Genomic DNA, 144,179 nt, shown 5'->3' on the forward strand with positions numbered 1-144,179 from the left:
TAGTCGTGTATTTCCAGTGCAGAGGGCTGTACTCGACGGGTGTACTTGTCGAAGGTGAAAATCACGGTGTTTTTTCTCACGGAGTTTGCCATGGTGTTCTGCAGCGAAGAAATTTCGGACAACGCCGAAATCCCAACAGCGCTACGTAGAAAGACAACATAAACGAAGACCAATAGCCAATAAACAGTCACGAAACACGAAAACACTGGCGTAAACACTGAACGTTCACGGAGCAAACTCGAGGAGCGTGCGACCGCGGCGACAGCTGAAGCCAGACTGCTGGCTTACACGATCTGTTGGTCTATCAATGTGGACTGTCCAATTATCTGCAACGAATGGTGAACCACTCGTAGTGATGTGAGGCAGTGGCGTAAAAAGATCCTAGCTGACAGGGCTGTTGACGAGTGTCACTCCAAGTGACTGGCGATCGCTTTCAAACCAGACGCAAATTGCGAATGCCTGGCAAAGCAGCTCCATCTGAACCAGCTGCCTAGCAATCGTTTGGAAGGCAGCTGCACAGACTCGACATTTGGAGTCGGCGGCCGCCGCTCACACAGACACACACAGCTGCGCGTCTTGAGTGGGCCAAACCACACAGAGACGGACAGTGGCTGGGTGGAGGTGCGTCACACGAGTCGCGCGACCCCGCCGACCCAGGGCTGCGTGCATACACTCCCGGTTTCACGAACACTCAGGCGCCCTACAGCACCTCGAGGCGACCACTAGACAACCCGGTCTCAGAGCCGCAGACGTTGTACGGTACTGCCTGGAACAGCGGCTGAGACGTGGCAGCCGACATCCCCACACACTGGTAGCTCTGCGGGATCTGATGCGTCAGTGGGAGGCCTCGGGCAGATGCTGCGTATCTGAAGAAACTTCCGGAACTCTCTTCCCCGCCGAGTTGACGAAGTCTTCGAGGCTAGAGGCGGTAATACCGTGATGCTATTTCATGATCCTTGAAGCAAAAGTTGGCTTGAATGTGACGTACGGAAAGAATGGGAATCATGCACCAGCTAGTTGTACTTGACAAGTTTATTCGAATCCTTACCTAGGTTTAAACAGATATAAGCCTTTCTTCCTTGGAAGAAGTAGTAACGTGTGTAAACTTATTGTGCGAATAGAGAAAACAGGTCATAAAGCTCAGTCAAGACTAAAATGACCCATATAAATGCTAAGGTATAGCTACATGGCTTAATGAACAGTAAAGCAAGGTAAAAGTGTGAATAAACATCTGACGTGCCACTGGTTGGCTGTTCGATTCCTATGGTTTCCATAATTTTACTGTTGCTGACTGCTGCCTTGTTACAGATTTTTATTACGTATATACAGCAAATGTTGTGGAGTATTACTGTAATCTGGTGGTGCAGGATGTTGGCTCTATAATTGCTTCTTTCGAAAAGTAATTAATTTAGCCACTTGCAGTGTTTATTGTTCACTTTTGAACTAATTTACAACTAACAACGATATCGAGCTACAGCTGTTGTCATCTCAAACAACGCTGTACTTTTATTGATTTTTGATAATACGGTTGGGAAATAGGAATATAAATTCAATTTTAGTAAGGCAAGCAGTCTCGATGAAAAGCTTTTTTTGTTCGTTACCGCTTTCAGTCTGTGACTGTCATCATCAGATCATTTACTGTCTGCTGTAGCGACATGCGGAGACAGAGAGCGGAGAGAGACGTGTGCCACGAGGCACATTCCATTGACTGCTCGGTGGAAAGTGTCAACAGAAGAGGCGGCGGCAGAACGTATTAGCGCGCTTCCTCTTTTGGTCTCACAAATGTGCCCTTATTGACAGATAGTATCGCAAAATAGGAAAAGTAGGTGACAGCATTGAGAATAAATTTAAGGAAAGAGTTAGTTGTACGGTTAGTAGTAATGGCGTCGAGTGGTCTACATACCTCGGTACAGAGCAGGAGTCGATACACTCGTCGGCGATCGGGCAGTCGAGCTCCCTGACGAGTTTCAAGGATTTGCGCCACGTGAGGCGGCGGAGCTGCGCCAGGGCGCCGGCGTACCCCCCTCCCTCCGCCGCTCCACCTGCCGGCGGCGGCGGCAGTCCGGAGTCCCTGAGGCGGTCTGCCAGGCGCCGCGCAGCTGAGAGCGCGGGGGGCGGCTGCTCCGGGCTGTCGCACTTTGCCGTCCACGGTAACCAAACTGCAAAACGTTCTTCAGTCATTCGAGGTCTGCACTCTGACTCACGAGCTTCCATGGCCTACTCATATGCTCAGCAGTACTAGCAGCTACTGAAAGTGAAACACTAAGAGAGCTGCAGCCAACGACACGGCGTGAGGTGTGCTGCACACTTCTACAAGCAAAATGTCAACAAGTCAGCTGACTGTCAGCACGGCGGCCACTGCTGCGGCTCCCCTTGACGAGGAAGCGGGAAGAGCTGCGCCGACAGTACAACACTGGACACTGTGCCGTCATTCCGTATGAGCCGAGGTTCTGACTGCAGCAACGGTGTGGGCGGTCCGTGCATCGAGGCCCTGAGCAGAGCGGAGAATGCCACGTTGCACTCTCGCCCATCTCACGGGGAGCCACTCGGTATACAATACGTAACAGGTTACACTGATCGCAGCTCTTACATTTCTGAGTCCTTGAGACAGCTCGCTTGCGATATTTTCGACATCCTTTCAACATAATAATTTAATGTCGCATGTCAGCCATGCTGTTCTGCCCCAGCTTGACAGAGTTAGCACCGCTACCACAGGAACGTGCGATGTACCTGGCTAGGCGCAGACAGTAATATTTAATTCAAAATCACACTTATCGTTAACTGGTTTGATTGGCGAGATTGGGAATAAGACTTATGGTCTCACGTTGGTGTCAGAGCTGGCAGTGCGGGGCTGGAGAGGAGACTCCAGGCTGGCCGAGAGGCAGCTGGGCTGCAGGCGGCAGGGCGCTCCAGACTGGAGCGGCAGCCGGTGGGAGCCTTTCCTGGCGACTTCAGATCTCCAGTCCAGGCTGGGCCGTGAATGACGACCCCGGGCAATCTGTACTCTCATCTCCTGGAGCGCCGCACACTTGGCCTGTCTCATCACAGTCTACCCGCCAAGTACTGCGTCACAGTCAAGTAACTGCAGGCTGAAAAGCTGGAATTCCCAATGATGTAATCAGCATACCACTCTCCTCTCGCTTTGATCTCTGGGATCCGCCTCTGAGCTGTGTTTTCCTCTTAGCTGTAGCCGTGTTTACCCAGGGTATCTCGTTACGTGAGTAGCAGAGGCGCTGCCATTCGTTGTTCTGTACACTTCCGAGGCAGTAGTTGCACTTCTGTCTCTTTGTACTTGTGTGGGAACGTTCAGCGCTTACGGAGCAGGGAGAAAACAAATGTACAAATGTAATGGCTAAGTACTCATCAAATGTTGAGATCATTTTTGAAATAATCGAACTGAAATTGTCGACCGATATGCAAGTGCGGTTGACATACGGTTCCTCGCCGCAAAAAAAGCAGCAATGAAGGCACTGAGTGGCGGAGAGTGGCTTTGGACTAAAAAGCGCTGATCTGTTCTCACCTGCCAGAAAGTTTACGGCAGAATCTCTGGACACACAAAAGATATTCTGCCTGCTCATTCCCTCACGAGGGACTCAAGTCTTTTTGAGCAAATGCGTGATAAAACCCTCAGTGAGTACAAAATGAAGCAAAAGGAAAGAAGAAAGCGTAATGTCTCTGTGAAGGAACAGACGGTCAGCCCGCGCAGCTTCACTCGTCAGATCCGCTTCGCTAAGGCAGCCCAGCTGAGGCTACCTCGGCGGTGAGCTGACCTCGCCGGTAAACATTCTGAAAGTTCCGTACCTGCCCAGTGAGACTGCTAATTCTGAAGACGTCTCTCGCCGTCGGTGTGGCTACCGGGCTGTAAACATAGAAACAGTCGCTTCTGATGGGACTGTGGGCAGCTGCTACTGTTAACCGAAAAATCGGGATGCCATTGCTGTATGCCACTTGTAATTAACCACTGCGAACGTTCGAGTAATGCACACCTGATATCAATGAACGTAATTGACTCATACAGAGGGAAGTCGACGCTCCTGAGCCAACACGGAGACCTCCGCCTCGTCGTGTCTGAGGGCCGACTGACTCACTTGGCGCTCTCCGTAACCTGCGACGTACAATTGTACGACTCGGTGTTTCTCGTATATCCTCGCGAGAGCCTGTCCCCGTCAACTGTGCAGCGATACTTGAAGCTTCCCGTACTGGAATAATGCCTCAGTTATGGCCAATGCCTTTCCCTGACAAATTCTGTAACGAAAGGAAACTACCCCTGTTACCATTAAGTGTGTTTACGGCCGACTGGCGCGCCTCCTCCACGTACTCCCCGACCTGTGTGTCTGGCTGCAGGCAGGCCGGCCTCCCACGCAGCAGGCCACGGCCCCCACCCCCGCACTGGACGACTCACGCCGCGGGCCGCTCGCGTTCTCCGGCCGTGGGAACACACTCCAGCCACAGCCTGGAACCTCTAAAGTCTGGAAACTCTACAAGCCCCAGAAAAGAGCTGGTTGTGCAGATTATAAATATATGTAATGAAACGATCGTACTTCGATTCTTCCTCGTATGTGATCATTTTTTCTGCATCTTTAGTTTTTATTGTGTGATATTTTTATCTTGTTCAAATAGCAAGTGTATGACTGAAAGCATTACCCGGGATTGCCAAGGTTCACTTTCTCTTCTGAACCTCCGTGAGGAAGTTTATGGGCATTCCTACAGCAGACAGGAGTGATGGGAAAGATCGCCAGCAATATACTGGCGGAAAAAAATAGCAGCGCAAAAAATATAATTAGTCTGAAGTAATGAAATTGCGGGAGTACATCTGGCCGCCGCCTCAGCTCGAGTTAAGGCAAGCGTAAACAAGCCGAGGTAAGGCATCCTCCAGGTGTGTTAATGTAAATGGACGTAAAAGCAACATTTGCATTGCCTGCTTCACTCCTACCAATTACCCATTTTGTTTTTCGTGTTTGCTGTTAGCTAAGGGTAAAGGCACAAGCTGTACATTCGTTGGCATGTCAGATCTAACGTCATTCGACGCCCCATATTTTGCCTACCGTGCTAACACAACATTGGCTGCAGATGCCAACAGGGGGAGGGACTGGAGCTATCAAATGCTGTCGACAGCACGAGGCTACGGAGCGTAGCTGAACTGCTTAGTCGACGAGTAACTCACGGTAGTGCTACAGTGCTAATGGTGTCGATACAAAGCAGAGCAATGGGAACGATAAACAAAGCAAACATTGCGTTATATCTCCAGTAACAGTAGCCCAAGTTGAGACTCCGTCAGAAAGAAACCCAAGAAATTTCGCTGAGTGAGAAAGAAGTGGCGGATGAAGGATTAGGCTTTCTGCAAATGAGTCAGTGGAATGGGTCGTGTCGTGCGAACAATGTACAAAAGGCATATAGTGTTGATGATACGTGCACGGCAATAGGAAGAAAGTGTTACTGAAACAGGTGTGGTGTAGTTCATCGCCACTGTCGGACAGGGAGCCCCAGTTGCCGTTTCCAGGGAAACGTACTGAAGCACAGTCGCTGTCCTAGGAGTTGGTACTAAACGTAATTTTGTATTTGGAAAATCATCCGTGGCATACGAAAACAACAATCACGAATATACACTACTGGCCATTAAAATTGCTACAACAAGAAGAAATGCAGATGATAGACGGATATTCATTGGACAAATAAATTATACTAGAACTGACACGAGATAACATTTTCACGCAATTTGGGTGCATAGATCCTGAGTCATCAGTACCCAGAACAACCACCTCTGGCCGTAATAACGACGTTGATACGCCTGGGCATTGAGTCAAACAGAGCGTGGATGGCGTGTACAGGTACAGCTGCCCATGCAGCTTCAACACGATACCACAGTTCATCAAGAGTAGTGACTGGCGTATTGTGACGAGTCAGTTGCTCGGCCACCATTGACCAGACGTTTTCAATTGGTGAGAGATCAGGAGAATGTGCTGGCCAGGGCAGCAGTCGAACATTGTTTGTATCCAGTAAGGCCCATATGGGACCAGCAACATACGGTCGTGCTTTATCCTGCTGAAATGTAGAGTTTCGCAGACATTGAATGAAAGGTAGAGCCACAGGTCGTAACACATCTGAAATATAACGTCCACTTTTCAAACTGCCGTCAATGCGAACAAGAGGTGACAGACGTGTAACCAATGGCACCCCATACCATCACGCCGGGTGATACGCCAGTATGGCGATGACGAATACACACTTCCAGTGTGCGTTCAGCGCGACGTCGCCAAACACGTATGCGACCATCATGATGCTGTAAACAGAACCTGGATTCATCCGAAAAAATGACGTTTTGCCATTCGTGCACCCTGGTTCGTCGTCGAGTACACCATCGCAGTCGCTCCTGTCTGTGATGCAGCGTCAAGGGTAACCGCAGCCATGGTCTCCGAGCTGATAGTCCATGCTGCTGCAAACGTCGTCGATTTGTTAGTGCAGATGGTTGTTGTATTGCAAACGTCCCCACCTGTTGTCTCAGGGATGGAGACGTGGCTGCACGATCCGTTACAGCCATGCCTGTCATCTCGACTGCTAGTGATTCGAGGCCGTTGGGATCCAGCACGGCGTTCCGTATAACCCTCCGGAACCCACCGATTCCATATTCTGCTAACAGTCATTGGATCTCTACCAACGCGAGCAACAATGTCGCGATACGATAAACCGCAATTGTGATAGGCTACAATCCGACCTTTATCAAAGTTGGAAACGTGATGGTACGCATTTCTCCTCCTTACACGAGGCATCATAACAACGTTTCACCAGGCAACGCTGGTCAACTGCTGTTTGTGTATGAAAATCGGTTGGAATCTTTCCTCATGTCAGCACGTTGTGGGTGTCGCCACCGGCGCCAACCTTGTGTGAATGCTCTGAAAAGCTAATCATTTGCATATCACAGCATCTTCTTCCTGTCGATTAAATTTCGCGTCTGTAGCACGCCATCTTCGCGGTGTAGCAATTTTAATGGCCAGTAGTGTATTTTGAAGAAGTTCGTAGAAATATGACCGTTAGTGCATAAGAAAAACTACGGTTATTGAACAGACAAGACGCACTTGTCACAAAAACTGATGTTTTCGCGTTTCAAGGATGCTCGATACAATTTACGGGATGAAGATGCTGGTGACCTACTACGTCATTCACATCAAACTGCGCGCGACATACATATAGTGATTTCGAGAGAAGCAGTGGATGTTTGCTTAACGTCAAACTGTGCTACAGAATTGTAGGACAATGAAATTTCAAACGAAGCTTGACGATGCACAGCATACTACGGAGTCGGCCCAGAAATTTGTAGGGGCGGTATTCAAACTTACCCTATCGTTGAGTAAGGAATTTGTTTTCAACTGCAACCAATCTGCATTTGAAGAGGAAACACATATGAAAGGGGCCCTGGAAATTAAAGGTATCAAGAGAATTCTATCAAGATCATGGAATATCAATTCGTATACAATTAACTGACTCTTTAACCGGATGGTAAATATGCTGGAACGCTATTCATGGCTCTGCAAAAACTAAGAGTTGCTTTGCGCCCCTCGTTTCTTTCTCATGTGAGTGATTTTGGCATGGGCAGTAGGGGATATTTACATCATAGCAAGCAAGAGTGGGAGAACGGGCGTTAGATAACTGCAACTATGGTATGAACACTGCATTTGGCTAATAGCTCGTCAAAATAAGTTGCTTTTGTTTCATTCGTAGTCTGCGTACAAAAGTCATACTCCTAAAGAACAAACTATCGCTCCTGGAAAGTGTGTGACATTGCAGTTCATACCACCGGGAACCACCAGATTAATTCAACCTCCACATGTTTGTCTTTTCTGTGCGTACAAATTATTGCACTATCTGCATCAACGCCTTAAAGGACAGCCAGTTTCACGGTAAGCTGTTTCGCATTCGCTTGCACGCCATCACTTTCCATCAGTTCCCGTCACCCTGTTACTCCAATGTGATTTCTGTATGCATTCTTCAAGAGTGGATGCCTTGCACGCTTCGTAGCTGCCAAGGAGCTCGTCTTTGATCTCGATGGTGCGAACCTTTGTGATCATTGAGACGCGCCATTTTTATTCGGTTTCCATGGTCCAAGTCAATGGTTTGTCTCTAACATTTCTTGGATGTCGACGATGTCCATTTTGTGAGGTGTAATACATGCACTCCATAGAAGGTTGATCTCTGCGCATCCCAGACTCTCGTTTTCTGTGGACATGGTGCGTCATCACCAGTTAATATTTTTCTGGTCATAATTTTCACTTTCGAGTAAGCCTTACTAAAGACTGTTCCTGCGACGTCGGACTTAACAGTTTCCTTGTAAGTCATCTAACAGAGAAGTTTAAGAAGCGTGGGGAATCTACTGGATATAAGAATGCTTTTTTAGCTTTATCAGTCGCTGGAAAAACAGAAATTATGCAACATCTTAGCTTTCAGGAAAAATACAGAAAGACAGAACGGCGATATAAGACAAACTCGCTATGTTCTTTCCAAGATAAAGTTCTGCAGTGAGTCTGAACTTGCGCTACGTGTACATGATGAAACAGTAGAATCTAACAGTCCTAGAATACTTAGGGAACGGGTAAATTTCACTTCCGCGTCAGCTGCGGATGTGAAAGAGCACGTGAGCAATGCTGCTGTCTTTTAGGTGCACCCAGTGGTATACAGAAGAATTTATTGGACTGTACGTTACATGTGTGTCAGGACGAAGACAGATTTTGTGTCTCTGTTAGCAGATGAAACATCTGATATAGCTTCTAAATTTCAGTTACTGGTAGTATTTCGTTTTCTGTTATCTGCTGAAGAGCCGGTTGAAAGATTTTGCATGTTTTCAAATCAATCGCTTATCAGTGCTACCTCCTTGGCTGATTCAATTAAAGATGTACTCGCCGAAGTTGTCCAAGAAACGAAAGAAAACGTAATATCTGAAATTTATGATGGCGCCAGCGTCATGCGTGACCATCATACAGAAATACAATCAACTGTAATATAAGGGCATAATTTCGTGTATTACGTACATTGTTATGAACACTCACTGAACTTAATTTTTGCCCAAGCGACAAGTCGAAACAAACAAACGAAACCGTTTTTCAGAACTACTGCGGAGGTAGCAATACTTTTCTGTCATTCACCTCGAAAAGTGGCTGTTCCAGATGCAGTTGTGAAACAAAGAATCCCACATGGATCAGCCATTACATAGAACTTTAAATCGTGAAAAGTGCTCACAGTTAATGTGAATAGAGAGGACACTCCAGAATGTCTTAAACACGTTGAAGATACCAGCAGCCAGACAACAAATGTAAATCAAACATGTCGTCTAAGGATAAAACTCTATAACACAAAAATTTCCTTTCGGTTAGGGATATCTTATAAAAATAACTAGCTGACAAACCCAGCAATGTACAGCTATTCATTTGGCAATTTTCTATGAGAAATGAAAACAAAAATTGAACTGCGTTTTTCTGTAATATCGAAAAAAATTCATTTATATGTATTCATGAAAACACTTAAAATTACGAAACGAAATATGCATAATTTCCAGAAGTGTAAGCACAGCTTATTTTCATGTCTGGACCGCGATTCTGTAAACGTCTGCATAGACTCTTCACAGCCCTACAGGTGGCTGTTTTCGCCTACAGCCGTTTGCGCTTCGCAGCTGAAAGATGATGAAAGCTCTGCCAGGTATCGGGGATTTCTCTTAAGTGGACTCGACTCTGTGTGTGTCTCAGCTCTAACGAATAAATGTATTATAAATTCATACATGACGCCACATCTCCTGATCCTTGCGTCATGCAATGACACGACTTTGCAGGTATATTCTCTGGTGTACGACGGTATTGTGTGCAGAATGTGCTGCGAACAGAGGTGGTAGGGGAGAAGCAGTAAATTTAGACGTCATGCACTATGAGGCAATCTGTCGTGCATCTCACTGTTTACGACGTTATGTGTCCTGAACTATGATAGGTGAGTAGTTATTACGCCCACAGCAATTCATTTTTGGCGGTAAGAGATGTGTGTAGGAAGTTTGGTTGAAATCGGTTCAGGAGGGCATGTGGTACATCTGCAAACCACACACACACACACACACACACACACACACATTTTTATAATATGTATGTATGCCCTACGTGAACAACTAGTACAGCCAATTCCAAAAATATACCACTGGTCGCGTCTCAATAGAGCAAGCAGCAGCATCATTCCGAAACGAAATTTTTAAAATTAGAGACAATGTTAATGATATCACAGAAAAAACAGAGGTTTGAATTCTGCAGCCACTTGTTGCCCTCTAATTTACTCAAACACCGCTTCTTTCTTTAATTGAAAAATTAGTGTCCTGAAAATGTGCTATCTGCTGTTACGCAGTCCTATCAATTTTTTAAGTAAAGCTGAGTTAAAAACAGAGCTACAGACCATTTATTCTCGAAATAGGTTTCAAGAAAAAAAAAGCGCAGGAGCCCTTATAAAGTTTGTCATTGAAAACAATCTGCAAGAACCTTTTGGCGACGTCAGGAATCTGCTGAAATTAGCGGCTGCTGTCCCATGAGAAGCTGTGAAGCAGAGACGTGTTTCCGCACGTTGTCGCGGATCAAACAGTTTCTTAGAAGTACCAGAGATGAAGATAGGCTGTCTCATCTTGCCATGCTATCTATTGCAAAGAAAACGATTCACAGGTTTCCAAATTTCAACGACAGAGTCATAGATCCATCACGAAAAAGGAAAGGAGGATGGTCTTTTTCTATACGTCTACAGGCGATTCAACCCTACGAACGTTGTCAGGCTCATTGTAAGGTAATTTTACAACTACAAAAATATTTTACTTAATTTAGGAAATTAAACAGTGCAGTGAAGGAAGTGAACTCCGTCCCAGCCACGTCAGGCGTCAGCCACCGATGTCTGTGCTGTACCGCTAAGGATACGCCCTCTGCACCGCGATGACACAACGGCGAATGTTAATTTCTGAAACGCAGAATGCAGCCCACCATTTTCTCTTATCACTCGGAACTTTCCACTCCTCATTGTGCTTAGCAACGATCGAAATTTTGTTCTTAGTTTGTATTTCATTTTCTTTCTTATCGATGTATCGCTGTACGTTAAGTAGTTAAGATCCGTTTGACATCACTATATTCATTGTGAATTGTTTTTTTATTGTAATATCAATGTCCACGATTATGTAGAATACAGAACTATGGAAAATACGTAAAGGGTGCTATTATGACGAGGTACAGCAGAAATTATGCAAGAAGGTGCTTTGGTTTTAAAGAATCTACTCGTTGTATTTCACAACATCTTACTTCTATCTATTCTCACACATATGAAAAACGTTTTGGGCTCAATTCGCAAATATATATGCTTATTTTACCGTCTTTCCAAATCGTACTTTATGGTATTTTTCACATGCAAAAGGTTATTACAAAGTACATTGACCGAAAAGGGTGAAAATGAAGTGCAATTTGTCCCCAAGGCGGTCCTTCACTGTCAGGGAGAAAACGTATAACCTTTGATAAGAGCATATCAAAGCCAAGGCGCCTGTGCGTGAGAGAAAACTGCCCTGTGCATAACGTCTTGTCAGTCTGTACTGCACGAAAAAGCACTTACTTTTATCAAGACAGTAGTTCCATCGCAAATAATCTTCAGCGGGGCTGAATTGATAGATTCTGCCAGAGTCTTTAACATTGTTGAGGTGCCAGCAGACGTTATCCAGCACCGATGTCCCGTTTGCTGTAAGCAGAGCTGCCACTGTGGCAATTACGCCCGCCGGCTGCATTGTCCGCTGTCGACACTGGGGAGCAAACAGAAGCAGTGCGCGCCGCAGGGAGCGCGCGCTCAATATGACGGCGGGCGCAGCGGAAGTCTGCCGCAGGACGGCCAAACCACGGGAAGCGTGGCGTGACGCCTCTCATCCGGATGACCGCCGTATTCCTGTCTGCCTGGTGAGAGTTCGCGAAAGTCGTCGAGTAAAATAAACGTGGTATCTGCCCTTCCCCAAGGAAGTGTTGTAGTCATTGTGCTGTTCCTAATCTATAAAAACGATTTAGGAGGCAATCTGAGCAGCCATTGTTTGCAGATGATGCTCTCTTTTACCATCTAGTAAAGTCATCAGAAGATCAAAGCAATAGCAAAATTATTTAGAGAATTTATCGGTGAGGTACGCAAAGAGGCAGTTGAACATTAATTTTTTTTAATTAAATTTGTGGTAAGAACTTGTGCGATCAAACTGCTGATGTCATCGGTCCCCAAGTTTACAAACTACTTAACCCAACTTAAACTTACTTATGATAAGGACAACACACACACCAATGCCCGAGGGAGGACTCGAACCTCCGACAGGGGGAGCCGCGCGAACCGTGACAAGATGCCACAGACCGTGCAGCAACCCCGCGCGGCAGTGGCAGCTGATTCTAAACAATGAAAAGTCTTGTGTCACCCACATACGAACTAGGACTCCGTTATATTTGTTTTGCTCGATGAGTCACACAAATTCAAAGGGAGCCATTTCAGCTAATGCCAAGGGATTAGAATTAGGGCCAACTTAAATAGGAACGATCAAACAGAAAGTCTTGAGTGGAAGACGAGCCAAAGTCTGTGTTTTGTTTGCAGGACACGTAGAAGATGCAACAAGTCCACTAAAGAGACTGTCAGCTAGGGGTGCTAGAAGCACGCTCCGTCACACACCGCTTGCTGGCATGCTGAGCATTGTTGTAGATGTACATGAACATCTCCCTATACTCGCAATAAGTCACATTATGGTGCATGGCGGAAGCTGCCTTCCACCACTACTAGTCATTTCCTCTCCTGTTACGCTCTTAAATACGGCAAGGGAAAAACGACTGTATATTTGCCCCCACGGACACCCTAATTTCTCTGTATTAGTGCTTCTTGCGCCAAATGGACGTTGATGCCCGTGAAATCATTCTGCAGTCAGCTACGAATATCGGTTCTCTAATTTTTTTCTGCAGTGTTCCTCGAAAATAACATTGTCTTCCTTACAGGGGTCCCTATTTGGGTTCACAAACCATCTCTACAACATGTAAGTGTTGTTCGAATCTACAGGTAACAAATCTAGCTGCGCACCTCTCAATTGCTTCGATGTCTTTCTGTAATAGGACCTGGTGCGAATCCAAAACACTCAAACAGCACTCAAGAATGGGTTCTACTATTGTCCTGTATTCTGTCTTCTACAGATTAACCCTACGTTTCTAAAATTCTCCCACTCGAAGTCGTGCATTCACCTTCTCTGCTCCATTCTTAAATGCTCATTCCATTTCATATCGCTTTGCAACCTTACACACAGATATTTCATCGATGTGACTGCTAATGCTGTATTCCACTATTTCTACGCTTAGATCCAACTACCATTCATCTCACCATCTAGAAATTTTGTGTAAGTCAACTTGTACCGTCCCACAGTCACTCAAGAATTACATCTCCCCGTACACCACAGCATCATCAGTTAATCCTGTCTGTCAGATTATGTTCTGCAGCACGCCATGCTCTCTCGAGTGCAATGTAAGAGGTTCTGTTATTAAGAAATTTTTCTACCACTCACAATTCTAGAAACCTATTGTATACGGTCGTCCATTCGTTAACAGACTGTACTGAGGCACCTTAGCACTTAATCACTGTGGACTGCGAGCCAAATCGCTGCCTCAGGATCTGTCAGTACTTTTCCTCCGGTGTCGTATTACAGCAGACGTGCGCTCACCCTTCCCTCCCCACCCCAATCCCCCTCCATTCCCCTCCGCCACACTGCTCTCGCCCCATTAAGGATCGCTTCAGGTCTGTATACAGTAGTGAAAAGAACGTTGCGAAGTGCTATCATCAGGGATGGGCCAAAAACCAAATATATTCGATTACACCTATGTGTTTTTTCAGCAAGGTAAGAAACTCCAGCTGAAATGTATCAGCAGGCCACAGACTACCTTCCAGATTTATCAGACCTGCAGTCTTTCTATTCAAAATGGTTCAAATGGCTCTGGGTACTATGGGACTTAACATCTGAGGTCATCAATCCCCTAGAACTTAAAATCACTGAAACCTAACTAACCTAAGGAGATCACACACATCCATGCCCGAGGCAGGATTCGAACCTGCGACCGTAGCGGCCGCGCGATTCCAGACTGAAGCAATTATTCAAAAACAGTCTTAATAGCATTTATTATTATTATATCGCCAATTGGTTTCAAGCTGACGTAGGGGTCATCTTCTGGGCGTCTACACTGTGAAATTATAGATATCCGTCAGAAAGACTCCATTATACAACAACTGAAATTACGTAAATTTTAACACGTTACCCATTGGTCGACTGCTGGTGGTGTCACTCCTGTCTACATAACTGAGGAAACTATGCGAGACTAACCCTTCGTATGGGCTTAAATAGCGTGCTGAGGTCACGTGAATAGATGGTAACACCCCCAGCGGCGACCAACGGCAATAAATACAGTTTATTATATGTAAATACTAGTCACCTTGGTTTAACATAAATGTGACAGTAAATAACAGAAAACGGAACCATTGCATTTAAAAAGAGTTACAATTATACTGTTAATCATAAAATAATAACATATGTTCAGTAGTCAACTCGTAAAATTCGTAAAACTATATTACATTATGTGCCATAATATAAAGTAAAACAATTTATGACACACAAAAACTGGTGTCGTCTTGTATTATAATATATCTGTTCGTAGATGTGCGTAGAAAACATTTGAGTCAATTACTAAAACGGCTAATACGGATGGACTACAGAGCCCTCTACTCTTTGTGGTGAAGACGCCGTTGCCATGGATTACAAAGCGTATATCAGGCGCCCTCTAGTCTGTGCAGCGAGGACGCCGTCGTCATGGTAGCAGCGGGTGTGCATATATGGTGTTATCTTCGCCCTGGTCACGGCGTCCGTTGCCATGGTAGAGGTATGTCATGGCTCTTCATTCACAGAGAAGTTGTCACCTATTTGAGATTATGGAAATATCGACAATCAAGGATAACCTAAAAAATCTAAAGATAGGATAAAAGTTTATGGTACGTTTGTAGTACCGATCAAAGGAATGAAATTATTGAAATAATAAAAGGAAAAGTATCATCATTGTGTACAAATACTATTTTCGAATAGCTCGAAATTTTTTTTATCGTGGCTCTATTTTTTCTTTCAGCATCGCTGCCGGATTCCGTTTATTATGTATAAAAATTTCCAGGCTCTTTAGAATATCCTTCATAGGTCCTTTTTGAGTTACATGCAGTATCTCCAGATTATCCCTTATATTGATTTCTACATATTGATTTTTCCATATCTAAATGCTGTCCACAGAGTGATTTATTACATGCTGTTCCAGTAGTATGTTCTTTAAATCTGGTATTAAAACTTCTCCCTGTTTGCCCGATGTAAATTTTGCTACAGTCTTTACAAGTCAATTTATAAATTCCTGATTTAGGAAGCATCTTGTTTTTAACATTTCCTATACTATGCCTAAGACTATTAGCTAGAACCGCTCGGCCACAGCAGCCGGCAGTCTTTCTATTATTATACTCATATATCAGAGCTTCCTCAACTCACCAAGTCTCGGTTAAGTTGTAGAAGTGTATCGCTTTTCACCAACACATATAATTTGAGTGTTAGTCTATCTAAACCCGTGAATGTAGATCCAGAACCCGGCAGTGACTTTGGGATAGCTGTAGAAGTAGAAAACTTTCGAAGTGTTTTTGGCACGAAAGGACTATCTGTGTAGCATGAGGGAGTATTCAGAGAAGTAGATGACAACAGAGTGTGGTGCATTTAAATCACCAACCGACATTGAAATGTATGGGAGGAGAGTTTCAATAGTGGATATATAATAGGAACCTATGATTGAATTAACTTCAGGGGATATGCGAATTTAAATAAAACATTTGGGTGCTTTATAATACGTGTTAGCGACTGCTACAGACGGGCTAACATGCTGGTATCTGAATGTGGGAGGAGCAGGTTATAACTTCATGTATTCTCCCTGTGCCAGGAGAGGCCATTAGTATCAAGTCCATTGAAGCAGAGTTTAGGGATGGTATATCTACTCATATATGTGCTACTTTCTGGACTGAACACTGTACAAGCTGAATTTAACGCTAATATAAAGCAATTTCCCGGAAAACAATGCTCAACACAACGAGTATGGAATGTATAAATGTAAATAAAGAAAATACAAAATAAATTGTTCTCTCTGTCCCACCGCATCCCAGTCCTCACCATTGTACTGCACATAAACATGTGATGAGCCAGTGCTTACTCGGAAGTCTCCAGCACTGTGCGCGAGACGCCTCTGTGGCGCACGTGTCGGCCGGGCAGTGCTGTGGCGAGCTGCCGCCGCGGGCCCCACGTGGCCACTGGCTGGGTGGGGAGCCGCCAGCCCGCCTCCAGAGGAGACCTGCAGAGGCGGGGCCGCAGCCAGCAGCCAGTAGCCAGCAGCCAGCCACGGCCTCCACAGCAGTGCTGGCGCCGCAGCTGGCGGTGCACGGAGGAGGGCGGCCAGAGGGGTGTCACGCCACAGCGTGTGGCCCACAGCAGTCAGCACTTTAATGTTAATACTGAATTATATATAGCTACTGTAACTCAGGGGTAATGTTTTGCGAAGCTGCTGTGACTGTACATAATTTCTTTAGTTCCTATTGTTTTACCTCGAAGTTTACTTTGTGCTGATATGTAAGGTGTCTATTTTTGAAGAAAAGACATGTGTAATGCAGCACACTGTAAATAACTAGCCACATCTTACAATATTCATTTAAGGAAATCCTTCTTTTTCGTCATTTACTTCTGGCTAGGCATTTGTAGTGATTAGGTTCTTTTCTATGAAATAACAATGATATTGTTAAGAATCTTTTTTTGTAAAAAAAAAAAGATCGATGTGTATTTTTTACTATATTCAATTTCTATACCGTTTAAGCCAGCCGGTGTGGCCGAACGGTTCTGGCGCTTCAGTCTGAAACCGCGCGACCGCTATGGTCGCAGGTTCGAGTCCTGCCTCACGCATGGATGTGTGTGGTGTCCTAAGGTTAGTTAGGTTTAGGTAGTTCTAAGTTCTAGGGGACTGACGTCCTCAGATGTTAAGTCCCATAGTGCTCAGAGCGATTTGAACCATTTATACCATTTAATCACATATGTAATTTCACATTTAATTCCATATACATTTTTAAATTAATAAACTATCTGCTTTTTCCGTTTAATTATGTGCCATATTTGCATTTAATTCCATGTGCAAATTGAAAACTAATAATAAGCACTCTGTTTTGCCAGTCAACCACTTTTTCGTTTCTAATTCGTTTTTGCCTGTACATAATACGCGTAGGTGAAAAAAGAACCACACATATACACGTGCACACATGTAGGCACTGAAGAGTAAAAGAAATTGGTTCATGTGCCACAGACTTGACTAATGTCTGAAGTAGTGCTGGAGGGAGCTGACACCTTCAATCCTGCAGGACTGTCCATAAATCCGTAAGAGAACCAGAGGGTGGACATCTCTTGTGAACAGCACGTTGCAAGGCGTCCGAGATATGCTCAATAATGCTCACGTCTGGGGAGTTTGGTGGCTAGCGGCAGTTTTTAAATTCAGAAGAAAGTTCCTGGAGTCACTCTGTAATAATTCTGGACATGTGGGTTGCCGCATTGCCCCGCTGGAATTGCCCAAATCAGTCGGACTTTACAATGGACATGAATGGATGCAGATGATGAAACAGGATGCTTATGTACGTGTCAGCTATCAGAATTGTATATAGACATATCAGGAGTCCCATGTCACTGCAACTGAAAACGCCCCACACCATTACTGAGCCTCCAGCCCCTTGAACGGTCGGTCCCCTGCTGACATGTATTCATAAGGTTGTCTCCATACCCTTAAATAGTCTTGTTTGAGGCACAGCTCAATGTCCTAACGGATTATCAGATGAAATTATATAAATTTTGGCGCCAGAGGTAACTCCATGTTAATGTCTCGTTTGCAATCTGTGTCTAGAAATAGGGCATGGAAAATCGCGGAAGTAGTTACAATGAAGAAAGTCCGATAGATCTACTTGCTTCCTGGATGTTCTGTAAAAAGCCTTTGAAAAGCTGGTTGGCGCCAAACTGCCGACTCACCGGCTTCTGAGCGGTGCGAGCTACTGGCAGCTCGCTTTCGGTGCAGGGAAGGCCACTAAGAATGCCGCAAATGCAGTACAACAACTTGTCTGTGCAGCCGCGTGAAAACACGTAGTGGGCGGCCGAGTGGGTGCCTCGGAGGCTGACGGCAGCTGACGGTGGCGGCCGGCGCTGTCCTCTCAGGCAGTGGGGGCTGAGCGCTCACTGCCGAGGTAGCCACCACGGCTGCGGCATCGTGCTAAGCGTCCCGGAAAACCGGCGCGAGTGACTCCAGCAAAGGCTGCATTTTATTTATTTTCCGAGCCTGCATTTGCACAGCCAGGGTCCGCCGTCTGATACTTTTCTGCGGACCTCGGTGCTCAGCGCACTCGGCCCCCGCCTCACCGCGGTGTCTGGCTGTCCTGCTGACGTCATGGGCAGCGCTGCCCGTGCACTGCCCCGTGGAGGTCTTTCGTCAGTTTTTGCATAACATACAGCTGTAATCACTTCTCGAAATTGTAATACATCAAATTTACAAATCGAAAATTATAAAATTTTTAACTTTTGAGAAGAGAGAAAATGCAAAGTAGGAATGATTTGTAGTTGTGGCCTCAACAACGCTGGTGAGGAACGCGGTCTCAGATCGTGTCCTCGAGCCCGACTTCCCTGGGCGGCGCCTCCCATTATTAGTTTACCACATGAGATATTTCACACCTCGAATGTCACGGGACCAGTCATCCCTCGCATAACTGTTCTAATCTCTAAATGTAGTCCAGGGAAGGACAGAAAAGACGATAGAAAGAAGCACAGAATGTGGCAAGTTATCCAGAATTACTTACTGTGCAAGGACAGCTTGATGGTATTACTTGCAGTAATTACCATCCACCAGTTTGCCCATTGTTCAAAAGCCACACTGGAGAACGTAGTTCATGTTCTCGAGTTGGACTGATCACACAGCAATACACAAACTTTGCCACATCCAACTCCCACTTGTTCCACAGGGTGTAAATAAACCAAAGAGTGTGGCTGAGGCTAAGGTTCAAAGATGTTGCATTTGGACGGAGCTTATCTTTCGTCAACAGTAGCATTCTAGAAAACTGCACGCTGATGACGCTAAAAATAAAGAGTGTGTCAAAAAGGACTTTGTAGCTTTGGAAATACAGAAATATACTGGCATATCTTGCAGAGTCGATTGACGTTTTATTTTGTAGTGAAAAACCTCAAGTTTCTTATAAAAGTGTCATTTCGTTTCGATTCGAATATCAATTATGATGTGGGACACATCCCACTGGTAGTCAATTTCCGCTTCCCACATTCATTGCAGCAAATCGGGCGAAACTTGAGCAACAGCAGCGTAGATTAAATTTTTCAGGTCGGCCGAATAGTTTGCTACGGGAGGAACATACGCACGGTCTTTAATAAAACCACCTAACAGTTTTTGCAGAGTTCGTTTCATGGTACCAGGACACACAGCGGGCACGCTCCACACCAGTGAAAGCAGCCATCTTAACTGTGCACAACGCTGGCGTTCCTGCTGGTGGAATGGGGCACTGATGGACTGAAGTACATGCAGGTTGTTTGCTGCATAATCATACACCTACCGATTCTATAAGTTATCTCAATACATTTCTATATCATTCTAAAGTTGCAAATTCCTTTTTGACTCGCCCTGCACATCTCTATTTGGATTACATTCATTATAATTAAAGTCACATCTATTGGATTACCTGGCACAGAGAGAGTCTTGTAGAAGACTCTCTATAGCTTTAAATGATGAAGTGTTCTGATTCGAAGACTTTATTTGCCGAAATTGCAATTGATCCTACAGTGATGACTAGTTTCGGCAAATTTGAACTGCCATTTTCTAAATATTCTTCCTTAATACATATTAATTATAAACTAGACGTCTGAGCTTGTAACCCCACACCCTGTATGAGTTGCAAGCCATTGTCGCCACATCAGTAGTAGAGCTAGAACAAGCCTGGAAGGCTTCCACGGACATTTCTGTGTGAAGTTATCTATTTTAACTACAAGTTACTTGTGGTTTAATGTGTATGGCGAGCGTGGACTAGAGGTGGAAGATGGACACTGATGATCTCACAGTATAGGATTATTGTCTGCAAATTTTGCGACTCATGGTTGCTAATACACTGCCAGAAAAAAAATTGGAGCTTTTGGAGGTTAATAGGTCACTCAAGATTTATTGTTGCAACACTGCATATGGAGTACATGAAGTGGTAACACATACAGACGATTAGCACACACGGTTGGACGAACCAGGCATCGACCCAACCTGAGACATCCATATTAGCAAGTGGCGTAGCCACCACGGGCGGCAACACAGGCGCTGACTCTGTGATCCAGTGGGTCGTACAGGTGGCGAATACAGCTCTGGGATACGTGATGTCACGTCGTTGTCTAAGAGTCCTCGTCTGACACGTCGCACCTGTCACTTGTAGAGATGGGGGATCCGCTCCTGAACTAATTCATAGAGTTGAATCTTTCAAAGGAGTGAACAATCAGTGATTCAGAAAAGAAGAACGGTAGCTCCAAACGTTTCCCACAGCAGAGAGAGAGAGAGAGAGAGAGAGAGAGAGAGAGTCGGAGCAGACCAGTGGGGCCTCTGCTGGTCAGAGCACACTGCACGCCACACAACACAGCCAGCGCCTCCTCTGCCCTGCTTCTGCCTTGGCTGCCTGCATTGTGCAGTGCCCCATTGGATTTTGAGTTTCACACATGCCGTGCCGTCTCTGTGCTTCCTCTGCGGCGTGCAGTGTCTGGCGCACCTGAACTCCGTCAGCGATCGTTTCAGTCGCACGTCCTGCCCTCTGGGCGGTTGGTGCGAGCAACAGGACAGAGAGCCTCCTAGCGGAGAACATAAGAACTACTTGCAACAACCTGCTCGCAAGAGAGCGGACGATTTGTCTCCGAGCGGGTGACTGGTGGCCGTTCACCGCTCCCCCCACCCTCGGAACTCGCCCGCTCAACGCTCACCCCACCGTTCTCGACTCTGCCAGAGCGTTGAGCAAAGCAACTCAGGCGTCACTCTGGTCTCTGGGGTCTTAGCTCGCGCAGTAATACAGCTCGCGGCTCGACCTGCTTGACTCAGCGCCTCTGCATCGGAGTTCCTCTCTACTGGATAGTGTTCTTCGTAGTAATACCGTTATGTATATTACATAATTATGTTATGTATACATCATTTGTTTTTATTTTATTTTTATTTGTTTAAACTTATCAGATTAGGTTCCTGATGGCTCCTCTTACTATAGGATTTTTTATTATGGTCACTCGAATTTACACTTTAATTACGAGCGAACCGATAAACGTATAGCAAAAGTGATACACCAATTTTTCCTTGTTTTATTTTGCGGAAGGCTATATGCAGCACTTTGGTCTTACAGTCAAATTTATATATTTTTTTCTTATTGTAGTACGGATTTTGCGATTTTAGGCGTCTTTGGAAGGAAATGTTCACTTTAAAAATATATGGCTTGCGATGTATTTGTACGAGGTTAATGAAATTTTAATACATTATAGCCAAATATATTGTTAATGTAAATCTCAAGTTACAACATTTTCCGATCACCCAAAAAACCACGATAGTGCAAAATAAATCAATAATCAAAAACTTTGTCCTATCGTGGAAATTTCAATAAACAATACAAAATTCTTACTCATTATCTGTGTTACTTCAAAATAGGATCAAATAAGATCAAAATACAGGTATAGTCCTGGAATAAACCAAGTTTAAAGGGCAATGTGCCTTCCATTTATTTTCTGTTGTGAATGAGTGGTGAGTCATGAAAAAGAGCTAATTCATTTCAGGGAGTGAACAGTTCTGATCCGATCTCTGAAAAGAACAGTTTTGCCCATCTCTAGTCACTTGTCATCCCATCATACCCCACACCTGCTGGACTGGAGAGGAGTCCAGAGATCGTGCCAGCCAGGGAAGTTGCCACACGTCTTACAGGGCACATTGAGCTCGATGAGCAGTATGTGGGCGAGCATTATCCTCGTGGAGCAACACACCATCTTCCTGTTACAAGAAAAGCAAAAGAGCAGGTTTAACAACATTCTGCATGTCCTCTCCAGGAACGGCACAGTAAGGCTAGTGTGTACACTCTTTGAGGTAGCACTCACCAGCTCTTCGTCGTATGCACAAACGACCGTCACTTGGATGCAGGCAGTATCTGCTGCTGAAGACCAGGGCGCGCCATTCCTTCTTCCAGGTGAAGGAAGCCCTGGCGGCACCAGTCGATGCTGTGGTGTGGGTGGGAGAGGAGGTAGAAGTGTGGGTGCCCATACTGTCATTGCTAATAGGTGGTTCACAACAGTTTGTGTTGAGGTGTCTGGTCTCACAAGCTATGTGACATGTGCTGTGGTAGATGTACGACCTGTCGCCGCTGTCCCTGGAATAAGACGATTCCGGTGGGCGTCAGGGCTGCGTGGACGTGCAGGAGCTCGTCTGCGAGTGCGAGAGTGATCACGTGACCACTGACAGCAGCACGACTGGTGCAGCACGTGCAACTTATGAAGCTGATCTGTGGAAGTACGACAATTTGACCTCTTCCAGATATATATGAAATAATTGTGAGGAATGATTGGGGATAATTTGAGTTTTGTGAAAAGAATATAAGATTTTTGGTTGGTTAATATTACAGAACATCCTGGTCTGGTAAAAAAGCAAGAGATAGTCAGGCAGAAATTATCTAGCTGACTAGTTAGATTCATGGCTGACTTTAGAGCAAACATTTGGACTCCATAACGAAAATATCTGACCCTGATTTGTCGTATGAACATTGTAATGAAAATATTGGTTTTGATTACTTGAAGAGCATTAGTCTGACTTTTCTGTCTTTCATAGGTACTGAATTAGGTGTTCAGTAAGTTTCATCAAGTGAACAGCTTCGATACAATATTGCAAAGTTTAAAAGACGCGGGGGAAGGGTATTTAAGTCTGACTGATACTATGTTCCAAAGGAAAGAAATGATAGCTGTTCAGATATTTAGTCTCAATAGGGGGTTTATAGGTGAATGCAGTATTACTTTCACTGCTGCCGCTTCCCACTTCCGACAGCCCGGCTGTGGGCGTCACAACAACACAGGGCGAGGGAGGCCAGCGAGCGACACGGGCCGAGTCCACACAGTAGGGGGTGCAGCGCACGGCCCAACCCAAACTCACTGTAGTGGTGACACGTGGCTGCTGACCGCTCTTACCGGTACGTCGATAAGCAGTATAGAAAACGAAAAATAAAATTCAGAATTTCCATCGTGGTGCAGGACCAGTGAATTGGAAGGTGCTGCACACTTTTGAATCGGCACTTTCCAAAACGTTGAATCCGTCGTCCTTGCCATGGCGCCACTGCGCTCTCTGCCACCTAGACCTAACTCTATGGCCGGCCGGTGTGGTCGAGCGGTTCTAGGCGCCTCAGTCTACAACCGTGCGACTGCTACGGTCACAGGGTCGAATCCTGACTGGGCATGTATGTGTGTGATGTCCTTAGGTTAGTTAGGTTTAAGTAGTTCTAAGTTCTAGGATACTGATGACCTCAGATGTTAAGTCCCATAGTGCTCAGAGCCATTTTGAACCTAAATGTATGGCCTGACACGCTTTGTCGCTTACATGATGCGAGTCTCAGCATGGGCTTTATGCCAAATCCCTACAAAGAATTTAAAATAAATTTCGTCTGCTTCGAATAGCTACACCCATTGGTAACCGCTTCATTAGGTTTTAACTGTTTATCCACAGATATAAATAACTGATTTATAAATTTTATACAAGAATATAAGGAGAAGATTAAATCGATTAAGTATACATATAGATACCAGACTAGCAAATTTTACCTGGTGATTATCAGTGCAACGGAGAATACAGAGAATCTGCGGTACCCTCATGTCGTTTATGTACGAAGTAAAATATTCGACAATGTACACTAAATTACTCCAATCCCTCCTCCGCCTACACTATTTGGCGGAAAGACCCTCGTCGCCGTGGGGTGGCGTGCGTGCCTCAGTGATGCACACAGCCGTACTGCAGATCCAACAACGTGGAAGGGGCGTCTATGCAGGAGCCAGACCAACATATGGTTCCCATAGAGGGGCAGCAGCCTATACAGAATAATGCTGAAGGTAAGATGGATAAATCCAGTTCTTAACGAAAAATTACATAATCGAATGGATGAAACACATAGAAGGAATCGACTGACAGCAAACGTCTTCAAGTATGAAGGAATCGTTAGTCAGGTAATGGAACAAAGTGTGTGGTAGTACAGAAAAAGCAAAGAAGCTAAGCAGTGAATGGTTGGAGGTATCAGGAATTCTTTACGTCATTAGCTACAATTGAAAACATTACTTACAGATATTAGCATCCATAGGTTTAATACTGATTCGTAGGGCAATTTTGAGACACATTGCTCATGATATCCACTCCTGTACATTACGAACGACTGTGCAAAGAGTGTTACTGAAATAATGGTCAAAGTTTTGCTTCGGGATAGAGATTTTCTTCGGTCAGTCCCCTACTATTCTACCTGTGTTCTTCAGAAGTACAGTGCAATGGTATTTTGGACATGCATACATATATGCACGCTTGCATGTCCGAAGAAACATTGCATCGTATTTCTGAACAACACAGGCACTTCAGCATCGCATTTATCCGCCGACACCGGGCAAGCGACTGTCAGTTAACATGTCTCCAAATCAAATGGCTCTGAGCACTATGGGACTTAACTTCTAAGGTCATTAGTCCCCTAGAACGCAGATCTACTTAAACCTAACTAACCTAAGGACATCACACACATCCATGCCCGAGGCAGGATTCGAACCTGCGACCGTAGCGATCGCGCGGTTCCAGACTGTAGCGCCTAGAATCGCTCGGCCACCCCGACCGGCAACATGTCTCCCCTGTACGGGAATATACATAACGCATGTACGAGTGCAGGGGTAGCAGACACGTGGTTGACCACATGTGGAAATTAGGGTCTGGTCTTGAAGAAATGCAGGTGAATTTACGCTAATGCGCATGAATTTATGCGCCATCTCGCCACATAAGTAGTCTAATGTCAATTAAGTACGTGGTAGAACACTGGCATTTTTTCCTGGGTTTGTTGGTGAGTTAATGTTTTAATTTTTTCCATTTCTTTCCCTGAGCGACCAGCTCGTACTTCCTGTTCCAATTTCTGCTGAACGTGAATGTGGCGTTCCACGTTCGTTAGAAAAACTAAAGGCAGGTACACACTCTCAGATGAGAACAGCAGACAGTAGAGCGCTGTATCATCTGCAGTTCGATAGAAACAAAACACAGCGACAAAGAAACAAATAAAGAACTGTTTACCCATTGCAGGATAATGTAATGACTACTGGAGCGATGAATATTTATACATTGTGCTGGGTGAGAGCAGTAACAGGCGGTAGTGTTCTGTCTATAGCAGTGGTACAGACGCTAGTCCCTTCCCCTGTACATACACACACACACACACACACACAGTCAGAAGGTTAAGAGCTGCGAAGATGACAAATTTGTTCTTATTGAGGCAGTGGATAAGTTGCAGAACATAGTCGATGAAGGAGAAGTTCCTAGTGAACCCCACTCTTATTAACAAGAAGATGCACTGGTTATGGAAACATTAGATGCAGCCGGGTTCAGACATCCTGTCCATTCCCTCCAATGTGTTGACCATCCCACCTCAATCATGTGCAAACAGACAAACTTTGACTCTAGCCTTTCCAAGACCCACGCCATTGTATAAAACAAACAACCGCTTTTCAAACTCGTAACTACAGCTTTAAGAAACCATTCTATTCAATTTACTAACTTACTAAAATACACAAGACTAACCCTAGACTGTACACTAATGTGAAAGCTGCACATACAGACCATACAATGATAGTGTACAACAGAAGAACACTTCTGTAGCTACTTACTGATCAAACATGAGAATTGCATCCTTCTACTGTACTCCACAACTTCAAACCTGGGAACTGACTTGTCTCATTTTCCAGAGCCTGGAGTGTCGCTGGTGTGTTCTATGACGCCCCCTGTGGACATCAAATGAATGACTTCTGTCGATTGCCTAGCGCTGTAAGACGAGGCTCCAACCCACTGCAACAACATTTTCGTGATATTGACAGAGAACAGGCGAGTAGCGAATTACTATAGAACGCATCAGACGTAAATTAACGGTTAAGACGGAGGTGAACGTTGTTGGACAAGAATACATTTTAACCAAAATGAGATCGTCGTTAGCATCAGCCAACATGTCTGCACACACACATACATAACCTAGGGTTTCGTGAATTTAGTCTCTGTACGTGCCCTAACTGATATACGGATCACTGTCTGTTGCTTTTTCAGCAAAACCGTATTGAACATTCAAGTTTTCGAAGGAAGCGGCGAGTTCTGCTCTCGAAGAAAAGGAGGAATGTTTAAAGTTTCAACTCCTCTTGACGTCGAGACCATTCGAGTCAGGACATGGCCTCTCACTACAGAAGAATAAGGGCAGAAATCAACAGTACCCGTATTTAAGGGAAGGCCGCACTGTTTCCTGCAGTGGTTTGGCGAAACCACAGAAAACCTAAATCTGGGAAGATGGACCGTGATTTGATCGTTACCTCTCGTAAATACGGCGCCCACTGTACCACGGCTTTTCCTGTACATTTTTGGTTTCTGTTGGCGTTCCCTGTACGGCCACAGCGTGGGGATGTCAGGCACTCCAGCTGTACACATCACGTGGAACACGCACACAAATGCGCACAAAGTAAGTATCTGTCGAATAATGTTCACAGAAATTTGTTGCCAAAGCATTTGTCTGCCGCATTCTATAGACAAGAACTTCTCAGGAAATCGTGAACAGTTCCAATGCAACACAGCGACCAGAGAATTCTGATTTCCAAATACGACGTCATAAGTTATAGATTCTTCTATGATATTTCTGCAGCCGTGGTCCAGGAGTAGTTCCGCATCGAGCGCCGGGTCGGAGGGTCGCCAGTTTACTGCCCCAACACAGTACGCGCATACCTGGACAGCTATCCTTCGGTGTTTTCGTGGCCTCCTGTGTAACACATCGTCTTGGCCAGAAGCTAACAAGATTTTACTTTGGTCTCTTAGAGTGACGTGACGGGTATACTGTGTGAACGCTAGTCCACTCAATACCCTCCACAGAGTTACAGTAGGATCCGTTCAGTGGAGATAGTAGTAAAATACAACACTCCTCCCCATCTACAGTTTTGTGTGAACCGCATTCATACAACATATAATGAGGAAGAAGCGACGTGCTTTCTCATCAGCTAAAGTGGCCACCTATGATCTAATTGCTAGTGGAGGATATTTGTGTTGAAGTCCTCCTTGGAACAGCATCGAAATTGGCGTTAACTGATCTCGTTTCTACTGCCCACGAGATTGTTGCCACGCCTTGGGCAGGTGCAATGGAGCAACAGATGAATGCACATCTACCTGCTCCTGACTTTTCAGTTTCGTCTTAGTTGCAGGGTCGTGAAACTGTTGTTAGCAGACTGGCTGTGTCCGCAGTGCAACACAAGAGATGTCGTTTACAGGACAGAGAGCAGTTGGGTACATCTACTCCTCACACAGCGCTCCCTGAAGTGAGTCTGTTGGTTGCTGTATCCTGTAGTGCTGACTCCTGCTGTACTGGTGGGATCGATGGTGCGAAAAAGGAAGTTGAGATAGCTGGTGTGTGTCCCCGCATTCATACAACATATAATGAGGAAGAAGCGACGTGCTTTCTCATCAGCTAAAGTGGCCACCTATGATCTAATTGCTAGTGGAGGATATTTGTGTTGAAGTCCTCCTTGGAACAGCATCGAAATTGGCGTTAACTGATCTCGTTTCTACTGCCCACGAGATTGTTGCCACGCCTTGGGCAGGTGCAATGGAGCAACAGATGAATGCACATCTACCTGCTCCTGACTTTTCAGTTTCGTCTTAGTTGCAGGGTCGTGAAACTGTTGTTAGCAGACTGGCTGTGTCCGCAGTGCAACACAAGAGATGTCGTATACAGGACAGAGAGCAGTTGGGTACATCTACTCCTCACACAGCGCTCCCTGAAGTGAGTCTGTTGGTTGCTGTATCCTGTAGTGCTGACTCCTGCTGTACTGGTGGGATCGATGGTGCGAAAAAGGAAGTTGAGATAGCTGGTGTGTGTCCTAGCATCTTCCACAAACATACAGGCGTGGGGAAGTCGTTGGTGTTTCTGGTGCTGCAATGATTAAACAACAGAAAATCTGAGAGGCCTCTAAATTTGTCTGTTCCATTTAAGTCACCCTTTCCGACGACCTCTTACCGACTTTCTCCTGTTACTCCCATTAAGCCGATTGGTGGCCAGGATGTCCTCCCTCTTTATCCAGATGTGATACCTGACTCCTCTCATGTGCGCCGATCAGAATTGCAAGACAGAGCCTCTGGTTCAAATTGTTTTTCGGATAATCTGGCTAATGTTCAAGAACAACCTACGTACCTGACAGCAGTCGGTCTATTGCCTCGTAATCGCTATAAGCAACGCATCTTCCTTGAGCGGGTGGCATCTTGTAAAAGGAAGAAAATGGGTCCTGGCCCGGAACTAGCTATCAAGTGAATAAAAAAGTGAAATATCCCATAGTGGCTGGTTTTTCGTTGTACAGATATTTTGTTTCAGCCACTATGTTGCTAATAACTTCCGTGATTTCGAGTAACGTTGATTTAACAGTACTCGCTCCTAATTACTTATCTAGTGTCATAAACTTAATATTATCAACCAAAGAAAATGAAAAGGAAGAGTTGTATCGAGTGGCTGGACGGACACAACCTCACGAATCCATAGACTTTGCATATCAGCAGGGTACTGTTCAAGATGATGGTTGCTCTGTAATGGTGTTCGGCATGTGCAGTTGGAGTGATATGGGACCTCTGATACGTCGAGATACGACTCTGAGAGGTGACATGTATGTAAGTATCCTGTTTGGTCACCTGCAGCCACTCATGTCCATTGTGCATTCTGACGAACTTGGGAAATTCCAGCAGGACAATGCGACACCCCACACGTCCACAATTCCTACAGAGTGGGTCTAGGAACACTCTTCTGAGTTTAAACACTTCCACTCGCCCCAAACTCCCAGACATGAACATTATTGAGCATATCTGGTATGCCTTTCAACGTGTTGTTCAGAAGAGATCGCCAGCCCCTCGCACTATTACGGATTTATGGACAGCCCTGGACGATTCATGGTGTTAGTTCCCCCAGAACTCATTCAGACATTAGTCGTTGTGCGGCACTTCTGCGAGCTCACGGGGACACTACACGATATTAGGGCTGTGTACCAGTTTCTTTGGTTCTTCAGTGTATAACGTAACAATTCAGAAATTTAATGCGGATGATACCGAAATACACGACGTTTCAGTGTATAGTTATGCTGATTTTGAACGACAGGAAGAACCTGAACCTGAATGTGGATGTTCAAGGAGTGTACGCCGACCTACATATGAAGAAACGATCACCATAATAAAATAAGGGAAATCAGAGGTCGCACAGAAATATATGAGCACTGTTTTTTCCACGCGCTATTCTTAATTGAAATAACAGAGAATTGCGAAGGTGGTTCCATGAACCCTCTGACAGGCACTTAAATGGGATTTGCAGAGTATCCATGTAGATGTAGATGTAGACTTCTGCTGCAGCACCTGGAGACCTGGTCAAGTCGGCATGACAGCGGGTATGGAGCAAAATCAGAAGGAGTGCTAGGACTGAGCATACGCAGAAGTAACAGAGGTGGTTGTGGCATTCAAACCGCAGTGTTTGGAAGAAGGACGAAGTTCTTTTCGTGAAATTCTCAAAAAAATGGTTCAAGTGGCTCTCAGCACTATTGGACAACATCTGAGGTCATCAGTCCCCTAGACTGAGAACTATTGCACGTTCAAGTAGGAACCTCGAGAACGAAGTAAGAGATATTAATGTGCGTACAATGGTATCTATTCAGTTACACACACTCGCTAAAAATATGGCAAAGAAACTGTAGATACAGTCGTTAAGGTTGTTACCAAGTACCATTGACCATGCCGTATTATTCATTGATCAATCATCGGTGATTGGTTGCTTAATGCTTCCTCCAAAACATGATACTCAAAAGTGAGGTTGCATGTCACTGCCAAGGAAGCTGATGGACATCAGAACAACTTGTGCCACTTACCGCAGAAAGCGACGGAAAGGGCGGTGTTCTTGTGGAACATCGTCTCCTACTCACCCAGCAGAGGCAGGACAACACTCTGGACACCTGCAGAGTTCAGTAATTCCTCAGACACAGGAGGATCGTTTCATTTTTAAGTTCCGCAAGCCAGGAGACTGAGAGTGTATCTGATTTGTCATTTCCGAGGGAACTGTGGTACGTATTGGAGAGTAGTGAAAGTGTATAAATGTCTTGTCCTGTTGAAAGATCACTCCCAAAAGTAGCACAGTAGTACAGCTTGGAGGAATCCAGCGCAGTTTAGTGTTCCCTCACAGAACAACATGGGTTATTTTAAGTTACAGTCGGCCATATAAGATATTTGAAAACTTATCCTTTAACCAGTAATACAGGATATGAAGAACATCTGTGCTAGAGCAGCTGTGTGATTCAGAAAGTTAGTCAATAAGAGCTGTCCAGCTGAAACAACACATCCCAGTAAAGTTGTCCGAAGGCAGCAGACCAGGCTTGTTGTATCTAGCAAATTCTGTGTTTTCCGACCAAACACCACTGGTTATTTTGGCTTATTATTCTGTCTGGCATGAAACGCCAATAAATCAGCATGTCTGCGTCAGGTGAACTGAGGAACACCCTGCAGAGGAGATCCGTGTAACACAATAACTGAGTAGATGGGTGTCGTTCTGAGCAAAGGTTAGATCAGCTGGTTTTGTAGGAACAGGTCTGGTGTATACTGCTCTCGTCAGGGTGCCATGAACAGGCCTCAGGGGCTACTTTCGGCCACAACAGAACACGACGTGCAACCTGGATTAGCTCTTAGATGTCACAACCAGGTTGGCTGAGTTACTTCAGCACGACTGGAGCTATGAGTGAGGCGCATTGTCGTGCTGGTAGATACCAGTGTTGCAGGGTCAGTGCAGGCTAACGCTTCTTATGTTCTCCACAGTTCAGCGTCTCCTTAACAAACAGCAGGCTTCGTTTCACCCTACGATTCCGCACAGTATGATATATTAATCTGGTCTTGCATGTCTTCATGGTGGGACGTAGTGTGTATCACATCAAGTGTGTCACTGTAACACAGCATGGAAGGTGAGGTAATGCTGATAATGTACGAACGGCAGCAGAGCAGGCTGGATGCTCCTGCCAACTTCCGTTTTACCTCCACAACCACCACATGTGATCTGCTGTAAACTCATATTATTCACTCTCACCTTTAAAGTTATCTTTCACATCAGACTCCATAACGTTTCCACGTAAAACCTGCTTTATAACTATGCAATTACAATTTTATTTATGTATATACAGGCACTGATTACGTCTGTGGGCTCTGAATAATAATAGAATAGAGACAATTATGATATATTTTGTATTTGTAAAGGATTAAGTAGTGGATTTGTGAAATAATATCTGTGTCGGCGAATTCCGAAACCGCCACAGAAAAGAATTAATGAAGAAAAACTCAAAGATTTCATGACAATCAGCCATTTTATAAATAGTAGTGTAAGAATAATATTGTCGTTGTCGTCTTCTTGGAGTCACATAGAGAGGAGGAACCTGTAACGCTATGTTTAACACGTAGGTAGCTTTCATTTGTCAGGATTGTAAGCAGAACGCTATTAGGCGCTGATTATCAAGAATGGTGTGTGAACTTGTTGTTCGAGTTTTAAATGTAGTTGTGTAATAAGAATTCGTATGGTACTATTAGAAAGCTTGCCTGGTGTTTTACACATCTATTTGCGACACTTTCAGCTTTTTAAGTCGTGTCCGCGGTGCAGAGCTGAGACACGGCGGAGCGAGCCGCCGCCGCGGCAGATTCAAATCTGATAATAAGGGCAACCATACGGCAATAAGCGGTCAGGCGAAAAGTGCATTTAAAATTATTTCTCACAGCAGTTCGAGATCGGAGTACAAAGCAGCAGATTTTACGTTCTGTTTCACAGGCGGACGCGGGCTGCTAATATTGTAAACTTTAACAGTGTCAGAGTTAAAATACTTTCATGTTTCAAAAGGAAACCTTGCTAAGCAAAAATTATGCGCTAGTAAAAGTTATAGAAAATGCGTCGAATGACTTTAAGCGCTATGGGACTTAATCTCTGAGGTCATCAGTCTCCTAGAACTTAGAACTATTTAAACCTAACTAACCTAAGGACATCACACACATCCATGCCCGAGTCAGGATTCGAACCTGCGACCGTAGTTGTCGCACGGTTCCATACTGTAGCGCCTAGAACCTCTCGGCCACCACGGCCGGCCAAAAGTTATAGAAAAAACATTTTTTGGTTAATAATGATAGTCTTATGCTCTAGTGTTAGCTATGGCACTGATTAATAATTAATGTTGACGAAAAATCCACTGCAAGGTTTGGGGTTCTTTAAGCATTCCGTACGGTAACTTCATTATTTTTGATAACAGAAATAATATCAGAACATTTTTACGATAACTGTAGCAGAGGTGGATATGTTGTGCAGTCTACTGAGTTACAGTAACAAAACTTTTCATTTAATAAGAAGCCAGTTCCAGTATTATAATAATTAATCTCATTTGTTCGCAACATACAATTAACCAAATTAACCAGTGTGTAGAAAAAATAATTGGAGCGCGAAAACTCATGCAATGAATTTTGGCAATAATATCCCACATACTAGCAAAAGTACGGCAACTAACAAATCTGAGCCTGGGGTTGGGGGAGACACAGTAATACGGTGTGACCTCCAGAACTGGAACTTGGGGGAGGAAATCGACATAAAACTGCAGTCTCCGTATGTCCATCTCTCAGTCACTCGACATGAATTTCCAACTGTTGCATCTCACATCATCCTCAAGCCGCGAGTTAACGTCATTCCATTCCAGTCTGGGCATCAAACGTGAAATGCAAGCAAACCCTGTAATATACAGGCAGGGGCAAATAAAAATGGCGCGGACGAATGGATACGATTGGAGGTGAATGTGACGCAGACACCACGTATGTGCCGGCCACGTGATGCAGACCAGTGCAGAGCGCAGGGCCAGCTGTGTCAGTGCGAGTGGAGCAGTGCAAAGGAGGCGACGGTACTCACAGAGGAGCAGCGGGTGTCCGTTGTGAAAAGTAACGTCACAAAAAGGCACTGGAATGGTGTAGTTAGTTGTTTGTCGAGAAGTTTAATGGTCTCAAAGTGCCAGTAAGAAACGCCACGCAACGTTTAGTCCAAAAATGGCCTCTGCCAGTATCTGTTTTGAACAAGTCAAAAAACATTCCGAAACATGACCGGACGACAGAAAATGTGACTGGAGCTCACCAGAAAATGCTATAATGTCCTATCAAATCAGTCCGACGCCTGTTGCAAAAAACTGGAATGACACGTCCATCATGCTGACGAATATAGCTATGCCTCCACATGCATCCCTATTGAGTGTCTGTTGTCCGCGCATTAAAACCAGCAGAGTTCCCTTAGTGCCTCCAGTTTTGTGATTGGCTTCTTTATGTCTGACGAAGTCTGGTTTCACCTGAGTGGTTACGTCAACTCACAGAATCACTGGTTCTGTGCGGCGGAGAATCCATATAATTTCCACAAAACAGAGCTGCATTATCACAACGATGGGGTTAGGTGCGCATTGTCTGCACACCACGTTATTGGCCCCATCTGCTTTCATCAGAGTCTGACTTCGAGGCGTTACATTGCCAACATTTTGAAATCATTTCTGGCAGCACTAACGGAGGAGGTAAACACCTATAGTTAGTTTCAACAGGATGGAGCAGCTGCCCATACAGCCAGCCAAATCTAGGAGTCATGTGTGACAGAGGTGTTAGCGGATGTCAGTCTGGTCATGACCGTAGCTGGCCAGCCATTTCACATGATCTGTCACTGTGCAATCATTTTGTGTGGGGAGCTCTCAAGTCTAGGGTGTGTCGCAACAGCCCTCATAGCCTTCAAGGACTGCAGCAGAGCATTTGGGATGATACTGCAACAATCACAGCGGTCCAGCTTCGATCCACGTTCAGCAGCTGGCTGACCAGGACCCACAAGTGCCAAGAGGTGGACGGTGGTCACTCGCGGCATCTGCTACAGACAGGTCAGTACTGTATTTCCTTCACCCTGCTGTGTTCCTTCGTACCCTGGAACTCTGTCCTCTGGGCCACTTTTATTTGCCCCACCATATAAACTGGCGAGCTATATTGAAGGCTAAATTCATCATCAAGTCTCATCATAACCATATTTATCCTCAGATCATTAGTTTGTAACTCGACAGCATGACATAGCTAGCAATTAAGGAGATGCAACATTGATGATGTGCCACGAAAATTGCTCTGGGCCACAAACTCCGTTACAGCATGCAACTAAGTTTCTGATGATGACGTTCTTATGTCGTATGTTCTCGAAATTCCTTCCGTGTTAAATATGAACAAAAAGTTCAAGTTCACAAGAAATATCACCATCGTCGTTATCAAAAACAACAGATTATCACTGGGCTACCAGACAAGGGGTCAGTGACGGCCCCACCGTATACTTTGACGACCTATCTCGAATGCTGTTTTCTCAAGTTTTGATGTAAATAATTTGGCGAATTACTTTATAGTCTCCTAAGGGTAAGATAATGACCGTCAGTCCGGTGAAAGCCAATGTCCTACATTCTGATGTCTACAGCCTCTTACACAGCAGAAAATGTAAGACATGAATGGCGTGTCGCATTTTTTATTGAACAAAACATCCATGTCCGTCTTCCGAGAATTACCTGCTCCTTTCTCTTCATTTGTATTAAATATATTTTAGTTTTCTAACATTCTGTATTTTTTACGAGTGTTTTTCTGTGGTTTGGTAAACAGTTCCATCATACACAGTGCCGAAAACTCGTCACGGCGTAACCAGCGTCTGACAGGCATACGCAGAAGTGAAAAGCACCTGCCGTAGAAAACTGCCGTGTCGCTGCACGCCTCACGCGGTTATACACGTCTGTGACGTCACGACATCAGCACTTGTGACACGCTTATTAGGAGTTAGTCTGACCCAGCACATCCAGTCTGGAGAGGTCGGCCCTACATTCCTTTCACTACATTAATGCTTTGTAAGTGTCCAGAATTATGAAGGGCAAATTCTACATTAGTTTTTTGCCTCCTCATCGGTATTGTGTTGCTTGGTTCTCGTATTTGTCTGTCTTCTCCGTAGAAGCAGTGGAGATAACTCAGTGCAGTCGCAGAGTGGCGCTGAGGCGGCCTACGGCTGGGCACACACTTTCCACTCGCCGCTGATTCTGCATAAAGCCTCGATGCAGCTGACATCAGTACCCCATTCCCACCCGCTTCCTTTCTTCCCCCTCACTTCAATTTACATTTAAAAATACATATTCCTCACACACTGTCAGTCGAACAACGACGAATAAAATGCTGAAATTTTTTTTGTTTTAGTCTTCAGTAGCAGTTTATTTATTTTGCTACTGGTTACCTTTACTTCCCAAGTAGATGTAACGTGTCAAATACAAAAATCTGACACAGTTACTTCGGAAGGGAGGGTCACGAATGCGTGCCAGAGGATGGCCTGAGGATGGTAGTGTGTACCGCAACTGGTGGCTGGGAGGCAAAATAAACAAACTGTGGGTATAGACTAAAACCAACATTTTCAAAACAAAAATAAGCGCTCATTTTCACCTTCTTGTATCAGTCCACCTCAACATTATTTCACCTCGGTGTGAGGGTAGTTTGGTCGACCTGTTATAAATAGTCACATAATCGATTTGATAGTTTATGCTTAACGGACCTGAAAGCATCGATGTACAGTCAGTTTTCCTTAGTCACCAATGTATTTGTTTACTGTAACAGACTTGTCCGAGTCGGCTACACGAGCCTCTCGCGCACTTTGGTCCACCCTCCTACGTACTGCGCACTCGGCTGAGGTTCGGGCACAAGGGAGGGCTGTCAGGGGCACAATCCGCCGTTCTTCAGCCGAGCGACATGACAACTAAAATAAGAAGAAAATGTTACATACATAAGGCGATAAAAAAGGAGAACATAAAACAGAGTAAATGGAGAAAATGGAGGTAAATTTAGACTGACATGGAGACGTTCACAGGGGACAGTTAAAAAAGTCACCAGGAAGTTAAAAAACACAGTCGGCGATGCTTAAAACACAGAGAAGGCACTCAATGGACATGCACAAGATGGTAAGGAGATGGGGAGTCCAGGTGAGGTGGCAGTCGATTGTGAGGCCAAGGTATTTGAGGGTAGGAGTGAGGTGGATAGGACAGCCATAAATGGTGAGGTAGAAATCATGGAGGTGGAAGGAGCAGGTGGTGTGGCCTACGATCATCGCCTGGGTCATGGAGGGATTGATACGGAGGAACCACTGGTTGCACCAAGTGGTGAATTGGTCAAGGTGGGTTTGGAGGGTATGTTGGGACTATTGAAGGGTAGTATAAAGGGCTAGGAAGGCGGTGTCTTCAGCAAACTGGAGAAGATGAACAGGTGGGGAAGGTTTGGGCATATCAGCAGTGTACAGGAGATAGAGAGGGGAAAGGACAGAACCTTGGGGCACACCAGCAGAGGAATAGAAAGTACTGGAGTTGGAACTGTGGATAGTCACATAGGAGGGACGATTGGAGAGGAAGGAAGCAACGAGATGGATGAAGTTGATGGGGAGAGCATACGTCTGGAGTTTGAAGAGGAGCCTGGGATGCCAGACTTGGTCATAGGCGTTCTGGAGATCAAGGGAAACAAAGATAGCAGAGCAACGGGAGTTAATTTGGAGGGAAAGAAGATTGGTAAGGTTAAGGACCTGGTCGTCGGCGGAGAAGGAAGGCCAGAAGCCACATTGGGTAAGGGGAAGGAGGTGGTGTTGGTTAAGGTGGCGGTGAATACGGTGAGAGAGGATGGCCTCGAAGACCCTACTGAACATGGAGGTGATGCAGATGGGACGATAGGAAGAGGTATCAGAGGGGGTTTGTTAGGTTTACGGAACAGCAGGACATGGGAAGTCTTCCACAGGTCGGGGTAAAATCCAGTGGAGGGGAGGACATTGTAGTAGGTAGCAAGGACAGACAGGAAGGATGTGGGAGATTCCTTGAGGTGGCAGTAGATAACGCTATCATGAGCGGGGGCGGTGTTGCGTTTGAAGTGGAGGACGATTGTGGTGATGGTGCAGTGATGGGAGTGTTGATGTCTGAGGGGGGTCACCGATCCAAGTACTGGAAGCTAGGGGCGAGCCGTGGGACAGAGGTGTCCGTGTGGTCCAGGACGGTGGGGAAGAGGGAGTAATCAAAATGGGGACCGTCAGGAATGGAGAAGACCTCGGATAGGTGGGAAGCAAAATGGTTAGCCTTACTGAGGTTGTCAGGAAAGGGTCGATCGTCATGGAGTATGGGGCAATGCAGGATGGGATGACTACCAGTAAGGCGGTGGAAGGCTGACCAGTACTTGGAGGAGTTGACAGGGAGGGTGGAGTTGAGGCGTGTGCATGTCTGGCGCCAGTCCCGCCGCTTTTTGTTGTAAGGAGTTTCCAGATGTGTCGCTGTAATTGCCGGTGGCGGGTGAGAGTATCCCGGTCACAGGTGCAGAGGAAGGAGCGATAGAGCTTATGGGATTCACGCAGAAGAAGGACTGCCTGTGGAGGAAGCATTGGGCGGTGAGAGTGGATGAGTTTGGAAGGGACATAAGCCTCCACAGCGTCAGTCATGGTCTTCTGGAGGAAGGAAGAGGCATGGGTGATGTCATCCGGTTGGTGAAAGGTGAGGGGGTGGCTTTTGATTTGTAAGGCAATGGATTCCTGTTAGGCATCCCAATTGGCTCGGTGGTAGTCATGGACAGGCTTTGAAGGGGCAGCTGTGTGGGTGGCTGCAGGGGCAGGACGGGTAGAGGAGATGGTGAGAAGGACAGGGAGATGGTCACTACCAATGGGATCGAGGACATAAACGGCGATGCGACCAAGGAGGTTGGGAGAAGCAAGGACAACATCGGGGGTGGAGTTACTTTCCGGATGGATGTACTATGGGAGAGGAACAAGGTCACCATGGAGGGTGGCAAGGAACTGGTGCCACCACCGAAGGGTGGCAGGGTCACAGCTGTGGATGTTGAGGTCAGCGGCAATCACGTAGGTGGAGAAGAACGGTCAACATGGGAAATGAAGTCAAAGGGGAGAGGAGCTGCATGGCAGATATAGATTGTGGCACAGGTGATGGTGAGGGAGGGAAAAAATAGGCTGAGCAGTTCAGACGGGTCATTGAGGACAGGTTGTGGCTGGACAGGGAGATGCTTGAGGTGGCCTATAGCGACCCCACCTTGGGCTAGGGGTAGGGGATTGTCAGTGCAGTGAAGGAAATAGGGGGAGGTGCGGACAGCAGGGTGGGGTTGGAGAAAGGTTTCATTAAGGATGAAGGAGTCAACCTGGTGCTAGGAGAGTGTATGCATGAAGAGGTATTTGTTTGCAGGGAGGGAGCAAATGTTGAGACGATACTGCTGATGCGCCAGGAGGTTGGAGGTGGGAAGGATGCGGGAAGGGGAGACAGGGGCCTAAACAAGGGTGTCATGGCAGGTGAAGTGGGCCTGGTTGTGGGAGTAGGTGGCATAGGTGTTTAAGTGGAAAAAGAGCAGGCGGCAAGGGAAATCTGCTGGAGTGTGTGGGGGCGCTGGAAGCAATGGATGTTCTGCAGGACAATGGTGAGGAGCTGGATGATGTCATCTGCTGTAGGGGGGGGATGGGAACTGTAAGGGTGGATGGTTGAGTAGATGGGGCAAACAGGGACAGTGAGTTCAGGGTTGGTGGGAAGGTGTTTGGCTTTGCATTTGGAGGAGTAGGTGGGGTGAGGTTCATTTCAGGTGTTGCAGGAAGGGGGGAGGCGAGGTTGGGACACTGTTTAAGGAAGTGGGAGGCTTCACAATGGGGGCCGGTGGGTGGGTTCTTGCAGTTTTGGGTGAGATGGTCGTTGTACAGGAGACAGCACTGGCAGCGGTAGGACTGAGGAGGGGAATGGGACAGGTCAACAGGGTGGCAGCGGTTGAAGACCAGGGCTCCCTGCGTGAGGAGGTGGTCGATGGAGGAGGTGGACTCGGTAAATATATGCATGATGAAAGTAGGGCCAGAGGAGTTGTAAATATGGCGGGCCAAGTGGACTTCCAGGGCAGGGTGGGTGTTCAGTTCTGCCAACACCTCAGCCTCCATGACCACAGCGCTGAGTTTTGTGATGACAGCAGTGAGGGTCGGTGGATAATGAGGCGGTTGGGGCTGATGAGCAGAGGAGGATGTAAGGAAGGGGGTGAGGGATGCATGGGGCCCAAAGGTGATGCAGGGAAGACGCCGGAGGAGATCAGTATGGAAAGAAGGAGAGGAAGACTTGATGAGAACAGAGTCTCTGGGAGGGATAAGTTGGGTGATGGGTGCAGTGGAGATGTAATTTTGGATTTCAAGGGTGAGGGTGCGAGCATCCAGGAATTTCGGATCAGGGTTGGCTAGGATGAAGGTATACAGGGAGGGGGCTGGAGAGGAGGGAGGTGGGGTGGTATCCATGGTGGGGTCAGAGGGAGGTGGGATGGGCAGTGGATTTTCGGAAGATTTTTATGCAGGTGTTGCCTGGGAGGAGGGATGAGGGACTGGATGGATGGGGAGGTGGTGGAAGGCAGGGCCCTCCTGTTAGGCAGTAGCCAGCACCAGGTGAGAGGGTAGGGCACTCTGTGGTGGCGACTGAGGCGTAGCAGGTGGTGACTCGGGCCGGGGAAGCAGTGGTAGTTGCAGGGAAGAGAGGGGGAAAGTCGTCTCGGTGGGCGACAGGAGCGGAAGGGGGGCGGGAGCAGGGGCAGGGGCAGGGGCAGGAGCAGGTGCAGGAGCAGGTGCAGGAGCAGGGGTAGGAGCAGGAGTGACATACAGGTGGGTATGCAGTGATGAGGCAGAGATAGATGGGGAGGAGACTGTGAGTAGAGGAGGTGGATGAGACAGGTTAATCCTAGAGGAAGCACTCCATGATGTTACAGTGGGAGCAGGTAAAGGGGAGATGATGGTGGTAGTTGGGGTGTCCATGATTACCCCAAGGGCAACAGGAGACGCCGAAGTACAAAAGGAACTAAAATGGGGGATGGGGGGTGGCGACGAGCACTGGGCGGCGGCGAGCACTGGGAGACGGCGGCAGCGGCGGCGGCGGCGGCAGCAGCAGCAGCAGTAGCAGCGAGCACCGAGAGACGGCGACCCGGCGGCGGCGGCGGCGGCGACCGGACGGCGGGCAGCAGTGGTAGCGTGCTGACGGGCAACAACACAACAGGCACGGTTGGGGCTCCTCCACGTCGAAAATACACCCTGAGTGTAGCCCAGGCAGTGTGAGTCCTCGATCAGGAGGTGAGGGAACCAACCCTCGAATCCGTCCGGGCACCTGTGCTCCAGGCTTATAGCACAGCAGCGGGCGCTGATAGGCTGCCATGTGGGGTGTGGCCAGCACACAGCGCCAAGGTGGCGGCAGCGGTGCCGCCTAGCCGCTGTCGCCCAGGTATATGCGTTCTGGCGATGCCATAGTTTGGACCTTTACTTGCTAATTGATACACATGAGGGAATAGTCACACTTGATATGTCAAAGTATGCTATGATTGTGTTTACCATTCGCAATAAACGTAATTTAAATTCTACGTGGCTAAATTCGGTTGCTGATACTCTCCCTGGACTTACCTAAAAAGATCATCTGACATGTGGCTATTTGCTGGTTTCACATTAGAAACTACAAGGAGGAAGGACACTCCTTGACCTCGCTACCTACCCGCTTTCACAGGTAGTGATTTGTGCACACGTGAGTAAGTGTAGCGTATGATTGTCTCAGAAGCGCTCATTTATCAGAAATGTTGCTCCAAGGCTTTGATAAAAACAGGAGCCACAATTCAATTTTTTGCAGCTATGGCTTTTAATTTCTGGTAAGTGTTATGAAACATGTTGTTAGTGACTGTGAAACTTCCAAATGTTCAAATGTGTGTGAAATCTAATGGGACTTAACTGCTAAGGTCATCAGTCCCTAAGCTGACACACTACTTAACCTAAATTATCCTAAGGACAAACACACACACACATGCCCGAGGGAGGACTCGAACCTCCGCCGGTACCAGCGATACAGTCCAGCCTTAGACCGCTCGGTTAATCCCACGCGGCTGTGAAACATCCCCTTAGAAAATTATGAATTACTTTGGTGATAAACCTCTTACGTTATTTGATTTTCAAACAGCTGAGCAAAACTGAACGTACTCAGACATTTATCTCTTTACTTATTCTTATCATCACTATACTGACACACAATTTTTTTAAGCACAACGCAATCTGACTTTTAATAAGCCCTACAAAAGTCCGCCCCCAGTAGCTGAGTGGTCAGCGCGACAGACTGTCAATCCTAAGGTCCCGGGTTCGATTCCCTTCTGGGTCGGAGATTTTCTCCGCTCACGGACTGGGTGTTGTGTTGTCCTAATCATCGTCATTTCATCCCCATCGACGCGCAAGCCGCCGAAGTGCCGTCAAATCGAAATACTTGCACCAGTCGAGCGGTCTAACCGACGGGAGGCACTCGTCACACGACATTTTTCTTATCCCTACAAAAGAATGGCCCTGACTAACAATAACCTATACCTTTCATGAATCTCTTAACTCACAAAAATCTTCGTTACTCAAACTACTGCAATACAGCGTGCGCCAATACTGCCAGCTGAATAAAAGATTCTAACTACTGAAGGCACTAACTACTGATAGGCATAGTTAGCAAATGAAAGATTTTGATAGGGAACAAACAATGTATATACCTTAATAATTCTGAAAAGTCATCATATGTATATATATATATCAGTTCATGATATGGAGTATTAGAAATTTACTCTTTCTGATGGACACACGTCCAGATTTTCCGCTGTCAAAATTCTGCCATCTCTCTCCCCACATCCACCACTGCTAGCGGCTCACCTCCAACTGCGAACGCTACGTGCGGTTCACATCCAACTGCCCAACACTCCAATAGCGAATAATCCAACGCCGGCCGGTGTGGCCGAGCGGTTCTAGGCGCTTCAGTCTGGAACCGCGCGACCGCTAAGGTCGCAGGTTCGAATCGGGCCTCGGGCATGGATGTGTGTGATGTCCTTACGTTAGTTAGGTTTAAGTAGTTCTAAGTTATAGGGGACTGATGACCTCAGATGTTAAGTCCCATTGTGCTCAGAGCCATTTGAACCATATTTGAATAATCCAACAATGCAAACCAGCCACAAACTGCACACAGCACATTCAGTGATTTTCATACAGAGCGCTATGTGGCGTTACCAACATAGAAACCTAAACAGCCTACATACAACTGTAACTCGTGACATAAGAACAGTCGTAAAAATATCCAGAGACGAGTAGCACGGATTGTCAATGACAATAATTTTCACATCTGACATGAAATTCCCCTGTCAGAGAACTGAGGTCCATCTCAACCAGTTCCCAAGTGTACATTTCGTAAGGAGCTGTGTGCAGTGCAGGTGCGGAGTTGAATACCTCTAAGAGTGTCACAGCTGGCATCGGCACATAATGCTGCACGTTTCCAGTGGGCCAGACAGCACAGGAACAGGACAGTAGGTGATTGGGTGTGCGTGTGGTGTTGGCTGAAGGGTCTCCATTTCCCCAAACAAAGCGAGGCGTCGAGGGTACCGGTGGTCCAGTGAGCTGTGTGGAGGAGGTTACCATCAATATAAACAAGGAAGCTTACTTCAACGTATTCATGATGTGTGTGCTACGGACAATCACGTCTTTCCACAAGAGATTGTACATATCCACAAGACACATTCCTGGTTTCGCAGTCATTCTCGCACCATATCACCTCTCGAGTGGGCCACTAAGGAACCAGGTCCCAAACAGCGGCGCTGTTGATTACTACTTTTCATCTGTTATAGTCCAGTCGTCACCTGTAATGTCTGGACTATACCAGATGAAACTTAACAATCAACAGCACCACTGTTTTGTTAATCTGAGGGATCTGACCATCAACAATGGGCTCTTACTGGATATGACACATCTGAAGGAACTCGTGGATCTTCTTCGTAGACGAACTAAGGCTATTATCTAGGCTAGAGTCGGTGTCACAAGGTGTCACGGTCATGTCCTCCAGGAACGACAGATTTTTTGTTCGTGGTGCTTAAAATTGGCGGCCTGTCATAGTTTGCGCTAAACATATGGATTGTGTAGCCTTTAATGGCATTCGCTTGGCTCCACGGAGAACATAGGGCGACAGTTTTTCTGCTAGCTAAAATGGTGTCCCTTTATTCCGAGATCTTCAATGAAATCTGACCATCATTATTTATTAGTGGTCAACGGAGATTGAACGATTCTGATTTATTTGATCGGACTATGATGAAGTTTCCGCGCTATTGCTTCACACCAGGCGATAGTTCAGTACAGATAGTAAAATACTCACATACCTTGAATCTTTAAACACAGCAGTGTTACGTATGTGGTTTCGTAGTTTACAGCGGTTATAGATTCAGAGGTATCTTTTGACAATACTGACTGTAACAACATCTTTTCAATTATCTACAGTTCACACATAAACCAGAAACAATACTGACGTTTCAAGAGTCGAATGAGATGAAGAGAATGAAGCAGAGTTGTAGCCTACCCCCATGCTATTCAGTCTGTACATCCAGAGAAACGTAAAGGAGTAGGAAGAGGAGATTAGTGAGGAAATGAAAGTTCAACGACCCAGAAGTAAAATCTTGATGATTTGTATATGACACTGTAATTCCGCCAGAGACGCCAAAAGTCATGGGACAGCAGTTGAACGGTGTAGAGCGGTGTACTGCAAGGAAGCAAGACAGAGGATGTTGTTGTGGGTACCCAGTCTCCTCTTTCTACAACGCAAATGCACACATGGCATTCAAAGAGTTACTTATTTACATGAGATGGAAACATTTACGTAACTTGAATGCTGTTGTGGTCTTCATGCGTTTGATGCAGCTCTCCATGCTACTCTATCCTGTGCAAGGTTCTTCATCTCCCAGTACCAACTGCAACCTACATCCTCCTCAATCTGTTTAGTGTATTTATCTCTTGGGCTCACTCTACCAGTTTTACCCTCCACGCTGCCCTCCAATACTAAACTGCAGATCCCTTGATGCCCTAAAATATGCCCTACCAACCGATCCCTTCTTCTAGTCAAGTTGTGCCACAACTTTCTCTTCTCTCCAATTCTATTCAGTACTTCCTCAGTATTTGTGTGATTTACCCATCTAATCTTCAGCATTTTTCCGTAGCACCACATTTCGAAATCTCCTATTCCCTTCTTGCCTAAACTATTTATCGTCCACGTTTCACTTCCATACGTGGCTAAACTCCATACAAATACTTTCAGAAACGACGTCCAGACACTTAAATCTATTCTCGATGTTAACAAATTTCTCTTCTTCAGAAACGCTTTCCTTGCCATTACCACTCTACCTTTTATATCCTCTCTACTTCGACCATCATCAGTTATTTTGCTCCCCAAATAGCGAATCTCATTTACTACTTTAAGCGTCTCATTTCCTAATCTAATTCCCGCAGCATCTGGCTCTGGCTCTGAGCACTATGGGACTTAACATCTATGGTCATCAGTCCCCTAGAACTTAGAACTACTTAAACCTAACTAACCTAAGGACAGCACACAACACCCAGCCATCACAAGGCAGAGAAAAGCCCTGACCCCGCCGGGAATCGAACCCGGGATCCCGGGCGTGGGAAGCGAGAACGCTACCGCACGACCACGAGATGCGGGCCCGCAGCATCACCCGATTTAATTCGACTATATTCCATTATCCTCGTTTTGCTTTTGTTGATTTCTATCTTATATCCCCCTTTCAAGACACTGTCCATTCCGTTCAATTGCTGTTCCAAGTCCTTCGCTGTCTCTGACAGAATTAAAATGTCATCGGATAACCGCAAAGTTTTTATTTCTTCTCCGTACATTTTAATTACTACTACGAATTTTTCTTTTGTTTCCTTTACTGCTTGGTCAATATACAGATTGAATAACATTGGGGATAGGCTACAACCCTGTCTCACTCTCTTCCCAACCACTGCTTCCCTTTCATGCCCCTCGACGCTTATAACTGCCATCTGGTTTCTGTACAAATTGTAAATAGCCTTTCGCTCCCTGTATTTTACCGCTGCCACCTTCAGAATTTGAAAGAGAATATTCCAGTCAACATTGTCAAAAGCTTTCTCTAAGTCTGCAAATGCTAGAAACGTAGTTTTGCCTTTCCTTAATCTATTTTCTAAGATATGTCGTAGGGTCAGTATTGCCTCACGTGTTCCAACATTTCTTCGGAATCCAAACTGATCTTCTCCGAAGTCGGCTTCTACCAGTCTTTCCATTCGTCTGTACAGAATTCGTGTTAGTATTTTGCAGCCGTGGCTTATTAAACTGATATTTCGGTAATTTTCACATCTGCTTTCTTTGGGATTGGAATTATTATATTCTTCTTGAAGTCTGAGGGTATTTTGCCTGTCTCGTACATCTTGCTCACTTGATGGTAGAGTTTTGTTAGGCCTGGCTCTCCCAAGGCTGTCAGTAGTTCTAATGGAATGTTGTCTACTCCCAGGGCCTTGTTTCGACTTAGGTGTTTCAGTGCTCTGTCAAACTCTTCACGCAGTATCATATCTCCTGTTTCATCTTCATCTACATTCTCTTCCATTTCTATAATATTGTCCTCAAGAACATCGCACTTGCATAGATCCTCTATATACGCCTTCCACCTTTCTGCTTACACTTCTTCGCTTAGAACTGGGTTTCCATCTGCGCTCTTACTATTCATGCAAGTGGTTCTCTTTTCTCCAAAGGTCTCTTTAATTTTCCTGTAGGCGGTATCTATCTTACCCCTAGTGACAGGCGCCTCTACATCCTTACATTTGTCCTCTAGCCATCCCTGATCAGCCATTTTGCACTTCCTGTCGATCTCATTTTTGAGATGTTTGTATTCCTTTTTGCCTGCTTCATTTACTGCATTTTTATATTTTTGCTTTCATCAGTTAAATTCAATATTTCTTCTGTTACCCAAGGATTTCTATTAGCCCTCGTCTTTTTACCTACTTGATCCCCTGCTACCTTCACTATTTCGTCTCTCAAACCTACCCATTCTTCTTCTACTGTATTTCTTTCCCTCATACTTGTCAAACGTTCCCTAATGCCCTCCCCGAAGCTCTCTACAACCTCTGGTTTTTCAGCTTATCCAGGTCCCATCTCCTAAGTTTCCCACCTTTTTGCAGTTTCTTCAGTTTTAATCTACAGTTCATAACCAATAGATTGTGGTCAGAGGCAACATCTGCCCCTGGAAATGTCTTACAATTTAAAACCTGGATCCTGAATCTCTGTCTTACTATTATATAATCTATCTGAGACCTTGCAGTATTTCCAGGCTTCTTCCGTGTATACAACCTTCTTTTATGATTCTTGAACCTAGTTATGATTAAGTTATGCTCCGTGCAAAATTCTACCAGGCGGCTTCGTCTTTCGTTCCTTACTTCCATTCCATATTCACGTACTACGTTTCCTTCCCTTCCTTTTCCTGCTATCAAGTTCCAGTCACCCATGACTATTAAATTTTCTTCTCCCTTCATTATCTGAAAAATTTATTTTATCTCATCATACATTTCATCAAACCTCGTCGTCATCTGCGGAGCTAGTTGGCATATAAACTTGTACTACTGTGGTAGGCATGGACTTTGTATCTATCTTGGCCACGCTCCGATCGATAGAACGCCAGTTTTCTTTCTCCTGATAACAACATCCTCCTGAGTAACACCACCTGGAGATCCAAATGGGAGACTATTTTACTTCCGGAATATTTTACCCAACAGGACTCCATCATCATTTAACCATACAGTAGAGCTGCATGCCCTCAGGAAAAATGACAGCTGTAGTTTCCCCTTGCTTTCAGCCATTCAAAGTACCAGCACAGCAAGGCCATTTTGGTTAGTGTTGCAAGGCCAGATCAGTCAATCATCCAGACTGTCCATTATAATTATCCGGGCTGTTACGTCGTGGTCGGTTGATGAATTCTGTGTCAATTCCCAACGTTTCGTCTCCGACTGCTGGAGGCATCTTCAGGGGGGTCCGTAGCTCGATGGAAGGTCCAACAAACCCACTGGCTCGCTACTGACTGCCGCTAAATTCCGTGTCCGCGTGCTCCCGCACCGCGGCGTGACGTCACGTGTTTTGAAAACGTCTGTGCAATGGGCTGTTGTCCGTCGCCGTCGATCGCCGTTGCCATTACCCAGTAGTGGACCGGTGGTACACATCTTCTTTAACACCGGCATCCATATACCGTTTAATTTCACGCCCTCCTCCTTTAGATTGAAATTATTAGGGTGTTTAGCGATTTCGATTGGCTCCCTGTAGAGCCTTTCGTAATATCCGCTTATGGCTAACAGCACAACATCGCCTGCAGCGCCTCTCCTGGGCTCGTGACCGTCTCGGTGGGGCGTCAGATGACTGAAAGACCGTGATCTGGTTAGAAGAGTCCTGATTCAGTCGGTAAGAGCTGATACTAGCGTTAAAGTGTGGCACAGACCCCACTAAGCCCTGGATCCAATATGTGAACAAGGCACTTCACAAGCTGGCGATGGCTCCATAATAGTGTGGGATGTCTTTAGGTAGAATGGACTGGGTCCTCTGGTCCAACTCAACCGATGATTTACTGGAAATGGTTATGTTTGGCTACCTGGACACCACTTGCAGCCAGTCATGGACCTCATGTTCCCAAACAACGACATAATTTGTATGAACGACAATGCACCATGTCACCAGGTCACAACTGTTCCGATTGGTTTGAAGAACGTTCTGTACAATTCGAGAGAATGATCTTGCCATCCATGGTACACATATGGAACATAACAGGGATGTCAGTTAATACACAAAATCCGGCAGTGGCAACACTTTTGCAATTATGGAAGGCTGTTAGAGGCAGCATGGCTCAGTATTTCTGGAGGGGACTTCCAATGACTTGTTGAGGCCGTGCCACATTAAGTTGCTGTACTACACTGGGAAAAAGGAGGTCCCACACGGTATAATGAGGTATCCCACCTCATTGTGTATCTCGCGTTGGTAGAATGAGGATAAGATGAGAGAGGTTAGTCTGCGTGTGGTGGCTTACGGACAGTCATTTTTACGTGAATGGGGTATGGAAGGAAATAAATAGTACAGACACGATTTTCCCTACGCCATGCACTGCCTTACTCAGTAATTATTACGTGTAGATGTAGGGAATGTCGCCAGCGGAAAGTAAATCAGCTAAACAGTTGGTTTCCACTTACCATTAGTAACAGTAATACACTGACACTGACAAGAGTCATGGGGCACCTCCTAATATCGTGCCGGACCTCCTCTTGCCTGGCGTAGTCCGACGACTCGACGTGGCGGGACTCAACAGGACGTAGGAAGGCCCTGCAGAACTACTGAGCCATGGGGTCTCTGTAACCGCCCGTAACTGTGAAAGTGTTCCCAGCACAGGATTTTGTGCACGAAGTGATTTCGTCCCATAAATGTTGGGCGGGACGCCTGTCGGGCTGTGCGGGTGGCCAAATCATCCGCTCTAACGGTCCAGATTGTTCTTCAAATCCGTAGCGAACAATTGTGTCCTGGTGACATGGCGCATTGTTGTTTGGGAAGGTAAAGTCCATGAATAGCTGCAAATGTTCACCAAATACCCGAGCATAACCATCTCTAGCCAAAGATTGATTCAGTTGAGCCAGAGGACCCAGTCTGTTCCATGGAAGACAGCCCACACCAAGATGGAGCCACCATTTCTATTGGTGGACGGCCGAATTGCCACTCAGCTGCTCTGTTTCCATGTTCTTCTGCATACGCTATTACTTTCAGTTTATAGCGCACATCATATGAATACCTTTTACTTTTTCAATTAAGAAACTATGTGAACACCTGGCTGAAAATGATTAACAAGTTCGTGGCACCCTCCATCGGTAATACTGGAATTCAATATGGTATTAACCCTTCCTTAGCCTTGATGACACCTCTCGCAGGCATACGTTCAATCAGGTTCTGGAAAGTTTCTTGGGGAATGGCAGCCCATTCTTCACGGAGTGCTGCACTGAGGAGGGGTAATGATGTTGGTCGGTGAGGCCTGGCATGAAGTCAGGCTCCAAAACATCCCAAAGGTGTTCTATATGACTTAGGTCAGGAATCTGTGCAGGCCTGTCCGTTACAGGGATGATTTTTTAGTCCAACGACTCCGCCAATGGCCGTGCATTATGAACAGGTGCTCGATCGTGTTGAAAGATGCGATCACCATCCCCGAATTGCTCTTCAACAGTGGGAAGCAAGAAGGTGCTTAAAAGATTAATGTATGCCTGTGCTATGATAGTTCCAGGCAAAAGAAGAAGACGTGCAAGCCCTATTCATGAAAAACACGACCGCACCATAACACTACTGCCTCCGAATTTTACTGTTGGCACTACACACGCCGGCCTATGACGTTCACCGGGCATACGCCATGCCCACTCCCTGCCATCGGATCGCCACATTGTGTACCGTGATTCGTCACTCCACACAGCGTGTTTCCACTGTTCCATCATCCAATGTTTACTTGACAGGATTCGTGGTAGAACAGTTTTCTTTTGATTGTAGTAAATCAGCTGAAGGACGTAGTCGAGAGTTGTTTCCCTGATTCTAAAATTTCAGATGCTACTCAACTGCTTTGAACTGAATGTTTCCAGATCGTAAACAATGTGATAGGAGAGAGCCATAACAACGTAGAACGAAGTTCCAAGAAAACTGAGACATACTAAATTCAGTGTTCTCACTGATGAGTCAACAGACGTAGAATATGTTAAAACCTCGTGTGTTTTGGTTTGATATTTTGATAAGGACACAAATAAAACTGACGTAATTTTCGGAACCCATGTGAAATTTTAAAACGTGGCGAATATGATAAGATGCAACAAGTAAAAATCTTTATAGTAATATAATGCTTCCATTTTCTGAGTACAATGTTTCTCGAAACAATCTTATAAGATTTACTTGTGCTGATTGCAATTATATGATGCGATCAAGAAACACTGTTGCTACTCGCTTAACTGAACGACGTCCTGGACTAATTATACTCAAAAGCATATTTCATATTTTCACATATGTGTCAGTGAAGCTGGTAAATGACTTTCCAAACCTAGCTACGAATATTCATAACCATTTTAAAGCTAGTGTTAAGTGTCAGGATGTGCTACACACAGGTATCCGTACAGTATAGACGCACTTGCCTTTTAAGGACATGTTTATCCTTTAGTGGCAAGCCACTGACGCAGGAACGCATATTTGCGTAACGAGATCATTGCGGATGTGCGCCAGGAATACTCCAGCTTCTTACGTGCGTGTGTGTGGCAAGAGCAGGCAAGAGTGCTGGCGTCATATCCCAGCTGTGACCGCAGGCGGCTAGCGGTTTGCGGTCAGCTGAAATCCTGTCTGTGCTCCAAACTGAATCCCGGTTGCGACAGCGCGGCTGTGGGCGTTATAATGCAGGGCGTGCGAGGCCAGCGACAAGAGCTTCATACAAAATACCTATAAAGAATCTTAAATAAATTTGCTCCGTACGGAATATCTACAGCCACTGGTAATCGCTTCATTCTGTTTTATCTGTATACCTAGAGACACAAATACGTAATTTATAAATTTTATATAAGAATATGAAGAAAGACTTAGAAGACTAAAAGGCTTCAGTAGACGTATAGACAATCTTACCCGGCGATTATCAGTGCAAGGGACAATATAGAGAGACTGTGATACCCTCACGTCATGTTGTGTGATGTCCTTAGGTTAGTTAGGTTTAAATAGTTCTACATTCTAGGGGACTGATGACCATAGATGTTATATCCCATAGTGCTCAGAGCCATTTGAACCATACCCTCATGTCATTTATCAACCAAGGGAAATATTGGACAGCGTAGGCTAGAATAGTCTAGTCCCACCTCCACCTCCACTGTTTAGCAGGAAGGCTATGCAGGATTGGGGTGGCCAGCCTGCCTCAGTGATGCAGACAGGCATACTACAGATGCAACAACGTGGAAGGGGCGTCTATACAGCAGCCAGACCAACATATGGTTCCCGAAGAGGAGGGCAGCCTATTCTTGAGTTAGAAGGGACCAGTCCAGATGATTGGCAGAAGGTCTGGCCCTGCAACATTAGCCCACCTGCCCTCCATACGTTGGTGTTATGGGCGGATGATGGCAAGCAGAAAATACAACTGTCATGCTCCAATCGTAGCAGAATCTGAAATGTGATACAGAATAATTCTCAAGATAAGATGGCGAAATAGAATATATAATGAAGAGGTACAGGATCGAACTGATAGGAAACGATAGAGGCACTCTCCAACTAATAGAAGGAATCGATTGACAGGACACATCCTCAGATATCAAGGAATCGTTAAGTAGGTAACCGAAGGAAGTGTGAGGTAGTGCAAAAAAATCGGAAAAGCAAACAATGAATGGTTGGAGGTATCAGAAATTCCTTACGTCACTAGGTACACCTGAAAGCATTACATACAGATATTAGCATCCATACGTTACATCCTGGTGCGCAAGTCAATTTGCGACACATTGTTCATAATTTCCAGTCCTGCTGATGACAAAGAACTATACAGACTTTCCCTCAGACCACAACTCAAACATGTCCTATGGACGTAAACAAACTAAACAGTGTGACTAAACTATTGGTCAATATTTTTGTTTCGCACGAGAGCTTTTCGTGGGCCAGTACTATACTGCTCTACCTGTGCTCTTCAGAAGTACACTGTAATGTCCTTTCGGACATGCATGCAAATACAGACACATTCATGTCCGAGGAAACATTCCATCGTATTTATGAACAACACAGGAACTGCAGTATTGCATTTATCCGCCAATACCGGGCAATTGATTGTCAATTAACATGTCTCACCTGTAGGGGAATATATTTAGTGTAAGTACGAGTGCAAGGGGTTGCAGACATATGGTTGACGACATATGGAAATCACGGTCTGGTCTTGAAGAAAGGCAAGTGAATTTATGCTAGTGGACAAGATTTTATGCGCCATATCGTTACATAAGTGTTTGAATGACAATTAAATAGTTGGTAGGACACTGGCATTTATTCCTGTGTTTGTTTGTGACTGAAGCTTCACATTTTTTTCATTTCTTTGTCTGTGCGGCTAGCTCGTACTTCCTGTTCCACTTTCTCCTGAACGTGAATGTGGCGTTCCACGTTCGCTCCGAAAACTAAACGCAAGCACACACTCTCAGATAAGAACAGCAGACAGTAAAGCGGTGTACCATCTGCAGTTCGATACAAACTCAACACAGTGACAAAGAAACAAATAAAGAACTATTTACCCATTGTGTGATAATGCAATGACTACTGTAGCGATGAAAATTAATACATTGCGCTGGGTGAGAGCAGTAACAGGCGGTAGTGTTCTGTCTATACCAGTGGTACGGGCGCCAGTCCCTCACCCTGTAAATACACACACTCACACAGACACGTAGTCAGAAGGTTAAGAGCTGCAAAGACGACGAATTTGTTCTTATTGAGGTAGTGGATAAGTTGCAGAACATAGTTGATGAAGGAGAAGTTCCAAGTGAACCCTACTCTTATTGACAAGAAGATGTGCTGTTTATGGAAACACTAGGAGCGGCCGGGTTCAGACATCTTGTCCATTTCCTCCAATGTATTGACCATCACACCTCAACCATGCTAACCAGACACGCCTTGAATCTAGCCATTCCAAAACCCAGGCAATTGTATAAGACAAACAACCACTTTTCATCCTCATGGAAATATGCTATCCAAATTACTAACTCACTAAAACACACAGAACTACGCCTCGACTGTAAAGAAACGTGAAAACTGCAAGTAAAAATCATACAAGAAAAGTATACAACAGAAGGATACTTCTGTAGCTACTTACTGACCAAGATGGGAACTGTATCCCTCTACTGCACTCCACACCTCCAAACCTAGGAATTGACTTGTCTCATTTTCCAGAGCTGGAATTTTCTATGAACACCCCCCATGAACATCAAATGAATGACTATTGTCGAATAATGTTCAGAGAAATTTGTTGCCAACGCATTCGTCTGCCGCATTCTATAGACAAGTTGCGTAAATAGTCACTCAGAAATTCGTGAACAGTTCCAGAGCAATACACTGACCAGAGAAATCTGATTTGCAAATACGACGTCATAAGGTATTGATTCTTCTATGATATTTCTGCAGCCGTGGACCAAGGGTAGTTCCGCATCGAGCACCAGGTGGGAGGGTCACCAGTTTACTGCCTCACCACAGAATGTGCATACCTGGACAGTTTTCCCTCAGCGTTTTCGTGTCCACGTGTGTAACAACAGTTTACTTTGGTCTCTTAGAGTGATGTGAGGCGTATACGATGTGAACGGTAGTCCACTCAATACCCTTCACAGAGTTACAGTAGGATCCGTTCAGTGGAGATGGTAGTAAAGAACAACACTCCTTCCCATCTACAGTCTTGTGAGTACCGCATTCATACAACATATAATGAGGAAGTAGCGACGTTGTTTCTCATCACCTAAAGTGGCCGCCTCTGATCTAATATGCTAGTGGAGGATATTTGGGTTGAAGTCCTCCTTGGAACAGCATCGAAATTGGCGTTAGCTGATCTAGTTTCTACTGCCCACGAGATTGTTTCCACGTCTTGGCCAGGTGGAATGGAGCAACAGATGAATGCACATCTACCTGCTCCTGACTTTTCAGTTTGCAGGGTCGTGAAACTGTTGCTAGCAGACTGGCTGTGTCCGCAGTGCAACGCAAGAGATGTCGTACACAGGACAGAGGGCAGTTGGGTACATCTACTCCTCACACAGCGCTCCCTGAAGAGAGTCTGTTGGTTGTTATATACTGTTGTGCTGACTCCTGCTCTACTGGTGGGATCGATGGTGCGAAAAAGGAAGTTGAGATATCTGGTGTGTATCCTAGCATCTTACAGAAACATACAGGCGTGGGGAAGTCGTTGGGACTTCTGGTGTTGCAATGATTAAACAACAGAAAAACTGAGACGCCTCTAAATTTGTCTGTTCCGTTTAAGTCACCCTTTCCTACGACCTCTTACCGACTTTCTCCTGTTCCTGCCATTAAGCCGATTGGTGGCCAGGATGTCCTCCCTCTTTATCCAGATGTGATGCCTGACTCCTCTCATGTGTGCCGATCAGAATTGCAAGACAGAGTGTCTGGTTCAAATTGTTTTTCAGAAAATCTGGCTAATGTTCAAGAACAACCTAAGTACCTGACAGCAGTCGCTCTATTGCCTCATAGTCGCTATAAGCAACGCATCTACTCTGAGCGGGTGGCAACTCGTAAAAGGAAGATAATGGGTCCTGGCTCGGAACTAGCTATCAAGTGAATAAAAAAGTGAAATATCCCACATTGTCTCGTTTTTGTTGTACTGATACTTTGTTTCAGCCAGTATGTTGCTAAAAACGTCCTTAATTTAAGTCTTTTTGTCAGGGTCCTCCAGGAAGCCGAAGAATACCTCGTATCTAATGACTTAACTAGCGTCATAAAATTAGTGTTATCAACCAAAGAAAATGAAAGGTAAGAGTTGTATCGAGCGGATGGACGTGTACGGGTATAGAGGCAACCTCATGAATCCGAGGACTCTGCATGTCAGCAGGGGCTGTTCATGCTGGTGGAGGCTCTGTAATGGTGTTGGGTGTGTGCCGTTTTTGGCTGATATGGGACCCCTGATACGTCTAGAATCGACTCTTACAGGTGACACGTACATAAGAATCCTGTCTGATCACCTCATTCATGTCCATTGGGCATTCCGACGGATTTGGACAATTCCAGCAGGACAATGCGACACCCTACACGTCCACAATTGCTACAGAGTGGCTCCAGGAACACTCTTCTCAGTTTAAACACCTCCACTGGCCCAAAAATCTCAGACACGAACATTATTGAGCATATGTGGTGTGCCTTGCAACGTACTGTTCAGAAGAGATCTCCAGCCGCTCGTACTCTCACAGATTTATGGACCGCCCTGCAGGATTCATGGTGTTATTTCCCCCAAAACTAATTCAGACATTAGTCGTGTTGCGGCACTTCTGTGAGCTCACGGGGGCCCTACATGATATTAGGCCGGTGTAGCATTTTCTTTGGTTCTTCAGTGTATAACGTAACAATTCAGAAATGTAATGGGGATGATACAGAAATGCACGACGTTTCAATGTATAGCTATGCTGATTTTGAACGACAGGAAGAAACTGAACCTGAATATGGATGTTCAAGGAGTGTACACCGAACTACATATGAAGAAACGATCACAATAGTAAAATAAGGGAAATCAGAGGTCGCACGGAAATATATAAGCGATGTTTCTTCCACGCGCTATACTTCATTGAAATAACAGAGAATTGTGAAGGTGGTTCCATGAACCCTCTGACAGGCACTTAAATGGGATTTTCAGAGTATCCATGTAGATGCAGATGTAGATGTAGATGTAGACTTCTGCTGCAGCACCTGGAGACCTGGTCAAGTCGGCATGACAGCGGGTATGGAGCAAAATCAGGAGTGCTAGGACTGAGCATAGGGAGAAGTAACAGAGGTGGTTGTGGAAGTCAAACCGCAGTGTTTGGAAGAGGGACGAAGTTTTTTTCGTGAAATTCTCAAAAAAATGGTTCAAATGGCTCTCAGCACTATGGGACAACTTCTGAGGTCATCATTCCCCTAGACTGATATTTAAACCTAACTAACGTAAGGACATCACACACATCCATGCCCGAGGTAGGATTCGAACCAGCGACCGTAGCAGCACCGCGGTTCCGGGCTGAAGCGGCTAGAACAGCTCGGCCACAGCGGCTGGCGTGAAATTCTATTAGGTAAATTTACAGAAAAGGAATTCGAGGCAAAATGTGCTACATTTACGTTGAAACTATTGCACGTCTCAAGTAGGAACCTCGAGAACGAAGTAAGAGAGATTAATGTGTGAACAATGGTATCTATTCTGTCACATACACTCGGTAAATATGGCAAAGAAACAGTAGATACTTTCGTTAAAGTTGTTACCAAGTACCATTAACCATGCTGAATTATTCATTGATCAATCATTAGTGATTGTTTGCTTAATGGTTCCTCTAAAACGTGATACTCAAAAATTAGGCTTGCATGTCATTGCCAGTGGAGCTGATGGACATTAGAACAACTTGTGCCACTTATCGCAGAAAGCGACGGAAAGGCCGGTGTTCTTGTGGAACATCGTCTCCTACTCACCCAGCAGAGGCAGGACAACACTCTGGACACCTGCAGAGTTCAGTAATTCCTCAGACACAGGAGGATCGTTTCATGTTTAAATTCCCCAAGCCACGAGACTGAGAGTGTATCTGATTTGTCACTTCCGAGGGAACTGTGGTACGTATTGGAGACTAGTGAAAGTGTAAAAATGTCTTGTCGTGTTGAAAGATCACCCCCAAAAGTAGCACAGTAGTACAGCTTGGAAGAATCCATCATAGTTTAGTGTTCCCTCACAGGACGAAATGGGTTATTTTAATTTACAGTTGGCCACAAAGGATATTTAGAAACTGATCCTTTAACCAGTAACACAATATATGAGAAACATCTGCGTTAGAGCAGCTGTGTGACTCATAAAGTTGGTCAGTAAGCGCTGTCCTGCTGAAACAACACATCCCATTATAGTTGTCCAAAAGGCAGCAGACCAGGCTTGTTGTATCTAGCAAATTCTGCGATTCCCGACCAAACACCACTGGTTATTTTGGCTTATGATTCTGTCCAGCATGAAACGCCAATATATCAGTATGTCCGGGTCAGGTGAACTCCTTGGAGAGCAGATCTGTGTAACACAATAACTGAGCAGATGGGTGTCGTCCTGTTCAAAGACTAAATCAGCTGGTTTTGTAGGAATGGAATTGGAACAGGTCTGGTGTATCCTGCTCTCTTCTGGGTGCCATGAACAAGCCTTATGGGTTACCTGCAGCTAGAACTGAACAAGACACGCTACCTGGATTAGCTCTTAGATGTCACAACCAGGTTTGGTGAGATACTTCAGCACGGCTGGACCTATGAGTGAGGCACATTGTCGTGCTGGTAGATACCAGTGTGGCAGGGTCAGTACAGGCTAATGCTTCTTATGTTCTCCACAATTCAGCGTCTCCTTAATAAACACCAAGCTTCGTTTGACCTTACGTTTCCGCACAGCATGATATATTAAAGTGGTCTTGCATGTCTTCAGGGTGGGGAACAATGGGCATTACGTCGGCTGTATCACTGCAACAGAGTATGGGAGATGAGGTAAAGCTGATAATGTACCAACGGCAGCAGGGCAGGCTGGATGCTCCTACTAACTTCCGTTTTACCTCCACAACCACGATATGTGACTGTCGGTTACAGATACACTCAGTAAGTTTCCTGCCGTCTCATCCACAATCAGTACTTATACATTTTATGTTAAGAGGTGCTGACTATTTGACTCCAAAGACTGATCTTTTATCTCTGTGCCATAAAATCCTATAAAATTGTGGGAGGGAGAATCAGTTTCACGCAGTATGTTAGAAAAAGCGCGTCGTCTTGCTGAAAGTAAACGTGTTGCAGAATCTTCAGCGGAACCGACAGCATGTATACAGCACACTACTGTGTCACTTCAGCATTCGCCTGGTGCAATTTTAGGTTGTGATTTCGCACAGCACGGTGCTCAGTCTTGGTCGGGTATGTCACCGCCAGCCGAAGTAATGAACACTTCTGATAGCAGAGCGTGGAAAGCAGTGAGTACAGTCGCGTTGTCTTGCTGGAAGCACACGTTCCAGCGACGTAGTGGAGGAGCAAGCAGAATGGGCTTTGTTTCATCCTGCACCATAAGGATCCCTCAACAGACGATAAGGCTTGTTTTGGGTTACGTTTGCTTGTGGTGTCCCCTCTATGTTTTGTACATTGTCCAGGAAACTGAATAATCGGCGGAAGGTTGGAGCTGTGTGACATGTTCAGTGAGTGATCGAGCGTTGTGCTGCTGGAAGAACACGTGCCACTTGCGACGCAGCACCACAGTATGTAATACAATAATACAGCATTACAAGTGAAATACTTAATTTTGTTCTTTCTTGCCAATATGATTTTTTTTGTTATATATAATCAGTAGCATCTGAAGTTATATACACGTGCGTGTTCTATAAATGCTTGCATTTTTCGCCATTTGGGTACTGCATGGATACAGTGGGTCGATTATTTTTTGACATAATAGAATGAATTTTTAATGCATATTACTTCATTTTTATGGTTTCAGAGTATATATTACAATAACAAACATCGTAACAGCTTTTCTAGACGTTTTGGTTTGACGATTTGTGCCGAAATTGCCGAAGATGAATAATTTCGCGAGTTTTATTACAACCTGTAAACTTCAGACTTGGCTCCAGCACCACAGTTCTGCACAGTGGGTGTCAGTAGAAATTAATATCCCAGGGGATTATAATTGACGTGCATCTGCTCATGGAGGCGAGTACTGGCTGTAATTATTCCATGGCAGCGAAATTTGGCAGATATGCTAATGCATTAACGCGGAAACCACTCTTTTCATGCAAGATAGGACAACAACTCAAGTCGTTGAACCCATGAAAGATCTGCTTAACGCTGCCTCCGGAATTCCGATTTTGCCCACCCGGTGCAAATCAGCTTTACATTGTTTGTATGAGGCTAATATATCAGCGTAAGAGTGGAAATGTCAAACCACTGTCATCTCTATTAACATTTTATTTTCAACATGTTGACATCATTTATTACCTTATTAAAACAGTTGCAGTTAAAACAGTTCAGTAACGACGCAATATGGACGTCACGTCAATCGAGACGCACTTGAAAATGCGACAGAGCAGAAACAGTCTATCGTAAATAAAGATTACTCATTATAAGCAGCTATTCGGTGCATCTGCTCTAATAATCATGTCGTTATCAGACATTCATTATGCTGCTGGCCCTAAGGAAACTAAAAGCAAAACTTCTATCCTTGTTTCTAGCATTCACAGCACCAGAGCTGCACCTGATGGCCAAAACTAGAACTACTTTTTTTTTGCCAGCGTAAATCATTTCTGTGTTAAGGCATTAGAATGTCCACCAACTTTGGTGACCATACGGTAATTACAGCCCACACTGGACCTCTACGAGTAATTGCACTGTAATTATAACCACGCTTTACGTTCGTACAGACTATCAGACCAACTGTGTGTCTGGACTGAAGAGTTTCTAGCAAACAGAACACAACATGACGCTCTAAACGCAGAGAAATCATCAGACGTTAAAGTAATTTCGAGTATGGTCCAAAAGAGTGCTAAATAACTCACTTTTTATCACATAAATGACCTAGTAGATAACTTCAGAATTTCCATGCGATTTCCAAGAATGATGCTGTTGTATACAGAGAAGTCGCGAATTCAAACAATTACTGCGAAATGCTGGAAGACCTGGAGAGAATCGACGCCTGGTGCAGGGAGTGGCAGCTGACGCTCAACTTAAACGAATGTAGTGTATTGGAAATACGTAAGCAGAAAGACTCTTCATTGTATGACGACATGAGCGCGAAACAATCACCGGAAGCAGTTATTTCCGTAATATATCTAGGAGTTGTGTTTATGGAGTAATTTGAAATGGAACAGCACACAAAATAGTTTTCGGGTGAGGGAGACGCTAGAGTGAGACTCGCTGGAAGCCAACGTACTGTTTCCTCCTACATACATCTCGCGAAAAGACCATGAAGATAAAAGTAGAGAGATCTTAGCACAGAAGGAGGGTAACTAGTGGTCGCTCTTCCTGCGAACCACACACGGGTGGAACAGAAAAGGGGGAGGTGACAGCGTTGCGCAAAGTACCCTCCCCCCCCACAGCGCAAGCCGGCTTCTGCAGTATAGATGTAGATGTAGTTGTAGATGTCACCACATGTCGCTAACCTTACTAATTTTTCCTGAACATGCAAATCAATTATATCTAAGACTTAAGGTCTAATTAGTACTTTAAAATACACCATTCCCAGTTTCTTGATAGTTAAATAAATAAGGCGATAACTTGCGCTAATACCTTAACTATTCCTTGTCTTTCCCACAACAAATTTATATGGATTACATCCCCCAGGTTGCAGTTCTAAAGGTCGTACTTTCCTACTGTCTCTAGCCCCCTCCACAGCCCTGGATATATTACTTGCAATTAGCATCACTTTTGATGTGCCACAGAAGCCTGCACTTTTAATAATGACAATTATAATAAAATACACTACCTGACACAAAAACATTAAATGTCGAGAAGGGGAGGAGAAAACGAATTGAAACTTCAGCGGTAGAGGGAGATAATCGGTGTAACTTCCGTAATTGCAAGATCGAGTCAAATTTACAGGGATGTGGGCATACGAGCCCAGTTATCAGTGTGACGTTCCACCGCCTCTGCTGGGATGTGTGTCATGGAGTCGCTCTGTACCCACCTGGGGCCAGCAGGCGCACAGCTGTTGATGCTGACATTGGGACGAAGCCGGTGTCCGAGGCTGTCCCACACAGATTCCGTCAGGGTCAGGGAATACTTCAACAGGACACTGCCCGTTCACAGAGACACGTGCAATATGTGGGCGAGCATTGCCCTGCTGGAAAACAGCACCACAATACTGTCACACTAGAGGTAGCGCATGAGGATGCAAGTTATTTCTATTCATTAAGTAAACAGAGGTAAAATTTGTTTCATTAACGTTATCCAATATCAGTACTGCCCTTGATCTGATGATAAATTTAAACAAAAACTAATAATATTCACTCTCACGTTTAAAGTTATCTTTCTCATCAGACTCTTGCTACGAATTTTGTCGATAATGCCTCACATAATAGGAAAAGTACGGCAAGTAACAAATCTGTGGCATGGGGTGGGGGCAGACACAGTAATACGGGGCGAAATCCAGAACTGGAACCTGGGGGAAGAAATCGACATAAAACTGCAGTCTCAGTATGTCCATCTCTCAGTCACTCGACATGAATTTCCAGCTGTTCCATCTCACTTCATCCTCAAGCCGCGAGTTAGCGTCATTCCATTCCAGTCTGGGCATCATCCGTGAAATGCAAGAAAACCCAGTAATATACAGGCAGGGACAAATAAAAATGGCGCGGACGAATGGATACGATTGGACGTGAATGTGTGCACATAACAACACCCTGTGACGTATATGCCGGCCACGTGATCCAGACCAGTTAAGAGCGCAGTGCGAGCTGTGTCAGTGAGAGTGGAGCAGTGCAAAGGAGGCGACTGTGCTCACAGAGGAGCAGCTGGTGTCCGTTGTGGAAAGTCACGTGACAGAAAAGTCGGTGGAATGGTGTGGTCAGTTGTTTGTCGAGAACTTTAGTGGTGTCAAAGTGCCAGCAAGAAACACCACGCAACGCGTAGTCCAAAAATGTCGTCAGACAGTATCAAAAACATTCTGAAACATGCACAGACACCTGGAAATGTGATTGTAATGCACAAGAAAATACTTTAATGTTCTAGCAAATTAATACGCCGTCTGTTGCAAGAGACTGGAATGACACATCGATCATGCTGACGAATATTCTACCTGTCTCGGCACATGCATCCTTACTGAGTATCTGTTTCTCGCGCATGTAGCCAGCACTCGTTCCTTAGTGCCTCCAGTTTTGTGACTGGACGAGAAAACAATGAATGGCTTGAACATGGATCCATTCTTTATGTCTGACGAGCCTAGTTTCACCCGAGTGGTTATGTCAACTCACAAATCACAGATTCTGGGCAGCAGAGAATCCGCACAATGTCCACAAAACACAGCTGCATCATCACAACGATGGGGTTAGGTGTGCAGTGTCTGCACGCCACGTGATTGCCCCATCTGCTTTCGTCAGGGTCTCACTTCGGGGAGTTACATTGCCAACATTTTGAAATCATTTCAGGCAGCACTAACGGAGGAGGTAAACACCCACAGTTTGTTTCAACAGGATGGAGCAGCTGCCCATACAGCCATCCAATCCTAGGAGTCACGTGTGAAAGAGTTGTTAGCGCGGGTCAGCCATTTCACCTGATCTGTCACTGTGCAGTCATTTTGTGTGGGGAGCCCTCAAGTCCAGGGTGTGTCGCAACAACCCTCATAGCCTTCAAGGACTGCAGCAGAGCATTTGAGATGATACTGCAGCAATCCCAGCGGTCCAGCTTCGGTCCACCTTCAGCAGCTGAATGACCAGGACCCACAAGTGCCAAGAGGTGGACGGTGGTCACTCGTGGTATCTGCCACAGTCTGGTTAGTGCTGTATTTCCTTTCCCCTGCTGTGTTTCTTTTTACCCTGGAACTCCGTTCTGTGGACCACTTTTATTTGCCCCACCATATAAGCTGCTGAACTATATTGGAGGCTAAATTCTTCATCAAGTCTCATCGTAACGACATTTATCCTCAGATCACTAGTTTGTAGGTCGACAGTATGACATACCTAACAATTAAAGTGACGGAAAATTGATGATGTGCCACGGAAACTGCTCTGGGCCTCAAACTCCGTTACAACGTGCAACTAAGTTCCTGACGATGACGTTCTTGTGTCATACGTTCTCGACATTCCGTCCGTGTTCATTTTTGAAAAAAAAAAATTCCAGTTCACAAGAAACATCTCCATCGTCGTTTTCAGAAACAACTGACTACCACTGGGCTACCAGACAAGGGGTCGGTGGCTGCCCCACTCTGTACATTGCCGACCTATCTCGAATGCTGTTTCCACAAGTTGTGATGTTAATAATTTGGCTCAAAAATGGTTTAAATAATTCTGAGCATTATGGGACTTAACATCTGATGTCATCAGTCCCCTACAACTTATAACTACTTAAACCTTACTAACCTAAAGACATCACACACATCCTTGCCCAAGGCAGAATTCGAACCTGCGACCGTAGCGGTCACGCGGTTCCAAAGTTAAGCCCCTAGAACCGGTCGGCCAAAGCGGCCGGCAATAATTTGGCGAATTCCTTTATCGTCTCCTAGGAATAAGATAATAACCGTCATTCTGGTGAAAGTTATTGCTCTACATTCTGATGTCTACAGCCTCTTACACAGCAGAGATTGTAAGACATGAATGGTGTGTCGCATTTATTTTTATGTAGAACATCTACGTCCGTTTTCTGAGAATTACCTGTTTCTTTCTCTTCATCTGTATTAAATATATTTTAGTTTTGTAACGTTCTTTACTTTTTCCTAGTGTATTTCTGTGGATTGCAAACAGCTGCATCATACACATATTTTTATATTCAGAGGAGAAAGTTGGTGACTGAAATTTTGTGAGAAGTTCTCGCCATAAGAAAAATCATCTTTGTACAAATTACTGGCATCCCAACTCGTAGATCATATCCATGACACTCTCTACTATTTTTCGACAGTACAACACTAATTGCCCTTCATTGAACTTTTACGATGTCTTCCACCAACTCAGCAGATGGTCCCATACCGCAGAGAAAAATTTCAGAAGATATCGAGGAAGGATGTAAAACTCCCGTCATGGTGGGACGTTAAGCGCCCCCAACCTGAGGCGAAAGCAAAGGGTGCGTGATGGAGGGGAAGCTGCGTTACGAGAGGCACACCTACTGTCTCTCCTGAGTAGAGCGCGGCAGTTGGGCGAGGGTATGAGGGTAAGTGTAACGACGATTCCGGAACCCTGCGGCCTGGCTGCTGCCGTTCCTCACGTCCTGGACGACGTTAAGAGTCTCCCAACCCAAGGCGAAAGCAAAGGGTGCATAGCGCATAGGGAGCTGCGAAAAGGGACACAAAATCTGTCACTTCTGGGTTCTGGGCTGAGTGGCAGTGTAAGGCCGGTGCGGCACGTTGCTGGCTTTGGCTGCGGCGTGCTGCGCCCGCCCGGCGCTGCTGCTCCCCAGAACACAGGGACGTGCCACCATGTGTGCTGCTGGTGGCCTGGTTTGCTGTCGTGAAATCTTACCCCAAGTCGGCAAGTGTGCCTCGCCACTCCTCTGTCTTCCGAGGCGTGTTCTGCCAAGCCCAGGGGGTGGTAACACAGCCAGGGTTGGGCTAGATGGGTCCAGACCCCCGAACAACTGCGTGACCAGCCCACCATCTGAGTAGGAGTGGGTCGTTGGCCGCAAGGTGGAAGCTCAGACCAGTAGGGGTCGAAGGGCGAGAGGTGCATCCGCCTCTACAGACTGCAGGCTGTACTTGCCCATGCAGGACGAGTGAAATCGGCGGTGACAAAGTACTGAAGGGACAAGTGTGCTGGTAACGAGGCATTGAACCCGGCAGCTGAGGGGTCCTCGGTCTACAGGCGAGGCCGGCGGTGGAGCTGCAGATTAGTCCCCCCACCCATGCCAGAGGAGTCGGTCCAGGTTAAGAGCAGTGGTTCCCAATCTCAGGGGCCCTGTGGAAGAAACTGACAGCTCTGGAAAAGGATTAGGTAGGGTTCCATGCCATACACGTCAAACATTACGTCTTGGTATACCTCGTGGTACCTCGTTGCCTCAATTGCGGAGACATGGATCATATACACAAATACTGTAGCAGGAAGCCTGCATGCTCGAAGTCAAAGCTGAGGTCCACTTAAGAAAAAAGTACAATAAACCAGGCGTCTGTATACCATGCATGCATAGGGGCAAAAAGACCTGTGGTGCATTTGGTACAAATTGCCCAACATATAAAATGTTGGAACAGCGCCTAATTTCCAGAATAGATTACGGCTGATGGTGTCACTGAGACCAGGAGAGCCAAAAAAAGAAAGTCTCTCAGGCTCCTATTGGTTTCTCCTCCTCCCTCATCTGGGGGCCTACGCAAACTGATGAAGCGGAAAGATATGTTGGGCGACCAGTGGCAGTGGCTGACCAGACATAATCCAACGCAGCCCAGTATTAGACAACAGCCCACATGCTAGTACAATAAACAGTGCCATGCCCGTACAAGAAGGACTTTCATACAAATACTACAGGAAAGCACTGCTACCAGCACGATGCAGCTGCAGGCAGCACAAAGAGCTATGGGAGCAGACCCAAGAAGAGTGTACCCAAACTTAGAGCTTGACATGCACGTCGTATGCATAGGGTACAAATATGGTAGAAAAGTCACCCTCTCGGCAATGGAGTCTGTAGACAGGATACAACTCAAGTCGATGAATCTCCCCACTGACTTCAGAGCCCTGAGTGACCTGATTGAAAAGGTTTTTGAAAGACGAGATGAAAGATTTAATTTGGAGGAAATTTAAATACAGTGTGTCCTAGCAAACGGACACATTGCGTTAGATTGGAAAAAGACCTGACCTGATTGTAACGTACATACTTACTTTCCATAATGTCAAGTGAAATAATGATTGGACAGATAAACACACACAATAGCCGCTAGGTCATTCAGGAAGTGCCAAGGGCAGTGGAGGAATGGAGGCTGGATATAATCTGCTTGTAGGAGCCATACTCCCAAGCTGGACAAATCTCCTTTATGGCTGCCACTTGGCACGTAATGTACACTGGGGAGGAGCCAAAAGCTGCTATAATTGTAGCAATTAAGGATTTACGAGTTGCTACCATAGCACAATTATCAAATAGCCTCTGCAACATCGTGGAATTACAATCACCTGTAGGACTAGTGTACATCATTAACATGTACTTCGAATATAGAGGTAATTTTGACGACTTCTTGGATCATCTCACTCGAGTCACCACGGCATTGTGGGGGCAAAAGATTATTGTAACCGCCGATATGAATGCCAAATAGCCCCTATGTTAGGGCGGCACTAGAGATGCAAATGGGGAGAAGGCTGAAGAGTTAATCATGGCCTCAGAACTAGTTGTGGCAAACAGATGAGGGAATCCCCACACCTATAGAGGTGGAGGTGGATTTGGAAAAAACATAGATGTCATCCTGTCAACACCCAGTTCCATCTGCAACATCGAACTGGAGAGTCCTAGATAAAGTCACAACGACCATAATCTGATTGTGTTTAGCCTTAGTGGCAAGGAGTGCCACTGGGACCTGGGGTGGGAGATCCAATACAACTTCAATAAGACATGTTGGTAATGCCTAGCTCAGGAGTGTGACATTCATTTGTTGCCTGAGGGTGACGTAGACGTTGATAGGTATGCTGAAAAGATGGTGGGGTCTGTAGTTAGAGCGGTGAAAGCTGCTGTACCACCCAGGAGGAGAGCCATTGCGGCCTCCCCATCACCATGGACTGCCGAACTACAATGTATGACCCAGTCTGTGAGACAGACGAGGAAGTATTACCAGCGAACTGTCGTCTGGCAAGAAAAACAGTTCTGGCTGCAGCGATACAGGGCAGCCAGAAAGGTCTTCCATAAAGAACTGAGGGGGTTATGGTTAAAAGCTGGGAAAGATATGTGCTGCACCAACTGGCCACTGCCCGTAGGGGAGGCCCCTATAAGTTTGTCAGAGAGAAAAAATAAGATCTCTCAAGGTTCTCTCGACAGTCAGAGATGGCGACCAAATGACAGAGTCCTGGCAGGAGTCTGCCGAGGTCGTTCTACAGATTCTGTTACCAGATGATGAGGAGAATGAGGACAATGAGATTCAGTGCCAGATCTGTAGGAAACATCATGTAGAGTAGAGCAACAACAGTGTATCCCTTTTAGAAGGAAGAAGTGGCAGTACAAACTAAATCTTTCAGAAGAGAGAAGGCTCCAAAGCCAGATGGCATAGTAGCAGAGGTTGTACAATTCCTCCCCCCTCAGCTAATAGGACCTCTGACAGGGCTCTTCAATGAATGCCTAAGGCTTGGTAAATTTTCGAAAATTGGGAAAAGGGCAAATTTGGTAATTATAAAGAAAGGAAAAGATAAGGACCATAAGGAAGCCAATTCCTACAGGCCGATATGTCTCCTAGATATCCTGGGGAAATTAATAGAGAAGTTTTTGGCTGACAGTCTGGCGATACACAGGATACTGCGTGGGATGAGAAACAGGCAGTTTAGCTTTTGGCTGGGGCAATAAGTGTCTGACGCAACTGCCCTGGCGGTTGAGGTCTGCAGCTCAGCCCCACGCAAGTATGTGGTAGGCATCATGGTGGACATTAGTGGCGCATTCGACAACCTGTGGTGGCCCTCGCTCTTCTCCCCCTTGTGTGAGAAGGAGTGCTCAGGGCCCCACTGTGGCTCTCTGAGGAGCTGTTACGAGGACAGGGAGGTTTGGTTATCATCGTCTAGCGGGAAAATAAGTAAAACTATCACGAAGGGTTGCCCATGGATCTGTTCTGGGGACACTCTCTTGGAATGTAAATATAGAACCGCTGCTAGAGAAATTATATCTCAGCTAGGACGTACTAGACGTGACAGCCTATGCAGATGACCTCCTGCTGGTTGGTGGCCATAGCTGTGAAGACCTAGAACCGAAAGTGGAAAAAACAATAACATCACTTTTAGAATGGTGCCACGAAGTGAAAATAAGAATTGTACCACACAGATCCACGTATCTATTGCTGAAAGGTAGCCTGATTAGAAATCCAACCGTTAGAGTGAAAGATCACCAGTTCTTCGGCGCCGCGAGGCCAGATATCTAGGGGTTGTAATTGATGAAAAGTGGAATTATACATCAGATATAGACACTATATCTCAATGAGCCCTACAAGTTTTAAACAATCTCATCAACATAGGTCATAAAAGATTCCATCTGAAACCCAATCTCATTAAACTCTATCACAATAGTATTTCAACATCAATAGTAGGATACGGGTGTGGGGTCTGGGCAGACAGGCTCATGAGGCCTGCCATGACCGTTAGAAGGGTGCAGAGGAATATGCTGTTACGCCCTGTTGGGGCATATCGAACTCCTCCTGGGGAGGGGGGGGGGCGTTGTTGGTGTTAATGGTGCTGTATCCATTAGACATCAATATACGGGAGCAGGCAGCATGGTACTGGATAAACAAAGGAAAGATCAAAAAGACCAGGGAAGTCATGGGGGTACAGTTAGGTGACATCTTCTCCATGATGCGACATGCTGACACCTATCATAGCCTAAATAGTTTGTCAAACGAGGTATCACGCAAGATTATGAGGGAATTTACTAGGGACCAAAATAGTCAATAAACAAACCAACAAAGGCTGAGGGGCACCTACCCAATACCGCCGGACGCGGAATGGCCGGCCGCCGTTACGACCGAGATCCGCCGCGCTCCAGGATCAGGCAGGTAGGTGTATCAAATCTCATCACCAGTAACAGCACTTCCAATTTGACACTGGGTATTAGAAATATAAGTTAGAATGTAGATGAACTAACAATACTAACAAGATTAGGGACTCCAGCGAAACGCAGTCTTTGGTCCCTTTTCCGACAACATTTTCTGTAACATCGTTCAAATTCGAATAGTTCGTATCTGTAATTCCTAGTTATTTAGTTGAACTGACAGTTTTTATATTTGTGTGATTTATTACGTATCCGGTACGTGAAGAATTTCTTTTTGTATTCATGTGCATGACCTACCTCTGTGCATTGTTTAGAGTCAGTTGTCTCTTTTGGCTAAATAAATTGGCATTTGGCGATTGGTTTTGATCTTATGCCAATTTTACTGGAGGGTAACGGCAGAATAATGTGCAAACACTCTGACAAACCTGTTCAAATTGTCTCCTAAATCGTTTATACAGGTTATTGACAGCAGACAGTTTATAACTCTTTCCTTTCGTACCCCTAATGCCATTTCTGTTTTACTCGATGACTTTCCGTCAGTTAGTACGCCCAGTGACCCTTCCGCCAGGAAATGACGGATCCAGTCGCACAACTAGGACAAAATTCAATGGGTTTGCAAAATTATTACAAGCCGTTTCTGAGAAATGGTATCAAAAGCCTTCTGGAAATCAAGAAAAGAACCAGTTCAAAGTCCGTTGTCGATAGCACTCGTTACTATGAAAGCTAGGTGTGCCTCACAAGAACGATATTTACTGAATCGGTGGTGAGTATGTCTCAATAGACCGTTTTCTTCGAGATTATTCATAACGATCGAACCCAGTTTATGTTCCAAACCCTACTGCAGATCGACGTTACTGGAATGGGGCAATAATTCAGGGAATTACTCCTGTTTGCTTTCGTGACTGTTGGTGTGACGTGTCGAACTTTCCATTCATTAGGGGCTGATATTTTGTCGAGTTAGTGATTGTAGATGATTTCTAAATATATACCACCATACTCGTATGGGGACGTGACTGGTATACAATTCGGCCGGAAAAGTGGCCTTTATTAAGTGGTTTAAGTTGCTCCTCTACATCGTGGATATCTACTTCTAACTTATTCAAGTCGGCTGCTGTTATTGACCGAATTTTTTAATATTTACCGCATTTCGTGACTCCGCTTTAGCGGCACTTTGATCAGTAACATAACGACTGTCATCACACTGAGATGGCACTGATTGTGTCTTGCCACTGATGTACTTTACATACGACCAGAATCTCTTTGGGTTTTTCTACCAGATGTGTAGGCAAAGCTCCGTTGTGGAAACTATTAAAAGCATCTCGCATTAAAGTCCGCGCAAAATTTTGAGTTTTTATAACACATTCCCAATCTTGGTGATATTCCGTTGTTTTAAGTTTCCCATGCTTTTTTCCTATCTTCTTGAATATTGACCTGTTCTGTGCGCAATAGGAGATTAGTACCGTCGCTTATTAATGTATTTGGTATAAATCTCTCGATCTGCGGGAAGCTACTAACGCAGGATCGCGATTGCTCGCCTCCAAGTCGTATTTGCGTAAGTGGACCATTACGGATGTGCGCCAGGAATACTCGACGCGTTTACGTGTGTGTGTGTGTGTGTGTGTGGGAAGTGCGTCATGTCTTCACTGCGATTGCATGCGGTTAGCGGTCAGCGGGCAGCTATCATCCCGTTTACGGTCTGAACCGCTTCGCGGTTCCGACAGCCCGGCTGTGGGCGTCACAACAACACAGGGCGAGGGAGGCCAGCGAGCGACACGGGCCGAGTCCACACAGTAGGGGGCCCGGCGTACGGACCGACCCAAAATCACTGTAGTGGTGACACGTTACTGCAGGCGACTCTTGCCGGTACGTCGATAAGCAGTACAGAAAACGAAAAATAAAATTCAGAATTTCCATCGTTGTGCAAGAGCACCGGATCGAAAACCGGTGCACGCTTTTGAATCAGCAGCCCCCAATACGTTGAATCCGTCATCCTTGCCATGGCGGCACTGCGTTCTCTGCCACCTAGACCTCTGGGCCTGACACCCAAGGATTTCTTTTCGTGGGGTTATGCGAAATGCCTTGTGTATATGCCACATTTGCCGAAAACTATTCGCCAATTTCTGAAGCGTCGGTTACTCCACATACGCATCTAAATGTATGGCGTGACATGGTATGTCTCTTATATGTTGCACGTGTCATCATGGTCTTCATGCAAACAATCTAAAATAAATTTGCTGTGTTTCGAATAGCCATACCTATTGGTACCCGCTTCATTAAGTTTTAACTGTACATCTACAAATACATATGCATAATTCAACAAATTTATATAACAACAAAATGCCAAAGAATAAGGGGAATATTAGTGGGATTAAGTAGACATATAGATATCAGAGTAGCAAATCTTACCTGGAGATTATCAGTGCAAGGGAGAGCCAGAGAAACTGTCGTACCCCCATGTCATTTGTGCACTAAGTAAAATATTCGACGTTGTAAACTAAATTAGTCCAATCCCGCCTCCACCTGCATTGTTTAGCGAAAAGAGCCACCGTGGGGTAGCGTGCGTAATTCAGTGATGCAGACAGTCATAGTGTAGATGCAACAACATGGAAGAGGCGTCTATGCAGGAGCCAGACCAACATGGGGTTCCCAAGAGGGGCAGCAGCCTATGGTGAATAACGCTGAAGATGGGTACATCGAGTATTTAATGAACAGGTGCTGAATCGAAGTGATGAAACATACAGAAGGAATCGATTGACAGTACATGACCTGAAGTATCAAGGAATAGTGAATCTGGTAATGGAACGAAGTGTGTGGTACATAAAAAGGGAAGACGCTAAACGCTGAATGGTTGGAGTTATCAGGAATTCTTTACGTCATTAGCTACAATGCAAACCATTACTTCTAGATATTAGCATCCATATATTTAATCCTGATACGCAATGCAATTTGGAATACATCGTTTATGATTTCCAGTCCTGTTGATTACAAACAACTATACAAACTTTACCTCAGACCTAGGACGTAAACAAACCAAAGAGTGTGCGTAAAATATTGGTTTTCCTCATCAGAATCGACAGCAAACCAATACCTACAACGATATTTCATGTATACTTGCCGATGTTTCAAGCAGTATATGAAGATATGGAGAACATATATGAGGGTAGTGAACGCGTAATTCAGTATAAAAGGGGAGGGGAAACAAAATAGTCATGAGGAACTGGAATTCGGTTGTAGGGGAGGGAGTAGAAGAAAACGTTAAAGGACAATATGGGCTTGTCAGTAACAATGAGAGAGGACAAAGACTAATGGAGTTCTTCAGTAGATTTCAGGTAGTAATAGCGAAGGCCGTGTTCAGTATTTACGAGTGGTAGCGGTAGGCCTGTATTAGGAAACGAATGGGAAGTATGGGAAAAGTCCGGTTAGATGACATCATGGTCAGGCAGAGATTCCGAATCCAGTACTAGAATCAGGTACACGCAGAAGCTGATGTGGACTCAGATCGCAATTTAGTAAGAGCAGACTGAAGATTAACAATTTGGGCAGGAAGAAATAAGGCGCTAAGAACTGAGATACAGAAATACTCATGAATAAAGATATATGGTTGAAGATCTCTGAGGCTATAATAACAGCGTCGATGAATAGCTCAGAAGGAAATTCTGTTGAAGAGGAATGGACATTTATAAAAAGAGGCACTACACAATTTGGAATGAGAAACATAGCTAAAATGCAGGTAATTGAGTGGAAACAGAAAGAAGTTAACAGAAGAAATACTTCAGCTGGCTGACGAAAGGAGGAAGTGCAAAAACGTGCAGGCAAAATCAGAAATAAGGTGATACAAGTCATTTAGGAATGAAATAAACAGCAAATGCATGAAAGCTAAAGTGGAATGGCTGCATGAAATGTGATGAAATCAAAAAAGAGATAAATAATTGGCGGAAGGAGTGACCAAGGAAATAGAAAAGTCAAAACAGCCTTCGGTGAAATTAAAAGGAAGGGCAGTAAAATTATGAGTCCACTGGGAATTCCGCCCGCATCTCGTGGTCGTGCGATAGCGTTCTCGCTTCCCACGCCCGGGTTCCCGGGTTCGATTCCCGGCGGGGTCAGGGATTTTCTCTGCCTCGTGATGGCTGGGTGTTGTGTGATGTCCTTAGGTTAGTTAGGTTTAAGTAGTTCTAAGTTCTCGGGGACTGATGACCATAGATGTTAAGTCCCATAGTGCTCAGAGCCATTTGAACCATTTTGAAATGGGAATTCCACTGTTAAATGCAGATGAGACAGCTGAATACAGTAATAGAATCACAAACAGCTATGGAAGATGTAAGTTTGATCTCCCATTTTCGCCAACTGATCTATTTCAGAATTTCTCTACCAGAATGAAAATGATAGACTGGTGTTTGGAGTAGCAAAACAGAGGATGTAGACAGACTGAATTTCAGGAAATGTAATATCCAGGTCGCTGTTCGGTAATCGCTCTATGGTGAACGATTGGTTTGAGAAAACTAAGACCTCTTTTCTGAACGATTGGAGGAGCTGCTCATGTAATCGATAAGAAAGAACATTTTAAATTAGGAATAAAATCACGCCAGTATCGGATGAGTACCACATTGAAATGTGGTGTCTTCCCAGCTAGATATGCTGAAAATTAAAATTGGTGACACAGTGAATAATGAAATTAAACATGTGGACTGGAGTACTTAAGTAACTCAAGATAAGCTAGTATATTATAATGTCACTACAATTACAGGCCGTAATGGTTACATTATGGAAGCAGACTGCAGAAAGCAAGAGTGAACACCCAGGCTTTTACTATCTGCTCTCAAAAATTTTACGAGGACACAAATAAAATTGAACGTAAATTTTGGAACCTTTGTGAAATCTCTAGGAACGGTGAATATGATAAGGTGCAACAAGTAAAACGTTTTATTCTAATCTAATTCTTTCATTTTTTTAATACAACTTTTCTGAAAACAATATTGTAAGATTTGCTTCTGCTGACTGTAATTATATGAAGCGTCCAAGAGTCGCTGCTGCTACTCGGTTAACTGAAAAATTTCCTTAACTAACTACTTCCTAATTCATATTTTACTCTCTTCACAAATATGCTAGTGAAGCTTGTAAATGTTTTCCCAGAGATTGGGCGACCTAGCTAGGAACATTCATAAACATTTTAAAGCAAGTGTTAGGTGACAGGAGCAACGGCATGAATTTAAAAAGTTTTTAGATATCAAAAGTCATAAATTGTTGCATCCATCAAAGGCAAGATGGCTATCTTTGCAAGGCATGGTAGTGGGTGGAATACGTTGGAGGTGTCGCCTTTGATTCTAAGTACAACAGTTCTCTGCCAGTCAATCGAGGTCCATATCAACCACTTTCCAAGCAAACATTTCGTATAATAGCTGCACACAGAACAGGAACTGTCCAGAGGCTGACTGGTGTGTGTGTGTGGGGGGAGGGGGGGAGGGAGAGGGGGAGGCGTGTGCAGTGTGCTCTGAGGGGTCGCGTCTTTCAAATGATGTGACGTGTCAAGGCCACTGACAGTCCAGTGAGTTGTTTAACTCGCCCTGTGTTGAGGGCACTGTTCAGGTTGCAGACGCTTTGTGATGTTATGATAATGTAAGATGAATATCGTGAATATAAATCAGGTCGTTTATTTCAACATTCTTGGTGACCAATTGTTGTCCTTCATCCTACCCATTCATGACAAGTGTGCTATGGAGAGCTACATCTTCCAGGTCTGTACACAAACGTTCCTGCTTTTAGGAACCTTCAAGCACTCTATCGCGCCTTGAATGGTTCACTAAGCAAACAGATCCTAATCCTGCAGATCATGCAGGGGTCATTTGGAATGCCACATCAAACCAGAAACAGTACTGAAATGGAGAGTTGCAGCCTATCTCCACGTTGAACTATCTGTTTACTAAGCAACAAGTAAAGGAACAGGAAGAGAAGTTTTGTGAGGAAATGAAAGTTCTGGGGCGAGAAGCGAAACCCTTAAGCATTCTGCATGACACAGTTCCGCCAGCGACGCCGAAACTCATGGGACAGCAATAGAAGTGAATGGATAATATCTTGAAAACCGGTTGTAAATGACTTTCTACTAAAGTAAAACAGTGATAATGGAATGTAATGAAATTAGATGAGGCGCTGCTGAACGAATTAATTTACGAAATTATGTAGGCAAGAGCTTTGCTCTATGGGCATCAGAATAACTGAAGATGAACGAAACAAAGGGCGACAAAATAAAAAAGTAATAGCAGGAAACGAGATTTTGAAGAGCAGAAAAGCGTATCTGAAAAAGAGGAATATATTACTATTGAATGTAAATAGAAATGTTACGAACTTCTCCTGAAGCTATTTGTCTTATGTTGAACAGCAGTTTAGGCAAGAAGGGAACAGAAGCTTTTAAAAGGTGGCGCTACAAAATACTGTTGAATATTTAATGCGTAGATCGAGTAACTAATGTGGATGTACTACATTGACATGGGAAAAACGGAAACTTAAGCGGTAACTTGCTTAAAAGATTGGTTGGGTTGAGAGGTCACACTGAGACTTCAAGGAACTGTAGAGTTTCTAATGAGGGAATTACTGGAGGTTGAAACTGCAGAGGGGGACCAACGCTCGACTACTGTAAGAAGGCTGAAATGGGTATCACGGCAGTGGCTGTACAGAAGTGCAGAGGACATACCAGCCGGGAAAGTACCATCAGACCAGCGCCTGTACCACAAACAAGTGTTGACCAGATAAAGTGTGTAGGCGGACAACACGTGTACAAGGCCACTCCGTAATTAACTCTAAAGTGCCTGGCAGAGGGTCTGTCGAACCACCTCCAGCCTATTTCTGTACACTTCCGCTCTCGAACATCGTGCATGAGAAATGACACTTGTATCTTCCCATGCTACGTCCGATTTCTTGTACTTTATTAAGACAATCTTTCCTTCATATGTAGATGGACATCCACAAATTATTTTTATATTCGCAGGAGAAAGTTTTTAAGTGAATTTGTCTCGCCGCAACGAAAAACATCTTTGTCTGACTTATTGCCACCCCCAACCCGCAGATCATATGCGTGACACACCTTCCTCTATATGTCGCTGGTACAAAACGAACTGGTTTTGAGCTTATGTTGACGTTACTGGCCGAAACACGATAGCATCATGTGCACAAACACTCAGAGGGCTGCTCAGATAGGCTCCTAAATCGTATATACAGATCAGAAATAGCAGACGGTTTCTAACACTTCCGTTCCGTACGCCAAATATAATTTCTGTTTTACTCGATGACTTTCCGTCGGTTATTACGAACTGTGTTATTTCCGACAGGAATACACGATTACAGACGAACAACAGGGACGATACTCGATAGGCATACAATGTGACTACAAGCGTTTTGTGAACAACGGTATCAAAAGCCGTCCATAAATGTGGAAAGGAATCCGTTTAAGGTACCTTGTCGATAGCACTCATCACTTTGAGTAAGTGAAGAGCCGGTAGTGTTTCAGAGGAGCGATATTAACTGATAGAATGTGTGCTGAGTAAGTGTCGGTAACCCACCCCCCCCCCCCCCCCCCCCTGCTGGCAGCTCGGTCTAACGCGGACGCGTCAGCGAGCTCGGAAATGGACCCTGACACAACCTGGTCACGTAATTAAGCCAGCCATGAGATCGAATATAGCTTCTTGTTTGTTAAAGTGTGCTGGCTCATGCGCTTCTTCCTTTGAATATTAATAGGGTTGTATCGAATCTGCGGCTAGCTTCTTCATGTAAATTGTTCTATGTTTCCTGTACGGGTACTGTATTCCTGCAAGAAGTCGAGTCTACATATTTTTCTGTCTCTGTTTTTTGCACTATGTTTAATGTGACTCCCGTGTGTTCCATGTGTTTTTTGGGGAGGACATTTCCATTGAAGGAATTGAAATCCTTGATAATGGTAAAGGGATGAGATGAACCTTTCTTCACGTGACCATTCTCCTTTATGCGTCGCCCAGAACGTGACGCACTTTGGATCTAACCGAATTTTTTAAGGAACAGGTGATTCATTTGTTACAGAAATGTTTGTATACTATTTTGATAGGTGGTTGTTCTAACTGTGTGTTGCGTCCTGTAGACCAGTTTCCTAATTCTTATTCCTGTCGGTAGTAGTAAAATTCAGTCCGTTCTTTGCGTCTGTAAATATCCGACTTCTGTCAGTTTTACTTATTTTTCTGTTTCTTCTAGAACCAGGTGTCACATATTTAGTCTGACCGGACGTGTGAAAGGACTTTGGCTATCGATGCCATCCCCGCCGACTTCACGGACCACAGTGTAGTGGCTGTCACATTACGTCACACACGACTGTCGGTGAAAATGTTCTGATTCCGTTGGGTGTTGAATACGGCGCAGATGGAGATCCTTACCGTATTAAGGTGAACCCACAAGTGTTGTACCATAGGCTCTGGTCAGCTGCGTGATAAGCCTCCATTTTGGAATGCTGAGTTCAGAGGGAAAACCCTAGGTTCTGACAAGCGTTGATACGACTGTCCGCTGATAGAGCGCGGAAATTTCGGAGCACGCAAGAATTTTACAACTCTCTCTTATGTGGCCTTTAAGAAAGTGCGCATCAGGCTCTGCTACGTATTGCAGACGTCTGGCGTGTAAATGCGCGATTATTCGGAGTGGAGCGGCGTCAAGTGGGAGGGTTGAGGTGGCGTTCCGAACCACGTCCGCTGGGCTGTGGACCAGCTGACTCCTCTGTATCATCTGATTCGGCATCAGACTCGTCTTCCTCATGCGTGTATCACATCGCTCAATATCGACGAGGGCAATGTTGTGACGGCACAAAAGGACATGCGGCATGCTCTGCACCATTTTTACGTTAGGCTAAATGAGGTACTCATTAATTTTTTTTCTTTAAAGTCAGTACCGCCATTAGACTGTTGTTTATTTACAGTGTTACATTTACACTTACACAATCATGATATCGTCTTCAAAGTGCCATTATCAAGTGTCTTTTGAAAGTAGGTTAGACAATAACAGTGAAATACATAACAAATGACATGACCATATAAGAATCTATATTTGTAATGCTTACTTACAAGTGTTATAAATTTCCTAAGATGGCATACTGTCGAATTAAAATGCACTATTAGACACAGAGTCTACTGCTTTGCTTCATTACTGAGTACACCATCTTGACTGAATGACAGTTGACTAAGTGTCACACTGTCTTGGTCAAAGAAAATGGTGTTACAAGCAGATCACTTTTTTTCAATCTTTGGACTCAGTGTCCGGTAGGATAGGAAAGGTTAGGAGCAATTTATTTTCTTTGGTAGCTGTTACATCTTTGCAGTACCTCTTTATCTCACTATACCATGAAGTTGCCTGCTCATAAACATATACTGTAACAAACCTGTCGATAACATCCGCTGCATCCATAAATATAGCAGTCCAGCTAGTCATTGATGTTGTTTGAAGTACCCTTTCCTCCCTCTGAGATATACTACTTTCATGAGGAATCAATATACCTCACCTCAAACTTCAGTCAATAACCAAAGGACAAACTGACTGTCTCAATAAAACCTTTTATTTTATTAAATTTATGGAATAAATTTTCAGTATCACAACTATTTAACACATAAAATACTATGATACATGAATCCACACAGAGAATGTACCGATAAACACTAAAGCCATACCTTCACTTTGGACACATCATTCCCACACAATAACCCAACATATGCTATATTTGATCCTAGCTTTAACATTTAAAAGTGCCCATTTACCATAGGTGTCTCTTAATTTTAAAAAAGTCAGTCACTTCACATTTTTATTATTTCTTTATTAGTTACCCTTTGGTCCTCCCCCCCACCCACTATAATAGCTTCTTCATTTTATTAGTCATTTTCTAACCCGCCCCCAGTCCATCCTTCTATACCCTCCTCCCTTACATTTACACTCCATATGCCTACATACATCAATGAATGATTCATAGTATTCTTGACCTTGAGTTTCTTCTCAATTGTTTATTACCGCTCTAAGAAGTAATTATGGACAATAATGTTACATTTGTCTTTGTTGTTAAGAAATACGAATTAACCCATTTGTTCGGTATTCAGTGTTCACTCAATCTCTGTTATTATGCAGCCTGTGGCTGGGGAGTCCTGATCCGTCTGTCGATGTTGGTCTATTGGCGATACTCCATAGACACGTAATGTGACTGCAAGCAGTTTGTAAAGAGCGGTATCAAAAGGCTCCCAGAAATCTGGAAATTAATCGGGTTTAAAATTTGCTTGTAGATAGCTCTCATTACTTTGACTGAGTGAAAGCTGGTTGTGTTTCGTAGGAACGATATGTGCTGAATCGGTCCAGAGTAAGTGTCGATATATCGTTTTCTTCGAGATAATTCGTAATGTTCGAACACAGTGGATGTTATAGGTCATACTGAAAATCGATGTTACTCGTAGTGGTTCGTAATTCGGTGAATTTCTCCTATTTCCTTTCTTCACTGTAGGTGTCACATGTGGAACTTTTCAATCCTTAGGTGCAGACATTTTGTCGAGCCAGGTGTGCAATTTGAATCGGAAAAAATGCCCTTATTAGGTAGTTTCAGTTGCTTCTCTACATCGACGGTATCTACTGCTAATTTACTCATGTTGGCAGCTGTTTCTGATTCGAATTCTGTAATATTTACTCCGTTTTATCTGGCGAAGGACTTTCGGAAAACAGTGTTTTGTGACTCCGCCTTAGCGGCAATTTGATTAGTAACATTACCACTGTCATCGTGCAGAGTGGTACTGACTGTGTCTTGCCACTGGCGTACTTTACATACGACCTGAACCTCTCTTGGTTTGATGCCAGATGTAGAGACAATGATTCTATTGTGGGAAATATTAAAAGCTTCTCACACTGAAGCCTACTCAAAATTTTGAATTTCTATAAAACATCGCCAGTCTTGGAGATACTGTATTGTTTTGAATTTCACAACGTTTCCTGTTGTTTCTTCTTCGAAGGGGACCTGTTTTGTGCGCCATGGGAAAGCAGTTTCGTGTCATACTCATCTGTTGTTATAAATCTCTCGAATGCTGTCGATACTACTTTTTTTTTTTAATTGAGGTGAAAACCGGGCTAAGCCTGCATAGTTTTGAAAGCTTATGAAGTCATGAAGCTAACGTTATATATATTTTTCTTTGATTCTCAGTGAATTTGGGTGTTAAGTTGTTCAGTCTAGCCACAACAATCCGTGTAAGTGTCATGATGCTCCCAATGTGCTCAGAATTATTTGTTGCGGAATGGTCACTGAATGTTTTCGCAGACCTTGGCTCTGGAACCCAGTCCTTGAAATATATTTCGGAAAAAGCATTTAGTGGATTTTCGGACAGTATTTTATGCCTATCACCGACTTTAATATGCACTGTCGCAAACATATCTAGACTGGAGTCACCACCATTTACAAAGGCTATTCGGAGAGTAGGGTGCGATCGGCCGCGAAATGGAAACCTCAGTGAAAATATAAAGTGTTTTGAAACTTCCTGGCAGATTAAAACTGTGTGCCCGACCGAGACTCGAACTCGGGACCTTTGCCTTTCGCGGGCAAAGGTCCCGAGTTCGAGTCTCGGTCGGGCACACAGTTTTAATCTGCCAGGAAGTTTCATATCAGCGCACACTCCGCTGCAGAGTGAAAATCTCATTCTGGAAACATCCCCCAGGCTGTGGCTAAGCCATGTCCCCGCAGTATCCTTTCTTTCAGGAGTGCTAGTTCTGCAAGGTTCACAGGAGAGCTTCTGTAAAGTTTGGAAGGTAGGAGACGAGATACTGGCAGAAGTAAAGCTGTGAGTACCGGGCGTGAGTCGTGCTTCGGTAGCTCAGAAGGTAGAGCACTTGCCCGCGAAAGGCAAAGGTCCCGAGTTCGAGTCTCGGTCGGGCACACAGTTTTAATCTGCCAGGAAGTTTCATATCAACGCACACTCCGCTGCAGAGTGAAAATCTCATTCCATAAAGTGTTTTGTTTGTAACAGTTAGCTATGCGATCGCGATACTTCTCTACACAGTCGGCACCCTGACTTAAATATTTGTCTTTGTGTTGTACCAACTTTCCGACATCCTTGTCATAGGAAGCAGCCACCTGTGCTGTTCGCCAATTCTCCGAGCTCGTCTGCAGCTCTCTGTCTGTTCCAAGAGGTTGTCCTGAAAGCGAACAGGTCATATGAGCAGAGATAAAAACTCAGAGGGAATCAAGTCCGGGATGTATGGTGGCCGATCAAAACTGCCCATCCAAAACGCTGCTGGAGCGTCTTCGTTGCCACAGCAGAAGGAAACGCACGACAGGTACGTTAGGCGGGGTTGCATGAAATCAGGCGAAACACAGGGCACGCACCCTTACTTGACGGCAGACACTATTTTCGAGTCATCTTTACGTGCTCACTGTGCGGTCAGAACTGGAAAGAGCGACATGACGCGATCGATTACCATACTAGACTCACTGCCTATCACATCTGTGCAAAGCATCAGCGGGTTTTCTCTGTGCTTTCCATTTTACACCTGATCGGATCTTACTTCCCAAATAGGGCTTTACGTGATTATGTTAGTGAGGTACCTGTCTGACATGAGGATCAAAATTTCCTTGAACCTTTTAAAAACTATAGATTCTCCATTGGGAGGTCGATGTGAAAATGTATTTTAGGCATAAACTATTAAATAATATTAGGAGCTTGCGACATATGGTCTTGGTGGCTATCGACGGTTGTGAGTAACCATTACACATTACAATTCAGTTTGCATAAATCACGTGGGCGAGAACAGCACACTAGTCCACCACAGACAGGTCTCCACACAGTATCGATGCACTTGCCGTTTAAGGACATGTTATGTCTTATTTGCGTGACGAGATCACTGCGGATGTGCGCCAAGAATACTCCACATGCTTACATGTGTGTGTGGGAAGTGCGGCCACGAGTGCTGGCGTCATATCCTAGCTGTGACCGCAGGCGGTTAGCGATTTGAGTGAGCTCAAATCCTGTTTGTGCTCAAACTGTTCCTAATTTTGACAGCGGGGATGTGACCGTCATAAGTATTACAGGCAGTGTAAAATAAACTTTAGAATTTCCATCGTTGCGCAAGAGCGGAGAATCCAAAGCCGCTACACATTTTTGAAGCTGCACCTCCCAAAACGATGAATCCGTCGACCTTGCCATGGCGGCGTTGCGTTCTCTGCCTCCTATATCTTTGGGGCTGACACCCAAGGTTTTCTTGTCGTGGGGTCATGCGAAATACCGTGCGTGTACGCCACCTTTGCCGGAAACCATTCCAGAACACAAATCACACATTTTTGCTACGCCACAAACTCCACATACGCTTCTAAATGTGTGGCGTGAAATGGTTGGAGGCTTAAATGTTGTACGTGTCACCAAGGGCTTCATACAAAACACCTATAAAGAATCAAAAATTAATTTCCTCTCTGTTTTATATCTAGAGTCACTGGTAATCGCTTCATTCAGTTTTAACTGTATATCCTCAGATACAAACACCTGATTAAAAAATTGTATATAAGAATCTGAAGAAAATAAGATTCAGTAGACTTATAGACGTCAGAGCAGCCAGTCTTACCTGACCATTATCAGTGCAAGGGAGAAGACAACCTGTGATACCCTCATGTCTTTTATGAACCAAGAAAGATATTCCACACTGTAGACTACAATACTCCAATCCCACCTCCACCTACACTGTTTAGCAACAAGGCCATCCACTGTTTATCAACAAGGCCATACAGAGGTGGGGTGGTGTATGTGCCCATACTGTAGATGCTACAACGTGCAAGGGGCGTCTCTGCAGGAGCCAGACCAACATATGGTTCCCGATGAGGGGTAGCAGCCTATTCCTTAGTTAGAGAGGACCAGTCCAGATGAGTGGCAGAAGGTCTGGCCTTGCAACATTAGCCCACATGCCCTCCATACGTTGGCAAGCGGAAAAAAAGCTGTCATGCTCTCATCGATTGAGCATCTGAAATGATATATAGAACAAAGCTGAAGATAAGATGGCTAAATCGAATACGTAATGAAGAAGTATTGGGTCGAACTGATAGAAATCAGTACTGGTACAATCTGACTAATAGGAGGAATCGATTTGTAGGATATATCCTCAAGTATCAAGGAATCATAACGATAGGAATTGTGTGGTATTACATAAACATCGGAAAAGCTAAGCACTGAACGGTTGGAGGTATCAAAAATTCTTTATGTCATTTGTTGTTGTTGTTGTGGTCTTCAGTCCTGAGACTGGTTTGATGCAGCTCTCCATGCTACTCTATCCTGTGCAAGCTTTTTCATCTCCCAGTACCTACTGCAACCTACATCCTTCTGAATCTGCTTAGTGTATTCATCTCTTGGTCTCCCTCTACGATTTTTACCCTCCACGCTGCCCTCCAGTACTACATTGGTGATCCCTTGATGCCTCAGAACATGTCCTACCAACCGATCCCTTCTTCTGGTCAAGTTGTGCCACAAACTTCTCTTCTCCCCAATCCTATTCAATACTTCCTCATTAGTTATGTGATCTACCCATCTAATCTTCAGCATTCTTCTGTAGCACCACATTTCGAAAGCTTCTATTCTCTTCTTGTCCAAACTATTTATCGTCCATGTTTCACTTCCATGCATGGCTACACTCCATACGAATACTTTCAGAAATGACTTCCTGACACTTAAATCAATACTGGATGTTAACAAATTTCTCTTCTTCAGAAACGCTTTCCTTGCCATTGCCAGCCTACATTTTATGTCCTCTCTACTTCGACCATCATCAGTTATTTTGCTCCCCAAATAGCAAAACTCCTTTACTACTTTAAGTGCCTCATTTCCTAATCTAATTCCCTCAGCATCACCCAACTTAATTAGACTACATTCCATTATCCTTGTTTTGCTTTTGTTGATGTTCATCTTATATCCTCCTTTCAAGACACTGTCCATTCCATTCAACTGCTCTTCCAAGTCCTTTGCTGTCTCTGACAGAATTACAATGTCATCGGCGAACCTCAAAGTTTTTATTTCTTCTCCATGAATTTTAATACCTACTCCGAATTTTTCTTTTGTTTCCTTTACTGCTTGCTCAATATACAGATTGAACAACATCGGGGAGAGGCTACAACCCTGTCTTACTCCCTTCCCAACCACTGCTTCCCTTTCATGTCCCTCGACTCTTATAACTGCCATCTGCTTTCTGTACAAATTGTAAATAGCCTTTCGCTCCCTGTATTTTACCCCTGCCACCTTTAGAATTTGAAAGAGAGTATTCCAGTCAACATTGTCAAAAGCTTTCTCTAAGTCTACAAATGCTAGAAACGTAGGTTTGCCTTTCCTTAATCTTTCTTCTAAGATAAGTCGTAAGGTCAGTATTGCCTCACGTGTTCCAGTGTTTCTACGGAATCCAAACTGATCTTCCCCGAGGTTGGCTTCTACTAGTTTTTCCATTCGTCTGTAAAGAATTCGTGTTAGTATTTTGCAGCTGTGACTTATTAAGCTGATAGTTCGGTAATTTTCACATCTGTCAACACCTGCTTTCTTTGGGATTGAAATTATTATATTCTTCTTGAAGTCTGAGGGTATTTCGCCTGTTTCATACATCTTGCTCACCAGATGGTAGAGTTTTGTCAGGACTGGCTCTCCCACGGCCGTCAGTAGTTCCAATGGAATATTGTCTACTCCGGGGGCCTTGTTTCGACTCAGGTCTTTCAGTGCTCTGTCAAACTCTTCACGCAGTATCATATCTCCCATTTCATCTTCATCTACATCCTCTTCCATTTCCATAATATTGTCCTCAAGTACATCGCCCTTGTATAGACCCTCTGTATACTCCTTCCACCTTTCTGCTTTCCCTTCTTTGCTTAGAACTGGGTTTCCATCTGAGCTCTTGATATTCATACAAGTCGTTCTCTTATCTCCAAAAATCTCTTTAATTTTCCTGTAGGCGGTATCTATCTTACCCCTAGTGAGATAGGCCTCTACATCCTTACATTTGTCCTCTAGCCATCCCTGCTTAGCCATTTTGCACTTCCTGTCGATCTCATTTTTGAGACGTTTGTATTCCTTTTTGCCTGTTTCACTTACTGCATTTTTATATTTTCTCCTTTCATCAATTAAATTCAATATTTCTTCTGTTACCCAAGGATTTCTACTAGCCCTCGTCTTTTTACCTACTTGATCCTCTGCTGCCTTCACTACTTCATCCCTCAAAGCTACCCATTCTTCTTCTACTGTATTTATTTCCCCCATTCCTGTCAATTGCTCCCTTATGCTCTCCCTGAATCTCTGTACAACCTCTGGTTCTTTTAGTTTATCCAGGTCCCATCTCCTTAAATTCCCACCTTTTTGCAGTTTCTTCAGTTTTAATCTACAGGTCATAACCAATAGATTGTGGTCAGAGTCCACATCTGCCCCTGGAAATGTCTTACAATTTAAAACCTGGTTCCTAAATCTCTGTCTTACCATTATATAATCTATCTGATACCTTTTAGTATCTCCAGGGTTCTTCCATGTACACAACCTTCTTTCATGATTCTTAAACCAAGTGTTAGTTATGATTATGTTGTGCTCTGTGCAAAATTCTACCAGGCGGCTTCCTCTTTCATTTCTGTCCCCCAATCCATATTCACCTACTATATTTCCTTCTCTCCCTTTTCCTACACTCGAATTCTAGTCACCCATGACTATTTAATTTTCGTCTCCCTTCACAATCTGAATAATTTCTTTTATTTCATTATACATTTCTTCAATTTCTTCGTCATCTGCAGAGCTAGTTGGCATATAAACTTGTACTACTGTAGTAGGTGTGGGCTTCGTATCTATCTTGGCCACAATAATGCGTTCACTATGCTGTTTGTAATAGCTTACCCGCATTCCTATTTTCCTATTCATTATTAAACCTACTCCTGCATTACCCCTATTTGATTTTGTGTTTATAACCCTGTATTCACCTGACCAGAAGTCTTGTTCCTCCTGCCACCGAACTTCACTAATTCCCATTATATCTAACTTCAACCTATCCATTTCCCTTTTTAAATTTTCTAACCTACCTGCCCGATTAAGGGATCTGACATTCCACGCTCCGATCCGTACAATGCCAGTTTTCTTTCTCCTGATAACGACATCCTCTTGAGTAGTCCCCGCCCGGAGATACGAATGGGGGACTATTTTACCTCCGGAATATTTTACCCAAGAGGACGCCATCATCATGTAATCATACAGTAAAGCTGCATGCCCTCGGGAAAAATTACGGCTGTAGTTTCCCCTTGCTTTCAGCCGTTCGCAGTACCAGCACAGCAAGGCCGTTTTGGTTATTGTTACAAGGCCAGATCAGTCAATCATCCAGACTGTTGCCCTTGCAACTACTGAAAAGGCTGCTGCCCCTCTTCAGGAACCACACGTTTGTCTGGCCTCTCAACAGATACCCCTCCGTTGTGGTTGCACCTACGGTACGGCTATCTGTATCGCTGAGGCACGCAAGCCTCCCCACCAATGGCAAGGTCCATGGTTCATGGGGGGGAGGTATTATTATGAGGTATTATGTCATTAGGTACACCTAAAAGGATTACTTACAGATATTAGCATCTATAGGTTACATTCTGATGCACAAGTTAATTTGTTTATGATTCCTAGGCCTGTTGATTACAAAGGACTATACAAACTTTCCCTCAGACAACTCGGACGTGTCACACAGGATCTACAAAAAGTAAAGAGTGTGACTAAAGTTTTAGTCAAGGTTTTTTCCTTGGACGAGAGTATAAAATTGCACTTGCTGTGTTCTTCAGAAGTACAATGTCATGTTGTTCTGGACATACATGCATATATGCATGCATGCATGTTCGAAGAAACACAGCATCGTATTTCTGAACAACATACACACTGCAACAACGTATTTATCGGCAGACACCGGACAAGCGACATTCAGTTAAAATGACTCCCCGTATTAGAATATACACTGTGGATGTACGAGTCCAGGGGTTGCAAACACATGCTTGACGACATATCGAAGGTTGGGTCTGATCATGAAGAAAAGCAATTGAATGTACGCTAATGGGCATGATTTTATGCGCCAACTCGTCACATAAAGCCTTGAACGTCATTTAAACATATTGTAACACACTGGCACTTTTTCCTATGTTTGTCAGCGAGTGAAAGTTTATACTTTTTTCATATCTTGCCCTGTGCGACCAGCTCGTACTTCTTGTTAGGCTTTCTCGTCAGCGTGAATGTGGCGTTCCACCTTCACTCCAAACAGTAAAGGGAAATATACGCATTCAGATGGGCAACAGAGGGGAGAAAAGCAGTCTACCGTATAAAGTTCGATAGAGGCACACAACACAGCGACAAAGAAAGAGAGATTTCGTCATGCGAATTTAATTATGTTTTTAATATATCACCAAGAAGTGCACACAGTACAGGAGTGAAATAAAATGTGACGACTGTTACTTCCGAACAGTAATTGAGTAAATCTTAAATTGTGCAACGAGTGAAAGTTGAGGGTGTAAACTTGAGTAGGAGTCCCAACGTCATCTTCACTGTGTATTATAATTTCTGATATTAAACTGATTTTCTATGAAAAATGCTTTGAAATTCGATGTCAACTTGTGATTATATATTTTGTTAAGGGTTTACCATATAAATTTTGAAGAGGGATTTTGGGTTTTAAATTTTAATGTTAAGCAGTTAGCTAGTTTTAGCAGTAACTTTCACTAATGTCGTAATTGTCATAATCTTAAATTTGACGTCAATCTATCACAACTAGTTGCCATCAATACTGGATCAGGATTAACATTTAATGAAGAGTATTGTAATGATTACATTTTTTAAAGAAAAGAATGGGTTGGGCGACATGAATTTTTTGTAAATATTGAGTAGGAATTTCTTGTTAATAATCAGTGATGAACTCTTCTCTGGTTATCAGCCGAGTGGTGGCGTCGTCTTGTCGCAACGTTTCAATGAGTTTCGTACCCATCATCTTCTGGCGAACATCACGCCACCACTCGGCTGATAACCCGAGAAGAATTCGTCAGTGGAATACGCCGAGAAAGACTGAAATCACATATACGTCTGAATCAGTGTTAGCCCAGCACCTGACCACTTTATACACCATCACACCGACGCTAGCAGACCACACTGAGAGCGCAGTGAGAGGGCTTGTGAGCTTGCCACGTGGCAGTCAAGAAAATTAGTCGAGAAGAAGCTGACGGCAGCGCGACGGCACTGTCGTAGCGGCTGCGCGGAGTGCAGGGACGCTGTCTTGTTGCCAGCTGAGTAACGCCTGTCGGTGCTGCAATGTCCTCCTGGAAAGGGTGCAGGCCAGTACACAGTTGTTGCTGTTTAGTATTTCTAGCCACGTGCTACTCTAGCGAATACAAGTGTATATGGAACAATTTCTCGGTTGGTTGGACAGGTCGTGGCTCTTCAGCACCAGTGGCTCCCTTGAAATGGCCACCAAGAAGTCCTGACCTCACCACACCTGACAACATGTGATGGGGAGTCATTGAGGCACATGCATCTGCACGTCGCTATGCTGCAGACGAGGAACTGTGCAATGCTCTTCTAGGGGCACAGACACTAGTCCCTCACCCTCTACGCACAAACACACAGAATGGTAAGAGGTGCAGAGATGACGAATTTGCTAATAGTGAGTTAGTGGATAAGCTGACAAAAAAATATACTCTTTATGGAAATGGTAGGAGTGGGTGGGTTCAATCACCCTGCCCGTTTCCTCCAAACTGCTGACGACCCCACCTTAACCAGGTACTACCAAAGAAACCTTGAAACCACCCATACCAAGATCTGTGCAATTGAATATGACAAATCGTCGCTTTTCACCCCCGCAACTACTGCCTCATGAAACCATCCTATCCAGATTAGTAACTCACTAAAATGCACAGGACTAGCATTGACTGGAAACTAACATGAAATCTGCACATAGAAATCGTACAGGAAAATTATACAACAGAAGAATACTTCTGTAGCCATTTACCGATCAAACATGAGAATTGGGTCTATGTAGTGTACTCCACACCTGCTAAGCTGGAAATTGCCTTGTCTCATTTTCCAGGGCCTGGAGTGTCGCCGATATTCCTATGACACCCCCTCCAAACATCAGATGAATGACTACTGTCGATTGCGCAGCACCGTAAGACCTGCCTCAGTCCTACTGCAACTACAAATTCTTGATGTTGACATAGAATAGGCCAGTAGGGGCTATCTAAGGAAAGTGGCAAACGTAAATTAACGGTTAAGGCGGAGATGAACATTCTTGGGCACTAATATACACTCCCGGAAATTGAAATAAGAACACCGTGAATTCATTGTCCCAGGAAGGGGAAACTTTATTGACACATTCCTGGGGTCAGATACATCACATGATCACACTGACAGAACCACAGGCACATAGACACAGGCAACAGAGCATGCACAATGTCGGCACTAGTACAGTGTATATCCACCTTTCGCAGCAATGCAGGCTGCTATTCTCCCATGGAGACGATCGTAGAGATGCTGGATGTAGTCCTGTGGAACGGCTTGCCATGCCATTTCCACCTGGCGCCTCAGTTGGACCAGCGTTCGTGCTGGACGTGCAGACCGCGTGAGACGACGCTTCATCCAGTCCCAAACATGCTCAATGGGGGACAGATCCGGAGATCTTGCTGCCCAGGGTAGTTGACTTACACCTTCTAGAGCACGTTGGGTGGCACGGGATACATGCGGACGTGCATTGTACTGTTGGAACAGCAAGTTCCCTTGCCGGTCTAGGAATGGTAGAACGATGGGTTCGATGACGGTTTGGATGTACCATGCACTATTCAGTGTCCCCTCGACGATCACCAGTGGTGTACGGCCAGTGTAGGAGATCGCTCCCCACACCATGATGCCGGGTGTTGGCCCTGTGTGCCTCGGTCGTATGCAGTCCTGATTGTGGCGCTCACCTGCACGGCGCCAAACACGCATACGACCATCATTGGCACCAAGGCAGAAGCGACTCTCATCGCTGAAGACGACACGTCTCCATTCGTCCCTCCATACACGCCTGTCGCGACACCACTGGAGGCGGGCTGCACGATGTTGGGGTGTGAGCGGAAGACGGCCTAACGGTGTGCGGGACCGTAGCCCAGCTTCATGGAGACGGTTGCGAATGGTCCTCGCCGATACCCCAGGAGCAACAGTGTCCCTAATTTGCTGGGAAGTGGCGGTGCGGTCCCCTACGGCACTGTGTAGGATCCTACGGTCTTGGCGTGCATCCGTGCGTCGCTGCGGTCCGGTCCCAGGTCGACGGGCACGTGCACCTTCCGCCGACCACTGGCGACAACATCGATGTACTGTGGAGACCTCACGCCCCACGTGTTGAGCAATTCGGCGGTACGTCCACCCGGCCTCCCGCATGCCCACTATACGCCCTCGCTCAAAGTCCGTCAACTGCACATACGGTTCACGTCCACGCTGTTGCGGCATGCTACCAGTGTTAAAGACTGCGATGGAGCTCCGTATGGCATGGCAAACTGGCTGACACTGACGGCGGCGGTGCACAAATGCTGCGCAGCTAGCGCCATTCGACGGCCAACACCGCGGTTCCTGGTGTGTCCGCTGTGCCGTGCGTGTGATCATTGCTTGTACAGCCCTCTCGCAGTGTCCGGAGCAAGTATGGTGGGTCTGACACACCGGTGTCAATGTGTTCTTTTTTCCATTTCCAGGAGTGTATATTTTTAGAAAACTGGGGTCGTCTGCATCAGCCGACATGTCTCCACAGGCCCTTACATAATCTAAGCTCTCATATACTTAGTTTGAGCAGGACCCTCAGCTGATATCACGATTACTAAGTGTAGCTACTTCAGCGAAACCATATTGCCTGTGACAGGTATCGAACGAAACAGCGAGACCTGTTCCTGAAGTAAAGGAGGAAAGTTTGAACTTTAAAGTTCTCTTGTCATCGAGACCATTCAAACAGTGACATGGCCTCTCACTAGACAAGGATGGGGGCAAGAATCAACAGAACCCGTGTTCAAGGAAAAGCCACGCTGGTTGTCTGCAGTGGTTTGCCGAAACCACAAAAATTTAAATCTGGTAAGATGGACCGCGATTTCATCGTTACCTCTCGTAAACGCGGTGCCGAATATACCACGGCTATTGCTACAGATTTGTGGTTTCTGTCTACATCCCGTGTATGGTCATAGTGTGGGAATGTCAGGCGCCCTAGCTGTATACCTCGCTTGGAACATGCACACAAGAGAAATATTTGTGGAATAATGTTTGGAGAAACTGTTTGCTAAAGCATGAGGTTGCCACATTCTACAGGCTAGTAGTGTAATTAGTCATCCAGGAACTCGTGAAAGCTTCAAAGCCACACCATGACCAGAGAAATCTGAGTTTCAAATGTAATGTCATAAGATACAGAATCTTCTACGATATTTCTGCAGCCTTGGTCCAGGGGTAGTTCCGCATCGAGCGCCGACTGGGAGGGTCGCCAGTTTACTGCCTCACCACAGTACGCGCGCACCTGGACAGCTTTCTCTCGGTGTTTTTCGTGTCGTCGTGTGAAGTACATCGTCGTCAGGACGTTGGTGTCAGTTGTTGTGTGAGTCCACTGATAACAGAGTAGTCCGCTCATAATATCGGCCATGGGTGTTCTGGGAAAAGGCAAAGACAGCTTCAGTTTCGACAAACCCACTGGTTCCTGCCAGCCTGGGTCTTTGGAGATTCACAACTGGCTCGTTGATACAATTCATGAAACAGCTGATCAGGTTCATACAGTCTATTTTCATTCTGATATGTCTTTTTCTTTAAGTTTTTGGATCAACTAGAAATAGATAGGTTGCTTTAGCCTCCATGTTCTCAGGTACCGTTTAAGCACTGAGATGGTTCCAGAAGTATGCTGCTTCCTGGTAACGAGGAACTGAAGTATACAAATGTCTGAGTGTTTAATCTCCCGCCAGAAGCTGACAACAATCGACATTTCTCTCTTATAGTCATGTGAGGGGTATACACTGCGAAGCTAGTCCATTCAATACTGGTTGTAATGTTATAGCAGGATCCGTTCAGTGGACATGGTAGTCAAACAAAACATTCCTTCTCATTTACAGAACTCTGATTACCGCACTCATGGAACGAATAAGGGCAAGTAGGGACGTGCTTTCTCTGCAACGAACCTTAGACCTAATGTTCAGAGGGAGATATTTTTGTTGAAGGTCTCCTCTGAACAGCATCGGAAACTGGGATTGGCTGGTCTCGTTTCTGCCGCTCGCGAGGTTGGTGCTACCTGTTCTCCGTGCGCAATGGACCAACACTTTGCAGTCTCACCATCACAGCACAGCCCTGAAATTGTTGTTGCCAAACTGGCAGTGCAGACAGTGAACACGAGAGACGTCGTATACAGGACAGTGAGGTCGGATGCATCTACCCCTCACACACTGCCCCCTCAAGTGAGTCTGTTGGTTGCTGTATCCTGTAGTGCTGAGTCCTGCACTACTAACAGGGTCGATGGTGCGAGAATGGAAGCTGAGGTGGCTAGTGTCTCTCCTAGTATCCCTCCCACAGCTGCAGTAACTCCTGCAGAAACATACAAAGGTGGGGAAGTCGTTGAGCCTTCTGTTGTTGCAAACACTAAACAACAGAAAACTGAGGCGCCCCTAAATTTATCTGTTCCGTTGACGTCCCCCATTCAGGCGACGTGGGAACGACCTTCTGTTGTTACTCCCATCGAGGGTATTTGTTTACAGGAAGTCCTGCCTGTCGACCATGATGTACCCTCTCTTGTGCGTTGATCAGAATTTCAAGTCTCTCATTCTAATTGTTTGTCATCTACTTTGGTTAATGTTCAACAACCAAAAATGAATGAGAAGGCGTTATATAACGTGATACCGTTTCCTTCTTTCTCGTCTCAGCATATACCTATGGCACAAGAGTAACATCATCTGCGTGACGTTGTCGTCTATTTCCAGCAATGATAAAGATAATGCACCGGGACGAATAGGTGCTAACAGTTTCTTATCACCAAAAGGCAACGTATATGACACGCTCTCGTACATGAAGTCAGTGTATTGAACAGAAAGTAAAGTGTTTAATAGTAGACAGTAGTTGCAGCTTAGCAATTGTCATTGCCCTAATTTGGTCATGGTTGTCAAAGATTAGGTTCACTTCAGTTCCTAGTAGTTTTCTATCATGTAGAATTCAAACGCGCACATCACATTCCCCTTGAGTAACTACTAATGACAGATCTCTCCTCTGTCGGCATCAAGTCTACTCCGGTGCTGCTTAAGTACGAGGCCGGAGGGTGAACGATGTCGCAGTCCTACTTCACGCAGGAAGAAACAACTAGAAAGAAAACACTTTGGCAACAGAGGTTGCGCGATTCCAGTGCCGAGCAGAAAATAAAGCGAAGGAAATCCCTACGTTTGTCGCTTCTTAACCGCCCTGTTCCTAGCGATCGATTAAATGTACACAATTTAAATGTTTTAATTGCGTATTAGGGCTTGTTTCAGTGAGAAGTGTGTAAGGAAAAGCTCTGTCAATTGTAGGGGCCACGTATGTGGCGTTGCAGAGTCGGTCGTACTGAACACGACGACAGCGTCCATCTTATGACGACTCGGCTTTGTATCACACAACGAGATCTGCTGCGAAGAGTGGAATTGTATGTGTAAATGTTCTAAGGTACGTGACTACATCTCCATACGCGTTTCCGGGGCTGGGTTTACAGTGGTGAGTTGTCGACACTGCTGCAGGTGCGAGTGCTTGCCGACCATCAGAAGCACCCGTGTAACATAAGTGATTACAGTTTGCCCAGTGACGAAGCACCGGGCAAAATTTGGTCACTCTCTTTCAAAAGGGAGAATTTCGAGCTAAATTACTGCACGAGCTACGCAGCCATCATATTCCAAAATCCTTGCTTCGATGAAAGTAGGGATGTAGGCTACGTCGGTCGTCAGAACTAAAACTCTACGAAAGGCGAAAATTTCTGACACAACAGAACGTTAATCTCTAACCCAGTATTATGAATTCCCTCTACAAGTAACGTATCCTGGCACGTCTTTCTTATCTCCATATTATATTGTTTGCCGTATTCGATTAAGGAGAAGTCATAGCCTTTTATTCCCTGTAAAAATCAGACATTACGGATATTACTTCACAAAGCATAATAAAACACATCACACTTACTCCTCAGTAAATGGCCAGAAAACTACGTGCTTCCCGTCAAACCGATATTCGGTCTCCTGTGAAAACGGCCAGCTAAATGAGCCACAGTTCAACAAGAACAGAAAATCGTCGGATTAATGCAATTCTATCGTTTGAATAAAAAACGAATTGTCGGGACAGTGTTTGAAACGTTTGCTGTCGCTACACCTAGCCAAACGTAACAAGGATAGTTATCGGACTAATACTGCGACTCTTGGGGAAATTTGGTTAACTGACACTAATACAACAACGAGATCAGTTGTTGAAATCAGTTCTTGATTCCAGGTACAGAGACTACAACTGTATGATCTATTTGGTTTCAGATATCATCAAGCAGGGATTGAATCATGCGCCGTCTGTTTCTGCATCTCTATGGTCCATCGCATGAAGCGTGGTGTTTTTCCACATACGAGAACTAGGGGTGTATAACGCAGTCAAGCACCGTAAAATAAAGCTTTGGTGGCCTTCGTTCTCGCGCTCGCTGCTGCCCAGCGATACGACCGAATAATATCGCTGACACAAGTTTCTTTTTATTTTCATCGCCTTTTCAGTGAATTAATTCTCGACTTGGATGCGGTCCTCCTCCATTGTGTAAAGGCCCTCGACGCATCGTTTTTTATCTGTTGCCGTTTGACGAATGCTGTTTATAGAATAAGAGGGAGAACAGCGGGACACATTGCCACGAAGTAAAACTGGTTCTCACACTGAGTTTATATTTCACATCGATAAAAGCAGATCATACTGTTATCTTTTTTGTTGTGTCTAGACAAGCGATAGCTGGTGACACATACATGATTAAGATATCGTCTTCAATCGAGAGGGATATTTCTAGCCACTCCAAACATCAAAACCATGGAGTGTGAACACGTTCCCCCTTTTACCGCTTCGCACAACGCATGTCATCCAGGTGCGCATTATAAAACAGTATCACGTGAGTTAACTGGCTTGGATAAAAATATTATGAAGGTATTTTTGACGATTTCTTTACGTGTTTTCCGTAAGGTTTTCGCATACAATCGCCTCCTTCTCATGTAAGTTAACATCAGCAGGAGGCAGCTGTGTCAGAAAGCTGTCCATGAATGTGCAGAGTACGAAACAGCACCCTCCGGATCCATTAAAATGGTACAACTGGCCAGCGACTAGGAGTGTGATTCCCATGTGGAAACGGACACGCATCTCGCAACTGTAGGGATACGGGAGCTTCTCATATGGGAAGATATAAAAAATTAAGTCGTTGCACCAAGTAGGGATTCACTCTCATTTCGAAGATGAACACCTGCATGTGAATTATTTTTCCGTTTTTCTTTAGTTCAGAAAACTGCCATTACTCACGAGAAAATTAAAAACTGCCATCATTCCGCGGTGCTGGTAGCAACAATCAGTATCTGAGGCACAACAATGCTGTGTCAGTTGAAGGAGACATAAGATTAACTTAAAACTAAATTCAGCATCTACATTATTGCTATCGGCTTTCGTGATTAACGTGTAAATGTGCTCAGTCAGTACAGTGTAATTATGCGGATCAGATGGTGCTTTCGTGATTCTGAATTTCGCGTGCTGGCTTTGCAGTGACGCTGCGAAATATAGGCGGACGACCAGGCTGGAAGACATTCAATGACGTATGTGTACCGTACATAAAAAGTGTATAATTTAGGCAGTGGTGGTTGAGCGAGGTTTGCCATCCGGCATCGTTATACAGGATGCGAAAAATCAATCTGCCCCAAAAGAGTAGGGAGGAAAGACAGTATGAAAGACATGAGTTCGAGTACAGCAACTCGCGGTTGGAAATCCATATTTACGGCGCTACAGGAACGCAATTAAAATCTGACATACTGACGTCTTTACTCAAAATGAAACACACTCTAACCAGTCTCCAGGATTATATCAAGAAAAACTTGAAACATCACATACTCAGCCGACGTTCCAGACAGCACTTCTTTAGAAACAACCACATGTCCATGTTTTATGTTTCAAGATGTCTTAAAAAGCTCGAAGTAAATAATAATTAAGCGGCCACCTAATTAAGTATGTTGTAACAAAGGTTGAAACAGACTACCACTTTCATGCTGGCATAGCGCTGTAAATATTCAACTGCGACATCTAGTTCCCATACTCAGATTATTATTATTATTTTTGATGCCGTCTTTCTGCCTACTCCTTTGGTCACATTGTTTTTCCGCACACTGCATACCCCAGGCAAGATCTTACAGAATGACAGTCGAATGGTCAGGAGTCCATAGAAAGTGCTGGAAACGGCAAAATGACAGAATGCGTTCGTGGCGATTTATAACTTTGAAATTTACCAGATGGTAACTACGTGACAGAAAATGAGATACTTTTCACCAAGGTGCTACGATGTAAGACGTAAAATATGTTTCTTCATTACAGAAAGTTATCAGCTGAAATTGTGAATGTATAAATGTCGTGTCAAAAGTGTGCGTTATGCTACTATGGGGCAACATATGAGACCCTATAGCATCGATATTAATGAAGGGAAGGACTATGCACCGTTGGTCAGTTATCAAAGCATTGAAAATGAAACACAATTTGTGTTGGTAGCATTGCTGCTGTGATTCGGAGTAAAGACGAAATAATTTTATTGCATCTGTGATGTGGAAGTTACGACGCAGAGACTCTTTGTATCTGGATATCTATCTGGGATACAGTAACCTAGTGAGTAAGCCTTGTGTGTGTAGTCATCCTTGTGCACAATGACTCTTGGACATGCATTAACTCTTGTGGATGTAGTAACTCTTGCATGCACAATAATTGTACTCTCGTGTGTGCAGTAACTCCCATGGGTGCAGTAACTCTTGCATGTACAGTAACGCTCGTGCATGTAGTAAATCTTGTACATACGGAAAGTGTTGTATGTGCAACAACTGTTGTGCATGCAGTAGCTCTCATACATAGTTACTCTTTCACATGCCATAACTATAACGAAATCAGTAACTGTTGTGTGTGCAGTAACTGTTGTGTGTGCAGTAACTGTCGTATTTGCAGCAACTTATCTGTACACAGTAACACTTGCATGTAGAAATACACTGGAATGTGCAGCAACTCTTGCACATTCAGCAATTCTAGCTAGTGTAGCAACCATAGTGTGTGCAGGATCTCTTGCATGCACAGTATTTCTAATGTGCAGTGTAAGCCACACTTGTGCAGTAGCTCCTGCATACACAGTAACTCCTTCATGCACAGTGACTCTTGCATGTACAGTAACTCTCTTTTTTCAGCAAATGTGTGTGCAGTAACTGAGGAGCTTGCATTAATTGCTTTGTGTGCTGTAATGCATAAAGAAATAGATGGAGAGCGAGAAAAGTAGTAGTTAGAAAGAATGAGGGAGGGTGGGAGGCAGGAGGGCGCGATGGAGGGTGGGAGGGAGGGAGGCAGGGAGGGTGGGAAGGAGGGAGGTAGGTAGGGAGGAAGGGAGAGAGGGAGAAGAGGTGGGTGGTTTGAGACAGGGAAAGTGACAGAGCACAGAAATAAGGGGAGGAGGAGGGGAGGAGGATGGAGATATGGTGAGAAGATGGTGGAAGGGCACAGGGCAAATCCATTTTATACTGTATTTCTTTTCCATTGTCTATAATTACAAGGTGTTTCCAAACTTATGGAGAGTAGTATGGAGGGTAGTATATATATATATATATATATATATATATATATATATATATATATATATATATACTACCCTCCATTAGTTTGGAAACTTCGAAACACCTAGTAATTATAGACAATGGAAAGAAAAAACAGTACAAACAAACAATTTGTTGTTTCCCAAATGTGTATTAAGCTCAAATAATACACAGGAAAGTGCAACCATTAAATTTTCGTTTCCTCCAATTAGCCGCCCTTTGCTTTCATCACTGCACACTCTCGGCATATGCTGCGTCAGTTTTGGCAAGATTTCAATTGGAATTAATCTCCATTCTTTCTGCAGGACCTCCCACAATTGTGACCCACTCATGATTTCCTATTTTAGGCTCCTCCTGTCCAATTCATCCCATAGCAGTTTATTGGATTACAATAAGGGGATTGTGGCGGTATTTCCGTGTTCTTCAGTGTTTTATGAACCCCTAGAGACTTCACATAGTTCTGACACAAGCGAAACGTATGTTTTGGATCGTTGTCTTGCTGCAAGTCAAACCCTTTCACAGACGCAAACCAGATGTCTTAGCATGGCGCTGGTAAATGGCATGATGATCCTTTTGGTTCATTTTTTCCATCTATTTTCACCAAATATCCGACTTTATTCCCTCCATAGGATCCCCATACCATCACAGAACCCCCTCCATGCTTTACAGTTGGAACTACGCACCGTGGATTCAAGGACCTAATACATAAATTGGACCTATTTCCATTGCTGTCACAATGCCTAGGGTCTGTGTCTTCATGTGACTGGCCAATCACTGAGCATGTGGTTTTTATGTGAGGGTTAAACGACGAACATAATATGTGAAAGTTTCAACACTGCTAGCTAGTAGGGGGCTGCAGTACTTAATGTGACTGGTATTGCCTTCTTCGTCCAGTTCCCCTGCAATAATGTTTCATGGTAACTGTTTTATTTATATTTTGGAAGAGTGAGGTGTTATTAAACAATTGTGAGAATTTACTCATGCTTACCTTACATGACAATAAATGTAATTTTTGTATCATACATTAAATTCAAAGTTCAGTAACTATTAGACTATCGGAATTCGAAGATAACGTCACCAGGAGAAAAAAACTGCTGGACTTGTCATTACAGGGGATATGCTTATTATCTCTTGGTACCTTTGGTTTGATTTTAATTATTTTAAGCCATGATTTATTTATACATTCATCTACATAAAAATATCTTAGTGTGAATGTCATTAATACTTCATACAATTCCTCTAATTGTTAGTCCTATGTCTTTCAGAAAGGCTAATGATCAGGCAATACTGACCTTACGACTTATCTTAGAAGAAAGATTAAGGAAAGGCAAACCTACGTTTCTAGCATTTGTAGACTTAGAAAAAGCTTTTGACAATGTTGACTGGAATACTCTCTTTCAAATTCTGAAGGTGGCAGGGGTAAAATACAGGGAGCGAAAGGCTATTTACAATTTGTACAGAAACCAGATGGCAGTTATAAGAGTCGAGGGACATGAAAGGGAAGCAGTGGTTGGGAAGGGAGTAAGATAGGGTTGTAGCCTCTCCCCGATGTTATTCAATCTGTATATTGAGCAAGCAGTAAAGGAAACAAAAGATAAATTCGGAGTAGGTATTAAAATCCATGACGAAGAAATAAAAACTTTGAGGTTCGCCGATGACATTGTAATTCTGTCGGAGACAGCAAAGGACTTGGAAGAGCAGTTGAACGGAACGGATGGTGTCTTGAAGGGAGGATATAAGATGAACATCAACAAAAGCAAAACGAGGATAATGGAATGTAGTCGAATTAAGTCGAGTGATGCTGAGAGAATTAGATTAGGAAATGAGACACTTAAAGCAGTAAAGGAGTATTGCTATTTGGGAAGCAAAACAACTGATGATGGTCGAAGTAGAGAAGATATAAAATGTAGACTGGCAATGGCAAGGAAAACGTTTCTGAAGAAGAGAAATTTGTTAACATCGAATATAGATTTAAGTGTCAGGAAGTCATTTCTGAAAGTATTTGTATGGAGTGTAGCTATGTATGGAAGTGAAACATGGACGGTAAATTGTTTGAACAAGAAGAGAATAGAAGCTTTCGAAATGTGGTGCTACAGAAGAATGCTGAAGATTAGATGGGTAGATCACATAACTAATGAGGAGGTACTGAATAGGATTGGGGAGAAGAGGAGTTTGTGGCACAACTTGACCAGAAGAAGGGATCGGTTGGTAGAACATATTCTGAGTCATCAAGGGATCACCAATTTAGTATTGGAGGGCAGCGTGGAGGGTAAAAATCGTAGGGGGAGACCAAGAGATGAATACACTAAGCAGATTCAGAAGGATGTAGGTTGCAGTAGGTACTGGGAGATGAAGAAGCTTGCACAGGATAGAGTAGCATGGAGAGCTGCATCAAACCAGTCTCAGGACTGAAGACCACAACAACAACAACAATGATCAGGCTGACTAATGATTTGCCCATTTACTCAGATGTGTGCCATGTGTTGCATAGTGCTTTCTTTCAGATAAACTACTCTGGGAAAGGAAACATTTGAAATGAATTGTTGAGTAATTTACAGTTTATGGATGGTAAATATTCGCGATTTACATCAAAATCAATACACTTCACAATTTTTCTACTGTAGTGCTGTCATCTCCATTCCTGTGTATCTGTGTCCATCATGACAGTGAGCTATTTTGAACATCTGCCAGATGGCTGTGGCGCATTGGGGAACTGTACAGTACGACATCTCTGCAACTGCTGTGTTTAATTAAGTAACAGGTTTCGGCATGAAGGCATTTAAAGGTAATAAGGCACCTTGAGTACAGGTGCTACTTAAGGCGTTGCAAGAATCGACATCGATCATGGATGGGTATGGCGATGGCTATGCTTTACCATGGGACCAACTGGTGGCAAAATGGGCCCGTTGAGTGACAATGCCGTCGGCATCATTAATTAAATTGGAGATGTCACTAAAAACTTTGTAAATACAACCTGAAAAAGACGTGGTAAACACGCCCTAGGAGGTATACAGCCACCAATGAGCATGATGGAAACCCAACACGGTAACCTGGCCATCGGGAGTTGGTAAAGGAATAAGAGAATCAATGGGATGCGGTCGCTATTGCAGAGGTCACCGTGCAGCGACCAGTATAATGAAGGGAGAAGCGGAGTGAGATTGAACAAAACATCAATCACACAATAAATTCCATTATAGGCACCAAAATGGGACGGGGGACCATAATTAAGAAGATGCAGGTCGTAGGCTGTAAGGAACTTCTATGAGGAGAGCCTGAGTAGATAAAATAGCACCTCCCTACAAGTGATGAATGGCTTTAAAATCCTCAAGCTGAAGGAAGGGAGTGTGGAGTTACTAAGGGAGGGCGGTTAGGACAGTGGACATAGACACCACTGTGAACCATCTGCCACTAACAAGGCCAGAGCGACGTCAATAAACAAGAGGTCAGACTGTTTGAGAAGGGATTCAGCGTCTTTGGGGCACTGGAGGGGCTTTGTTCTTGGAACTTAAGCTTGCTCTTCTTTTTATCCTTCTTCGTATTTTCCTCCTAAACCTCCTCTCTAATAGGGTAAAGATCGCTGGACCTGAAAACAGAGCAGGCTTCAATGAGATCTGGAACTGAGTGGGGGGGGGGACACATCTCCAGCCAGGTAGAGGGCAGCACCCAGAGGGAAGGGCGTGGGATTCACAGGGATGTGGGAGAGAAGTGGTGGCAGGAATGGGATAAGGAGGTGGGGAAGGGGAAAGGGTATCCAAAAAACAAAGTTGGATATCATAGACACTGGCCATCTTTCTGATGAGGCACAGCACAGGAAGAACATTGAAGGAATTTACATTACAGTATCTTCTTCTCCTACTTATAAACTGGGCAAAGCAGTGAGTGTGGAGGGTTATGATCATGGAAATTAACACACATGGGCGGTGCACACAGGGGCTTCCCCCATGGAGTGAGTGTCCACATTCCCTGCATAAAGGATCTCTTGTACAGTGGGATGACAACTTGGCAAAACACAATCACCAAAAACAGGTGGTCGCATGTAAGGCTTCACACTGATAAACCATAACCTTGACACTCTCTTGAAGGGTATCCCCTCAAATGACAAAGTAAATGTGCCAGTATCAATGTTATTGTCCTTATGGCTTTTGTTAACACTCTGAACAAAACGCATACCTCGCTCTTCCAGATTGACCTGGAGGAACGAGTTCCCTGTCAAAAATGGTTAGTTGACTATATTCAAAGACTGGTAAGGAGTAATTGGCTCTGGGCTGACATCAAGGTGGTCACAATCATGAATGGCCACAGAATGGATGGCAGAAGAAGTTTTGATCAACAATGAACCAGACTACATGTTACTCAAAAAATCCAAGTCACAGGACTTGTCTTTGATAGTTCTCATGGAAAATAATTGTTGGTGGCAGTAAAAGCGTCCCCATCAGTCCTGGTACAGACCAGGTAAGAGTTAAAGTGTTTCACCCCATGCTGACATACTTGGCACTCCTCCCAGAGGGTAGCCAGGGACAGTAAGTCCTCAAGAAGCATCATGAAAACTCCATTGGCAATAAAGAAATGACCTCACAAGAATGGCAAGCTTTTTTTGAAAAGTTAATGTCTCTCATACCTAGAGTGTCCACCTCTATACACCCACTCCAATGATGGGCTCTGCCCATTTGTGCCACACAACCACAGCAAGAGCCACCTTGCACAGTGGACATTATTGTCAGGTGCTCAACCAAACTGCAATAGAAATCGGTTCAAGCTCTCTGGATGAATGGGTTTATGTAAAATCAGAAAATAAAAAACGGTGATAAACACCAGCCTGAGTCCTGATAATCTTCTTCCTTTTCCTCTTCTCAGACAACCTTCTAAGCAGCTACCTGAAGGTTCACCTCTGATGGTGCCTTCATCGTGCTGTCAGTTTCCATTGCAGAATGTCTCTTGCACTACATGGAGCGTCTCCTTTGCAGTTTCATCAGTGCGATGCCAAAAGATGGCCCTGGCACTGATTAACTTGGTAGATGCAAAGGAAAGGATTTTGAGCATTGTTTCTTGCTGCACAGGGGTAAAAGGATAGGTAGGGATGAAGGTGAAAAGTGGTCTTGGTTGATTGGGAGGGTGAAAGCGTGGGGACTGAGGAGAGGGGGATAAATGCCACCATGCAGGCATGAGAAAATCTTGTCAAGCACTGGTCCCACACTTCTGATGCCTGGAAGAAGGAGGAAGGTGGATGGTGCTGCTGCAGGCCATACTCAGGAGAGTGAGAATAAAGCTTTGTGGCTCCACGAGAGGTTTTTGGTGATGTTGTTGGCTCATGGATGCAGACAGAACATCAGGGCAGCCAGCTGAGTGGTCACTGGCCTCTACTTCAGAAGGTGTGACTGGCCCCCTCCAGTACTCTCTCTTCACGGCAACTAATGCTCCATGTGGATAATACCAAGCTGTTAGCATGTAGTATGTGGGTGCAACTGATGTGGCGGTGCTTGCAATTGGCCTGCAGCAAGGTGGGAACTTGGACATTGGGCTACCAAGATAATGCAATGAAGAGGTTGAAAGGGTCCTGTAGCCACCTTTAATTAGTCCGGTAGCCCATTTTCATTACCATTTCTCTTTCTTTTCCTTGTTTATCTATTCTCTTTACTCTCATAGTAGTGTGATTGAATGAATGTGGTTGTGTGTCACGTTGCTAGACGGTGGCGTAGTCTGCTGCAGAAAGTCTGCGATAGTCGTACAGATTCAGCAGCAGTTGCACAGAATAGCCAACTCTCGTAGTGGTCAAGTCGGCAAAGAGGATTCCGCTACTTGTGAGAAATCCACCTGCCTTAGGTTGGTGGCGGAAATGGCATCTTGGGGTTTTCCGGTCCACGCGGAGCGTGGAAGAGGCTGGGGAAGCGGGAGGCAGTCTGCCGCCGGTACGGGAAGCGTCCACAGCTGTGCTCCAGTCGAAGAAGGGTGAGTTAGACTGACCGCGTGGCGCGTTGTTACTTGGCGAGGGGAGAGCTGTTAGCCTTTGGTCTCGCTTTTCAAATCTGGAAGATTGCTTTGCCTTGTCGCAGCAAGGAATGCAAAACTTTGGCAGATTTTTCTTTTATCAAATTTCTGTAGCAGACTTGGATCCGCCGGAAGAGCGCCACACAAAGGTGTCGATAAGGAGTGAGCACTCGCTTCTGTACGAATGTCTGTTTGCCTTCAGCTGTGCCTGTATAAGCTTTCACCTTTCTAAATATTTAGAGCCTTGCCTTCTCGTAAACTTTCCTTACTTTCCGTGTCTTTCGTCTGTGGGGAGCCAACCACGTGGTAGAACATTATGGTTGTTGGGCTACCGGCATCACTAACTGTCCGATAGCATGTATATTTTAGAAAATGTTAACATGATTGTATGATGTGATATTGTTGGAATTTGGCACTATACATAGAAATTGTGCCTCCACAAACCACATGTTATCAGGAATCGTGTACATGCCTCACATCCTTATCTTAGGAATAAATGATTTTATCTACAATTTTCTCTTGTGTTCCGAGATTACGTTTTTGCGCCTAAGCCACTCACCTCGTAGCTTTCCCATTAGCACATCCAATGCGTTTCCTTATGTACAGGTCCAGTGATTAGTCTCCTCTTGTACTTTATAACAAATGCTTTACATTAAGTCATATTTTCAGGTGTGTTGCTGGGAGCTGATCTTATGCAGTGTTCATGCATTTTCTATTTTATTTTAAATGTTTGATTGTCATGAACATCGCATGGGCAATACTATTAATTACATCGTATCCGCTGTGAACGACCTCACAACATATGCATTTTTGTGAGCTTTTGGTCTGTGATCAAATTAATTTATTTTCCGACTCGACCAAATCTTTGATTAGTTGTATGGTTTGAGTCGGTGGCGACCCTATTCTTCTCACGTTGATTTCATAAGCAATAAGTATTTCCATTCCCTATAATAAGGAATAACCCATAGTAACGTGGTTAGTTACACATGGCGACCCTGCCAGGATTTCGGTAAACCAGAGATCTTCTGATGCGCAGTGAGGATTAGTTATTTTCGGTTGGATGTGCTAATTGGTATATTGTCTTTCTGTGATACAGAATTTACGTGAATTTATGATATAGGTGTGCATTTTCTTACATGTTTTATCTTGTATATGTATTACTGTATAGACATTGTATTTTGGATTCAATTGTGTTACAAGTTTGGGTTGATTCTTGTCCTGTGGCGGGTACCAGTGTCATATAGTAAATCTTGGGTGCTTTGTGGGGACTGTGAGTCCATTAGGAGACTTTGGCATTATTCTTGTTGTATTTTGGAGCACGGAGTAACTATCCTTAAGATGGAGACGCGTAGCTGTTCAGGGAGCCGTGATCGGAGAAACCTGCCAGACAATAACCCTGAACAAGGACGAGGTCAAAACGTCGAGTCCGACCAGGAACGAAACGCGGAAAACGCAAGTACAAGTGTTGTCCATCCTGAGCCCGCTGTAGTGATTTCGAATCATTCAATAGATGCAAATTCATTACAGGCTATGCTACGACAATTACTAGACAGTAATAGGAGACATATCGAGGAAGTGAATAAAAAACAAGCCGAAGAAAATAGGAGGCATATCGGGGAAACGAATAAAAGATTGACTAGTGAAATAGTACAGGGTGTTGGGGAGAAACTGGCGATCATTGACCAACGCATCTCCGCCTTAGAAGAGGGGCAGCAAGTCATTAACAAGCAGGTGATGGAGCAAGAAGAAAGATTCGCTGGGAATATACGTATACTAGCAGAACAATGCCAGAGTGAACAAGCAGCTCTTGAGTCCCGAGTAGGACAAAATTCCGCCAGGGATCTCCGCGCGTTAGCAGAACAATGCCAGAGTGACCACGCGGCTCTTGTGTCCCGAATAGAGGACACTGCGGCTAAGTGCCCGGTCCACCTTAGCGCGCAGGTAGAAACCCTCAGCCAGGCGATAATAGCTCTCGAGCGAGAGCAAGGGCTTACGCAAACAAAACAAGCGACGGCCCACCGAGAGATGCGAGAAGAAATAGCCAGGATCTCAGACGCAGTGGCGCGTAAGTCTGACAATAATAGGGAAACGATTACCTCGTCATCAGCGGATGCAGACGAAATACGGTCGATAACGAAATGTCCGTGTGGACAGTGTGAAATAAAAATACAACAAAGAGGGGTTACCGAGAGAATATGTGAGCGCATTGCCCGTTTAGAACTTCACCTAAAAGGGTTAAAGGCCCATGAAGTTGAAAGAAATGAACGAAAGGGCCATTATTCCGACGATGATTCCGGGAACGATGGCGAATTAGATCATCGTCATGATCACGGATCTCGTACCAGGTGGGAACGCCGCGGATCCCCTCAGGAACGTTCGCCAAGGGAAACTTACGAATTTGACTTTAAACATTTTCTGACGGTGAGGAAGTTTGAAGTCTTCCGTAACTCGGCTATGGGGATTCACCCGTGGGCCTCCCTTCCTCCTACGTGGCCCAGTGCGCACAAGATGGAGTATATGTGCGGCTACCTCGAAGGTGAGCCAGCGGCGCGGATGAGGTCAATTGCACGCAATTGCTACACTGTTGGGGAGTTTCGACAACACTTCCTGTCGATCAATTGGTCACTGGCAGCGCAAAGTCGTGTAAAACACGGACTCATTATGCTACCAGAGTCAAACAGGTCAAAATTCTCCAGCCCTGTGCAGATGTTCGAGCACATACTGCAGGCGAATGAACATCTTGACGATCCTTATGGACCTGCGGAAATTATTCGTATTTGCCTGGGAAAGTTTCCAATGCAGTTGCGGCACGTTATCCTTGCAGGGCGATGTAAGGATGACGTAGAGGGGTTTCGCAATTTCCTTTTAGAGCTTGAGTGCGATGCGAATGGCACCACGCAGAATTACGGTCAGAGCGCCTACGAGCAGCGGCCGCGCGAGCGAAGCCGCAGCCGTAGAGACAGGTGGCACTCCAGACGTAACGGGTCGCCTCAGAGTTACAGGGCGCGCGAGCGTTGGCAGCGTCGCGACTCCTCACGGAACGCGGGCAGAACAAACGATACCAATGGTCATCATTCGCCGAGAGTATATCAGAGACACCCCGGGGTGTTTAGAAGATACGGTAATGGGCAGAGATTTAGGCGCAATTATAGTGGAACTAGGAACGGTAGTCGTGATCGACCACAGAATAATTATCGAACAAGCAACAACAGGGGTGCCGTAAACAGTACGGGTGGTCCGCCAGTGGGTGTTGAAATTCGTCCCGCAAACCCGCGTCACAATCCGCCACATGCCTCTAATCAAAGGGATCAATGACTAGCGGCTGACTCGGTTGGCGTCAACTTAATGAGGACCAGTGATATTGATGTGCATTTGATAGAGGATGGCGATATTAGGGAAGATTTGTTGAGGGAGGGCCACAGTATTGGTGTGCCCGCGGTAAACCCAGTCGCCTCTGTTTCGTGAAATTACAGTGTATATTTTCCAATGTTTTGATTCACTCTGGTGTGATTGAAATTAAAGTTTATATTTTCTATGAATTGTAAAGGGTCCCCCAATATGTGTGTAGTTATTTCTTCTTGTCAGCAGAAAGGAGTAGTGTTGTGCAGCTTCAAAACATCTGAATGTGAATGATTATGAGGCTCATATGAAGCGTTTCCTATTACAGTAAGATGGCTTTCGTTCTTTGATGACTAAAAAGGTATCGGGTGTGTTGGCGTGGCGAGTCAATGGTAGTAAGGTAATTCTTGATGATAAATTACAGTTTTAGTGTTCTTATTCCCCTTAGGTGAGCATGATTCAGTGAGATTTTTCAAATATACTGCGATGTTGATGAAGCGACTTGGTGACTTGTAGGTGAAGGATTTGTGTACGAAGGGAGATTAATAGTGTTTGATTTTCAGAGTTGCCATCTTATAAGATATTTGGAAAGTGTAACTTGCCGCCACATACTACTAGGTACGGCACCAGAATGTGAAACCCCAGAGGGCGTATATGGAAACAGCTTATAAACTCAGGCAGCTTGATATTTAATAGAGAATCAATGCGACTACCTCCAAGCTGAAATAACATGACGGTAGGTGAGGACCCCTGGGGACATGTGGTAAGTAAGTGTGTAATCATTATGAGTATCTTATGACAGCAGTAAGTTGGGTACTCATGGCCCTGGACAATGGATTTCTTTTGACAGTATTTTATGTACTTATAGGACGAAGTGTTTATGTGTTTGCTAATAGGATAGGATGATTTTTATTTCCATTTTAATGCCCACTGACCTTTTGCATTAGTCTGATGAATAGATGTTGAAACATTTACCATTCCAGATGTGACTTTAATGAACCTAGTGTCTCATTAATCATAACTTTTATTATGCAATGTCCATAGAAAAGAAGTCTCGGAAATTTTTCACAGATCAGCAAACATGTTCTGCAAACCTTGGAGGAGCAGTCAATGAACAACGATATGGGTATTGGTGTTGAAAGGAATATTTTGTTTATATGTGGGAATTGTAGTCGGGCTATATGGTGATGGTGACTAGTACGAGCTGTGTAGATTGTGTGTGAGAGCGTAGTTAGGAGTACGTAGAGTTTTGTGTCTGTAGCTAGCAGCGGCGCCAAATCCTATCCAAATCCTGACCAAACCTTGTACAAGATCTACCCTGAATGATTGACAGCAGATGTAATGCTAAAACTATATTTTATACAAAGGATATTTTTGTTTGAATATTGGTTATTTAATTTTCTTCATTGTTTTCTTATTAGTAATGTTAAGAAGGCCCTTTTTGTCAAGTTAATTTTGGGCACTATTCCATGTATTGATCAGGAGTGAGAAACTCCGAAGATTTTGTGGTAATCTGTACACATGATATTTTGTAACGATCTCTGTGAGCGCAGTTCTTATGTGGGTGCAAGGCCGCCTAGGGAGCCTCCGCATCAGAAAGCACAGGGCTTGGTCCACTGGCAGGTGTTGCAGAACCCTGGTATCAACGGCGAAGCAGTGGTGCGGCGAGCGGTCACAGCTATTTCCCCGTCAGAGGGGAGGGGATGCTGCTCTTCCCCCAGGCGCAGGCTCACACCGGAGCCCGCAGGCGTGTCACCACCGCAGCGCCAGCTGATGGCCGGCGTTCCACCCCATGCGCTAGTCATCTGACAAGCGAAAGGGAAAGTATGACGCACACCAGGCGAGGCCGCCGATCCCTGAGCGCCGCTAGTCCAGACGGCTGCTGCGGTGAGGTAACGCCCACTGCCCGGAGGGACACGGGTCCCACCACTGACGCATCAGCTGAGACGGTGCAAAGAGGTGATAAGCGGGTCTCAAGCCCGACACCCGCACGAGTTTACGTCGACCTCGATGCGACGCAGAAAAGCGCGTGTCTCCCCATTGACACGACAGGAGACGGGGGCGCGTGTCGGTAAAACACATTCCTCCACAACACACGGACGACGACCACCAATCCGCCTTCTCGATGATGAGGCAGGGCCCATAAGTGGCGATGTCCTGCAAATCTGCAGCGCCGAACCATCCCACAGTATGGACGCAGAGGGTGGAAACGGGCACGAGGCAACGTCGCGGGGTGCTGTCTAGGATGAACAACCTGGGTTACAACGGACGTTACAATCTATGCCGCCGCGAACTCCCCAATTCAGTGTTGTGGTCCCCTAGTAGCTTATTCTCCAAGTCGCCTTTAGAAGAGACGCCCACCCCAGCACCTAAAGAGAATACCCAGTGAAAATACCATGTGACGAAACTGCAAAATGACAGCGTGTCAACGAGCTGGTTTCTGGGTGTGTTTTTGTACTCATGTCTTATTTTCCATAGGTGGTTATTTACCAGCTGTCATTCCATTGGGTTCATTAATGATTTTGTATCACTGTATTTGTTGTGAAAATTGTATTTTGCACTTTCACTTACATGTTTTTATTTATGTCAGCACCAGCTGATACTGCTTTGGTTCGTGATAATGATTTTGCAACATTGAATTTGTTTATATATGTATATATTTTGTGTACCTGTTCATGTCTCCATGTTAACTTTTGATAATAGGTTTAAGTAATTTTAAGATAATATCTCATGTTTGTTGTCGTTGTAGGTCAGATGACATGATTTTAGCGTACAGTATCACACTTAATTTAATTTGTTTTGCTAGCCTTGCGGACCGCATGAGGTCACAATTATTGACTAAGGTCAGATAAAACTCATTTGGATCTAAGAGATCAATCAATTCTTTTGTGCTGCTGTTTGCCTGTTGCAATTTTTGCTCGTTAGGGTATGTTTGTTTTGAAGACTGTTGGCGAATCTCCTAGCATGGCGAGAAAATTCACGGCACAGTCTTCTCTGGGACGTTTGGAGTGATGAAAGGGTCCTGTAGCCACCTTTCATTAGTCCGGTAGCCCATTTTCATTACCATTTCTCTTTCTTTTCCTTGTTTATCTATTCTCTTTACTCTCATAGTAGTGTGATTGAATGAATGTGGTTGTGTGTCACGTTGCTAGACGGTGGCGTAGTCTGCTGCAGAAAGTCTGCGATAGTCGTACAGATTCAGCAGCAGTTGCACAGAATAGCCAACTCTCGTGGTGGTCAAGTCGGCAAAGAGGATTCCGCTACTTGTGAGAAATCCACCTGCCTTAGGTTGGTGGCGGAAATGGCATCTTGGGGTTTTCCGGTCCACGCGGAGCGTGGAAGAGGCTGGAGAAGCGGGAGGCAGTCTGCCGCCGGTACGGGAAGCGTCCACAGCTGTGCTCCAGTCGAAGAAGGGTGAGTTAGACTGACTGCGTGGCGCGTTGTTACTTGGCGAGGGGAGAGCTGTTAGCCTTTGGTCTCGCTTTTCAAATCTGGAAGATTGCTTTGCCTTGTCGCAGCAAGAAATGCAAAACTTTGGCAGATTTTTCTTTTATCAAATTTCTGTAGCAGACTTGGATCCGCCGGAAGAGCGCCACACAAAGGTGTCGATAAAGAGTGAGCACTCGCTTCTGTATGAATGTCTGTTTGCCTTCAGCTGTGCCTGCATAAGCTTTCACCTTTCTAAATATTTAGAGCCTTGCCTTCTCGTAAATTTTCCTTACTTTCCGTGTCTTTCGTCTGTGGGGAGCCAACCACGTGGTAGAACATTATAGTTGTTGGGCTACCGGCATCACTAACTGTCCGATAGCATGTTTATTTTAGAAAATGTTAATATGATTGTATGATGTGATATTGTTGGAATTTGGCACTATACCTAGAAATTGTGCCTCCACAAACCACGTGTTATCAGGAATCGTGTACATGCCTCACATCCTTATCTTAGGAATAAATGATTTTATCTACAATTTTCTCTTATGTGTTCCGAGATTACGTTTTTGCGCCTAAGCCACTCCCCTCGTAGCTTTCCCATTAGCACATCCAATGCGTTTCCTTATGCACAGGTCCAGTGATTAGTCTCCTCTTGTACTTTATAACAAATGCTTTACATTAAGTCATATTTTCAGGTGTGTTGCTGGGAGCTGATCTTATGCAGTGATCATGCATTTTCTATTTTATTTTAAATGTTTGATTGTCGTGAACAGCGCATGGGCAATACTATTAATTACATCGTATCCGCTGTGAGCGACCTCACAACGTATGCATTTTTGTGAGTTTTTGGTCTGTGATCAAATTAATTTATTTTCCGACTCGACCAAATCTTTGATTAGTTGTATGGTTTGAGTCGGTGGCGACCCTATTCTTCTCACGTTGATTTCATAAGCAATAAGTATTTCCATTCCCAATAATAAGGAATAACCCGTAGTAACGTGTTTAGTTACAAGATATTTTGCGATATTTACGAGAAAGAAGATTCCAACGAATCCCCATCCAGTGCAGATAATGGGAGGTCTCATATACTGGTCCCACACTGGAAAGTACCTCGGTATCGCCTTGGACAGTAACTTAGCTTGGAAGGCACACATCTGGAGGAAAGCGCTAAAGCACTGGGCAGGATGCACTTGCTACACCCCCCCCCCCCCCCTTCTCTCTCTAGCTAAATGTGATGATGATGCTGCCCGCACACTGTGGCATTACGCTGTACTCTGCTACTTATCAGACCACTGATGGAGCATATCACCATAATGTGGGAAAAGTTCCCCGATATGTCACTGAAAAAACTGTAGGTAATTCACAGCATGCACTGCACCTCCCCTGAGCTGCACCAGATTACGAGAATTCCGATACCAAAAGATCAGAACCAGCAATCAGCAACTGCTACAAGTAGCATGAGATCAGAAGAAACGAAACGAGATGTCACAGCAAAATAAGCTCTGGAGGATGTAAGCGAAGCAGTAAAGCTGCTCATCCTACGAAACAGCAAAGCCAGGGATCCTTGAGAACAAGTCACGGTGGGATGGTGCTGTTGGAGCTGGTGTATTTTCTCCGTGTTCTTCTTCTTATGGGATCACCTCCATGGCCTCATGTATCTCTGCAGTGTCCAGGGCGGATCCATCTGTTTGGTGACGTCCACCCTCAGCCCCTCGGGGGAAATTATGGAGCTAGGCAACTCTCGTTTCACAGTTCAGCATACACCAGAAAATTTCTGTTTATGATGGCGAACTTCTTCTGCTAGGCTCTCAGAGCTGCGCCTTCTCCCATAGTGCTTTCGAGACTGCTCCCCCATCAGCAGTGGCAGCACACAGCGTACCATCCTTGACATCGCCAGTGTTTTGATAGTGGCCTCCCTCCTTATCTCCTGCCAGAGACATTGAAGTGTGGTGTGGCCCTGCACCACAAGGCTGCATGTCTCCTCATGAAGTCACAGACAGGTGACTGAGTCTGTATCAGAACTGCACAGTGATGCACACTGCAGCTAGAGTATATGGACTTCAAGAGTTTCAGATCCAAAACTGCTGCTGTTTTTCTATGCTTTCTTCTCCTAGATAGCCTTGTGATTTAACTAAAGAAATTCATGCCATTACATAACACAATGGTACGAAACTGCTCGATGATTTTTGAGCATTCAAAATAGTCTTGTCAATGTACTGCAAATACGGATCTGTAGGCCTAAGGACAAACTATAATTTTAATTTCGTTACTGCTCCCTCACCTTGGAGTTTACCTTTTCTTGGATATAAAAACATTCATATGAACAATAGCAACAGGACTCCTAAAGAATATAAGAATTTATTTTCCAGATTATTTCAGTAAATTTTCATCTCCACTTATACTTCATAACGTGCTGTATGCACATTAGAGCCATAATATTTAACAGAATAATATCCTGAGAAACTGTTCATTAAATCAAGAAACATGACAAACATATTTTATTTACCTGATGTTCCCCGTCTGTAGGACTTCAAAATAGAAAAAAAATTTATGTGGTTTTTATATTCTTCAGTGAAAATGCTGCCACATATGCTATCTATTTAATCAAAAGGCACTTATTTCCTATTTTTTCTTTCCACACTGCTTAATGTGTGAAATACAGAATCCATGAAAACAAGTTTCAGTAGGTCGTTTAAGTTCAAAATCTTTTCAGAATTAACTATATTTGTATAAATCACCAAAATTATTGTGTAGATAGTTGTGTAATTCACCAGCACTAGCGTGTATCGCACTGAAATAAAAATCTAAATATGTATCGAAAATAATAAAAAGAATAATAAATATTTTTATATTTTCGAGCCACAGAGTGCATGAAAATTTATTCTTCAGCACAGAAAAGTTGTATGACAATATGCATCAGTAAAAGATTACAAAAGACAGACAAATAAATAGAAAACACTATAGTACAAGATACTGAGATGTTTGTCCCACTATAGAAACAAAGTTATTTTTTTGCATCAGCTGAAGAGATTTGTGCACGAATTACAACCGAAGGTAAACTGTCTTGACTGTTAACTATGTGTTAATTAGCTCGGAAGTCATAGCTTGTGCCTATTTCAATATTTTTTTTTTATTTTGGATAATACCGATTGTACTGAAGGTACTGGTTGACGTCATTGTTGTCCAACTTTGGTTTATTACCCATAGCAACAGTCCCAACTAAGAAAGGGCATAGAATAATTTATTCATCGTTGCACTAATTCCTGTTATTTGTCACGAAACTGATGTGAACTCCATAGCAAATGGTTTATTTGCCTATAATGGTTATAGGGCAGAGATAAAATAATTTCATTGGTGATGTTTAGATAAAGGAAAAGAAAGTACAGTTATTAGAATCATGAGTGCTGACTCAGCTTCACCATTCAAAGAGAATTTACTACATGAATAACAGGAGAAACTTTACTGAGGGCACACAGAAGATGAGAAATCTCTCTCCACAAAAATATTCTTACAATTCCAGAGATAAATTAATCGGAAAAATATAAAAAATTTCCAGCATACTTTCACTAAGAAATCTATCTTGCCACTGAAAGACATCAGGCAGAAAATCAGAAATCTCAAGATATTCAGAACAAACCAAATGATTACCTCACTAGCCACTTCAGTACTTTATCAGAATCCTTGTACTCAGGTGCGTAACTTCCAGTTCAAGCTATTCTTCGTATTAACTAGGTTTTTATTCCAGGATCTAGGCTGATGATGATCTCTAAAATTAATAGTGCAACATAAATGCTTAGCATAAAGTACAAGGATAAAAACGGCAACTGGATATTACAACAGGAAAGCCAAAACTATTTTTCTATTTCTCTCCTGCCACAATTTATTGTTTGAATATGTCACATGTTATTCTATAGCGCCACCTTCTGGGTGTTAACATATACCTCGACATGTTCAGCGGAATGGGATTTATAGAATGTGATGCATCAATGAATGAATAAAGAAAATAGCAGAGAGCACACAGAAAAACACTTAATGCACAGCAGTACAAGAAAACCAATCAGGAAAACCAACCATTATTCCCCCAGTTTATTTTCATCACAGTAAGGTCTGTATTAGCTGCAGTTGACCCAATGAATTCTGACTAGTTCTGGAACTTTATACTTTACACTTTATAGCATATGCTTTATACTTCATTGCTCTCAGTTATTTCCTGACATTATGATTATGTACTTACAAAAAGCTTGTAAATAAGGAAATGTTAGGTAATTTTCAAACATTGCTATCTGCAGTTGAATGGCAGCCTGGGTTACAATAAATGGCAGCACCTGATGAATGTAAAGGTTTATTCCAGACCACAAAATACATATTTCATTATATCTACCCGCATAAGACCAAAAAATGTCCTGCAAACATGCCATAACACAGGCAAAACTGGTGAAAGAAAAATATAGTGTATTTGTGAAGTAAAAAAATTAAAATGCTTCCTAAGAGTATTACATGATCTCTTCAGAGCTCGAACGGGTCCCAGCTCAAGGGGAATGTTTTACTGCAAATATTTAAAGGTAACAAGAATTATTAGAACAGATGTAGAAGAAGTCAAAAAGAAGAACAATGATAGCTTCTTTGAAGGAACTCAGAAACCATACAAAGCAGTCAGTTCCATAGCAGTATTACGGCGAGAGGCAGATGAAAAGGAATAGTGTTTTTATGGGACATTAAGTACAAAGTTTTCAGATTGTATCACGAACCTCCAGAGGGCTGGAGAAATAATTTGCACAAGAGAGAAAAACTTTAGGTCGTGAATTAGCTAATGTAACTAAAAGATCCTTCAGGATAGTGGGTGGCAAATGAAAATACGGTTTCTCCAAGAAGGCATAGTTTACAGTGCAGGCAGAGGATATCCTGAGAAAATTGTAACTTTCGTGAGAAATAGTGTGCTACGTATTCGACATGGAAATGTCCTTTGATTCGTGGAAACCGCTTTACTTTCTGTAAGAAAGACCTGATTTTAGTGGATGATAATACATTGTTCAGCATTCGATTAATTTAACGAAACACAAGTGTATTCCTTTTACATTTTTCATTGTGCAGGTGTTGTTTCGCTAATGACAATAGAGTTCAAAGATGTTTATTATATGTTCCCAATTTCATCTACAGGATGTTTAAATGAGTAGTTTTCCACTGTAATTCCACTAAGTAATTCTGTGAAGTGGTTTCATCTGAATCATTACAAACAACATCATCTGGGACGGAAGTTTTTTAATGTCTCTGTGTTTCTTCAACGGACTTTACGTTCTGTTGCATGTGGCGTGCTATCACTGACGCTACTACCACAATGAAAATTACGCGACGGAAATTCGTTGGTTTTAAGCGCCCGTTTGCGCAGTAAATTAAGCGATACCGAACGCAAGTTTCTAACATAATCAGTTGCTTTGAAATGGCGGGAGCATATTCTAGCATTTGCAACAGTCGCAGAGTCTTTTCTACAGCACTTCGACAGGCAAATCCTCTGCAGACGTGCATCGCGAGGGAAACCGTGAAGCACTACTTCAGTCGCTTTAGTATTGCGATTGTGACAGTTAGAGCCAACAACATCACGACCTGGCACTCCTTGAACACACTCAGAGCACTTGTAGTAGGACATCATTCACTACACAAAAGAAACTAAGCGAAAACGAAAACACGCAGCCTACAAATATGGCCACCAAGTGGTCCTGTCTGACTTCATGCACATACAGGGTGTTTCAAAAATGACCGGTATATTTGAAACGGCAATGCAAACTAAACGAGCAGCGATAGAAATACACCGTTTGTTGCAATATGCTTGGGACAACAGTACATTTTCAGGCAGACAAACTTTCGAAATTACAGTAGTTACAATTGTCAACAACAGATGGCACTGCGGTCTGGGAAACTCTATAGTACGATATTTTCCACATATCCACCATGTGTAGCAATAATATGGCGTAGTCTCTGAATGAACTTACCCGAAACCTTTGACAACGTGTCTGGCGGAATGGCTTCACATGCAGATGAGATGTACTGCTTCAGCTGTTCAATTGTTTCTGGATTCTGGCGGTACACCTGGTCTTTCAAGTGTCCCCACAGAAAGAAGTCACAGGGGTTCATGTCTGGCGAATAGGGAGGCCAATCCACGCCGCCTCCTGTATGTTTCGGATAGCCCAAAGCAATCACACGATCATCGAAATATTCATTTAGGGAATTAAAGACGCCAGCCGTGCGATGTGGCCGGGCACCATCTTGCATAAACCACGAGGTGTTCGCAGTGTCGTCTAAGGCAGATTGTACCGCCACAAATTCACGAAGAATGTCCAGATAGCGCGATGCAGTAATCGTTTCGGATCTGAAAAATGGGCCAATGATTCCTTTGGAAGAAATGGCGGCCTAGACCAGTACTTTTTGAGGATGCAGGGACGATGGGACTGCAACATGGGGCTTTTCCGTTCCCCATATGCGCCAGTTCTGTTTATTGACGAAGCCGTCCAGGTAAAAATAGGCTTCGTCAGTAAACCAAATGCTGCCCACATGCATATCGCCGTCATCAATCCTGTGCACTATATCGTTAGCGAATGTCTCTCGTGCAGCAATGGTAGCGGCGCTGAGGGGTTGCCGCATTTGAATTTTGTATGGATAGAGGTGTAAACTCTGGCGCATGAGACGATGCGTGGACGTTGGCGTCATTTGGACCGCAGCTGCAACACGGCGAATGGAAACCCGAGGCCGCTGTTGGATCAACTGCTGCACTAGCTGCGCGTTGCCCTCTGTGGTTGCCGTACGCGGTCGCCCTACCTTTCCAGCACGTTCATCCGTCACGTTCCCAGTCCGTTGAAATTTTTCAAACAGATCCTTTATTGTATCGCTTTTCGGTCCTTTGGTTACATTAAACCTCCGTTGAAAACTTCGTCTTGTTGCAACAACACTGTGTTCTAGGCGGTGGAATTCCAACACCAGAAAAATCCTCTAAGGAATAAACCATATTGTCCACAGCACACTTGCACGTTGTGAACAGCACATGCTTACAGCAGAAAGACGACGTACAGAATGGCGCACCCACAGACTGCGTTGTCTTCTATATCTTTCACATCGCTTGCAGCGCCATCTGTTGTTGAAAATTGTAACTACTGTAATTTCGAAAGTTTGTCTGCCTGAAAATGTACTGTTGTCCCAAGCATATTGCAACAAACGGTGTATTTCTATCGCTGCTCGTTTAGTTTTTGTTGCCGTTTCAAATATACCGGTCATTTTTGAAACACCCTGTAGCAGCAGTAACGCGTTTGGTTCTGCGCAGCGCTTAGTGTAGCCCCTGGCCCGAAACAGGGAAAACCAATTGGATTTCACGACATTCAGGTCTGTTCACGTGACGTTGTTTGTTTTCAAATGCAGAAAATTTCATGCTAGATTTCATCCTTCCTTATAACTTGCATTTCATAATCGTATGGCATCTGAAGACATTTTCACATCAAAGATTCTTGGTTCAATTTGTTACAGTTCAACAGCTGAGTAGAAAAAGGATAACATACTTTTTACCAAGTTTTTGAGAGTACGAGAAAAACTTTTTATTGCCCAAACCACACATCATACTGAAACCTTCACTTTTAAGCAATTGTAGTAGTTTTAACAATGGTTATGCCTCAATTCAATTCAATTTATTGCTCGTAATACGTAATTTTACAGGCATGTCCGTTTCCAACAAGTATAAAGTTTTTACAGTTACAATTATTCAGTTTACATTATTTCTTATTACATTTTAATTAATGATGAATTCAAGTTATAAGAGCATTTTTGGATAAGCCACTGCTTGACTCGCTTTTTAAAAGCATCCCCTGTCAGTATCTTAACTTCATCTGGTAACAAGTTATTAAAAGCAGCTCCTTTGGCACAGGGGCTTTTCAGTGGTAATCTTCTGTTAACCATCTGAAAATCTTTTCTATAACTTGTTTCGTAGCTAAGAATATCCATGTTCCTTTTAGTGATCTCAGTGTCTTCTTTCGCTAGCATTGTAGTTTCTAAAACATACATGGCATAAACTGTGAGAATATCATGTCTAATGAATAGGGGTTTGCTTTTGCTTTTGCTGCGATCCTCAAGGCTTGCTTCTGCAGTATGAAAACTCATTTCATATTAGTTTGCCATGCCACACCCCACAATACTGTTTTATAAGACAAGAAAGGATGCACTAATCCATAATATACAGTCCTTAGAGCTTCAGAATTAAGATATGGTGATAATCTTAATACAAATAGACTGGGTGTTATTTTGTTACAGACATAATCAGCTTGCTGCTTCCATGAAAGTCGGTCATCTATGCATACACCCAAGAATTTACCATCTGTACAGGTCTCTGGTAGAATTTCATCGATCACAGTATTTTCTGTTTGGACCATTTGTTTTAAAAGGAATAATATTAGATTTTTATGTTTACTTTTTGGTTCTGTCTTTCAATGTTCTCTTGCCTTTTCAATAAAGTTATTTGTCTGTTCAGCTAGGATGGGCTCATCATCTACATAGCAGACACCAGATGTATCATCTGCATACATAGTGATCAATTGCTTATTGTCAAGAGAACTTGGGAAATCATTTACATAGCATATGAATAGGACTGTACCTAATATAGAGCCCCGAGGAACACCAAAATGTATGTTTCCTTACTTGACCTTCTCTGCTCCAGTATTTCTCCATTACACAATCTCAATACACTGTTGTCTACCCTTTAAATATGTTTCTAGCAACTGTATGCGTGTTCTAGTGACACCATTCTTCGCAATTTTTGATAAGAGCACATCATGATGTTCTCTATCAAAAGCCCTTGGGAAGTCCAGGAATACTGCTGCTGCTTGGGATTTTTTGTTTATTTTTTTGAGTACATTATGGGCAATTTGTAGTGTTGCTGAAGTGGTACTTCAACTTCTTCTGAAACCATGCTGGAGATCATTTAATATGTCAGCATTGTAGTAATGTTCCAAGATTTTTTTTTATTATTTTCTCTATCAGTTCGCTGAAAGTTGAGATTAGGGCAATGGGTCTGTAGTGCTGTACATGCTTTATTTCCCCCTTTTTGTGTATTGGTTTCACTACAGATAGTTTAAAATTGTCATGGAACACAATGTCTTCAGGAACACAGTTTATTAGATGAACTAGTGGTTTCATTAGTTGATGTTCACATTTCTTCGATAGATATGGAGAAATTTCATCTAATCCTGGTGATTTTTTCTTTCTGAGGTTATCAATAAGCTGCATAATGTCATATGAGCTTGCTGCATGTAGTGTACAGCAGTTTTGTTTGTTGCAGGACTCATATGAGTGCTGTATATCCTGTTTTATAGAGACATCGTTTTTGACAGAATCTATGAAGTAATTATTAAGGACATTGCAGACTAGAAGGGGATCAGACATATCTTCATTATTCACAGTTAATAGTGTATTATTAATTTTGGTTTTTGTTTCATTGTTTCTGATTTTATTTGCAATTGACAAGCAAATCTTTGAATTGTTATCTGAATCACGTATCTGTTGGCTTATTATTTCTGATTTTAATCTCTTGACTTCTTTGTGATACTTATATTTCTGTCGATTGTAGAGTTGTTTATGTAACTGTGACTTAGTCTTTGTACACTATACATGTTTCCCATTTTTTCTTTCAGATCTGTTGTTTTAAAATCTAATGGCACAGGTTTTGTTTTGAAGGCTGATTTTTTTGGACGCTCACTTTTTTTAATGGCATGGCTTTATTTAAGTGTTCAGTCATAATTTCTGTGAATATGTTCCATTTATTGTTGACCCCAATGGTACTTATAAATGATTCTCATGATTACCAGCCTACACTGTGTCTTAGCGTAGCAATGTTGTTTACAGATAATATTTTCCTGCGCTCGTACATTTTTATTGGTTTGATTTTTGTATTACATTTTAATACTAGTGTTTGGCGTAAATGATCTGAGGGGTGACCATTTATTATGTCTGGTGAGATGATGTGGTCATAATTTGCGATAACATGATCAACTGAACTACTATGTGTGTTAGCTATTCTGGTGGGTATAGTCCAAGAAGATCTTTAGCCCCTTAAGACAGATTACAATCTGTAAAACGTTTGTTTTCCTATCATGTAAAGTGTTGATGTTCACATCTCCCCAGTACGACAAGATTTACTCTTCTACAGCCTGACATTAATTTCCTTAAAAATCTATCAAGTGATTTCAGAAAAGCATCTTAGTTTCCATGGGGGGATCTATATACAAGTATGACGTGGAAAGGAATAGCGTAAAAAGTGATTTTCAGAATTGCAATTTCGAAATGTTTGTCAACACAGAAATTGTTCTCCCATAGCACTGTATCCGAGGTAGTTAAGGTCTTACATTTTTTTCTGAGTAGTTGGCAACACCACCATCTTTCTTGTGTCTTCTGCAATACAACATAGCTAGGTTGTAGCCTTCTAATTTGCAATACTGAATGTTGTTCACTGTTTTCTGGTGTTCTGTCACTATTTCTACATGTGGAGATAGTCTTGTGATAAATGATTCAAAAGCATCTGTTGTGTTTCCTAAGCCCTGTTCATTATAATGCAAAAGCGATAAATTATTCTCGTGTTGACTGACGTCTGCTTGAGGCACATATGAAACACATACACTTGCATCTGGTGTTGCGCTGGTGGAAGGTTTTATTGTCTTAAAAAATATCACTCTTCTCCTGCCGATGTATTGTTTTACTGACTTAGTGTTTCGTGGTTGATTCTCCCAAGTATTCGTTAGTTTTGTTCTTGCGAGGGATGGCCTCTGTAGCACAACACTGCACATTCAATTTGCTGGTCACTATTTCTTGGATCCGTTATATAACTAAGTACTTCCCTAGTCTGTTGAGATGTAAGCCATGGAATGTGTGGAATCTTCTTCCTTCACAGCTTATGTCTACAAATGTTTGAATCTCATGCATATGTTTAGCATATGTTTATTTGTGCTTCGCTCTTCTTTATTAACACATGACCAGGCACGTCATGTCGATGTGGAACAGAGAAGACGATCACGTTTGAACTTCTCTGCTTATGTAGCCTTCTTTTAAGTGAGGTCACTATGTCTTTCGTTTCATTTTTTGCTAAGTTATTTGTTCCCCCTAAGAACACGAAAGAGTCGTTATTTGTTGTTGCTGTTTTCATGTCATGATTCATGGAAGCGACTGCCAGAAATTTCTGCACCTGGCTTCACTATGCCAGTAATTTTGTTACTGCTTCTAGACTGAAATTTGGCTGCTAGGTTCCGTCCTTCAGTATGTGCAAATAGGTTTCTTTTATACTTTTTTGCTGGTTGATGATAATTGTTTTTAGGCCTGCCAGTACTTGGATGTTGCGTGGCGGAACTGCTTGTTTTGTCTTTTTTGTCCATATTAGTCGATAATCCAACTACAGGAAAACTTGATTTTGATTCACTGTCGGTGACTATACTCACTGTTGCATTGTTTTTTTTTTCCTGTTATTGAAAGCGACTCTGTCGTTCTTTGTCCTGATGTCCATTTTCTTACCATTTGGTTCGACACAGCTCGTTGAGATATCAGTCTACAGCTGAAAGTACTTCAAAAGGGTTCTCGTGCACAAAGATTATTTCACCAGTATCTTTACTGTTTACACGATTTTGTATCTCTTGCGTGCTGTTTTTGTAAGTGACTTCAATCAATTTTTTGCTAGCAGGGGCGACGCTTTGCGGAATTTGTCGACTATTAGGCTCACTTTTTCCAAGCTGAAAATTCGAAATTTCCACTTTCAGAGCACTGATTATACATTGTAAGCTGGACACATATTCGTTTAACTTTGTGATTTCGTATTTACAACTTGCACATGCCTCCTTTTTAATGGCAAAATTAACAATTCTCCTCGGAGAACCACATCTAACTTTCACGTTGATCGCCATGTTGAAAATCAAAATGTCGTAATAGGAGTGTCAAAAGTTAATTAGTAATTAATGATTAAACATGACAGAATACTTTCCTTTTTCCAATTACTGTTTAAACACCTCTATCAATATTGATAAGGAAGGCTATTGGGAAGGCCTAAAAATCATTCTTTTAATTATAAATTTGAAGGTTATTACTTAACTTTTCCTTTAATTATAAATTTGAAGGTTATTAGTTTAATTAAGTTAAGTCAGAAAATAGTACAAAACAAAACACTGAAGACAATAGCTATTATTTACAGCTGTTAATGGACAATATATTTTCTGATAGAACAAAATGTGGACCTACTAAAATTTACAGAATCATTTCGAGATGCTTCACTCATCAATGTCACTGATCCTTGTGACAGAAGTATTTCGCAGAACGATTTCATCACAAAATGTCCTGTCTTTTTCGGGCACATTGTGTTTGAACCTGTAGACATCCTCCAGCTTCTTAGAACTGATCGTGTTTTTTTATTACATATGTTATGTGGTGTCACCGCCAGACACCACACTTGCTAGGTGGTAGCTTAAATCGGCCGCGGTCCATTTAGTACATGTCGGACCTGCGTGTCGCCACTGTGTGATCGCAGACCGAGCGCCACCACAAGGCAGGTCTCGAGATACGGGATAGCACTCGCCCCAGCTGTACGACAACTTTGCTAGCGACTACACTGACGAAGCCTTTCTCTCATTTGCCGAGAGACTGTTAGAATAGCCTTCAGCTAAGTCCATGGCTACGACCTAGCAAGGCGCCATTAACCGTATCTGAAGATAGTCTTATTTGTATTATCAAGAGCGATGTACCACATCAAAGAATAAAAGATAAGTATTCGAGGAGCTGCATACTTTTCTTATTAGAATTCACTACTTATCCTGTTCCAGAATTCACGCCCGTCTGCGTTAGATAGCGTGCATTTCGGCCCCGTATATCTACAAGGTGTTGGCACATTTACCAACACATCATGTTATTTCTTTCAGGAGCTCTACATCCTCTTCCTTCTTCAGTTCGGATGTCCCCCCATCTAGGCCATCGATGGATGAATGTGTGGTAGGAATGGAAGTATATTACGACTCTTGTTTGGGAAATGAATAGATATGTTCATAAATTTTAGCTGTAGTCGTTGCAAGAGTATTTCCACGGTTTGAATGTTTTTCTCTCATGTCAATAGACGACTGAATACTCTATAAAACCTTGTTTAAACGTTGTACCACTTTATTTTTACCAGCATGCAAACTAACATACGCCTTACAACAAGTTTCCACCCGATTTCTTTCAACACGAAGTATCAGCAGTATGACGTGTTTTGTTTGGATTTTCTGTGGTTGGCCTCTGTCTAACAATATCGTGTGTTTCTATCACTTCTAACAGATATGTGTCTCCTACATTTTTCGGGCATCGACTGTACAAATTTTCGATCACACTCCGTTTTTCTGCAGCTTTCAAACCATCCATGCACTTGTTACAACATAAACAATTTAAACCAGTTCTTTTAGCCTCCCCCAAATAATTCTTTCTTGTGACAAATTCTTCACCCCTTTCTCCAGCTGGTTTCTCCATTTACTTTGAATGATTATCTTATTTCAATTTACTTAGCTTTCGTCTACACTACTTTCTCACCTAATCCAGTAATTTTTCACAGAACACAAAAGAATGCTTCACTCACTGTGAAATACCTACTACCTGCTGAATATAAACACACCCACGCAATAAGCAGTTCGAACTTACATTGTTACAGAAGCTGTCAATAGATCTAGCTCTCATTGTCAACCTATTGTTCCACAATTTCTAAACATCTATAACAATTATGCACCTATGAGTGAAAAAGGATAACATTCCTGGAATATAATCTCTATTCCACTCAACTAAATTTTGAATTTCTATTATATCATTGAAATTCGACTGGAATATTCCCCTTCGTTCATTCACTGGAGAGCATTTGGCCACAAAATGTCTACCACAATCTAGCTTCCCTTTTCTTGTCACTACAGTATAAAGATATAACCTTGCCCTAATTGATCCCAACAGCCTATTTGAGAAAGGGCCCACCACTCCCACCAGCGATTGAATGAAAAAAAAAAGCTTTGGTTAGTACCAATCAGCTAGTGTACGCTCTACCACTAATTCAGTTGTGCTAATTTGGCGTGGTATAGGCAATGCCCCTAGGCTTTGGATCTGTTCAGCAGCTCTTCTGTGTGTGTGCCTGTTCATCGTCAGTCTATTCTGCCTTCAAGATTGCCTGTTCATCGGCACTCTGTTTTGTGCACCATTCTCATTACTGTCCCCGTCTCCATTTCACTGCTGTTTATTCACTATTCTAACATCGTTACTACCATCACTGCTACCATCACCGCTGCCTTCACGCTGCTACCATCGCTAATGCTGCAGAATACGTCAGCCATGTCAAATGATAACCCTACTGCCACCATACCTTTTCCAACCACTACCTTAATAGTAGGAAAAAAGGCGTGTCATCCCAAAGTACTGTTATCGAAGATGGCGGCCGTGACATCCGCTGTTATCCAAATACACCCTGCTGATGGCTGTAGCTCTCGAAATACAAATATCTTGACCATTCCTATGACTTGACGTATGCCTCCCCTCGTCATCACAGTATTGCACGTCAAACCCATACCTTCATTATGACTGGACATAGGCATTTCCGTTGCAAATTTCGGAACACAAACACATAGTTTATGAGCCTCAGGCTCAAGGCGAACCTATCAGACATCCCCTACTACTAAGTATAATACATTGTCAGTAACTGATTGCCTTCGATACGAAGTAATACTGCCCAAAAATCAACCATGGGTCGACATGTCTAATACGTTTTCTCGCGTATGGTTCCACTGTGTCCTACAAAGAGAGACTTAATCGTCTTACAAGCAGCTAAATGTGGAAAAAAAGCACAACCATCACAAAAGTCTTGGTTCTATATGGAATATACACAGTGTACGCTGGAGCATACTGGGATTTGGAATTGAGTCCTCCCATTCAAGCACATACGTGCGTAGGATCCTGTGGAGAAGTCATTTATTGATTACAACGACTACCGAATCATATTTCTAACACCCTCATATCTCAAAACGAATCACCTTTCTCGAACCTATCTGCTACAGTAAAATTCGATCCTTGTTTTAGTTAGCTCCCATGCATCTTGCAACTGCTGTGATTTCTTCAGCTTTAAGAAATTGATTGTTGCAATTTAAGTCGGAACTGAGTAGGAGTTGGGGGAAAATATATTTACCACCTTCTGCAACCCAGTAGAAACAAGCTTAGCTGGGTTACTATGAGAGGACTGTGTTTTGACCAACATCCCTGTTTGGCCATAATCCCTCTACACTACTCCTACCAAACACCTTACTCTCACTCTCTTCATCAAAATGACTGTTACCTGTGCCACTATCTTTATCCACGCAAATAACCCCATTCTATACCACTTCCTACCACACACCGTATTAGTGTTGACCTTAAGATCCATAACTGGTCCCCTGTTGAACTCCAGTGGTGGCATCGTTTTACTGACTACCTCCATGGTGATATAATCCCTCTCCCACTGCGTCCTCACCCTGAAAGCAGTTCCACTCCGGATGTTGTCCTCATGCCCCCTAACCTCCATGAGTGCATTACTGAGGCAGTCCTGATCTGTCACAGCTTCAAATTGCAGTTCACGAATTCACAACTTGTATCCTTCAACACCCTACCAAATTTAAAATGAAGTTTACTATTGTAGATATTACATCATAAATAGTTACAGGTAGCAACTAACAGGCACAGGCAAGTATGTGTTCTAACAGCTACTTCTGGTCAGGTGACCTTTTTCCATGTAATGGAAGTGACATGTTGTCGCCTGTAATGGGTGCAAATTGATTATTTCATTGCTGTAGCTTTCAAGTGGTTGCACGTTTCATACCAATGATAATTAAATGTAAACTCTGAGTACACAATGAAATTTCCACTTTCCCCTTGTTAAGGCCCTCCTATAGACGTAAATTCTCCGCCAGGTTATTATACATGAAGACTTGGTTATGTCTTTAGGGTTGATGTTATGCAAGCAAAACGAATCAGAAGTACAGATATATTAAAAGCTGAAATCGGGAATGTTTTAACTTCAGTACCTGATGACACATGCAAAAAGTATTCATGTAGTGTTGAAGAAAGTATTCATAAGTGGGTCTCTCCCCTCCCCCCTTGCAGTTTTGCAGTTTATGTACTATATATTCGTATAGTACACGTCGAAATACTCGTGGGAACGTTGTCCATTACCCAAAACACATTTTCTGAATTTACCTTGCACTTTCAATTTGTATGATGAAAAGTGAATCGCTTGTATTTAAATGTGGCACAAACGAAAATATAAGGTTAACTATAGGTCCGTCTGTTACCATTACCTTTATTAGGCATTCGTCGATTCTCAACTGAATTATCATCTTTCACCCTAAACTAGACCTCGAGCTACGCTACTGATCAGTCTGTCGCCTCAACCAAGATTACAAAAGTGTGTGTGTGCATGTGTGTGTGTGTGTGTGTGAGGGGGGGGGGATAGTCCAACATCACCCTACCCAACAGTGGTACAATCCTATGTACCTTCGCCAACGCAATTGACAGTCATTTGGAGAATAATTGCATCTACATCTACATGAGTAGTCTGCAGTTCACAATCCCGCCTGATGGAGGGTTCATCGAATTACTTTGCTACCCTTTCTCTACCGTTCCATTCTCGAAGAGCGCTAGGAGAAAACCAACACTTAAATCTTTCTGAAACATCTCTGCTTTCTTATTATAACGCTCCTTTTTCGCTGACAAAATATATTCGCATTCAGAGGAGAAAGTTGACGATCGAATTTTCATGAAAAGATACAGCCACAACGGAAATGACGTTGCTTTGATGAGTGTCACAGTCCCTTGCGTATCAAATCTATGACAGTCTGTACTATCATTTTACGATAACACAGAACGAGCTGCTTTTCTCTGAACTTTTTCGATGTCCTTCGTCAATTCTGTCACATAATAATCCCAAACTGCACAGCTACATTCCATATGAGGACCAACAACTACAGTGTAGGTAGTCTCTTTAATAAACTTGTTGAAGGGGCTATTCTGCTTGATGTACTCCCTCATGATGCAAAGATCAGTTCTGAAGTGTATTATGCTACCCTCAGCAAACTGAAGAATTGTTGTTCCATCATCTTTCGGGCGTGCACTCGGGACAGTGACAATGCTTCTTGCGATATTTCGGCTAGAAACCTCCCGGCCATCTTCAAGGCGAGTCAGAGAATGAGTTCATAGCGTTTGCGCGTGCCTATTTATACGGAGAGTCCTGGAATCTATCCTCACCCGCCGCATCCACCAGCATCTCCACCAGCACCGCCTCCTACCCAGTGTGGCTTTCGGCCGTCCTTCTCTTCCGACGACCTTCTCCTTCACCTCACTCATTTCCTTTCCGAACAGCTTACTTCCCGTCACTCGGCAATCTTCGTCTCCCTGGACCTCGAACGTGCTTATGACCGCGTATGGCATTCCGATCTCCTCTTGAAGCTCCAAACCTTCGCCCTTCCCATTAACTACGTCTGTCTGATCGGCTCCTTTCTCTCCCACCGTCCTTCCTACGTCACCATCCTTAACACGGATTCCTACACCTCTTTTCCCTCCGCCGGTGTGCCCCAAGGCTCTGTCCTCCCCCACCCTTCTGTACCTTTTGTATACGGCGGACATGCCGCCGCCGTCACCCCCCGTCCACCTTCTCCAGTTTGCCGATGACATGGCCTTCCTTGCCCTTGCCCCCATCCTGCAGCGCTCCCAACACCTTCTCCAATCCCATCTTGGCCGGTTCACTGCTTGGTGCAACCAGTGGTAGCTCAAGGTCAATCCCTCCAAAACTCAGGCGATCATTTTAAGCAAAACCACCCCTTCCTTCCGCCTCCTTGATTTCTACCTCACTATGGCCGTCATATCGCCCTCACCCCCACCCTCAACTACCTTGGCGTCACCCTCGACCGTCGCCTCTCCTGGGCCCCCCATCTCCGGACAAACCAAGCCAAGGCACACTCCCGACTCTGTCTCCTCAAGCTCCTTTCCGGCCGTACGTGGGGTCTGGACCCCTCCACCATTCTCCACACCTATAAATCCCTCATCCGTCCCATCCTTTGTTACGCCCATCCACCCTGGGTCTCTGCCCCACCTTTTATAAATCCCTACAACCCTTGAACGCCATGCTCTCCGCCTCGCCTATCGCATCCATCTCCCCTCCCCCACGCGGATCCTGTACGATCTCATTCCATTCCCCCACCTCCTCCTTTTCCTTCAAAGGATACGGATCCTGTACACCTCCTGTACTCGATTCACCTCACCCGCTTGTCTCGCCCATCCTCTCCCATCCCACCTGCTGCCACGCCTGTATTCCCACGTCCCACCCAGTCTCCATCTCTCCACCTTCCTTACCAAGGTGGCTTCCGCCAGCTCCCTCTCCCTGATGATATCCTCCTCCCCTCCATCTATCCCTCCTATCAACTTTGATCCTCCCCCCCACTTTCTTTGTCTTTTCCTTTAGGCACCATCCCTCCCTTCTTTCTTTTCCCCCAATGCCCCTTCCACCACCCTTCTTCACCTGGGCTTCCCCTTCCTCCCTTCCCCCTATCTCCCTTGCCTGTGGCATCTCTGCTCTCCCCTCTCCCTCTCCTACCCCCTCCCCTCATCTCTTGGCAGGTCCCCGGAGTCGTACACGTTCACTGGACTTTCGCGCGCCGCAGCTCATCGCCATCAGTGTCTCGTGTTTGTGCCTTCGTTTTGTGTTTAGTGTTCTTTCGCCGTGACACCACCACTGTTCACGTGTGCCGTCCCCGTCATCCGTGTTCTGTGCACCGTGTCAACAAATGTTAGTGTTTTTTCTCGTCCAGCGTGAATGGCTTCATGTTTATTGTTTTTCGTATGTACATTTTTTGCCCGCCGTTTTTATTGTATTATCTGTGCCACCTATATGTCATGTTATTGTACCGCTCAACGCTGAAGAGCAGTGTAATATGCTGCTGCCAGCCCGCCTTGTATGAGGTGATTAAAATTACAATAAAGACAAAAAAAATAGAAAGTGGTAGGTTGTGTGAGAGGTATCGGTAATTTTAGAAGGGCTTGCTTTGCAGGTTGGCAATTACTGGATGCTCTCGCGATTAATCGTAACTTTGTATTTAAAAGATCAGTATGTTGAGAATTGGAAGTTGGCAATTACCGGATGCTCTCGTGATTAATTGTAACTATGATTTAAAAGATCAGTATGTTAAAAATTGGTCAGTTATACCTCCAATTTTACAAAATCTTATACTGTGAGATGACCCTTTGAAATATATTTTGTGTTTAGTTATTTATTTAGAAAAATAGAAGTATGAAGTTTTAACCATTAATTGAACATATTTCATACAAGAAAGGTTTTATAAAATTGTAGGTTGAGAAAGTACTGTTCATATATGGTACTTCAAAATATTGTTTGTATCAGTGTTCTTGCATATAAGCGCATGTTTTAGGTAAAATTTTAACTTTAACTTTACAAAAAAAAATATTTTAAAATTTAATTACTGTGTTTGTTTTTGAGGAACTATATTTAACTCATTTTCTAAAGGTATGGTGTTCGCGTACGCAATTACTGCAGTAAATATTAGCATGCTCTTGGCAGAGGAATGACAACTGTCACACTTGCGCATGGGGGCTCACTTGTGCAAACTAAAGCAGGCATTAGGATCCGAGAAGCTTAGTGATGGTAAGACCCTTGGAGGAAGAGGAAGATTGACAGATGATGCAATTGATAGATTGCAGAGGTATTATGGGTGTGCAATTAGGCAAAATACAAGAAGCATTGAGCATATGAGGACAGCAGTATGGGCATTATTTTTTCATACTGCACAACAAATGAGTACCCACAACATGCGCTGTGGCCCACAGGGAGTGACTCATGGTGTAACTACCAATCAGGAAAGGAATATGCCCATAAAAACAGTCTACCAAATGCTGTAATTGATGTAATTAAGTCCATATTCATAGATTTATCACCGCCAAGTTTATTGAGAAAGTGTTTACATGGGAAAACACAAAATCCAAATGAAAGTCTAAATTATTTAATTTGGATTAGGATTCCCAAAATAGTGAAGGAAACATTATCAAATGAAGGGATACCAGTTCTATTTTACACAGAGTACGCAAAGGAACTTGCCCCCCTTCTTGCAGCGGTGTACCGTAGGTCTCTAGAAGAGCATAGCGTTCCAAAGTATTGGAAAAGGGCGTAGGTCATCCCCGTTTTCAAGAAGGGACGTCGAACAGATGTGCAGAACTATAGACCTATATCTCTAACGTATCAGTTGTAGAATTTTGGAACACATATTATGTTCGAGTATAATGACTTTTCTGGAGACCAGAAATCTACTCTGTAGGAATCAGCATGGGTTTCGAAAAAGACGGTCGTGTGAAACCCAGCTCGCGCTATTCGTCCACGAGACTCAGAGGGCCATAGACACGGGTTCCCAGATAGATGCCGTGTTTCTTGACTTCCACAAGGCGTTCGATACAGTTCCCCACAGTCATTTAATGAACAAAGTAAGAGCATATGGACTATCAGACCAACTGTGTGATTGGATTGAGGAGTTCCTAGATAACAGAACGCAGCATGTCATTCTCAATGGAGAGAAGTTTTCCGAAGTAAGTGTGATTTCAGGTGTGCCACAGGGGAGTGTCATGGGAACGTTGCTGTTCACAATATGCATAAATGACCTGGTGGATGACATCGGAAGTTCACTGAGGCTTTTTGCAGATGATGCTGTGGTGTATCGAGAGGTTGTAACAATGGAAAATTGTACTGAAATGCAGGAGGATATGCAGCGAATTGACGCATGGTGCACGGAATGGCAATTGAATCTCAATATAGACAAGTGTAATGTGCTGCGAATACATAGAAAGATAGATCCCTTATCATTTAGCTACAAAATAGTAGGTCAGCAACTGGAAGCAGTTAATTCCATAAATTATCTGGGAGTACACATTAAGAGTGATTTAAAATGTAATGATCATATAAAGTTGATCGTTGGTAAAGCAGATGCCAGACTGAGAATCATCGGAAGAATCCTAAGGAAATGCAATCCGGAAACAAAGGAAGTAGGTTACAGTACACTCGTTCGCCCACTGCTTGAATACTGCTCAGCGGTGTGGGATCCATACCAGATAGGGTCGATAGAAGAGATAGAGAAGATCCAACGAAGAGCAGCGCGCTTCGTTACAGGATCATTTAGTAATGGCGAAAGCGTTACGGAGATGATAGATAAACTACAGTGGAAGACTCTACTGGAGAGACGCTCAGTAGCTCGGTACGGGCTTTTGTTAAAGTTTCGAGAACACACCTTCACCGAAGAGTCCAGCAGTATATTGCTCCCTCCTACATATATCTCGCGAAGAGACCATGAGGATAAAATCAGAGTGATTAGAGCGCACACAGAAGCATACAGACAATCCTCCTTTCCACGAACAATACGAGACTGAAATAGAAGGGAGAACCGATAGAGGTACTCAGGGTACCCTCCGCCACACACCGTCAGGTGGCTTTCGGAGTATGGATGTAGATATAGATGTAGAAATGTGATGTACTGAAACATTTAGGTTTCCAATCAGAACACAACACTATTTCCACAATGCGTCTAATTGATGAAGAAAGACAAAAAGCTGCAGGAAGAAGAGACAAAAGCCTACAACATGTGGAAAAAGGGAAGAAAAGACCAGTGAAAAGGAAATTAACACTGAAAAAAGAAGAGGATGCTGATAATCCATCATATGGGGCAGGAATGTATTAAAAACTTTAGAAGCCATTTCCTGCGACTTTAAAATTTTCATCTTCAAGGAACATTTTCTCAAAAAGTGCTAACAGTATATCAATGAAATTTATACTAATATTGTTTACTTCTTTTCCTTCATTTTTATAACAAATTGTAAAAAAATATTGTTTAATTAAAGAGTTATAGAAGAAAAACTGCAAAATTTTAGAGAAAAAATAAGCATATGTTTAAAAAAATTGTAAAACAAAAACCAATAAATATTTCTTAACATGGAACTATAACTTTGTAGAGAAATATTCACTGAACATGTAGTCCAAATTGGAGAGTAATATGTTTAATGGTTTTAGAAAAAATGTTCCTTCTATTTGCTAAAATTAACATGGAGGACATGGATCGTTCTGGGTCTCCTTAAGGGAGAGGCATGTGTTAACAATGTCCATATGGACCAACATGCAAACGCCACCAGAAGCCATCAAAGGGCCAACTGGGTTTTGACAGACGAAATAGAACCCTGAAGGGTTAGAGAATGACCATCAGTAAAATGAGATTCCTGGAGAATAAAACAAGTTCCAAAATAAAAGAAATTAAGGGACTGGAAGACAGGAAGGTGAGAGCAGTAGCTACTAAAGTCCCACTGAATAAGTACAGAACAGGAATAAAAATGAGAGGCAGACAGACCAGAGCCAGTCACGCCACTGGGTCAACATCCATCACTAACAAGGGCAGGGTGACATCAATAAACAAGAGGTCAGACTCAGGTTGCGAAGGGAGAGTCAGCTCCTCTGAGGGCAGAGGAGGGGCCTTGTTCTGGGACTTAAATTGCTACACCTTCTCCTCTGACCCTCCTCCTCCTCCTCCTCCTCCTCCACCACCACCTCTTTCATAATCCAAAGAGGGTTGGGCCTGGAGAGAGAGCAGGCATCAACGAGATCTGGAACTGAGAGTGAGCAAGCAGAATGCGGGTCCTTCAGCTGACTTGTGGCAGCAGGCCTCTAGTCTAGGAGACACCAGTAGAACAAGTCCCAGGAGCAGACCCAATCACCATTAGGTGCCAAAGAAGAGGGACACTTCTCCAAACATGTAAGGGAAATGGCAACTAGAGTGAACGGTGTGGGAACCACAGGGAAGGGGGAGAGGAGAGGTGGTGAGGGAAAGGCGAACTTAGATGTTGTAGATGCAGGGTGAAGATTATTTCTGACAAGATTTGCTGTAGGACAAATGAGCAAGGGACTTGCACTGCTGGATTTTCTTTACCTTCTTATAAACAAGGAAATCCAGTGAGCATGGAGAGTGATGATCATGACAATTAACACACATGGGCAGCAGCACACGGGAGCTCCTCTCATAGAGTAGGTGTGCATGTTCACAACATGGAAAGTCTGCTGTACAGCGGGAAGACGGGGATAAAACGCAATCGCCAAAAACACCTTAAATGGTGGATAATGTATGACTTCACATCACACCAATAAACCATATTCTTGACCCTCTCTCAGAGGGTATCCTCTCAAATGACAGAAGAAATGGTTCCAGTTCTGATGCCATTGTCCTTTCTGAATTCACTGAATAAAACGAATGCCTCTGTGTTCCAGATTGGCCCAGAGTTCTACATCAGTTTGAAGGATGAGTACCCTCGAAAAATTACTATGCGAACCATATTCAAAGACAAGTGACGAGTAACGGACTTTGGGATGTTGCCAAGATGAACAGAGTCGTGGAAGCGCATAGATTGGACGGCAGAAGAAGTTTTTATCAACAGTGAACCCAACTGTATCTTACCCAAAGTATTCATATGTCACTAAGAAAACTGTAGACAATTCAAAACAAGGCACTGCGCCTCCCCTGAGCTGCACCAGATTAACGGAATTCCGATGCTAAAAGATCGGAACCAACAAGGTTTGGAGCATGTAAGTAAAGCAGTCAAGCTGCTCATCCTACAAAAGAGCAAGGCCAGGAAGTCACGTCGAGAAGAAGTCGTGGCCGAATGTTGCTGCTGAAGCTGGTGTATTTTCTCCATCTTCTTATGGAATCCCCTCCATGGTCTCCAGCATCTCTGCAGTGTCGAGGGAGGGTCCATCTGGGTGGTGGCATCCACCCTCACCCTCAGCCCCTCGGGTGAAATTATGGTGCTGGGTTACTCTCGTTTCACACCTCAGCATAGACCAGCCAGTTTCTGTTTATGATGGTCTGCTTCTTTAGCTGGGCTCTCAGAGCTGCGCCATCTCCCATCATGCTTTCAGGACTGCATCCCCATCAGCAGTGGCAGCACACAGCGTACCATCCTTGTCATCACCAGTGTTTTCATACTGGACTCCCTCCCCATCTCTTGCCAGAGACGATGAGGTGTGGTGTGGCCCAGTACCACATGCACCACGGGGCTGCGTGTATCCCCGTGACGTCACAGGCTTATCAGAACTGCGCTGTGGTGAACATTGCAGCTAGAGTGTTTGGACCTAAAGACTTTCAGATCTAAAAAAGCCGCGGTTTTTCAATGCTTTCTTCTCCTAAATAGCCTTGTGATTTAACTAAAGAAATTCATGCCATTACATAAAACAATGGTACGAAACTGCTCTATGATTTATGAGCATTCAAAATAGTCTTGTCAATGTACTGCAAACATGCATCTATAGGCCTGAATACAAACTATAATTATAATTTCTTTATTTCTCCCCCACCTTGGAGTTTACCTTTTCTTGCATATAAAAACAGGACCATAAGAATTTATTTTCCAGATTATTTTAGTACATTTTCATCTCCACTTATATTTCACAACGTGCTGGGTACACATCAGAGTCATAATATTTGACAGAATAGAGTATTTCCTGATACACTGTTCATTAAAACAGAAAATATGACCAGCATCTTTCATTTCCCTGATTTTCCAGGTCTGTAGGGCTTTAAATGCAAAACATTTATGTGACTTTTATATTCTTCAGTGAAAATTCTGCAGATGTGCTATCCATTTAATCAAAAGACACTTATTTCCTATTTTTCTTTCTACACTGCTTAATATGTGAAACACAGAATCCATGCCCACCTGCGGGTTCGGGGGTTAGAATAGGCCCGCGGCATTCCTGCCTGTCGTAAGAGGTGACTAAAAGGAGTCTCAAACGATTCGGCCTCATGTGATGGTCCCCTCTCGGGTTTGACCTCCGTATCTCAAAATTTTTCTGAAGAGCGAGGTGGGGAAGGGCGCCTTACTTGGAGCATTGTGTCCTTCTTGCGTTGAGAACTTTCACCAGCTTATTCTTCGTTGCATTGCAGTCCCGCCCACTCTCCATCTCTTGGGCATGGACCCGTTCCTGCGTGCACTTTCCGCCATGCGATGAGCAGTGCCAGTTTCTGCACAGATGAAAACCATGGACGACATGTCACCTAAAATCCAGCACGGTAGCCAGTCCGTTGTGGTGGGGCTGCCATGTGCCCTTTTGGTTGTAGCCCCCTGACAACAAAGGGATCGCTCTACTGATGCCTGCGCCGTTAACCCCCCACGTATGCCAAGGAGTAGATGCCCATCTCCCTGGGGCATCGGGACTCCCGGCAATGGCCATCCTGCCTGGTGGCCTTTGCTGTGGCTGGGTGGCGCCCGTGGGGAGGGCCCTTGGTCGGAGTAGGTGGCATCAGGGCGGATGACCCGCAATGAAGCTTGGTACATCATCTCTCGCTGGCAGCCAGCTGTCAGCAGTCTCTAAGCGTTCCAAAGCTCACTTTAAGGCTAATGTGTATGACCCCAAATCATTCCCCTCCCTGGCCACACCATGGGAGGAACGACAGGCTATGAATGACAGCGAAAGGTATTCGCCCCGGTATCTCGTCTGTACCAGAGCTGACGGGGAATCGTTTGAGTCTGTGAAGCCTCAGTTCTTTGTAGAACATTCGGAGGACAAGTTCAGGGATGTGGAGGGCTTGTCCAAAATGCGGTCAGGGTCGATCTTAATAAAAACAGCATCCTCTGCCCAGTCACGAGCCTTGCTCGCTTGTACGAAGCTGGGGGATGTTTCTGTTACTATCACCCCACATAAATGCTTAAATATGGTTCATGGCATTATTTTTCACAGAGATCTCCTATTACAGTCCGATGCCGAGCTGCACGCCAACTTAGAGTGACAAGAGGTCCATTTCGTCTGGCGCGTCCACCGGGGTCCGAGGGATCGCCTAGTTGCCACCGGTGCCTTCATCTTGGCCTTTGAGGGTGACACGTTACCTGAGAAGGTCAAGGTGATGGTATACCGCTGTGATGTCAAGCCATATATCCCTCCCCTGATGTGGCGCTTTCAGTTGTTGGAAGTTCAGCCATATGTCTTCTCGCTGTGCTTCCAGCCTCATCTGTCGCGATTGTGGTCGACTGTCCCATCCTGACACTCCATGTGCCCCACCTCTTATCTGTGTCAACTGCGGGGAGCACCATCCCCCTTGCTCGCCGGACTGTAAGATTCTCCAGAAGGAGCGGAAAATAATGGAATACAAGACCCTGGATAGGCTGACCTACACTGAGGCTAAGCATAAGTTTGAACGACTGCATCCAGTACTAATGACATCCACTAATGCCGCCACTGTCGCTCCTGTTACAGTTCCTATAGCTGCATCACACACCATTAGCTCTCAGAGCCAGAGAACCACGCCTGCCCCCTTGATGGTGGGGGGCACGCCACTCCCTGTTGCTCCTGCTCCATCTACTTCATGAGCAACGCCCCCTCAACCATCGGGGACGTCAATTCCCCCTTCTCAGCCGAAGATACGTAAGACTTCTTCGGCTCCTCTCGCCAGGAAGGGGTCCCTTGGGGACCTCCCTTCACAAGTTCCGACCGATAGAAAAGCAGACAGCAACAAGTGGCTCAAACAACCACCGGCGTCACAAGCCCTCCCAGCCTGAACCACCAAAGGCAGAGCGAATTAAGCTGACAAAGAAAAAGGTACCCAAGAATCCCGACATTGCGGTGGCACCCGTCCCACCACTTCCAACAAGCTCAGTGTCTGAGGACGAGGTCGAGATTCTGGCGTCTGCTGAAGACCTGTATCTCGCCGGTCCCTCCGACGCCATGAATGTCACTCGTGCGGGTTCTGAATCGGTGGCAGCGAGTGAACAAGCGGCGTATATTGCCTTCCTAGTCCCTGCACACCTTCTCCGCGACAGACAATTTCATACTCCAGTGGAACTGCAGCGGTTTCTTCCACCATGTAGATGAGCTCCGCCAACTTATCAGCCTTCACCCTTTCTTCTGCATTGCAATGCAAACCGCCACCCTCCGTGGCTATCGGGGTTATTATAAGAACCGGGCAGCTTATGAAAGGGTGTCTGGTGGCATCTTCATATATGTCCTTAACTCTCTTCACAGCGAGTCTGTCCCTCTACAAACACATTTAGAGGCTGTTGCTGTTTGGGTGTGGATGCCACAGGCTGTTACCGTCTGCAGTCTTTACTTTCCGCCGGATGATGATGTTGCGCAGCATGTCCTGGCTGCGCTGATAGCCCAATTGCCGCCCCCTTTCCTGTTACTGGGCGACTTCAACGCTCCTAACCCTATGTGGGGTGGGTCGGTGGGGACAGGTCGAGGCGCCACCATTGAGCATTTATTAGCACAGCTCGATCTTTCGCTTTTAAATGATGGTTCCTTCACACACTTCAGCGTGGCGCATGTCACGTACTCCGCCATTGACCTTTCGATCTGCAGCCCTAGCCTCTTACCGTCTGTCGACTGGAGTGTGTATGACGACCTGTGTGGTAGTGGCCAGTTTCCGATTTTTCTGTCACTACCACAACGTCAGTCTTCTGGGCGGCCTTGCAGGTGGGCCATGAATAAGGCTGACTGGGACTTGTTTTCCTCCACTGCCGCTATTGAGCCTCTCTCTAGTGATGACATTGATGCGGTGGTTCAATCGGTCACCACCGGCATCGTTACTGCCGCAGAATCTTCCATTCCCGGTTCTTTTGGGTCCCCTCGAAGGAGGACTGTGCCTTGGTGGTCGCCTGAGATCGCTGAGGCGATTAAAGATCGCCGGCGGGCGCTACAGCGTCACAAGCGACATCCCTGCATTGAACACCTCATCATCTTCAAACGGATACGTGCGCGGGCCCGCCGCCTTATCCGCCAAAGCAAGCAGGAGTGCTGGGAGCGGAATGTGTCCACCATTGGCCTCCATGTCTCTCCATCGCAGGTCTGGGCCAAGATCCGACGCCTCTATGGCTATCGGACCCCTGTCAGCGTCCCTGCGCTCTCACTGAATGGAGCAGTTTGTACAGACTCCAACGAAATTGCCAACAGCTTGGCAGAGCATTTTGCTCTGAGTTCCGCTTCTTCCCATTACCCACTGGCCTTCCGCTCCATTAAAGAGCGGAGCCTTTCTCTTCGCACCCACCATCCTGAATCTTACAATGTTCCATTCAGTGAGTGGGAATTTCACAGTGCCCTCGCCGATTGTCCTGATACTGGCCAGATAGCATCCACTGTCAGATGTTGAAACACCTTTCAGTGGACTACCAGCGATGGCTCCTCGACCTTTACAATCGCATTTGGGTAGACGGTGAGTTTCCGTCGCAATGGCGGGAAAGTATTGTTATCCCCATTCTGAAACCTGGGAAGAAACCTTTGGAGGTGGTCAGCTACCATCCCATTAGCCTCACCAACGTTCTTTGCAAGTTGCTTGAACGGATGGTGAGCCGGCGGTTGAACTGGGTACTGGAGTCACGGGGCCTTCTGGCTCCATCTCAGGGCGGGTTCCGTAAAGGCCGCTCCGCCGCCGACAATCTGGTGAGCCTGGAGTCGGCCATCCGTACTGCCTTTGCCCGCCGTCAGCACCTCGTCGCCGCCTTTTTCGACATGCGGAAGGCGTACGATACGACATGGCGTCATCACATCGTTTCTACGCTTCATGGATGGGGTCTTGGGGGCCTGTGCCGATCTTTATCCACAATTTTCTGTCGTATCGTACCTTTCGCGTGCAAGTCGCGGCCTCCCATAGTTTCTCCCGAGTACAGGAGAACGGGGTACCACTGGGATCTGTCCTCAAGGTCTGCCTGTTTTTAATTGCAATAAACGGGCTCGCTGCAGCGGTGGGAAATTCTGTTTCCGCATCCCTGTATGCTGACGACTTCTGCCTTTACTACAGCTCTATTGGCATTGCAGCTGCTGAACATCAGGTACAGGGCGCTATCCGTAAGGCACAGTCTTGGGCTGTAGCTCATGGGTTCCAGTTTTTGGCAGCCAAGACCTGCGTTATGCATTTCTGCCGGCGACGCACTGTTCACCTGGAGCCGCGGCTTTATCTTGACGGCGAACTTCTCGCTGTGGTGGCGACACACAGGTTTTTGGGTGTAGTTTTTGATGCCCGGTTGACTTGGTTGCCTCATATTTGGCAGCTTAAACAGATGTGTTGGCGGCATCTAAATGCTCTGACATGGTTGAGCCACACCAGCTGGGGCACTGACCGATCTACCCTGTTACGGCTCTACCAGGCGTTAATCCAGTCCCGTCTGGATTATGGGAGCCTGGCTTATGGCTCAGCATCCCCATCTGCGTTGCGGGTGCTGGACCAAACACTACATAGCGGGATACGACTTGCCACTGATGCCTTTCGCACCAGCCCTGTGGAAAGCATACTTGTGGAGGCAGGTGTCCCTCCACTGCGATCGAGGAGCCAACATTTATTGGCCGCTTATGCTGCCCATGTTTCTAGCTTGCCCGGGCATCCTAACTATCGTCTACTATTCCCAGAGTCGCACGTCCATCTTCCAGGGATCGTGGATGTAAGATCGTGGTCCGCGTCCGAGTGCTTCTCTCCGGTCTTGGGGCTTTACCTCTTCCGCCTCCTTTTAGGGCATCTCTGCGTACACCCCCATGGTGTGTGCCTTCCCCTGGCCTTCAGCTGGAATTGGCACAGGGCCCGAAGGACTCAGTCTCTCCAGAGGCCTTCCGCCGCCGCCTGCTTTCCCTCCTCGCAATGTATCAGCGCTCTGGCATTGTTTACACTGACAGCTCGATGTTTGCTGATCGTGTCGGTTATGCACTAACTCTAGGGGACCATTCCGAACAATGTTCATTGCCGGCTGGCTGCAACATTTACACTGCTGAGCTGGTCGCCATCTTTCGTACCCTAGAGTATATCCGCTCCTGCTCAAGTGAGTCCTTCATCATCTGTAGCGATTCCCTGAGCGGTTTATGAGCTCCCGACCAGTGTTTCCCTCGTTCTCGTCTGGTGATGGCTATCCAGGAGTCCCTGCATGCTGTTGCCCGTTGCGGCCGTTCTGTGGTCTTTGTGTGGACCCCCGGTCATGTTGGTATCCCGGGCAATGAACATGTTGACCGCCTGGCGAAAGAGGCCACGAGTAAACCATATGTGGACATTGGCCTCCCAGAGACTGATATGAGGGCAATCTTACACCGCAAAGTTTTTGCGCTATGGGACGTTGAATGGCGGGAACTGGCCACGCATAATAAACTCCGTGCTGTTAAGGAGATGACAGCTGCGTGGCGGTCATCCCTGTGAGCCACTCGCAGGGAATCAGTAGTCCTTTGCCGTCTCCGCATTGACTACTCCCGACTGACACACAGATATTTACTTTGGCGGGAGGACCCTCCTCTATGTCGCTGCGGGGTGGCTTTGACCGTGGCCCACATTTTGTTGGCCTTCCCCCTTTTAGCTGTGGTCAGGCAGGTATTTGCGCTGCCTGATACGCTCCCTGCGCTTTTATCTGATGACCCTGCTATAGTTGGCTTAGTTTTACGTTTTATTCGGGCAGGGGTTTTTTATCGTTTAATTTGAGTGTTCGTTACGTTCTTTTGTGTTGATTCTGGCCATTGGCCTACGATTTTAATCTGAGTTTTTAATGTGTTTCTTGGTGGTTGGCTTTTCCTGTTTTGTTTCTATGGTCGGCCAACCACCGTCACACTCTGTGTGATTTTAGTTCGTCTTGTCTGGTCTTTGTCTAAGTCTCTCTTGTTCTGTGTCGTCTGTGATCTATTCTGTTAATCGCTTTTATTCTCTGTGGGAGTTTTTAGTATTTGGAAAAAGGGACTGATGACCATAGCGGTCTAGTCCCTTTACTCCCACAAACCAACCAACAACAGAATCCATGAAAACTAGTTTCAGTAGGTTGTTTAAGTTCAAAATGATTTCAGAAATAGCTATATTTGTATAAATCACCATAATTATTCTGTAGATAGTTGTATAGTTCAATAACATTAGCATGTATCACATTGGAATAAAGATATATATCAAGAATGATTAAAAAAATAGTAAATATTATCGAGCCACAGAGTAAATGAAAACTTATTTTTCAGCACAGAAAAGTTGTATGACAGTATCCATCAGTAAACTATTACAAAAGACAGTCAAATAAACAGCACACACAGCAGTACAATAGAAGATACTGCGATGCTTGTCTCACTATTGAAACAAAGCTATTTCCTTGTATCAGTGGAAGGAAGCTGTGCACAGATTACTATGAAAACTTCACTGAGGTAAACCTATGTTCGATCTTTGTATCAGCTGAATAAAGTTGCACACGAATTGCAATGCAAATTTCCTGAAAGTACACTGTGTTCGCTGTTAACTATGTGGAATACCTTATCGAAATAAGTATGATTTTCATTAATACATACCAAGCATGAGACATAAGAAATACGGGCTCCTCATACAACTACACGTAAGTGATGAACCAGAAAGTAGTTGTACAGCTGCCTTGTGTGCAACATAACATCATTTGGAAGTCACAGATATTGAACAAGTGCACTAAAACGACGATAGTCATTATCAAATTACTGGATGCATATTATAAGGAAAGGGGAATTGGCTGTATATATGAAAATTGGAACAAAACTGCAGGCCACGGTTGTAATTGAGTATCACAGTTAAGTTATTTTCGCTCTCACAGAAATTTTTTAAACTTTATCGAGTAATTACAGTGCTAATATTTAGTAGAAATAGTTAGGATGTCATTGTTTGTGACTATTTCAATATTTATTTCATTTTGTATAATACTGACTGTACTGAAGGTACTGGTTGAGGTAACTGCTGTCCAACTTCGGTTTTTCCCCATAATAACAGTCCCAACTAAAAATGGCATAGAGTAAATTAAGCATCATTACACTAGTTCCTGCTATTTTTCATGAAACGAATGTGAACTCAATGGTAAACGGTTTATCTGCCTATAATGGTCATAGGGCAGAGATAAACTATCTTCATTGGTGATGTTTAGTTAAAGGAGAGAGAAAGTTCAAATATTAGAATCATAAGTGGTGACTCAGCTTCACCATTCAAAGAGAATTTACTATATGAGTAACAGGAGAAAGTTTACTGAGGGCAGACAGAATAAGATAAATCTCTCTCCAAGAAGATATTCTTATAATTCTATGAATCCACTTATCCTTTAAAACATTCCAGAGACAAATGAAGTGGAAACAGATAAACATTGCCAGAATACTTTCACTAGGAAATCTAGTTTGCCAATTAAAGACATCAGGCAGAAAATCAGAAATCTCAAGATATTCAGAAGAAACAAAAGACTATGTCACTACCCACTTGAGTATTTTATGAGAACCTTGTACTTTCAGTTAACGCTATTCTTCATATTAATCAGTTTTTTTAATTCCAGGGAGTAGACAGATAATCTCTGAAACGAATAATGCAACATAAATGCTTAGCATAAAGTAGTAGACAAAAACGGCAACTGGATATTACAAAGGAATGCATAAACTTTTTTCTACTTTTCTCCTGACATAATTTATTATTTGAATACCTCACATGATATGCCTTCTGGTTGTTAATACATATCTTGACTTCTTCAGCAGCATTGGATTTATGGGACGTGATGCATCAATGAATAAATAAAGGCAATAGCATAAAACAAACAGAAAATTATATTTAACCCAGCAATAGAAGAACATAGTCAGGAAATCCAACTTTTCCTCCTCCAATTTGTTCTCATCACGGCAATGTTTCTAAGAGCTGCAGTTAATCCAATGAACGCCGGTTACTTGTGGAACTTTATACAAGGTTAGTTTATAGTCAATCAGCTGTTTCCTGGGATTGTAACTATGTATGTAAAAAGAGGTCATAAGTAAGGAAATGTTATGTGATTTTCAGACAATACTATCTGCATTAAAATGGCGCCCTGGACTACAGTAATTGGCATTAAAACCAAATTTGATTACATCTATCCACAGAATACCAAAAAATATCAAAACATAAGTAAAAGTACCGATAGGAAAAATTGAACTGAGAAAGTAAAATGTATTTTATGGCAATTGCAAGTGCTCTTCAAAGTAGCAACACATCCCAGCTCAAAGGAAATGTGGAACAGCAAATATTTACAGGTAACAATAATTTTTAGAATGGATGTAGAAGTAAGCATGAAGAAAGTCAATGGTAGCTACATTGAAGGAACTCACAAACCATACAAAGTAGGCAGTTCTGTTACAGCATTACAGGAAAAGGTAGATCAAAAGGAACTGTGCATGGATGGTAGATTATGTAGCGGGTTTCCAGATTCCATCATGAACCTGTAAGCAGCTGGATAAATAATTTCCGTATGAGAGAAAACCTGCAAGTTGTCTTGGTTGTATGTTAGTCTGTGCCTGTTACACACAAGATGTATTTGAAGCTTTACAAACTTGAATAAAAGCCTTTATCATCAGCGTCTTCAATAAGCATATATAAAGTACCAACTATTATCCCACATAAGTGCTCCATATCTTCAAAATCTGGAGATGCGCAGTTTTCAACAGAGTTCAGAATACTTTTGGTATCGTGTAAACAATTTACTTTCATAGGAAATTTATACACTACAGCACCAAAGAAACTGGTATAGGCATGCGTATTCAAATACAGAGGTAATGAAACCAGGCAGAACACGGCGCTGCGATCGGCAACGCCTATATAAGACAACAGGTGTCTGGCGCAATTGATAGATATGTTACTGGTGCTTCAATGGGAGGTTACCAAAGATTTAAGTGAGTTTGAACGTGGTATTATAGTCGGCACACAAGCAATGGGACGCAGCATCTCAGAGGTAGCGATGAAGTGTGGATTTTCCCGTGCGAGTATTTCACGAGTGTACTGTGAATATCGTGAATCCGCTAAATCATCAAATCTCCAACCGCTGCGGCAGGAAAAAGATCCTGCAAGAAAGGGACCAACGACGACTGAAGATAACCGTTCAATGTGACCAAAGTGCAACCCTCCCGCAAATTGCTGCAGATTACAATGCTGAGACAGCAACAAGTGTCGACATGTGAACCACTCAATGAAATATCATTTATAATGGCTTTCAGAGCCACTCGTGTATCCTTGGTGACTGCATGACATAAAGCTTTACACCTTGCCAGGGCCCGTCAACAGTGACACTGGACTGTTGATGACTGGAAAGCTGTTGCCTGGTCGGACGAGTCTCCCTTCAAATTGTATTGAGTGGACAGACATGTTCGGGTATGGAGACAACCTCAGGTATCCATGGACAATGCATGACAGCAGGGGACTATTCAAGCTGGTGGAGGCTCTGAAATGGTGGGCTTGTGCAGCTGGAGTGATATGGCACCCCTGATAAGTCTTGATACGATTCTTACAA

Source organism: Schistocerca serialis, unplaced genomic scaffold, assembly GCF_023864345.2.
Source record: "Schistocerca serialis cubense isolate TAMUIC-IGC-003099 unplaced genomic scaffold, iqSchSeri2.2 HiC_scaffold_1343, whole genome shotgun sequence".
Classification (NCBI taxonomy): domain Eukaryota; kingdom Metazoa; phylum Arthropoda; class Insecta; order Orthoptera; family Acrididae; genus Schistocerca; species Schistocerca serialis.